The 134252-nt window shown below is 44.6% G+C and overlaps 1 protein-coding gene across 1 annotated transcript; it reads right to left on the bottom strand.

The window, feature by feature from the left end:
• Positions 1-40714: 40714 nt before the first annotated feature.
• Positions 40715-93914, bottom strand: RBM28 (RNA binding motif protein 28). The gene is made up of 19 exons (XM_082255540.1): positions 93732-93914; positions 84223-84381; positions 84017-84108; positions 83550-83625; positions 81274-81366; positions 80416-80487; positions 78265-78457; positions 71465-71676; positions 71318-71378; positions 69933-70042; positions 62867-62940; positions 62477-62612; positions 60242-60306; positions 55537-55695; positions 54441-54590; positions 51414-51488; positions 45491-45915; positions 45033-45129; positions 40715-41169 (listed from the first exon to the last, which is right to left on the bottom strand). The coding sequence occupies exons 1-19, from the start codon at positions 93847-93849 to the stop codon at positions 41029-41031; spliced, it is 2508 nt and encodes an 835-aa protein (XP_082111666.1). The 5' UTR covers positions 93850-93914; the 3' UTR covers positions 40715-41028.
• Positions 93915-134252: the final 40338 nt, after the last annotated feature.

Raw genomic sequence — 134252 nt, forward strand, 5'->3', positions numbered from 1 at the left:
GCCTGCTGGACCAAGAGTCAGCAGTAATGTGCACCTTCCTGCTGACCGCTTTGTCCGAGACCAATACACTACCTTTCACATGACGGTAGAGAGCCAGAATAGCCTTACGTGAAAAGAAATGCCTTTTTGGGACCTGCCACTGTGGTTCAGCACATTCCACATATTTGCGAAAGGGAGCCGAGTCTACCGGCTGAAAAGGCAGCAACTGTAATGCTAGCAATATGGCCAAGCTAGCATTAAGATGCTGAGCATGTGGATGGCTGGGACAGAATTTCTTTCTACGGTTCAAATACTGGAGTAGTGAAATTTGCCTGCTGCTCAAATCAAGCGGTGTACTGCTAGCAGATTGGGTGCAAGTCTCTGTGCCACTCATTGCAATACCATCATCCCTCTCAATGCTGGTATATGAGAAGGTATGAGGTATAGTAGGGTTAGAGATTGTAGATGAGGAGCAAGGTGATGCATGCTTGTTTTGATCTGGTGCCCCTTTCAGGTGCTGTTGCCAATGGACTGCATGGCAGGTCGTCATATGCCTGATCAAGCATGTGGTGCCCAAGCGGCTGGTGTTCTGGCCACGCTTTATCCTCTTTAGACAGATGCTGCAAACAGCAACGCTGGAGTCTACTGCAGATGCTGAAAAAAACCCACACTAATGAACTTTTTGGAGTCCGTGGGGATTTTGCAGCACCCTGCACCCGTGGAGCTCTGTGCTGTGACGCCATAGGTTGGCTACTGCTATGGTGGCCCCTGGAGCACATCCGGGCTCTTTGGAGTTGTGCATCCTCATCCTCCCCCTCTATCCTGTCAGGCACCCAAGTACAGTCAGTGACCTCATCATCCTCTCCCTCCTCGTCACTGGATCAAACTTGGCAATATGCTTCAGCTGTGGCAACATGACTGCTGATTTCTTGTCCGTCATTGTCGTCACCCCCTCTCTCTAGGCTCACGTTATTCCCTTCATCAACCTGGGAACCAACATCACAGCTTTCAAATTGCTGCGCATCCTCCAGGAGCATGTCACTGACACTATGATCGAATAGTTCAGGTGACTCCTCTGTGCATGATGGTTGGGCAATTGAAGGAGTAGCTGTGGAGGAGAAGCCTGTGGAACGGGCCACTTTGGCAGCTGCGGTGGAAGGCAAACTACTGGGAGCGTGGGTGTCAGAGGAAGAGGAGGATGAGGACGGCTTATTGATCCACTACACCAACTCTTCCACATGTTGTGGATGAATAGCACGGGCAGCACCAGAAATAAAGAACGGCGTGCCCCGCCTGCAGAGGATGCACTATGTCAACTGTGACCACCACTTGTCACAATGGACACAGAGGCTGCTTGACCTCTTTTCGTGGCCTGTGAGCGTCGGCATCTTGGACATGATGTTGATACAGATCAATATAGGGTATACGCAATTGACCCATAGATACTCAATGACCTGATATGATGTAATGGATAGCCCTATAGATGAGCTGTGGTGGTTATAGATGTACGCAAGTGAACGATTATCAATACTCACTGATATCTGATGTAATCTATAATCCTATACATGGATAATCTGTGATGCCTATAGAATGTTCCACAACTGAGCAATGGTTACTCAGGCTGATATCTGAAGTGATCTCTATTCCTAGAGGTCGGTGAATATTATAGAATGTTGCAGAAACTGACCGATGAACAATACTGTGACTGGTATCCGATGCAAAGGAAAGAACCTTGGCCCTCCCTAAACTGCTAGGAATGTCTCCAAGCAAAACTACTCTCTGTCTGCCTGAATCACGTGCCTGTCCCTGTCTCATCACCCGCACAATGACACTACAGGCTGCGGCTGCGCGAGCAGCCTTTATGTAGCGTGGGGCGTGTTCTTTGCCCCTGAGCCATGATTGGCTAAAGGCAGCCTGCCTTTAGTCCAATCATGGCAGAGATCATTTGATTGGCCAAAGAATGAGGTCAGGGTGCATGCTTTGGCCAATTACATAACGCGTGGCGTCCGTGCAGTGCATTATGGGAAACTCGAATTTCCCGTGAAGAAGCACATTTGCTCGTCATTCGACAAACAATCGAATGACCGATGTTCGAGTCGAATGTAGCCTTGACTCGAACTCAAAACATATGAGATCATCTCTCATCGCCGGCGCTCCTTCCTCACACGGAGACTGCAGTGTGAGGAAGGAGGGGGAGCCGACAGCCGCTGGGGATACAGAGACATGTAATCAGGGCACTGATCACCAGTGCCCTGATTACTGAAGGTAAAAAAAACACACACATTGCCCCCCCATCAGTGCCCACAGTGCCCGCCATCAGTGCCCCCATCAATGCCCACAATCAGTGCCCATAGTGCTGCCAGTCAGTGCCCATCAGTGCCTGCTCATCTAGGCACTGATGAGCACTGACTGGCAGCACTATGGGCACTGAGTGTGGGCACTGATGGTGCTGCCCATCAGTGCCGCCCATCAGTGCTCATCAGTGCCACCCGTCAGTGTCCATCAGTGCCACCCGTTAGTGTCCATCAGTGCCGCCTATCAGTGCCCATCAGTGCCACCTCTCAGTACCCAGCAGTGCCACCTCTCAGTACCCAGCAGTGCCACCTCTCAGTGCCCAGCAGTGCCGCCTCTCAGTGCTCATCAGTGCGGCATATTAGTACCTCCTCATCAGTGCCCATAAGTGCCACTTCATCAGTGCCCATAAGTGCAGCCTATCAGTGCCCATAAGTGCAGCCTATCAGTGCCCATCAGTGCCGCCTCATCAGCGCACATCAGTGAGGGAGAAAAATTTATTTTCAAAATTTACTCGCAGAAAATAAGAAAAACTTTTTTTTTTTTTCAAAATTTTCTGTCTTTTTTCTTTTTTTTTGTAAAAAATAAAAAACCCAGAGATGATTAAATACCACCAAAAGAAATCTCTATTTGTGTGAAAAAAATGATAAAAATTTCATATGGGTACAGTGTAGCATGACCGCGCAATTGTCATTCAAAGTGTGAGAGCGCTGAAAGCTGAAAATTGGCCTGGATGGGAAGGGTGTTTAAGTGCACAGAAGGCAAGTGGTTAACTGGCAGGCCAGCCCCCATCCAGTGGCGCTATGTCACGGCTGACCTTGCGCGGAGCTGAGGCCTGCGCTGGCCAGACCCTCTGGATCGAGATTATCCAGTCTATCGCCCAGTCCAGCAGTTGAGTCGATTCTGACAAGAACAAAAACAAAGAGAGGAAAAAATCAATTTAAAAAAAAAAAAAAGGAAAAAAAAAATTGCCAGGACCAGAGATCCCAACAAGGAACTAGGTCCCTGCTCCTGTCTAGACAGAAAAAAAAAACTGAGTGCCTATAGCTGAGTGTGGGTGTATACCCCCTGGGACTGCCTATAGGCGTAGTCAAGCTTATTCCTGCCTTGTATCCTACTCCTGTAGGGGGCAGTTTAACCCAATTATTAAGAAGAATCAGGAGCTGTGTCCGTCACTCAACAAAACAGAAAGGATTTTTTGTTACTCACCATAAATCCCTTTCTGGGTTCATTGATGGACACAGCCTCTCTTAATCCATGACCAAGCAGGGTTTAATGCCCCACTGTCCACTAGGCAAAAAAAAATAAAACATTTCAGCCCCTTCTATAGGCAGTCCTCTGGGCATAAAAGCACCCTCTTTGCTATAGACCGCTAGTCAGTCACAAGCAGTGTCAAATGAGAAGTTCCATAAAAGGGTGGGTGCTGTACATGAATGAACTCAGAAAATGTTTTTACTGTAACAACAAAAACCCATTTTCGCTTACGTTTATTGACAGACACAGCCTCTCCTCTCAATCCATGACCAAGCAGGGATGTTCCCCAAGCAGTGCCACACTGAGGGGTGAGCAAACCAACTAATGGAGAAAAAAGCTCAGGTCAAAAAGCCGAACCACCCCAGAGGGTGCCAAAGAGGCCTAAACAGCCACTTTCAAAACATTGCAGGCAAAATCAGCATTGGAGGATGCCAACACATCAACCTCATAGAAAGTAGTAAACAAGTGTAAAGATGACCAGGTCACCACTTGCAAAAGTGAGAAGCCAGCACCTGATTTTAGGAAGGCCCAGGTGGCGCCAACGTCCCTGGTAAAGTGCGCCATAACAGGAAAGGGAGGTCCCTGCATCTTAATGGCATACACCTGTACAATTGTCTGCCAAATCCAAATGGGAAATAGTAGCAGAAGAGGCTGCCATACTTATCTTCAGACTGGCCCTGAGCATAAAAAAAAAAAAAAAAACACACAACAACACAGCACACGGAGCTCCTAAAAGCAGCCATCACAGAAAGGTACACGCAAAACGCACCCATCCCAGCCAAGGAGTGCAGGGCGACCAACCACCTTAAGGCGTGACAGCCGAGGACACAGAGAAGGAAGGACCAGGTCCTTATTTAAGTGAAAATCTGACACCACCTTCAGAAAAAAAAAAAAAAAAAAAAAAAGGGAGGGGAAGTCGAAGCACCACCTTGTCCTTATTTAAAAATGGATTTTTGTAAAATCTTACCGTAAAATCCTTTTCTCTTAGCTCATTGACAGACGTAGTCCTCGGTGATACAGCACCTTCGGGTTATGTTGCCTCCACAGGAGCAGGACTAGACAGGAAATAAAAATGCTCTGGCCACACCCCAGGGGCAGTCCCCGAGGGTATATCCTCTCTCTCTCTCCGCCACAGCAAATCAGTTATGTCACAAAAGCAGTGCTTAGAGAATTTAACCCAACCCAACTCAAAAACAGAGGGGCGGGGACTACGTCTGTCAATGAGCTAAGAGAAAAGGATTTTATGGTAAGATTTTACAAAAATCCATTTTTCTCTATCGCTCATTGACAGACGTAGTCCTCGGTGATACAGCACCTTCGGGAAGTCCCAGAGCAGTATCATAAATGAGGGGTGGGAAAATGGAAATCAAATCCCAATCTAGAAGGCCCAACCGGTGCCAACTAGAAGTTTACAATGCTCATCCTTAATGATGAGACTCAACAAAAATAAATTTTTCAAACAGAAAAAAACCCTCGAGGTAGACCACCGGTCTCCTCAAATTGCGGCCTGCAAAACCTTGCGGCCAAATGAGGCATCCGCCGATGCCGTCACATCAATTTTATAGAATTTTGTAAAGGTATGTACCGACGACCAGGTGGCCGCCTTACATACCTGGACCACTGACGCCTGATGGCGAAAGGCCCAGGAAGTACTGAGCGCTCGAGTGGAGTGCGCCCTAACAGGGAACGGAGGACTCTGACCCTTAATAGAATAAGCCTGTACCACCGTTTGTCTAATCCATTTGGCAATGGTCGCGGCAGATGCAGGCAAACCCTTTCTGGGGCCATCCGTGATCACAAAAAGTGAATCCGTCTTACGGAATGATTCCGTAGCTTTCAGGTATACCCTGATTGCCCGAACCACATCCAAGGCATGCAACGCATGTTCCCGATGATGATTGGGCTGAGGACACAAGGAAGGTAGTACAATATCTTCATTCAGATGAAAATCTGAAACCACCTTAGGAAGAAAGGATGGCTTAGGATGAAGTACTACCTTATCCCTATGAATCACTAGGTATGGGGACTGGCATGATAATGCAGCCAGTTCTGACACCCTGCGAGCAGAAGTGATAGCCACCAAGAAGGCCACCTTCTGGGATAAAGTAAGCAAGGGAATCTCCCTGATGTTTTCAAAGGGAGGTTTCTGTAGAACCGACAAAACTAAATTAAGATCCCAGGGCGGTAAGGGCGCGCGGACTGGTGGAGCCAGGTGCCGCACCCCCTGGATGAAATTCCGCACCAAGGACTTGGTAGCTAAAGGTTTCTGAAAGAAGATTGCTAATGCTGAAACTTGACCCTCGATGGTGCTCAAGGCTAGTTTCTGCTCAACCCCTTTTTGCAAAAAAGCCAATATTCGAGTCACCGAATAGGTACGTGGAGGAAATCCTAAATATTCGCACCACGCAATATAAGTCTTCCATGTGTGATAATAGACCTTGCTGGAAGTCGCTTTCCTTGCTTTAATAAGGGTAGGAATGACTGAAGCTGACAACCCTCTGTCCTTCAGTACTTGGGTCTCAATGGCCAGGCCATTAAAACCAGCGACTGTAAAGCACAATGGTAAATTGGTCCTTGAGACCACAGACATTCCCTGAGACGAAGTTCCCACGGAACGTCTGCGACTAGCATGTCCAAGTCGGCCAGGCCGGCTTGACGAGGCCAGCCTAGAATTTCTAGGACCACTGGCGCTGACTGGATCTGAACCAGGCGTCCCTAGAGCTATCTGGCCCCAACCATCCGAGAAAGTCTGGTCGTTTTCTGTTCCCACACATTTATCAGATACCTGATTCCTATCAGGAAGGGTGATCTTTTCTGGTTGAACCTCAGGGACCGAAGTCACCCGGCTAGAGGCTTCTTGGTCTGTCTGGTCAACCAGATCCGATTCCTGTGGGGAATAGAGACTAATCTTAGGAAAAGGTAAAGGAAAAGATCTATTCAGGGAACGGTGACTACCGCTCCCTGTAGTACTTAAATGTTGGAAGGGAAGAATCGCACCGGTAGTAGTAGTCGATGCTCGATCTAATGTCCTGAATACCGGTGAAAACGTCCCCCCACCCTCAACCCGGGTGGGGGCGCACCTTCAGGCTGTGTAATCCTTTGCTTCGGGTTTGGCTGAGTCGGTCCTCTGTTTGTCCGACCAGCCTTTCTTGAACCCTCCTGGAGGAGTCTTGCCTTTCCCGCTTGTTCCAGCCGGGCGTACGAACCCTTTCGGGACTCTGCTTCCATCTTCCGATCCACCGGATCCTTAAAGGACGAAGTGTCCTCCACTGGGATAACCGTGGCTTTATTCAGCCTGGAAATAGGTGGATCCACCACTGGTGGTACCGTCCATTTCTTAATGAAGGATTCCTCAAATGGATAGCTTCTAGCAATACGCTTGGAAATCGTAAAGGTACGCTTAGAATGCTCCCATTCTCCTTTAATTTTATTACCAAAACACTTGGGTACAGGAAAAACCTTCACCGTTTTGATGGGTTTGTTAGTACCAAAGGGAATCTCTGTTTCAGTTGCCTCTGCCGGTAAAACCTCAAGTCTTAAGGTTTCCCGCACTGCCACAACTAGTGCGTCCACCAATGCTTCTTCCTGAATTATAGCGGGAGAAGGAACGTCCTCCTCACTGTCTGAGGGAGCTTTACCTGAGGTAACAGCCCCTGCAGAGGGACCTGCAGCTGCAGTGACCATCTCTGAATCTGAGTCAGAGGTGTCAGATAATATAGGGGTAGGTGGGGGTCGCTTCCTTGACCCCCGTCCCTGACAGGCTGCCTCCACCCGAGCCACCAAAGACTCCAAAACTGCTGTAAATGCATCCATACTCTGTGCACCGGCGGGTCCCGTGGCCCCCTCGAGGGAAACAGGTGGGGGAATTTGTGTGGCAGGGTCCATGATTATTCCAGTAACTTCCCGGATAATACAATTCAATTAAAATAAAAAAACTTTTTTTTTTTTCAGACCCCCAGCGCCACAAAAGCCCCTTAGTGTTACCTGCTAGGGATCCCTATCGATCGAGAGAGAGAGAGAGATAGACCCCCAGGCTCACCACTTGATGCTCAGAGTTTAACTGCAACAGGTTACAGCGCTGTCTTCACAAACAGGAAGTCTTTTGGCTGGCTGCCCAGGAAGAAAGGAGGCGGCTCCGCCCCTCTGCACGCCTTCCGGCGCCTCCCCTAGCTCCACGAGGTGTTTCAAATCAGATGTTTCCTGGGGAATATCTTTTCCCCTAAGGTCTTGGCGTACCAATCTCGCCCATTCCGTAAGTGTCTGGGAAACTAGACCAATAACAATTACTGGTCTAAATGCTGACCCTATCAGAGAGAAGATAGTGCCCCAAATAGACGATTCCCCTGAAAGGGGAGATTCGTCAAGGTCTTTTTGGAACCTAGGTCAGCTGACCAGCATTTTAACCACAGCACACGTCTGAGGATTACCGCTGACATAGATGCATGCCCTAATAGGGGAGTAGTGTCCAAGGCTGCGTCACAGATAAACTGTAGCCCTTGTATAATCTGTTCCACTGATTTGCTGTGGGGGAGAGAGAGAGAGGATATACCCTCGGGGACTGCCCCTGGGGTGTGGCCAGAGCATTTTTATTTCCTGTCTAGTCCTGCTCCTGTGGAGGCAACATAACCCGAAGGTGCTGTATCACCGAGGACTACGTCTGTCAATGAGCGATAGAGAAAATCAGATAAGATGTCTAAACAGGAAAAAGTCACCAATTCTGACACCCCCTGCCAAAGTGATAGCGACTGGGAAGGCAATCTTCTGCGAGAGCGTAAGCAAAAGAATATACCAAATTCCCTCAAAGTGAGGCTTCTGAAGAGCCAACACCAAATTCAAGTCCCCTGGTGGCAACAGGGAATGCACAGTATGTGCCACATCACATGACAAACACCTTGAAGGAAAGCGTGGACCAAAGAATGTGTGGCCAAGGGATGCTGAAAGAAACAGCCAGAGCAGAGACTTGACCCTTGACCGTGCTCAAGGCAAGCTTCTGATCCATGCAATGTCACAGGAAGGCCAACACCCAAGCCACAGAGAAAGAATGAGGACAGAACCAAGGTTTCGCACCAAACTACATAAGCGCTCCAGGTATGATGGAAAATCTCCCAGGTAGAAGCGTGATGAGCCAGACAATCCCCTGTCCTTCAGAACCTGGCTGTCAATAGCAACACAGTCAAAGCCAGCAATGTAAGCTGGCACCATGGAGCATCTGCCACAAACCACAACACGGCGGTGTGCCACGGCCAGTGAGGCCAGCCTGGAGCCACCAGGATCCTTATGGAAACCATCTTGCATGACAAACAAGGTAGTAGAAAGGCGTAGATGAGAGAGAGTGTACCGATTCTACTGCACCACTAGCACATGTCACATCTGCCAGAGGATCCAACAATCTTGCCTTGAACTTTGGAACCTTCTGGCTGAGATGGGACACTAGAGGATAAAAACCCGCTGTCACCCACAAAGAGCTGAGGGAACACCTCCAGGTATAGGGACCACCTCGCCCTGATCCAGCATCTGACGACTGAGATAGCTGGAGAGAATGATTTTGCGGACCCATTTGTCAGGAATGAGGGAAGTCCACAGGCCTGGAAACCAGCAAAGGCAACCCCCCACCCTGCATATGGGTGGGGCCAAACAGTCATGCTGAGAACTTATCTACGGGCCAAGGAGGTTTCTAGGGCCATGAGGAAGGTGCTCTAGCCACCTGTAAGATAGTTAACAAAATCATACAGCGCAGCCACAAACATCCAGTCTCCTGGCACCCAACAGGGGGCACAAACCCACAGCCCTGAGATTAAGAGTCTCATGCTCTACTGACTTTGCTAGCAGGGCCTAGAAGGGCAGGTCTGCTGAGGCATGTCTGGAAATCTGTTCAGCCAATCAACATTTGAGCCAAAGGACTTGTCTCAGAAATAACGCTGAAACAAAGTTTGGAAAGAAGTGGGGATGCGGCGAGAGATGTCACAAAATGTACTTCAGCCCTAGACCAATGGTCCACGAGATCCACATATGCTTGAGACTGAGCTGGCTGAAGGTCAAAGCCTGTTGCAAAACCTTGACCCCTTCAGACAGGCTTTGTGGCACCAGGGCCGTGGCTAACACTGGCCAGAGCGCAGAGCCAGCGATAGCGAGCATCGACGAGGCTCCCGCCAATCTACAGGGTCCTTAACCACTTAAGCCCCGGAGGATTTGGCTGCTAAACGACCAGGGGGTATTTTGCGATTCGGCACTGCGTGACTTTAACGGACAATTGCGCGGTCGTGCGACGCTGTACCTAAACGAATTTGGCGTCCTTTTTTTCCCACAAACAGAGCTTTCTTTTGGCGGTATTTGATCACCTGTGCGATTTTTTGATCACGCGCTATAAACAAAAAAAGAGCGTCAATTTTGCAAAAATAGCAATATTTTTCCCTTTTTTTTATATGAAATTCCCCCCAAAAAAAATGTAAAAATCAAAATTTTTTAACATTTTCGGCCAATTTGTTTTATGCTACCTATGTTTGGTAAAAAAAAAAAAAAAATCGCAAAAAGCGTATTTTGATTGGTTTGCGCAAAAGTTATTGCGTTTACTGACTAAGGGAAAGATTTTTGTCATTTTTGTTGTTTTTTTTTTAACGCGTAATGGCGGCGATCTGCGATTTTTTTTGCGGTACTGCGACATTGGGGCGGACAGATCGGACCCTTGACTGACATTTTTGACACTTTTGGGGTTACCAGTGACATTTCTACAGTAATCAGTGCTATATATATGCACTGTTACTGTAAAAATACACTGGTAGTGAAGGGGTTAAATTTATTTGAGAGGGAGGGGCTGTGTGTGTCCCTAGGGGCGTGATTCTTACTGTGATTGGCTGTGGCTTCAGCTGTATGCAGAGTGATCAACGGATCTACATAGTAGATCCATATGATCAGCTCTCATACAGAGGGGAGAATGACAGGCAGCTTGTTTACACAAGCTGCCTGACTTTCTCCCTCTCCCCCGCCGATCGCAGAGTGGCCGGCGGACATCGGGTCCGCCGGTCACACGTGCGGGGGGGTCCGTGACCACGCGGGAGCGCGCCTCCGGCGGCGCGCGCTCGCTCCCTAGACCCTCACAAGCTAGTGACGTAGCCCTACGTCACTTTGCCTGTGAGGGGCTGACCGCCGACGTAGATCGGCGTGCGGCGGTCAGCAAGTGGTTAAAGGAGGGACATTCCTCCACCTGGATCACCATGGCCTAATTGAGCTGGGAAATCAGGTGGATCCACCACAGGTGGAGTCGTCCACTCCTTCATAAACAACCTCCTCAAAAGGGTAGCATGCTGAAAAGCACTTAAGAAATGGGCGCTTTAGGCAAACCCATGACCAATGTCCTCTCCTATGCAATGACCGATTGGAAGGACATCCAGGGACATTTTTTTTTTCTTTCTGCACCTTGCTGCTGGGTAGGTGCTGTAACCACCCCAGAGGGGCAGTGCTCACGCCATCCTCCTGTGGGACCACCGCCCATTAGCAGCAGAGGAGGTGGTTATGCAGCAGTGCTGTCCTGCCAAGCATTTGCCTGCATAGTCCTGGCACAGTAACTGACCTTCCACCGCTTAAGCTGCCAGAGACCCTTAGGCACAACATGAAGGGAGTGGACAACCCCAATGCACCGCCTGTCACAGATGGAGGAAGAAGGGACCGATCACTCTTCAACATATAGCCCCCTGGCAGGACACCAACAGCATGGTCACCACTGAGGCTACGCCAAGATGGCCACCAGCAGCAGCCGAAGTACAAAGGAGCGACTGCTAGAGGCCAGCAACAAGCAGGGGGCAGGACTACATGCAACACGGCTGTGCGACAGCTTGCTTAGTGTCCGCACCTTCAACCCACCCGCAGGAAGTTCAGCGTACGTGACAGCCAAGGAGGGCGAGTGCCTATACCCAAGTGACAGCCCGTTGCCAAGCCTGACTGTCGATAGAAGATCACTGCACCAAAAAAAAAAAAAAACTCTACAAAAAATGAAAAGAGCTGTGGGACTACAAGTCCCAGCAGAAAAATAAATCCATACTCCTGAAGACACTAGCCAGAAATGACTGGAGGCCTATAGCAGAGAGGGGTTTTATGCCCAGGTAAGACTGCCCATAGGAGGGGCAGAGTTTTTTTTTTCTGCCTAGTGTCCTACTCTGGTTGATTCCACTGCATTACCAGACTACACAGAGAATGCCCGAGGATTCCAGGTCCTGGATACAAATCGGTCTAGCTTCACATTAAACCTAGATGCAAGAAACTCCACATCCAGTTCTCCATCTTCTGGAGAGTTCCTAAAACACATGTGGATGAAGAGCCTACTCCTCCAGAGACCGCAGTTGGCAGCAAAGAAAATCCCCTGCCAATTGTTGCCTCCCTGATTACTTATGTAAACCACTCTCATGGCATTGTCTGACTCATACTTACAGGGAGGTCCTTCAGTTGTATCAACCAATGTACAGAGATGTATAGTAATGAAGTAGAACTACTTAAAGAGGTTGTAAACTCGTTCAAAAAAAATTTTCTTTTTTTACAACCTGCAATAGAAAGACATAATGAGCTAGTATGCATTGCATACTAGCTCATTATGAAATACTTACCTTAGAATGAGCCCCCGCCGTGCCGCTCTCTTACCTGTATGACGAGCGACATGTTCAGTCGCCCGTCTTCCGGGATCGCGGCATCCGGCCATCTGATTGGCCGGAGCCGCGGTGATGTCACTCCCGCGCACGCGCACGGGAGCCAACGGTCACGGCACGGGGCTCTGAAGGAACGGCACGATCAGCCGTTCCTTCAGAGCGTATGCGCCAGTGACGTCACTGGCTGCATTAAAGGTAAATATCTCCTAAACCGTACATGTTTAGGAGATATTTACAGTACCTATAGGTAAGCCTTATCATAGGCTTACCTATAGGTACAACTTCCTGAGGAGGGTTTACTTCCTCTTTAAGTACTGTACTTAACCACTTTAATACAGGGCACTTCCCTCCCTTCCTGCCCAGGCCAATTTTCCCCTTTTAGCGCTGTTGCAATTTGAATGACAATTGCACGGTCATGCAACACTGTACCTACACCAAATTTATGTCATTTTCCCCCCACAAATAGAGCTTTCTTTTGGTGGTATTTGATCACCTGTGCGATTTTTACTTTTTGCTAAACAAATAAAAAAAGACCGAAAAGTTTGAAAAAAAAAAAAAGTTTTTTTGTTTATGTTATACAATTTTGTAAATAAATACGTTTTTTACTGCACTGATGAGCACTGATGAGACTGCACTGACAGGCACTGATGAGGAGGCACTGATGGGGTGGCACTGATATGCGGCACTGATAGGTAGCACAGATATGCAGCATTGGTGGGCACTGATAGGCGGCACTGCTGGGCACTGATAGGCGGCATTGGACACTGATAGGTGGCACTGACGGGCACTAATGGGCACTGATAGGCGGCACTGGTGGGCACTGACGGGCAGCACTGATGGGCACTGATAGGCGGCACTGGTGGGCAATAATGGGCACTGGTGGGCGACACTAAAGGATAGCAATGATGGGCACTTGTGGGATAGGGAGGACACTGGTGGGCATCACTGATGGGGAGGGCAATGGGGGGCTCCCTGAGCCCTGATTGCCATCCCTGGTGGCCATTGTGGGCATCCCTGGGGTCATAGTGGGCATCCCTGGGGTCATAGTGGGCATCCCTGGTGGATCTAGTGGCATCCCCCCCCCCCGAGGGTCTGCACTGGTAATCAATAATCTGATTACCAGTGCCGACCCCCCCCCTTTCAGGGGAGCCGCCGATCGGCGCTCCTTTGCTCGTGCCTGTCAGGCACGAACTAAGGAAAGCCGATCAACGGCTGTTCCTATTTACTATGTGACCAGCCGTGATTGGACACGGCTGATCACATGGTAAAGAGCCTCCGTCAGAGGCTCTTTACCGAGATCGGAGATGCAGGGTGTCAGACTGACACCTCGCATCACCGATCGCCGCTCTGCGCGCCCCCGGGGGGTGCCCAGAGCTGTGTTATCCTGCCGCCGTCATATGACGTCCGGTCAGGATAACACAACCACATTCCCTCCGTCAATTTGTAATAGGGTGGGCGGGAAGTGGTTAAGTACCGAAATGCGGTATCTGTACTTTCCTAGAGTACAATTTTTTTCTCCTACTTCTACTTTTACTTCACTACATTTTTTCGATGATTTCGATACTTCTACTCAAGTATTTTTTTTTTTGTGCTGCATAGTTACTCGTTACTTTTAAAAAAATTACCACTGCCAGAACAGTAGATGGCAGGTTACATAAAGCTCCAAAAAATGTGTATAATGTCATTTGTAAATCAGCGCATACGAAAATAAAGGCTGTGTATAATAAAAGCTGCTATACCAAATCTTTCCAATAAAAAGAAAATATGAAACAAACAAATAAATTGTGCTACAGCGCTTAAAGTGCATCAAGAAACTATTAACAAACACAACTTGGCTGTGCAAATAAAGTGCCTGTGCAATCGATATAATATCATTTTTGCCCCCAGTGCCCTGCCCACACTCCACACAGTATCAAAAATAAAGTGACATGAATGTGCTAAAGCCTAAATGCAGTGAAAATAATTCCCACAATGTAACAGTAAATTCAATTCATATAAAATATGACAATAAAGCACAATAAAATAGGTTCTGAAATAAGTTAGGTCAGGTGCGTGCAACAAGTTGAAGTGTGTAAACCTATCTATAGCGAAAAGTCCATAAATGAATTCCAGTGTGCAAATCTAAAGTGTCACTTCACTTGTCAGATGCTTCCACCTCCTTCAGTGCTCGAGTGACCGACCAACACACTTAATGGTGGTGGCACTGGTGGATAGCGTCTGGGTGGCACTGTGGCACTTGCACTGACTGCACTGGTTCAAAAAGCCATATATATTTAATTATTTCAATTCTCAATCTCATAGGTCCTCTCCTCATAAGATATTAATAACTTAAGATTAGGTGATGAACTTCTTGGCGGCCCTGGCAGGATGACGGGGACACCCGCCACTTCTGGAGCCGAGCCGCTGTGATTCCCCAACATGTGACAAAGTGACAGCCAGGAGATCTAGTGGCTAGTAGTGCTCAACAATACCGCTTTTATATATAAAAATGAAATAAAATATACTGACTCACAATTTAGTAGTAGGTAGCGTGTAGCAGTAGGCAGCACAACTCAATTCAATCAATCCCACAGCCTCGCTCGCGCCGCGGCCCGCGGAATCACTGTCATGATCAAGTTAAGACCGCACTGGAGGAGCCATGCTGCCGTCTTCCCGCTCGAGGTCTCTGCCTCTAGACGGGTTGTGTGTCACTCAGACTCCACCCCTTAGAGCCCTTACTGAGAGGAGTTGTGACACGGGCGGCGGGACTTGGAGCATTTTCTTCGTTATCTCATCTTCTTCTCTATGAGGTGAGTGAGGTGGACCGTAGAGGGCCTAATCCTTGCCATGGAAAATGTGCCATTTGAGAAGAATCAAATAATCAATATAAAATATTAATATATTATATACACAGGGGTCATGGGTGGCTTTTTTGAACCAAGAAGAGTGAGACTGATGGCTATGATGATTATCCGACCATCCATGGTCCATGGACCATAAGTGTTGTGTTGTGGTGGTGCCTGTGCTTCCTGCGGCCTGCCTCTGCCTGTGCGGCTGTGCCTGCACTGCAGTGGCCACTGGCAGTGGCACTTGACTTGAGCAAAGCAAATGAGCACTACTAGTGTGAAGGACAGGTGGTGGAAGCATGTTCTGACAAGTTCTTATAATGAAAATAATATAGACAGCTTTTTGAACCAGTGCAGTGCCAGTGCTACTAAGGTGAGAGGCAGAGAGAGAGGCTATCCAGTCCACCACTTTACTGAGCAGATCACAGAAGAAAGGTGGAAGCATCTGACAGCAAGTGACAAGCACTTCTTAGATTGCACACTGGAATTCAGTTATGGACTTTTCGTTATAAAGTTTAGTTTACACACTTAAACTTGCACCTAACTTATTCACAATCACAACTTATTTTATTGTGGTATTGTCATATATATTTTATATGAATTAAATTTACATTGTGGGAATAATTTGCACTGCATTTAGCACAGACATGTCACTTTATTTTTGATACTGTGGGCGATGATTTTGAATACAAGAAGAATATATATAATTGCAGGCAATTTATTAGCATTTTTAGCACAGCCACTTTGTTAGCAGTTTTTGATGCATTTTTCACTTTAAGCATTGTAGGTATGATGAAGCTGGCCTGGCACATTATCATCAATTGAGCAAATCAAATCAAACCGCGATTAAGAAGACTGCGCATGCTCCTGTTCTGCCTTTTGATCAGCTGAAAAGATGGACGAACCAAAAACACCACCTTCCACCCCTGGCCCTTCAACTTCAAGTGATCTGCCTGGCTGTGAGAGTGAGGAAGCTCAGGAAGGAGACCACCCCTGGCTTTAAAAGGTGGATGCTTTAAAAGGGGAAGGGAGGGACATACTTTATCTGTTTTTTGTTTACAAAAAGTTACAGCCTAAGGAATTGTGATTGTCCTTTTAGGTTAATCATTTGAATAAATCATTTGAAATAATAAAAAATATGATGTTCAAACTTTTGACTTCTTTCTTTAATAACTACATAACACAGTACTTCTACTTCTACTTTCAGTACTTGAGTAGAATTTTTTTTTCAAAACTACTGGTACTTTTTACTTTTAGTACTTAAGTAGAAGTACTTAAGTATTCAACATTTTTTTTACTTAAGTATTGCAAGTAGTTTTTTCAAAAAATTAGCTACTTAAGTAACTTTTTCTGCGAGCACTTCCACTTCTACTCAAGTCACTTTTTGATCGAGCACTTGTACTTTTACTCAAGTAGAAATTTTGAATACTTTATACAAGTCTGCCAATGTACTAGGGCAAATTGAAACGCCCACAATTCCAGGATGGTGATAAACAACCTCTCCTGCGGTGACCAATTTCCCAAGGTTCCCAGGCTGGTGCTCGTCATCGTCAGGACCCTCCAAGGCAGGGAGAGAAATGATTTTCCCATCTCCAGGAAAAAAAATAAAAAATTGTATTGGGGGGGGGGGGGAGTCAAGTGACTGTTCGCTTGTCCCATGCTGACAAGGCATTCAGTTGGATCAAAAACAGTCCATATAGTGTTCACTTCAAACTGAAGAAAAAAGTGAAAGCCCTCAGAACCAGAGAACCTCCGTGGACACATTTATGTTTTTTGGCGGCTAAGAGGACCATCTTAAAATCATGGATCCAGCCTAGTCCCCCTACTTTATCTGCTCTTAAAAGGGAGCTTTGGTCACTATTGTATAAGGAACATATGGATACACAGTCTTACAACACTATATCTCTACAAAAATGTTCTTTGACAAATGCAATCCTTTATAGAGCAAGAACTTGCGGATGTGGACATTCAACACTTTATGAATACACTTTCAGATACACGGATTGGTACTTAAAGGCAGAAATAGAACGGACCTTGGAAATTAAAGATAAGTGATCCGTAGGCCTGAATAATATAATCACCTTTTTTTCTTAAATTGATTTGCTGACTTATTCTCCGTTTATATTAAGGACTTATATGGATGTATGTAGTGTTGATGGATCAACACTTTAGGATATACATGGGAACACCCATCTCTAATAGCAATATTAAAAAACAAAAATGAATCAAGCGGACCAGCCTATGTTAAGATGGAGAGATTATATTCTTCCTTTTTTTTTTTTTTCCTCTTTCCCCCCACCCCCCCCCCTTTTTTTCCCCTTCTTCTTACCATAGAGCATAGATTTTGATACTGTGATTATTCTTTTTTTCTTATGTTTGTATGACTTGTTGGTTATAAGAAAAAAAATGTAATAAAAAAAAAAAAGATAAAAAAAAACGGTGAACCGCCACCAAGCACTCTGTAAACACCACTGCTTACCAGATAGCAATGATCCCTATTACAGAGATCAAAGGAAGCCAAAAGTACAGATTGAGAAGCGATCCCCCACTCACAGGTCCAGGACTGGCAAATTCAAGCAATTGTGTGATATGAAACAGAAGAGCAGGGACACCTTCATAGCGCAGACTGCTTAAACTTTTTATTACCACACAAAACTTAAAAACAATTACAATGTTGCAATAGAAACAGGCATATCACACAATTGCTTGAATTTGCCAGTTCTGGACCTGTGAGTGGGGAATCGCTTCTCAATCTGTACTTCCTTTGCTCTCTGTAATCATCGCTATCTGGTAAGCAGTAGTGTTTACAGAGTGCTTGGTGGCAGTTCTCCGGTTCTGAGGTCTTTCACTTTTCTTCAGTTTGGAGTGAACACTATATGGACCGTTTTTGTTCAATTGATTTGGGACATTTGCTTGGATTTAGCGCCACAGATATTGCTACATTTGTCTTAATCTGTACTATTCCGGATTTGTGTGGCTGCTTCCATATTTATCTGTTATAACAAATTGAGCTTTTAGCGCAGCAATACCGTGATTTTATTCAGTTGGATCAGCCTGAAATGAAACTGGGCAAAGGGAACCACCTCAAAAGAAGGCCACCATCTTTCTCAGAACTTTCATACAAAGATGGGTTATTGCAGAGTCTGAAGGATAATATATCACTGTAGTTGAATGAAATCACACAGTCTCTTCAGTGACCACACCCTAAAGTGCTCAAAACGATGACATAGGTACTCGGGATTCCACAACCAAAGTTAGATGGCCTCTCACCTCAGGCTATGACCCGTGTGTCACCACTGGGTCATAAGCCTTGATATCCTAGGGATATATGCAGGGTCACGCCACCAAATCTTAGAGTCCTGAGGTGCTGTAAGGGTTAATGTATGGCTATGTCTTCCCGATCTGTTTTCCCAGTTCACAGTGTATGGTCAAAAAGAAAAGGAAGAGGGAGATCTAATGCTCTCTTTGTAAATCATGTTATTAAAAGTAATAAGAATACACTCACATAGTTGTGCACATCAGCTGTGCTACTAAGGAGACACTGCAACAAGGAGAGAGAGAGAGAGAGAGAGAGACACAGACACAGGAAGCTTCCTGCGCTGCTGCTGGATCACGTCCATCTGGAATCCCCGCCCCCTATATACGTGTCATCATGAGCTGTGGGCATTTGACTTCTTCAGTTGGGGTAGGGTCAAGAAGCCGGACGGATCAAATTTAACATTCTGCCTGCGGGGGAACACGCCCACAAGGCTGTGTCCCCAGTGTAAGAAATACCTAACAAGCCATCATCGGGAGGACAGAAGAGAACTACATTTCGCAGAATCCAGCGACACATGAACCAGCAGTCTCTTCCTATACATCTAATACAGTAATTGTATCCATATCTAAACAACCAATTTATTCACCCTGGTAGTCTACCACAGGAATGCCCTAAGCACATCGGAGCCCCAAGACCGTGCTTAGATTGCGATGCCTGTGAGATGTTTTTTGGAAGTAGAAGGGGTGGCAGGTTATTGAGGCTGCTGCCACTAGAGCAAAAGGAGGCTTTAAAGAGGAAGTAACCCCTCCTCTGTAACTTGTACCTATAGGTAAACCTATGATAAGGCTTACCTAGGAGGTACTGTAAATATCTCCTAAACATGTACCGTTTAGGAGATATTTACTTTACATGCAGCCAGTGACGTCACTGGCACATGCGCTCTGAAGGAACAGCCGCTGGTGCCGTTCCTTCAGAGCCCCGTGCCGTGACCATCGGCTCCCACACGCGCGCGCGGGAGTGATGTCACCGCGGCTCCGGCCAATCAGATGGCCAGATGCCGCGATCCCAGAAGACGGGCAACTGGACATGTCGCCAGTCATACAGGTAAGCGGACAGCACGGCGGTGGGCTCGTTCTAAGGTAAGTATTTCATAATGAGCTAGTATGCGGTGCATACTAGCTCATTATGTGTTTCTCTTTCAGGTTGCAAAAAGAAAAAAAAAAATTTTTGGGGGGGGTTTACAACCTCTTTAAATAAAGCTTTTAACTGTTTTACAATGTATTTTTTAAATACTACCACTTCATCCACTGGAACCATGGGAATATTCTTTTTATAGGAAACTGCTGGGACCACCTCAGGCATGCTCCATTTCTTACGGTGCAAATAAAACGGAAACTGGCCTTAACAAGGAGAACATAGAAGGGCGACGCATGTGAAACAACCAAAAAATTCCCAGTTTAACTTACCAGCCAGCCTGCAACAAATCTAATTGTCCTGTCTAACCCTTTACGTTAAAAATAGGGGTTTCATTTGCACACATTTGCATACATATGCATAAGCTGCAGAGGCCACTTCAAGGCAATCCAGCATTATCTGTAGTCCAAACTATAAAATTTTGAGAGCCTCCATAGTAGTAGCACATATATAATATTGGATAGACTGAGGACAGGTATGCCTGGAGGGAGCCCACCCCTAAAAAAGGCACAGGGTGCACTGGATAACCAGCAAATAGCACAATAGCAGCAAAAGTGTTCAGTGCACCCCCTCACTACACAACCAACAGTACAGACAGAAGGAAACTGCTCAAACCTTTCGATATCTGCCTGAAACAGTATCCCCGCAGTCAGGATACCTAGCCTCAGCAGCTAACGAGCCCAAACCATAAGGCTTGGACATCTCTACAGCTGCAATCGTCCATTGTAAGGCCACTGCCACTAGAGCAGGCACTGCAGCCCACAGGCCTCGGAACTCCAGACAGTCTCCTGCCCAGGCAATTGCTTTCCCCTCCCCCCCCCCCAAGAAAATTGTAGAGACTCTCCCTCCTGCTCTGGGATGGCGGATTGGTAAACCCAGATTGTGGGTTCCTGACCCGTCATCCCCGAGCATCACTGTAAATAACAGAGCTGGCACTATAGGAAGCAGAGCCAATGCTTCCTGTATAGCGCCGGCTCCTGTGACAGGTGGAGTGATACCAAATGCACTGGAACAAAGACTGAATTTTTGTAAAATCTTACCGTAAAATTCCTTTCTCCGAGTCCTCCGACAGTCGCCGCCCACTCATACAGTCTTCACCAATGGGGTATTGACTTCCACTCCTTAGGAGTAGCTAGGCAAAAGACTTGTTAAAACAAAAGCATTTACATAGACACACCCATGGGGGCTGTCCCACTGGTCCAAAACCCCCCTGCAATAGCCATCCCAACTCAGTTTGGTAGCAAGCAGTAAAATGTATAAAAACCCCAAAAGAGGGGCGGGGCGGCGACTGTCGGAGGACTCAGAGAAAGGAATTTTTTTTTTTAATTCTTTTTTTTCAATATGTGCATAAAAAAACGAACATTCCAAACGTCCTTTCAACAAAGGGACAAAACAATATAAAATAAAAAAATTATACAATGTCCAAATAATTATCTGTTTACTTAGTATTCATAATCTCTTTATGCCAAGGTATATCCATTTAGCTTAATTGATCGCCGTTGTCCCGGTGTGCCCCAACCCCTTGCTCCATTGCATTCATAGATTTATTTCCTCATCATACTATGTGCATCCCTCTATATCCTCTTAGTTATCTCCTTATATTCAACCATTGGTTAATGTTGATTGACTCCAATTATCCCAAATTTTATTATATTTCGCTGAGCATCCTCTATGCATATACAATACTTTTTCAAATGGTAAAATCTGATTTACCGCTCTTATCCAGTTCTTAACAACAGGGAGCTTCACTTGAATCCACTTAACTGTGATTGTTTTCCTTGCCATAAACAGCGTTTCTCTAAGCATTATCTTGTGATATCTAGACCATGTTATTTCATCTAATATACCCAGCAAACAGGTTTCTGGGGTCAAAGGTACAGGCATATTCAGGACAGAGTATAATATTTGAATTATTTCCTGCCAGAATCTTGATATCACTGGACAAAACCACATAATATATGTATAAAGTCTGCCCGCTAAGCACTGCATCGCAAACATTTAGGAGATGCAATGCTTTGCATAGCATAAAGTCTACTTGGAGAGAGATATGATTGATGTAGCATATATAATTGTATTAACCTATTGTTTGCTGCTGGTGATACATATAAATGGGATGAACAGGCTTCTTTCCAATCTTCATCAGTTAAATTGGGAATTATTTCCTGCCATTTTGTTCTTATTGCCAAGGTATTCATTCCTGAATTAACCCTGGTTAAATGTGCATATATTTTAGAGATTAATCCTTTAGGGCCCTGGGACCTAAGGATACCAATCATTGGATATCTAGAGATCCCAGGTCCCAAAACTCCAAATTGCGCTTGTAATGCATGTCGCAACTGTAGGTATCTATATAATGAGGTATTTGGTATATCATATTTAATTTGTATATCTGAAAAAAAAGAGTATATATGTGTTATGTCATATACGTCTGCAAGGACTGCTATCCCCTTTTGTTCCCAGAACTGATACTCTACCAATTGTTTTAGTTGATTGAACATTGGGTTTCGCCATAGTGGGAGATCCATGTTTATTTGTGTGTTTCCCTCTATATGTTTTGCCTCTCTCCATATTGTACGAGCTAATGTTAACATTGGTATTTGCTTATATTTTAATTTATTCAAAGGTGCTTCTAGGGCTATAAGTAAATTATCGATTTGTAAAACATGAGCCAGGTGTGATTCTACCATCTGTAGTGTTACAGGTACTATCCATCCTGTGATGTGTTTAAGTTGTCCAGCGAGATAGTATCTGTATATATTAGGAAGTGCCATACCTGCTTCTGTTTTAGCTCTCTGAAGTGTGGTTAACTTTATTCTATTTCTACCCTTTCCCCAAATAAATGTGGTAAATAGGGCATCTATTTTTTTAAAATAGTTTTAGGGACTATAACCGACATATGTGAAAAAATGTATAAACATTTCGGTAATAGGACCATCTTGATTAAATTTATTCTCCCTGCAACTGAAAGTGGTAATTTAGCCCAAGTAGCTATTTTAGTTTTAATTGTTGTCATGAGTGGATTAAGGTTAGCCTGTAAAACTGCTTGTGGTAATCTTGTAATATTTATTCCCAGGTATTTGAAAGAGGACACTACCTTTAATAAACTTGAATCCTTGCTTAGTGTGAGTAGTTGTGTTTGCAATGGCATAAGGGAGGATTTTTGCCAATTAATTTTAAGGCCTGAATAAGAACCAAATAGTTCTATTATATGCATAGCTGCTTCCAATGATCCATGTGCATCATTTAAATATAAAACAAGATCATCAGCATATAATCCCACTATATCCTTTCTGCCAATGTAATGCCCCGTACAGAAGGGGTTTGCCGAAGTCGAAGTGCCAAAGATTCAATAGCTACTGAAAATAAGAGTGGTGATAGAGGGCATCCCTGCCGGGTGCCTCTATATAAAATTGTATGGCCTTGGTTAAAAAGCCATTTACCAACAGCTGAGAAGTTGGATTTAGATACATTATTTCCACCCAAGTACATCATTTCTCCCCAAATCCAAATGCCCCAAGCACTGCCTGCAAAAAGGGCCATTCAATAGAATCAAAAGCCTTTGCTGTATCAAGAGAGGCCAAGACACTTGAGTCTGGTAGTTGATCTCTAAGCTGAGCTATAAATTGTGTTCTTTGAAGATTTATAGATGTGGATTTTCCTGGCATAAATCCAGTTTGATCTGGATGTATAATATTAAGTATTACATTGTTTAATCTATGGGCCAAAATTTTTGCAAGAATTTTGTAGTCTGTATTTAATGATATGGGTCGGTATGAAGCACAGTCTGTTAAATTTTTATCTGGTTTTGGAATTAGTACTACTGTAGCTAAATACATGGATTCAGGAAGTCTTTTTACCCTGAAAGCTGCATCAAATACTTGAACTAGCACTGGGGCAAGAATATCCACGTATTTACTATATACTTCTAACGGAAGTCCGTCTGGTCCTGAAGCCTTTCCTATTGCTAGACTTGTTATTGCTCTTCTTACTTCTTCCTCGCTTGGATTTTCCTCTAATGATTTAACCTGCTCGGTCGTGAAGGCTGGAAAGTGTATTTCACTCAGATAAGTTGAAATTTCATCTGCATTATACGTAAGAGAGGTGGCATACATATCAGTATAAAACGAGTGAAAGCATGACATAATACCAGCCACATCCCTTACGCATTCCCCGTCAGGGCGTTGTATATTAGTTATAACTAAACTTGTACTTTGTTGCTTAGCCATATGTGCTAAAAGACGACTTGAAGTATTCCCTTGTTCAAAGTACTTCTGTTGATATTCAAATTGTTTGTATTTAGCTATTGCTGCTATATGTGTAGTATATTTTCTTACTGTCATTTCCCATTTTTCCCCTATTTATTTCAGTTGGGGTTTTCAAAAAACGCAGCTTCTGTATCTCTACATTGCTTTTCTAGATCTTCCATTTCCTGCCTGGTGGCTCTTTTAATATATGATATTGTTGATCTAAGTGCCCCCTGTATTTATGCTTTCAAGGTATCCCAAAAGATCAAATCTCTTTGGGATCCATGCGTTTCTAAAAATATCTGCAATTGTTCAGGTATACGATCGTGCGTTCCAATCTGTGATAACCAATATGGCTGAAATTTCCAGTTTTGCTTCATTCCCTCAATTCCTATATTTACCAGGAGTGGTGAGTGATCAGACACTCCTCTAATCAAATATTCAACAGAGACAACCCTAGAAATAATTTTATCATTTCCCAGCGCCAGATCTATTCTTGACAGACATCCCCTTCCTGGGATGGCCCAGGAATAAGCCCTGGTCTGGGGATAAAGCATTCGCCACAAATCTCTCCATCCAAATTCTTCCCCTAACTCACGAAAGTGGTCTTCGAGTTCTTTTTAGGGGGGGTCCATGCCTGTCCACCAGCGGGTCCCACAGAAGATTAAAGTCTCCCAGGCATAGCACTAATGCCTCTGGGTATAAACTTGCAAATAGCATGGCTTCTTTAATTACACTTAATGTAGCAGGTGGTGGATTATATATATACCTAAAATAACAAATGGTATATCATACACTTGAGCTCGTACAAATACATATTGCCCTTCAGGGTCTACCTTTTTTTGAAAGCACTTTCATGGTACCGACCTATGAACAAGCAATGAAACCCCCTTGCATATGTTGAATAGCTCGAGTGTATTGACCATTGGATCCAGGATTTACACAATTGGTTTGTTGTATCTGGGATCAGATGTGTCTCTTGCAGGCATATAATTTGTGCTTTAGTTTGTAATATATTTGTAATTACCTGGGATCTCTTCTGGGGGGTCCCTAGACCCCTAACATTCCATGATAGGAACCCACATTTTGTAGTCATCTTAGAGGTTTTTTTCTATATATAGCTGTAGGTTCACTTCCCAAAAGGGATCCCATATATCTAGCCATCTATCTATGACATTTATCATGATAATACCCCATAGCAATGTACTCCTATTTTATACCAATATAATTATTGAGGTCAGTTGGGCACACCAGGACACAGCGATCTTCAAAAGTAACAAGAAAAAATATGAAAAAGAAAAAAAAAAAAAAATCACAAACAAAATTACCAAAAAAAAATATATTTTTTTTTTAAAAAGAAAAATCATCATGCACATATAGCAAAATTTTGACCAATAGGTCTTACTCAAAAAAAAAAAAAAAAAAAACAATGGGACATTGCCCGAGCATACAAACATTTGCATGCAAGGACAATATAGCTGCGGCCTCCACTCAAGCTCCCACCTTACTCTCAGAAAAATTTCATGTTTTTCTCTAAGAAATAAAAAAGGGACTTTGCCAAGCCATCAAAAAAAAAAAAAAAAAAAAAAAAAAACAGCTCAAAGAATTACCAGTGGTGGGAGGAGGGGGAGGGAGGGGAAGAGGAACCCCGAAAAGAAGAAAAATAAAATTATATATATATATATATATATATATATATATATATATATATATATATATATATATATAAAAACAAAAAAAAACCCATAGTTCCTTCCTTAACTCCCAGTCCTTCCACTCCCCCCGCCTCGTCATTCCATCATCCACATGCTTTTTTTTTTTTTTTTTTCTCTTTTTCCTTGTATCCTTCACCAGGAAAAAATAAAAAGTTTTCATTACAAGGAAAAACAAAAAGGAAAATAGCAAGATTCTTCTTTCCATTCACTTTATATTTCCTTTCAAACCAAGCCATTCTTGTACACTCTCCGGAGTATTGAAGAAATTTTCCCATCTTCCTCCACCCTCATCCTCGCAGGGTATGCCATGGAGTAGCTAATGTGTCGTTCTCTTAATTTTTTTTTAACTTCAAAAAAGTTAGCTCTCAATTTTTGTAGATCTATTGAAAAATCAGGAAAAAAAAAAACACTTGTGCGCTTTCATATTGAATGGTGCCCTTTTGTCTTGCTTTCTGTAGTATAAGATCCCGATCTTTACAATTCAAAAATCGTGCAAGTAAAGGTCTTGCAGGGGCTCCAGGGGCTGGTGGTTTTGCAGGAATTCTATGGGCTCTTTCTACTGCAAATACTGTGGAGAAAGTAGTATCATGAAATAGGGTTTTAATCCATGTCTCCACAAAATCTCCAGGGTTCTTCCCCTCAGCCCTCTCCGGTAAGCCCACAAATCTGATATTATTACGTCTTAATCGGTTTTCTAAGTCATCAACTTTTTGATTAAGGTATGTTACTTGCTTTTCAGCTGCTAATATATGATTTGGCACTGGAGTGTAATTATCCTCTAATGAGGATATCCTTTTTTCAGCCTCTGCCATCCACTCTCTCACAGCCTGCAGATCATGGTGTATTAAACCAATATCCATTCTAATTTCCTCCATTTTACCAGTCAACATAGTATTACTTGCAGTTATAGCAGCCATAAGTTGAGAATGTACCTGTTCAAGTGAGAGTTTTGCTGGTTTCTCCGCCGGCATGTTGCTCGGTGTATTGCTGCTGCTTCCTCCACTACGTGTGTTTGGTGGGCTCCGAGCTGCTTCCTGCTTCTCGGTCTGCACAAACTACTTCAAACGTTCTGTTGCCGTAGCAGGACTTGTCTCCTTACTCATATTGCCCGGTATGTATCGCAAGCTGCCGCAATACTCGCATGGATGTCTGGATCAAGGTGGGTATCAAGGTGCACCGCATGGAGCTCGAGTGGAGGCCTGCAGAGCTTCGATCACATGCAGCCAGCCATCTTGCTGGCTAGCCACGCCCCAGAGAAAGGAATTTTATGGTAAGATTTTACAAAAATTCAGTTTTCTCTTACGTCCTTCGACAGTCGCCACCCACTCATACAGTCTTCACCAATGGGGATGTCCCAAAGCAGTGTAGACATGAGGGGTGGCAAACGCAACCATCGGAAAAAGGCAATGAAGTACCCATATCAGAGAAAGGAACCTTACATGAACAGCAAGGGAACCTTCTGGGCAACAAAAAAGCTCAACAGGAGAAACAACCCAGGAAAGCAAAAAACCAAGGGGATAAACAACCCCAACAGCCAGGGACCCACACAAAACCTGGGTCCCCTACGGTACTGCCGCACAGAGGACTTTGCGGCCAAAGGAGGCATCAGCTGATGCCAGAACATCAATTTTGTAGAATTTTGAAAAAGTGTGCACCGACGACCAAGTCGCAGCCTTGCACACCTGGGCCACTGAAGCCTGATGCCGAAGGGCCCAGGATGTACTCCATCTGGTAGAGTGCGCCATTGGCAGGGAAGGGTGGTACCCGTTCCCTCAACGAATAGGCCTGAACAATTGTCTGTCTGATCCATTTTGAAATGGTCACCGCAGACGCAGCCTTCCCCTTCCGAGGTCCCTCAGGAAGGACAGAGAGCATCCGATTTTCAAAAGGATTCAGTTGACGACAGGTAAACCCTGATCGCCCTGACAACATCCAAAGAATGCAAGGGAATCTCTTTAGGATGCTTAGAATTCGCACAGAGCGAAGGTAAGACAATGTCCTCATTGAGGTGGAAATCCGAAACAACCTTTGGAAGAAAGGACGGGTTAGGTCGCAAGACCACCTTATCCCTATGAACCACCAGGTAAGGGGAGCGGCAAGACAATGCCGCCAACTCCGACACTCTGCGAGCAGAAGTGATCGCTACCAGAAAGGCAACAAAATTTCCCTGATGTTTTCAAACGGGGAATGTTGTAACACGTACAGAACCAAGTTCAAGTCCCATGGAGGCAGAGGCTCCCTTCTAGGAGGGGCCAAGTGACGCACACCTTGAATGAAGGTGCGAATCAAAGAATTAGACGCCAAAGAACACGAAAAAGACGAAAAAGAACAGCCAGTGCAGACACCTGGCCCATAAATCGTGGCCAATGCAAGGCGCTGGTCCACACCAGACTGAAGGAAAGCCAACACTCTCGCCACCGAGTATGAACGAGGAGAGAAACCCCTGGACTCACACCAGGCAAAATAAGCTTTCCACGTACGGTAATAAATCTTACCAGACGAGGCTTTTCTAGCCTTGATTAAAGTAGGAATGACCTCTGAGGAGAGACCCCTGTCCCTCAGGACCTGGCTTTCAACAGCCAAGCCGTTAAAGCCAGCGACTGTAAAGCAGGATGGAAGATCGATCACTGAGACAGCAGATCTTCCCGCATTGGCAACCGCCATGGAGGCTCGACAGCCATGTGAACGATGTCCGTGTACCAGGACCGGCGTGGCCAGTCCGGCGCCACCAGAATCACCAGTGTTTGTTCCGAGGACAACCTGCGAAGGAACCTGGACAACAACTGAATCGGAGGAAAAGCATAGATCAGACGATACTGATGCCAAGGCACTACCAACGCATCCGAGGCATCTGCCAGAGGATCGCGAGTTCTTGTCACGAGCCTTTCCACCTTGTGGTTTAGCCGAGACGCAAACAGATCCACATCCGGGGATTCCCACTTCGCACACAGCATCTGAAACCCCTCCGGGTGCAGGGACCATTCCCCCTGGTCCAGGGTCTGGCGGCTCAGATAATCTGCCTGCCAATTCTCCACACCCGGAATGTGAACTGCCGATATCGCCGGGACAGGAGTCTCGGCCAAAGACAGAATACTGGTCACTTCCTGGGCCGCCTGGGCACTTCTGGTGCCCCCTTGGTGGTTGATGTATGTCACCGCAGTGGCATTGTCAGTCTGCACCCATACAGGACGGCCCTGAAGATGATTCGACCAATGGAACAGGCACAGCCTGATCGCTCTCAATGCCAATATGTTTATCGGAAGGGAGGATTCCTCCTCCGACCAAGTGCCCTGGGCAGATTGCCCAGGACGCCACCCCAGCCCGACAGGCTGGCATCCGTGGTAATCACCGTCCACAGTAACGGCCGGAAGGACTTCCCTTCCAAAACAGTCAGGGACTGAAGCCACCACAAGAGACCCATTCTGGTTTGGTGACTCAGACACTCTCACGTCAAAGGACTGAGGTAGTCTGTCCCATCTGGCCAGGATCTCCGCTTGAAGAGACCGCGTGTGAAACTGTGCAAATGGTATCGCCTCGAAGGCCGATACCCATCAACCCCAGGGACCGCATACAGGTCCTGAGTGACGAGGATTAGTTGTCCCTGGAGGAACCTGACCTCGGACTGCAGGGTCCAGAGCTTGTCCTCCGGCATAGAAACACCTTTGCTTGAGCAGAGTCCAGAACCATTCCCAAATACGGGAGACGAACCGAAGGAGATAAGGTCGACTTCGGAACGTTGATGGTCCAACCGAACTCCTGGAGCGTCTGGACCATAGTGGACAGATCGCGCAACAGGCTCTGACTGGCACTCGATCTTAACAGGAGATCATTCAGATAACCCAAGACCGCAATGCCCTGTGCCCGTAACAGGCCCAGAACAGGCGCCAACACCTTGGTAAAGACCCTTGGAGCCGAAGTGAGACCAAAGGGTAACGCCGCAAACTGATAATGATCCTCCGCGATAGCAAACCGGAGGTACCTCTGATGACCCTCGAAAATGGGGATGTGTAGATACGCATCCTTCAGGTCGATAGAGGCCAGGAATTCTCCCGGACTCAGAGGCCACCACCGTGCGGAGCGATTCCATGTGGAACTTTCGAAGGCGCACAAAGCGATTCAGAGCTTTCAAGTCCAGAATGGGAGGCACTTTGCCCTCCTTTCTGGGCACAGTGAACAGATTCGAGTAAAACCCCCAAAACCTGTCCTGATGAGGCACCGGGACGATTACCCCCTGAGCGAGGAAATCCTGTACGGCTTGATGCAGATCTTGTAACCGCCCTGGGGTCAAATGAAGATTTGAGGGAAAGAATCTGTCTGCCGGCCGTGAAAGAAATTCAATCTTGTACCCTGATCGAATAATTTCCTGAACCCACCTGTCCTGAACTCGGAGCAGCCAAGGTTGGAGGAAACTGCGCAAATGTCCCCCCACCCCTTCAGGCAGAGGCGGACGGAGCCACTGCACCAGCATGGCCGGATTTTTGTTTGCCGGCCCAGGGCTCTCTCTGGCCACCCTGGCCCTTGAAGGGTTTCCCCTTGTACTGTGTCTTGAAGGCATGAAAGGACCCCTGATTAGGTTTAGGTTTAGAGGCGGGACCCCGCTTGCCGCAGAAAAATTTTCCCTTAGGATTCTGGGGCAGCAGAGTGCTCTTGCCCCCAGTGACTCCCTTAACCAATTCATCCAGGGATTCACCAAAAAGGCGAGACCCCGCATAGGGAATGTCAGCCACCGCCTTTCTAGATTTCTGGTCAGCCGACCAGCTCTTCAACCATATCAGTCGACGGTTAAGCACCGCGACACTGGACAGGCGCGCAGCCAAAGGGGCCTCATTTAAGGCCGCATTGCACAAATACATGACCCCTTGATAAATCTGATCCACCATCTCCACGGTAGTGGGAGGAGCAGAATCAGACACGAGGGTGCGTCTGAGCACCTTGGTCCAATCCGCCACAGCCTGAGCCATCATGACAGAGGAGAAAATAGGTTTGAGCATGAAACCCACCACCACATAGGAGTGGCGGGCAAGTGATTCCAGCCTCCTATCCGTAGGATCCCTAAATACCGGAGAATCTTCGGTAGGAACCAAAGTAGCCTTGTTCAATCTGGCTACAGTGTGATCCACTTAAGGAGCCACACACCAGCGTGCAACCGTAGAAGATGCAAAAGGATAGAGAAGTTGAAACCTTTTAGGCACCAGAAAAGGTGCGTTTCAAATCGCGCCATTGCTCATTCACAGTGTGATGAAACTCAGCGCGTCCATAGCTGCGCGTTCCTCTGGCAACCCGGGGGGGGGGGGGGAATCATCCACCCCTGTAACCTCCGCCTCCCCCTCAGACTCTTGCAGGTCCTGAGAAGAGCGAGACCCTGAAAGGTGTACGCTACCTAAGGCAACCATGTCACATTCAGAATCAGAAGAAAAATAAATCCTAGGCCTTTTTCTAGCAGCACGTTCAGACATCAGCACATCCATTTTGGACACCAAAGCCGCCACAACAGCAGCCAAATTAGTCAGAGTAGAGGATTCAGAAGAACTTTAACCCCCCCACCAAGGCTGGAGGGAATTTGCTGTCCTGGGATTCCATTGCAAAAAAAAAAATCGGATTTTTGTAAGATCTTACCGTAAAATCCTTTTCTCTTAGCTCATTGACAGACGTAGTCTTCTTGATTCACAAGAACTGGGTTATGCTGCCCTCTACAGGAGTAGGACTAGGCAGAAAGAAAAAACGTTCTGGCTCCACCCTAGGGGGCAGTCCCAGAGGGTATATCCTCTTCCTGTCTGCTACAGAGAATCAGTTCTGTCACAAAGCAGCAACAGAGAATTTAACCCAACCCAACTCAATGATAGAGGGGCGGGTACTACGTCTGTCAATGAGCTAAGAGAAAAGGATTTTACGGTAAGATCTTACAAAAATCCGATTTTCTCTGTCGCTCATTGACAGACGTAGTCTTCTTGATTCACAAGAAGTGGGACATCCAGAAGCAGTGCCACAAATGAGGGGTGGGATTGACCGAAATCAAAATCCAATCTAGAAGGCCCAACCGGTGCCAAACTAGAAGTTTTAAAGGCTCATTATAAACAAAGAATGAGACTCAAATGAAAATTTCCAACGGAAAAAAACCCTCGAGGCAGACCACTGGTCTCCTCAAATGGCGGCCTGCAAAACCTTGCGGCCAAACGAGGCATCAGACGATGCCATTACATCAACTTTATAATGTTTTGTAAAGGTATGCACCGACGACCAGGTAGCCGCCTTGCACACCTGGACCACTGACGCCTGATGGCGAAAGGCCCATGACGCACTAAGTGCCCGAGTGGAGTGCGCCTTAACAGGGAACGGGGGCTCCCGACCCTTAATAGAATAAGCCTGTACCACCGTCTGTCTGATCCATTTGGAAATAGTCGCGGCAGATGCAGGCAACCCCTTTTTGGGTCCATCCGGGATCACAAAAAGTGAATCCGTCTTGCGAAACGAGTCTGTCGTTTTCAAGTATACCCTGATCGCCCGGACCACATCCAAGGAGTGTAAAGCAAACTCCCGAGGATGACTGGGCTTAGGACACAGGGAAGGTATTACAATTTCTTCATTCAGATGAAATTCTGAAACCACTTTTGGTAGGAAGGATGGGTTCGGACGAAGAACCACCTTATCTCTATGAACCACCAGATATGGGGAACGACAAGATAAAGCGGCCAGTTCTGACACCCTGCGTGCAGAAGTAATAGCCACCAAGAAGGCCACCTTCTGGGACAACGTAGGTAGAGGAATCTCCCTAATATCTTCAAAGGGAGGTTTCTGAAGAACCGACAATACTAAATTAAGATCCCAGGGTGGTAATGGCGCGCGCACTGGCGGAGCCAGATGTCGCACCCCCTGGATGAAATTCCGCACCAAGGAATGAGTAGCCAAAGGCTTCTGAAAGAAGATAGCTAATGCTGAGACCTGACCCTTGATAGTGCTCAAGGCCAGTTTCTGCTCAACCCCTTGTTGCAGAAAAGCTAATATTCGACTAACCGAATAAGACCGTGGACGGAACCCCAGGAGGTTCACACCATGCAATGTAGGACTTCCACCTACGATGATAAATCTTTCTGGAAGTCGCTTTCCTTGCTTTAACTAGAGTAGGAATAACTGAAGCTGACAATGCCTTGTCCTTCAGCACCTGGGTCTCAATAGCCAGGCCGTTAAAGCCAGCGATCGTAAAGCAGGATGGAAGATCGGTCCCTGAGACAGTAGGTCCTCCCTGAGAGGAAGTCTCCACGGGACGTCCGCCACCAGTTTGACCACGTCGGCGTACCAAGCTCGGCGAGGCCACTCCTCTATCCTGCGAAGAAGTCTTGGCAGTAACCCGAGAGGAGGGAAGGCATACATTAGCTGGTATTGCCCCCACGGGGCGATCAGTGCGTCTGCGGTCTCTGCTAGAGGATCGCGGGAGCGAGCCACGAATCTCTGTACTTTCCTGTTGAATCGTGATGCCAACAGATCCACATCCGGGGTGCCCCACCGTAGGCACAACTGGTGGAAAACTTCTGGATGGAGGGACCATTCCCCCTGATCCAGAGTCTGACGGCTGAGATAATCTGCCTGCCAATTCTCCACCCCCGGAATGAATACCGCAGAGATAGCTGGAACAAATCGTTCCGCCCAGCGAAGAATGCAAGCCACTTCTTTGGCCGCTCGGACACTCTTGGTGCCCCCCTGGTGATTGACATAAGCCACGGCCGTGGCGTTGTCCGACTGGATCCGAACCGGGCTGCCCTGGAGCTGCTCGGTCCAGTGAATCAGACAAAGTTTGATCGCTCTCAGTTCCAATACATTTATCGGCAACCTGGATTCTTCCGGGGACCAAAGTCCCTGGACAGATAACTGACCGAGAATTCCTCCCCATCCGGATAGACTGGCATCCGTGGTCACTATCGTCCAATATATTGGCAGAAATGACTTTCCCTGGCTGAGCATCGGAGACCGAAGCCACCAGACCAGAGACTCTCTGGTCTGTTTGCTCAATCGGATCCGATTGTCCAGGGATTCCGGATTCCGATTCCATCTGAGAAGAATCTCTTGTTGAAGAATTCGGGTATGGGACTGGGCAAATGGGACTGCTTCGAAGGAAGCCACCATCAATCCCAGAACCCTCATGCAAGTTCGAAGAGAAGACCAGCTGTTGGATAGTAACAACTGGACTGCTGATTGAATCTTCCGGAGTTTCCCTACCGGAAGGAAAACTCTTGACCTGACTGTGTCTAGAATTAGACCCAGATATTCGAGCCTCTGGGTGGGAACCAGAAATGACTTTTGCTGGTTCACCAGCCACCCGAATTCCTGTAAAGAAATTATAGTAATTTCTATGTTTTGTAGCAGGGTCTGAGGAGACTCTGCATGAAGCAGGAGATCGTCTAGGTAACCTAGAATCGATATGCCTCTTTGGCGCAGTAGTGCCAACACCTTCGTGAAGACCCGAGGAGCCGTGGCGAGACCGAAAGGTAACGCCACAAGCTGATAGTGGTTCTCTTCTACGGAAAAGCGTAGAAACCGCTGATGTCCTGCGAAAATGGGAATGTGAAGATAGGCGTCCTTGATGTCTATGAACGCTAGGACATCCCCTGGATGCAGGAAGGCTGCTACTGTGCGAATGGATTCCATCTTGAATTTCCTTATGTTGAGAAAGGAATTGAGTGCCCTCAAGTCCAGAATTGGACGCACTTTGCCCTCTTTCCTGGGTATTGTAAATAGGTTTGAATAAAACCCTTGAAAACGTTCTGTCCAAGGAACGTGGACTACCACTTCTTGTTGTAGTAAATCCGTGACTGCTCTCCGCAGATCTTCTAAACGATCCGGGGATAGTCGGATATTGGAAGGGAAGAATCGCGCCGGTGGGAGAGATCGAAACTCGATCTTGTACCCTGACCTTATGACTTCGCAAACCCACTTGTCCGGGATTCTGGAAAGCCATGGATCCGGGAACCGGCGAAGACGTCCCCCCCACCCCAACTATGGGTGGGGGCGCACCTTCAGGCTTTGGACGATTTATCTTCAGGTCTGGAGGGGGCGGGCTTTTGCTTGCCCGACCAACGTCCCCTGAAGCCTCCTGAAGGAGCTTTGGAGGACTTAATTTTTTCACCCGCGGGACGAAAAAACATTTTGTGAGCAGAGAAAGAAGGCCCTCGTCTTTGACGAGTTCCTTTACCCTTAACATTTTGCGGTAAAAAGGTGCTCTTTCCACCCGTGAGATCCTTAATGATCTCATCTAAGTTGGCTCCAAATAGACGCTCTCCTAAAAAGGGGATATAGCTAATGCTTTTTTGGAACCTTGGTCGGCTAACCAACCTTTTAGCCACAGTGTACGCCTGAGAACCACTGCTGAAACTGATGCTCGCGCCAATAATGGAGTGGCGTCTAACGCCGCATCACACACAAACTGTAACCCCTGTATCATTTGTTCCAACAAATCTGATACCGCCTGAGGGACCTCTTCTAAGTCCCGGCGTAACCACTTGGTCCATTCAGTTACAGTCTGCGAAACCAGACCAATAGCAATTATTGGTCTGAAAGCTGATCCAATCAAGGAAAACATGGTGCGAGACATAGCTTCTATCTTGCGATCCACTGGATCTTTAAAAAAGACGGAGCGTCTTCTAAAGGAATAACCGTGGCTTTATTCAATCTAGCAATTGGTGAATCCACCACAGGTGGTTCTGTCCATTTCTTAATGAGGGTTTCCTCAAACGGATAACGCCTGTTAATGCGTTTAGAAATAGCAGAGGTGCGTTTTGGCAGACTCCATTCTTCTTTGATTGGATTGCCAAAACATTTGGGCAATGGAAAAACCTTCGCCACTTTCATGCGTTTTTTAGTCCCAAAAGGGATTTCAGTTTCAGCTATTTCCGACGGAATACCCTGTAATCTTAAGGTTTCTTGAACAGATACAATGAGTGCGTTTACCAACGCTTCCTCTCGGGCTATGGCTGATGCCGAAACATGCTCCTCACTGTCTGAAGAGACAGTACCCGAGACACCAATCCCAGATGAAGTACCTGCAACTGCAGAAATAGGCTCAGAGTCTGAATCCGAAGTTTCAGATAATAAGGGGTTAGGCGGGGGTCGCTTTCTTGCGCCCTGTCCCTGACAAGCCACTTCCACCCGGGACACAAAAGTTTCCATAATAGCTGACAATGATTCAACCGTCAGTGGGGTGCTGGAGGATCCTGCAGACACCTCGAGGGGATCCGGTGGAGATACATGAGTGGCAGGGTCCATGTTAATTCAGGACACCTCTGCCAGAAAAAACAAAAAATTCTTTTTTTTTTTTAAATAAAAAAATACCTTTTTTTTTTTTTTTTATGTGTCTCCCCCTAGCGCAATAGCGCCCCTCAGAGTACCTGCTTCTCGATCCCCACAGAGAGAGAGAGGGACCCCCAAGGCTCACCACCCGATGCAGAGAAGTTTCCAACCAACTGCAGTCAGCGTCTGTCTTTTACAGACTGGAAAGAGCTGTGTTCGTTTTCCCGGGTAGAAGGACGTGGCTCCGCCCCCTGTGTACGCCTTCCGGCGTTCCCAGCTCTCCACGAGGTAGCTGGTCTCATCAAACATGGCCGCCCCCATACAGGAGACAATAGACTCCAAAAACATGGCGGCCGGCGTGACCTGAGGACATACATGCACCTGGTCTACGGCAAAATGGCGGCGGACCGCCGAAATCGTTTTTCCCAGCACATCCACCTGCATTTCTGCGAAGTGGCGGTTTATCGATCTACAGGAGGTACACTACAATTAAGGTAGGATTATACCTCCTATGTCTGCTGTAATACTACAGTCTGCTGGGTAGAGTGTTAGCTCTCAAACCAAGTCCACTTCCCACCAAACACATACTGTATTTACAAGGGGGACTTTTAGTGTCAGATATATACTGACCATGTATGGAGGGGCCCATAATTCATACTGCCTCATAACGAGGAAAAAAGGGGACGTTTACTCACCCTACCGAACCGGCAGGCACCCTCTCTTCAAAATACCCTCTCCACCGGGGTGGGGGGTTGTGGACCACTCCGGACGCCTCGACTCTCTGGTTCCTGGCGTCCAAGCGAGACTTTTAACTCGCAAGGTCAGTCCCTCCAATGGGACTCCGTCGCGGCCGACCCAGCGCGGAGCTCTGGTCTGCACGCGCTCGTAGGCAGAAACCGGGGTGACCACTGGATCTCAACATCCAGCCCGTCGCCCGGCCCCGCATACTTACTTGAATGTGTCGCGGCCGACCAAGCGCAATGCAATGGTCTGCGCGCGCTCGTAGGCCGGCTGGGGTGACCACTAGTGTCGCCCAGTCCGGCGTTTTTTGCTTGAAGATCTCACAGGAAAAAAACACTGGAGAAAACTACATAAAAAATATTTTTTCTAAAGAAAAAATCTTGCCAGGAACAAAAAGATCCCAGCAAGGAACTTGGGTCCTTACTCCTGACTAGACAGAAAAAAACATTCTCTGTAGCAGACAGGAAGAGGATATACCCTCTGGGACTGCCCCTAGGGTGGAGCCAGAATGTTTTTTCTTTCTGCCTAGTCCTACTCCTGTAGAGGGCAGCATAACCCAGTTCTTGTGAATCAAGAAGACTAAGTCTGTCAATGAGCGACAGAGAAAGTTTTTTTTTTTAGTAAGGTACTGGCCCTTTAAGTGCGCCGCGGACCCCGCAGCACACCGCTACAATGACTGTGGAACACAGACCCCCCGCAGGGACAAACTGAAGCCAGGAAGATTGCACAATGGAGGAAGAGAAAAAGACAGCAGGACAGAGCTCCACAAGTGTTACCAGCTCCTTCGGTCGCTCCTGAGTAAAGGAAGGAAGTGATGTCACCGCAGAGACTGGACTGAGGCTGCAGGCTAAGGAAACATGGATGCCTATGCAAAGCAATGGGAGGCTTCGGCAAAATGGCCGCCATGTGCTCGGAACGATCGTTGCCACACACAAGATGGCGCCGCAAGGCGCCAAAATACACTACATACAATGCTGTATAAGTGCCCACAGTGAAGCCAGACATGCTGCCCACACCTAAAATGGCGGACCGGCAGTTTTTAACCCCGCAGCGGTCGCCGCACGTGTCTGTACCTCCAAGCACCCTCAAGTGACACAGGAGAGGGAACCCCCAAAACCCCACACAGCGCTGTCTGTGAGAGAAAAAGACCCCCCGCAGGGACCGGGATCAGGGAGCCCAAAACGCACAGACATAGGGGACACCACAGACACACAGGACTGCCGACCCCAGACAGAGGCCCCACACAGAGTGTACTTACCTGAACCCGATGGCGTGGGGTGCCTCAGATCAATGGGAAACCGCCCACCCTCAGATGGCAGGGGAGTACCGTGAGTCAAAAACGCAGGACACCAGTAGTGCACGGACGAACCGTGCATGTGTCCGGTGAGGTAGCCACCTCACATGGCTGCATCCCTGAGGACAGGGATGGGTCGTTTGTGAGGCCAGGGTGAACACATAGCCTATTAAACGCTCAATGGCAGACTGGGATTCCATCTGACCCTCTGTCCTGGAGAACAAGGACGGTCAGTCCGATTCCCAGCTCCGCAAACGCCGTCTTTATCCGAAGATCCGACTAACGCTGACAAAATAAACAGCTAGTAATGCAAAGAAAAAAATGACATTTCAGAAAATAAAATCATAAAATAGAAGAAGAAGGCTGAGACTGTAGCCCCAGCACAGGGAAGCCTGACTACTCCTGAACTAGGCAGAAGACAAACTGAGTTGGGATGGCTATTGCAGGGGGGTTATTAGACCAGTGGGACAGCCTCCATGGGTGTGTCTATGTACAGTGGGTACGGAAAGTATTCAGACCCCCTTAAATTTTTCACTCTTTGTTATATTGCAGCCATTTGCTAAAATCATTTAAGTTCATTCTTCTTCCTCATGAATGTACACATAGCTCCCCATACTGACAGAAAAACACAGAATTGTTGACATTGTTGCAGATTTATTAAAAAAGAAAAACTGAAATATCACGTGGTCCTAAGTATTCAGACCCTTTGCTCAGTATTTAGTAGAAGCCCCCTTTTGATCTAATACAGCCAGGAGTCTTTTTGGGAAAGATGCAACAAGTCTTTCACACCTGGATTTGGGGATCCTCTGCCATTTCTCCTTGCAGATCCTCTCCAGTTCTGTCAGGTTGGATGGTAAACGTTGGTGGACAGCCATTTTTAGGTATCTCCAGAGATGCTCAATTGGGTTTAAGTCGGGGCTCTGGCTGGGCCATTCAAGAACAGTCACGGAGTTGTTGTGAAGCCACTCCTTTGTTATTTTAGCTGTGTGCTTAGGGTCATTGTCTTGTTGGAAGGTAAACCTTCGGCCCAGTCTGAGGTCCAGAGCACTCTGGAGAAGGTTTTTGTCCAGGATATCCCTGTACTTGGCCGCATTCATCTTTCCCTCGATTGCAACCAGTCGTCCTGTCCCTGCAGCTGAAAAACACCCCCACAGCATGATGCTGCCACCACCATGCTTCACTGTTGGGACTGTATTGGACAGGTGATGAGCAGTGCCTGGTTTTCTCCACACATACCGCTTAGAATTAAGGCCAAAAAGTTCTATTTTGATCTCATCAGACCAGAGAATCTTATTTCTCACCATCTTGGAGTCCTTCAGGTGTTTTTTAGCAAACTCCATGCGGGCTTTCGTGTGTCTTACACTGAGGAGAGGCTTCCGTCGGGCCACTCTGCCATAAAGCCCCGACTGGTGGAGGGCTGCAGTGATGGTTGACTTTCTACAACTTTCTCCCATCTCCTGACTGCATCTCTGGAGCTCAGCCACAGTGATCTTTGGGTTCTTCTTTACCTCTCTCACCAAGGCTCTTCTCCCCCGATAGCTCAGTTTGGCCGGACGGCCAGCTCTAGGAAGGGTTCTGGTCGTCCCAAACGTCTTCCATTTGAGGATTATGGAGGCCACTGTGCTCTTAGGAACCTTAAGTGCAGCAGAAATCTTTTTGTAACCTTGGCCAGATCTGTACCTTGCCACAATTCTGTCTCTGAGCTCTTCAGGCAGTTCCTTTGACCTCATGATTCTCATTTGCTCTGACATGCATTGTGATCTGGAAGGTCTTATATAGACAGGTGTGTGGCTTTCCTAATCAAGTCCAATCAGTATAATCAAACACAGCTGGACTCAAATGAAGGTGTAGAACCATCTCAAGGATGATCAGAAGAAATAGAAAGCACCTGAGCTAAATATATGAGTGTCACAGCAAAGGGTCTGAATACTTAGGACTATGTGATATTTCAGTTTTTCTTTTTTAATAAATCTGCAACAATGTCAACAATTCTGTGTTTTTCTGTCAGTATGGGGTGCTATGTGTACATTCATGAGGAAGAAGAATGAACTTAAATGATTTTAGCAAATGGCTGCAATATAACAAAGAGTGAAAAATTTAAGGGGGTCTGAATACTTTCCGTACCCACTGTAAATGCTTTTGTTTTAACAAGTCTTTTGCCTAGCTACTCCTAAGGAGAGGAAGTCAATACCCCATTGGTGAAGACTGTATGAGCGGGCAGCGACTGTCGGAGGACGCAAGAGAAAACGAGTCTTTAAATAAAGCTTCCAACAGTTTTACAAAGTATTCTTAAATACCACTACTTAGTTCACTGGAACTGTGAGGGTCTTCTTGATATAGGAAACTGCCAGGTCCACCTCAGGCATACTTCATTTCCTAGTTAACACACTTTCCAAAGGAGATTGCTGAGCAAATAATTGATGGTGAAACAAGAACCAAAGTCTACATTACAGGCCATCCTTGCGCATTCAAAGCAGGGTCCGGGCACCATTTCTCCTGGGAAGAAGTTGTAGGTAACAAATCCAGATAAGCAATTCTGCAGCTCCGAGATGGGAGGACTTCAGAAAATATATCTAGTGCAAAGACTGTAAACTCCTCATCTAAGACACCAAAAAAAAAAAAAAAGCTGAAGCTATGTTTGACTGGAAGGGGTTATGCCTGTAAGGGGTCTTTTTTGCCAGTGTCCAATCACCTGAAGGTGGCAACATAACCCTATCATAACAAAGATGAAGATATCCTGTGCCCTAGGATGTACAATAAAAAATAAAAATAAATAAAAAAAAAAAAAAAAAAAATCACGCGCACACACACACCTCAAGAACATAGATTCACAAATTGCAGGTTTCCTTCGCTCTTTCATTACTTTATTTCTCTATTGATAGTTGTCTAGAAGCATGGTCTGTATTTGAGAAAATATTCCACAATGGGATGTGTGGAAAAAGAGAAGGATAACCGACAACCATAAATATTATTACAGCCTAGAACTGGGGAAAAAAAACCCATTAAAATTCCTTAAATCGACAACGGTTTGTTTTAATATCCATAGAACCTCTGCAGAAGTTTAGGTGACAATCTGATTATCCATGGGGATAACACATACATCTCACCACATTTAGGAATTTCCAGGGTTTGAATGATAATACTACCCTCATTAGTACTGTCTTCACGAAGATATTTTAGAACAAACCCTTTTTATGGAACACATTAACAGGTGCCCCATATCTTCTTTCTGTACAAGCAGATCTAAAAGAATAAGTAAAAACCAACAGGGTGAAGAAATATACAATGGGCAAAAGTCTATTAGGAGACATCATCCAAGCTCAGTCCTCAAACCACTTGCTTCTTTTAACTGGAGCGGCTGTATTAGGTTTCCCCAGGATCTTGCGCTTATATTGTTCCACCAGCTGATTAAATCGAGTCTCTGCTTGGCTTCGTTTTGGCTGCTGCTTCTTAGAAGGTGCCTGCAAAATAACCCAGACATTAGCACCATTGGGAATAAGAGCACTATTTAACCAGTTCAATGCAGGGCACTTTCACCACCTTCCTGCCAAGGCCAATTTTTAGCTTTTATCGCTGTTGCATTTTGAATGACAACTGCGCGATCATGCGACACTGTACCTAAACCAAATTTATGTCATTTTTTCCCACAAATAGAGCTTTCCTTTGGTGGTATTTGATCACCGTAAGGTTTTTTTTATTTTTTGCTAAACAAAAAAAAACGAAAAGTTTGGAAGAAAAAAAAAAAAAAAAAAAAAGTTTTCTTTACGTTATAAAATTTTGTAAATAAATACGTTTTTTCCTGCGCTGATGAGCACTGATGAGGCCGCACCGATGGGCACTGATTAGCAGCACTGATATGCAGCATTGGTGGGCCCTGATGAGCACTGATAGGTGGCACTGATGGCCGGCTCTGGTAGATGGCAATGATGGGCAGCACTGATAGATGGCAATGATGGGCAGCACTGATAGATGGCAATAATGTCCAGCACTGATGAGGAGGGCACTGACAGGCTCCTTGAGAACTGATTGGCATCCCTGGTGGCATGGGTGGGCCATCCCTCGTGGTCAATCCCTGGTGGCTCTAGTCGCATCCCCCCCCCCCCCCCCAAGGGTCTGCACTGGTAATTATGCTCTGAATACCAACACAGACCTCCCCATCAGGAGAGATGCCGATCGGCTCTCCTCTACTTGTGCCTGTCAGGCGCGAACTGAGGAAAGCCGATCAAAAGGCACTTCCTATTTACTATGTGACCAGCTGTGATTGGACACAGCTGGTCACATGGTAAAGAGTGTCATAGGCTCTTTACCGGGATCGTAGATGCGGTGTGTCAGAGTGACACACCGCACCACCGCTCTGCACGGCCCCCCCCCATATGACGCCCAGTGAGGATAGTGCAACCACTTTGCTGCAGTCATTTTGCTATACGACGGGCGGGAAGCAAACAGAGTTTGTGTTCTCTTCCAAATCTTAACCCCGCTATAGCCAAAAGACTACAGCGCAGGCTTAAATTGATCCCGGCCCTTTACCACGTGATGAGCTGTCAGCCAATGACAGCTGATCACATGATATAAACAGAAGTCGGTAATCTGCTTTTTTTCCCCTTCTTAACACAAACAGTGCAGCCTATCAGTGCGCCCCAAATCAGTGCCCATCAATGCCCTTTAATGAAGAGAACAATTTCCTGCTCGCAAAACTATGAAAATGTATTTAATTTTTTTCCTAAGATTTTCGATCTTGGTTTGTTTAGCAAAGAAAAAAAAAAAAAGAAAAAAAAAAAACAGTGGTGATTAAATACCTCCAAAAGAAAGCGCTATGCGTGTGAAAAAAATGCTAAACATTTCATATGGGTACAGTATAGCATGACCGTGCAATTGTCATTCAAATAGTGACAGAGCTAAAAGCTGAAAATTAACCTGGGCAGGAAAGGGGTATATGTGCTCAGTAAGCAAGTGATTAAACTGTTCATTACTGTACATAAACACATAATATCTCTCAAGAAATTTAATTTAAAGTACTGCATATCTTTAATACTGTGAACAGAATTTACATTCCTTTAAACATAAATAGGAGAATGTGATAATACTGTATAAGGCTCCGTTTCCACTATCGGGGCTACGAAGTCGTGCTACTTCTAGCGCGACTTCGCAGTGTAAGTTGTTTGCGGCTTTCAGTGCGACTTGTCCCCCATTATAGAAGGAAGTCGCACTGAAGTCGGCCCAAAAGTAGTGCACAAACTACTTTTCAAGTCGCGGCGACTGAAGTCGCAGCAGTTAGAACGGGCCAAATTGAAATGAATGGCTTTTGACTTGCTGTGCGATTTGACATGTGTCAAGTCGCACAACAAGTCGCAATAGTGGAAACGGAGCCTTAGACTTCAAAACGCTTATTCATTATCAAAAACATGAACAAGTTTGCGAAGTGATCCAAGCCCCAGCAGCAACCACATTTCATTAGATTGAAGTCAGACCACTGTAACTGCTGCAGAACCGGCTTTTTTAATATCATGTGAATGAAAAAAAGTGCGCTGATAATTGTGATGTGCTGCTACCAAAGATCCAATGTGTGGAAATAAGGCCTCTTTCACACGGGCGCTCCGGTTTTTTGCTCCGCTGCTGTCTTTTTTTTTTTTTTTTTTCACGGAGTGGATGACACTTGTGCCATCCGCTTCGTATGTCCGCATATCATCCCATCCGTTTGCGGATGATATACGGACATAATGTAAGTCTATGGGCATTGCAGGAGTCAGCGGATGACACCGCTGACATCCGATTTTGCTTCCTTTCCGTTTTTTGAACAGAGGAAAAATAGGGTTCTGTTCCAAAAAAAGGAACAGAACTGAAAGGAAGAAAATCGGATGTCAGCGGATGGTATTCCGCTGACATCCGCAATGAGATAGACTTACATTATGTCCGTAAATCATCCGCAAAAAAATAGGATGATTTGCGGACATACGGAGCGCCCGTGTGAAAGGGCCCTAAAGTGTTGTGAAATTTATTTGGTGCTCTACAATGTGTTCTGATGTTTACATAAAACAATAAACATTAACATGTAAAAGCAATAAATATGTTATCCACCAAGTGAATACAAATGCTGAACAAAAAAGTGGTCAGTGTCCATACAAGTGCTGAACAAATATAAAAATATTAATGTCCAAAAACAAGTGCTGAACAGATTCCAATCTCTTTCCAAAGGGAATTAAAGTGTAGAAATAATGACGAATTAAACTGGTGATGAAGTGATTCCAGCAAGATATGACAGTTTCCCACCACCTCTTGAATGTACTTCTTACCAGAGTGAAAGATAAAAAGGGCATATATGTGATAATCGTTTCCAAGAAACCTCTGATGACACCTCCAAAACTCAGGGTGAATCAGTAGCCTCTTACCGGATATAAAGAAATGAAGAGCGTTTTAAATCATTCCTTTCTCCCTGTACTTGAAGCGATGGAAAGTTTTCTCCTGACACTTGCACTCGGTTTAGCATCCATAGCAATTCCACATATGAGAAAAAGGCAAGGAAAGCCACAAATAGTGCATTATCCCCAAGTAAATTTATTGTATAAGGTAAATACACTTACATCAATCTTGAAAAAAAAGTGCCTGTAACGATCGGTATCCGCAGATTGTCTGCAGTACAATACCAGCAGTGTAATGAGTGGTGGCGCGGCTCCTCCTTCTGAAGCGGCGTTTCTCCCCAATAGGCTTCCACGGAGACAGGAGGGCTCAGGAGAAACAATTCGCGGATACCGATCGTTAAAGGCACTTTTTTCAAGATTGATTTGAAGTGTATTTACCTTATACAATAAATTTACTTGGGGATAATGCACTATTTGTGGCCTTCCTTGCCTTTTCTCATATGTGGAATTGCTATGGATGCTAAACCGAGTGCAAGTGTCAGGAGAAACCTTTCCATCGCTTCAAGTACAGGGAGAAAGGAATGATTTAAAAACGCTCTTCATTTCTTTATATCCAGGTAAGAGGCTACCTGTTAACTTGGTGGAGGTATTACTGATTCACCCTGAGTTTTGGAGGTGTCAGAGGTTTCTTGGAAACGATTATCACATATATGCCCTTTTTATCTTTAACTCTGGTAAGAAGTACATTCAAGAGGTGGTGGGAAACTGTCATATCTTGCTGGAATCACTTCATCACCAGTTTAATTCGTAACTATTTCTACACTTTAATTCCCTTTGGAAAGAGATTGGAATCTGTTCAGCACTTGTTTTTGGACACATTTGTTCAGCACTTGTATGGACACTGACCACTTTTTTGTTCAGCATTTGTATTCACTTGGTGGATAACATATTTATTTTTAATATCATACCTGAGTATCAGCTACTTTTACCCTTTGCTGTTTCCGGCTCTGCTGGTGAGGTTTTGGCTTCTTTGACATCTGCTGAAGCTTTCCCTTGTCACGTGCTCTGAAATAGGAGATCAAATATCCTCTTAATGTATTTTAGAGGCATATAAGTGTCTAAGTCCAATCAGAAATGCAGGAAAGGTATTAAAAATACATCTGGTATAACTGCAAGTAATCCAGCTTTCCAAACAGGTTATTGACCCCCCCTTCTTGACCAAAATTAGCAAATCTAAGATTTAACTGACTATACAGCAGCTGTAGGGCTTTTAGAGCTCACAGTGGTGTATTCATTCTTTGTTGACTGACAATACAATAACAGAAATGGACACCCAGGATAGGTGGTCTTTAGAGCAATAAATGCTTTCTCCGGCAACAGAAACCTAAAAGACCACAGGACACAGAGCAAAAAGGACCTTTCTTACCTTATTTTAGGTCCTGTGTGGGATGGCATATGTAAAACTTTTCTCCTTTTCTTTCCATCTTCAAGCTCTTGTTGTTCAAGTTCCTCTTTTGTTTTGAATCCAGACCAAGAAATGGGGCGTGATGGCTTTTCTTCCTGTGTTTCTGCTGCCAAGTCTTCACTGTTACCAGCTGTTTGTTGTTTCCGTTTGATGGCTTTTGTTGCAGAGGAGTCAGTTGGCTGTGCTTTATTGACAGGTGCCTCCCGAGATGAGGCTTTTGCATTTTTTCCAACTCTTACCTCCTGTGTCAGATTTGCCTTCCCTCCAGCAGCAGCTTCAGCGCTTTCACCACTCTTTCGCTGTTTCTTTTTTGAGTTACCCTTAACTGGCTGTGCCTGAGGGATGCCTAAAGCTTGTGCCTTTGCCTGCTTCTGTCTCAATACCTCCTGCATGCACAAAAAGCACAACGATTAATATTTTCAATACATCACACTTACAAGCAACAGATGCAATACAGAAAGTAGGCTCATTTGTATATATTATACACACACGAATATTATATTATATACATCTCTCTATCAGAGCACCAAAATGGCTATAGACCTATAAGAACAGTTAAAAGCTACAGACAGGATTGGACCACCTTAAAGCATGACTCTCAGTTGCTTTATACATAAATATGCATGCTTATCCAAGTGATTTTGTTTAATCCCATTGAGGATTGGACAGACAACCACTAGTGCTGCTTCGTTCCAGCCTCAAAATTAACTTTGCCCCATCCGCTTGTTGTACATTACCTGAAAAAGAATTGGATAATGACAATTTTCTTTATTCACTTATCTTGTTTTTGAAGAAAATATACTTACCTTCCTTAAACTTCCTCCTTCTGTGGCCGCAGCCCGCGCCGTTGCTTCCTTCTTGCATCGACTCCTGGGAGATGAGCATCATCGCTCCCAGGAGTCAATGCGCCTGCACCGGCCCTGCTCGTCACTTCAGGTGCAGGCGCGTTATTCCCTGCATGCCCAGAAGCTGTGCAGGGATGACGCGCCTGCACTGGAAGTGACGAGCAGGGCCAGTGCAGTGCATTCTGGGACTCCTACATCACCGAAGAGGACACTGAAGAGGACGCTCCGACTTCAGCTGCCCACACCTGAGACGGCAGCGCTGAACAAGACATTTTCAAGGTAAGTATTTCTTCTAAAAGGCAAGTCAAACAGGGGACAGTTCAGAGGCTATCGTTGCTTAAATGCACTAGTCCTGACTGTGCCGGGGGTATTTTTATCTATAAAAAAAAATTTTAGGCCGGAACTCCGCTTTAACTTGGGAGAAAAAAAAAAAAAATAGTAATAAAAACAAGATTTTCAAGTGTGTTTGATCAATCTTGAAACAAAAAACACAAGATCCAATATCTATAGAAACCTTTAAAGACATTACAGCCAGACCATTATTGGTTTTATTCAGCTATTAAAAGCAGTATGCATCTTAGGTTATTAACTCCTAACAAAACATTGCTTAGGAGCTTTTGGTTACTTCTTATAGTATTTCAATAATGATCATGCCAAATTAAACTCATAAATTTAAAAAAAAACTCTGACAGGCAGGGTTTTTATAACAAGAAGAGATCCTAGAGGTCTCCACCATAGAATTTTTCTCCCTGCCTGTCTACAGAGTATTTTTTTAGCACCACTCTGTTCCAAGATGAAGAGACTCCATTACTGTGCATTCACACTGGCCTAGCCATTCAAAAGTCCAAGCAATGTCAACCTGGAAGATAGACCAGGGACCAGTTGGAGAGTTGACATCACAGTGCTGGAGGGTGAACAGGCAAGTCTCCTACAATATGTAAATATGCTGTTCATACAAGCACTGGGTAGATTCCTCCTTGGGAGCCCATTAGGAAAATAAATTTGCGAAGTTAAACCAGTTGCCGATCACCCGCTGCAGTTTTACTGCGACAAGGTGGCTCGGCTGTGCAAACCAACATAACTATGTCAGTCGCGCACGGAGCCACATGTGCGCCCACTGTCCCGTGATGTTCTGATTCGCCACATGTGCGCCCACTGTCCCGTGATGTTCTGATTCGGTTCTGGCGATTGGTTCTGACCAATTGCATAACGTTCTGTTCCTGTGTAATGTAAACACAGGAACAGGAAATGATGAAATCTATCATGGAGCCCTTTTCGGTTCCAGCGTGAGAGAAGAGAACATAAACTGAGTACACAAGCACAACACTGACACCAATACACATAGGCACACATTTAACCATTTGGAATTTGGTGTCACCCTTATTCGGAAAGGGGTACCATTTATACGTGGACAATTATTACATAAGCGTGCCACTTTTTAGTCACCTTTTTTTATTTTGGAACTAGCGCATGTGGCACCGTGGGACCCAATTGCCGGGGCTTCCCCCAGCAGCTTGTAGATTCCCGACTTAGACGGGTGGTAAGGAAGAGAGCTCGCTTAAAGTGGAATAAATTGCTTGCAGTGAAGTGGGACACATGGAATGTTTTTGTTCTGTCTTTCATTCACGCAAATACAACAGTCGAAATTGCCCCTCTGTGTCCACGAATACAATCTTAACATGGGAGGGGTAGACTTCAATGTCCAGATGATGGCGCCGTACTTAAATTTCCCATAAGGCCAGACGCTGGTACAAAAAAAGTGTCAGTATACTTATTCCAATTGGCTCTGCTGAATGCTTATGTGCTATACAAAGCGTCAGGAAGAAGTGGATCCTAAAATTCCAGGAACAGATCACAGCCCTTCTGTATCCAGAAGGTGCTGTGGCCCAAATTCACAATCCAGATACAGTGAGCCGGCTGCATGAGAGGCATTTTCCAGATGTCCCCTTTAGTACCCCTACCCAAAGAGGATAACGTGTCTGTAGAAAACGCGTATATAGGTGTGACACCCGCATTTTTTGTCCCTCCTGTCCTGGCCAACCTGGTCTCTGCATCAGGGTCTGTTTCCGTAGCTAGCACACAGAGTAGTGTAGTAGAGTATTAGTACAGGGTACAGTCTAGGGCACACTTCACACAGGGTATCGGAAGGGGTTAGGTAGGTATCGCATTTTGGGAGACCCTAGCCTGGAACGTTTAAAGTTTTTTTTACAGTTATAAAAAAATAATTAAAAAAGCCAAAACAAATTGTCGTTTTATTGAGTTAATTTTCTGTTCTTACTCTACTTTTACTGTACTTTATAATATATTGTTATACTGTAATGTTTTATTGTTACTGTTTTTCATTATTAACCATAGTCTGCTTTGCAGATACCACCGTCCTACTGTACGCTATTAGAATGTAATGTTTATTTGTTGCTGTGGTTTTTCATTGTTAACCATAGTTTTCTTTGCAAATACCACCATTCTACTGCACTGTATACTATTATATTGCTACTGTGCTTGATTAGTAACCATTGTTTGCTTTGCAGGTACGCCCATTTGCTGCAGCACTGATTTGTTTATTCTGACAGCAACCGCGTTTGCTCTCAGCCTATAAGTAAATCAATGATTGCAGCGCTGTAGGAGGCGATTTCACCACTGCAATCTTGGTGTGGTCAGATGGAAGGAGAGAGAAGGAAGGAAGGAAGGAAGGAAGGAAGGAAGGAAGGAAGGAAGGAAGGAAGGAAGGAAGGAAGGAAGGAAGGAAGGAAGGAAGGAAGGAAGGAAGGAAGGAAGGAAGGAAGGAAGGAAGGAAGGAAGGAAGAAAGAAAGAAAGAAAGAAAGAAAGAAAGAAAGAAAGAAAGAAAGAAAGAAAGAAAGAAAGAAAGAAAGGAGAGAGACAGAGAGAGAGACTTTTTGGAAAGTAGACACCCCAAGCTATTTGCTGATAGGCATTTTGAGTCCATGGAATATTTTATATTTTGCCACAAGTTTCAGGAAAATGACAATTTTTTATACAAAGTTGTCACCAAATGATACATTGCTCACATGCCATGGGTATATTTGAAATTACACCCTAAAATACATTCTGCTGCTTCTCCTAAGTACAGGGATACCATATGTGTGAGGCTTTAAAGGAGCCTAGCTGTGTACGGGACCCCGAAAACCAATCACCGCCTTCAGGTTTTCTAAGGGCATAAATTGTTTATTTTACTTCCTAACTACCATCACCGTTTCGGAGGCCCTGATATGTCAAGATAGCACAAAACCAACCCAAAATTACCCCGTTTTGGAGAGTACCCACTCCAAGGTATTTGCTAAGAGGCATGGTGAGTATTTTACAGCTCTCATTTGTTTTGGAAAATAAGGAATGAAATAGGAAAATTTTTTTTTTTTTTTTCCCTCTTTTCAATTTTGAAAACTGACAAAAAGCGAGATCTGCAAAATACTCACCATGCCTCTCAGCAAATAGCTTAGGGTGTCTATTTTCCGAAAAGGGGTCATTTGGGAGGGGGGGGTGCTATTTTGGCATTTCATGGCTTCTGAAACGGTGATAGGTAGTGAGGAATGAAATCAACAATTTTGGGGTGTAGTTCCACATAAATCCATGGCATGCGTGAGTAAAAAAAAAAAAAAAAAAAAAAAATAATATATATTTATACAGGATTTATATAGCGCCAACAGTTTGCGCAGCGCTTTACAGTGTGGGGAAAGACAATACAGCTATAGTACAATTCAAAACAGGAGAATATATATCTTCTGTTTTGAATTGTACTATAACTGTATTGTCTTCCCCCACACTGTAAAGCGCTGCGCAAACTGTTGGCGCTATATAAATCCTGTATAATATATATTTAAAAAAATTGTAATTTTTCAAACACCTGTGACAAAAAAAATGTATATTCATTCAATGGGCTCAACATGCCTTTCAGGAAATTCCTTGGGGTGTCTACTTTCCAAAAAGGGGTGGTTGGGGGGGGGTTGTACTGCCCTGCCATTTTAGCACTTTAAGAAATGAGATAGGCATTCAGAGTAAAAGCTGCATAAATTCCAGTAAATTCACCATTAGTTTGTAGACGCTACAACTTTTGCGCAAACCAATAAATATACGCCTATTGGAATTTTTTTTTTAACAAAGACATGTAGCTGAAATAAATTTTGGTCTAAATGCATGACAAACATTTTAGTTTATTGGATATTTTTATAAAGGAAAAAAAGTAGAAATTGTAAATTACTCAAAATTTTTAGTCTTTTTTTAGTTTAATATTGCAAAAAAAAAAAAAAAACTGCAAAGGTGATCAAATGATCAAATACCACCAAAAGAAAGGGTGAGGGGGGGGGGGGGGACACAAATTTCATTTGGGTACCGCACTGCATGACTGCACAATTACCAGTTAAATGCCAAATTGCAAAAAATGGCCTGGTCATTAAGGGAGTAAAATCTTCCGATCCAGAAGTAGGTAACCACTTTTAGACCACCCCACGCACATAAACTGCAGCAGGGCAGCCCTTAAGGCGCAAAATCATGTACCTGTACATCTTTTTTCTTGGCTCTGGCGACCCGCCCCTGCTGTGTTTGACCCCATCATTGGTTCTGGCGGACCCGATGTTCGCCAGCACCCGGCGATCATTTCTGAAAGAGGCAAAACGGCGGTCTGCCAATGTAAACAAGTCAGATTGCCGTCCAACTTCTCATCTGACAGAACATGTTGAGTTTCTGCTAAGCAAGAACCTGGATCTCTGTCTTCGCCCCAGTCAAAGCACTCTCCAGACAGTTAGAAAGCACTCCCAGGGAACACATTTAACCCTTTAATAGCCCTTGTTAACCCCCTTCCTGCCAGTGTCATTAGCACAGTGACAGTGCATTTTTTTTAGCACTGATCACTGTATTGGGGTCTCTGGTTTCCAAAAAGTATCACTTTGTGTTAGATTTGTCTGCCGCAATGTCGCAGTCCCGCTAAAAAGCCCCGTACGGTCACGCTGTTTTTAAACTTTGACAGCGAGTGCAGGGAGAAGATCCAAAACGTGAACTTATCCTTTAAATACTTTACAATTCTTACCAGACTGCGCTGTGCCCTCTTTTCCTTTAGTTTAATTTTATTCAGGTCCTCGAGGGAGAATTCCACGATTGGTCTCTGGAAATAAAAAATATGCACATGATCACAGACTGCTCAAAACAAACATCTAGAATCTACACTGGTTGGTAGCTAAACAATTTGTTTATCAAATGCATGTAAAAAAATACATATGGTTCTTAAACGGCATGTCTAAAAAAAAAAAAAAAAAAAATCTAGTTTTGGACAAAGTGGGAAGGATTAGAACAGTTGGGATTTTAGGGCTATCCATAAAGGATAAAGGAGGAAGATTTGCCCTCAATTGCTGGCTTTTTTTTTTTAATCATTATTTAGAGTAAACACACCCCATACATAAAATGTTTTTAAAATAAATTTATAAAATCAGCATAAAAACACGAATAATGAATTTATTATCAGCACTGATGGATTGATTGGTTTTAGTATGGATAGTAGAGGATTGAATTTATTATTTTTTGGGGCTGGAATTTATTTACATATACACACTAAATACACAATAGGTAAAAAATATCCAAGTGTCAAATACCTTTGCTGTAGAATGCCTGATATGATTTGACAAACTTTGACATTTGTACCCATTGTAGAATTGTGCTTTTATGCGAAATACCACTTCATTGTAAAAGCATTCTCGGTAAGTGGAATATCTGTATCCATTATATAATTGTGCTTTTACGCCAAATACAATTTATTGTAAAAAGCATTCTTGACAAGTGCGGTGCTTACTCTAGAGATTTAAAATTATTGAACTAGCAGGTTGATACACGGTGGAGGGGTTGAGGCACCTTAAAAATCTTTGTCAACTACAAGCTAGTGCAGATATTGTGTAGTGCTTTGGTGCCAATTACTGGTAACAATGGTTTACCCAACAGAAAAGTAAGGGGAAAATCTGCAACAGGGAGACAGACAAAAAGAATTTGACAGGGATTCTAGCCTTCCCATACTCCACTGAAGTACATTGTTTTTACTTCACTGAAGTACACTGTTGCTCAAGAAGGTGTACCAGACAGCAGTACAAACCTGCTAGAAGCACTAAAACTTTTCCAAATCCAAAAACTATGGAAAGAAAAACCTTTTGCATTTAATTGGTATAAAAACCGTGTACAACTTCCCTTTAGTAGCAATCCCTATTATCATTATTATACAAGATTTATATAATCGCCAAGTTTGCGCAGTGTTTTACATTCTAAAAGATGACAGTACAGTTACAAAACAAGAGGGTTTGGAGGGCCCTGCTCAAAGAGCTTATAATCTAATATCTGTCTAGGGGGTCATATGAAAATTCTTATCATGCTTCCTAGTAATATTACCTACATCCAGAAAACTAAGCAGGAACGCATGTATGACATTTAGAAAGAAAACTCCTATTTGGCATAACTGCTGCAAAAGTCTGCTATATTTAACCATACTATAAAGATTTATAGAGTAGCCCATCAAGTATATACACAGGAGATCAAAATGAGAGAATTTTTGAACACCGGATTTTTTTTTTAGAAATAACGTAATCTTCAATGCTCAACATTTGATGGCATTTTTGTTGTGGCTCTACCATGGTAATAGAACAGTGTTTATCAAAATAACCAAGGCACTTCAACAAAAGCCGTTATTTTGTAGAAAACACAATGATGAAAATTAGAGAACAGCAATGACTGTAGCACGGAGATAGATTACAATTAAAATTTCTAAAGGTTACAACAATCAACAATTAGTAGGAAGTGTAAAGGGCCTTGCTTTGTATGACTTCATCACAGCTGCGGCCACAGGACATCACTAGTCTGGTGTTATTTCTGTTCCACTCTTCTTTCAGTCTCTTCCAGTTTGGTGAGTGTAGTGGGTTTTTTTCCGCCATAACTTTGTCGCCAAGGATTTTCCAGAGGTTTTCTACTGGGTTTAGATCAGGACTCGGTGTTGGCCATTTTATTATTTCAATGTTTCAAGGAACTGCTTTACTCGTTTTGCTGTGTGACAGGGGACATTGTCGTGCAAATTGCTGGTCCATTGGGAAGGAACCGCATGTTGTCGAAGAAGATTCTAATATTTGCATTCACTCTGTCTTGTAGCTGTACAAGATACCCAACTCCTGCTGCAGATAACATCCCCCAAACCTTGCTGCTTCCCCCTCCACCCTTCACTGACTTCTTTACACACTTTGGGTTCAGTCTGTCCCCAGGTTGACGACGAACATAAGGTTTCCCATCAGACCCAAATAAATTAAACTTGCTTTCATCAGTAAAGTCAACTTTGGGCCAGTTCTCTATCCACACACAACATGCTCCTTAGAAAAGGTCATTCTAGCCTTTTGATTCTTTCTGCTTAACAGAGTTTTTGTCACTGCAGAGTGGGCTTTCAGTCCAAATTCTCTTAAAGACACCGTACAAAACAGATCCTTACTCTGTTCAGCACTGAACTGGTAAGAAAATCGCAGCTGCAGTGTTGAACCCATTGAAATTCTCTGTATTATCCTGTCCTCTCTTGCATTTGTCTTTCATGGACGACCAGCCTTCTTGGGGGACTTGCATGAGTTTATGTTGTAAAGATGCAATATTTTAAAAATCAGATTTGGAGTTCATCTGGACAACCTTCTGCCGGAGGGTTTGTCACTTTAGAACGGCTCACCATCTAGCAAAGTCAATGAAAACTGGAAAATTAGGCTGCCAGTTAAATAGGGTTTGTCAGGAAATTTAAGAAAATTAGCACAAGGTGCCAGATTAACACCAATAACTGGAAGGGAACTGAAAGTTTTCCAATTTCGATCAATGTTATTTTTTCAAATCTCATTGAAGGTTTTTTATTGTGCTTCAAAATTATATTATATTATATATCACACACACAATATATATATATATAGAAGTCATCAAATATGCTTAACAAAACTGCTCTTTTACGCCTGTTTCAAAAAGGACTAAGCAATGACTGAAATTTAGGAAATTGTAAGTTGTTCTCTAATTTTGATCTCCAGTGTAGAATAAAACAAAAAAGGTTGGACTAGATCGTCACCTTTTTTGGTCCAAAGATATCCGGATTATTGTTGATCTGTCTCAGAGCTGCTAGGGCATGTTCGTGTTCACTGAACTCCACAAAGGCGAAGCCTAGAGACTGCCCCTTATGATTTCCAGGCAAGCCTTTCAAATCTCGCATTACACGACTCTGAATGGGAAAGAAAGATAAAGAATATAAAATGTAATATATAATTCTTTATAATTGAAAACTAAAAAAAATGTAAGGCAAGGTTCACATTCAATAAAGTCTAGCTTGCTACATTTTTAGTGCAGGTTTCAGCAAGTACATTTTCTATATGAATGATTGTGCCACAAGTGTATTAAAAAAATAAACATAATGCAAAAAGGCGTTAATGATTCCTAAAGAGACTCATGAACTTTATTTTCCCCAATACCAATACTAAAGAATATTAAATATTGGGCCAGGCTGGAAATATTTGCAGAGTTTCTACACAGTTTTCCACTGTCTGAGATGTCCAGTGAAAAACAAAGTGCACCTGTAGTCACTGCTTATGATCTCAGGGTGTGCAGTATAAATTGGGTTTTCAACACTAATAGTGGATGACAAAAAATAGCTTACGGAATAAGTTCATTAGCAGATCGCAGGTACAATCTCAGGCTTCATCAGACTGTCCATGTAGCTGTCTGCGTGTACCCTGTACAGGCAGGTAGTTACTGAAGGACAGGAAGAATCAATGAACTACCTAGAGAGCTCACCAGCGCCTTGGTAGTTCATTGAGAACTACAAGCCATCAGCTGCAATGATGGTAGTTATTAGTACTCCCATTCACATAACTCTGAATGAATGACGCAGGTGACTGTTTGTTTCTTAAAATTGTGACAGCGGGTACAGGGAAAAAATCCCCCGCCCGCTGTCACAACAGGGGCTGATCAGTTAGTAACATGTATCACCCTAAATGTGTAAGGGGTTAATAAAAGGTGAACTTATGCTTTAAGAGACACAGCCAAAACTCCACCACTGCATACCAAAAAGGTAAATAAAATGTCAATTACATGAAGTTTAAATTGATGGATTCCAGGATTCAAATTATATTTGGTGTAACAATAGGTTTACCATGATTCAGTTTACTTACCTCTTTAATTTTAACAGATTTATCTCCACCTGCGGCAGAGAGAAACAACTGACGTAACTTTTTGTCATCCACAGATTTAGGAATGTTGTGAACACACAGACGGGTCCTTGAGACAAAAATATTCTGGCTCTTTAACTTCAGGCGTTTTATCTCTTCAAACTGAAAAAATAAATAAAAATAACATGAAAAAAAAATGATTATTTTTTTCTACATGCTTACCTGTAAAACCAATTTCTTGGAGTACATCAGGGGACCCCGAGCAGGTTTTAATCATTACTATGTGGGTTATGTGCCACCTATAGGTGAATGGACACTGGGCAATCAAACAGGAAGGCCTCCCCTATATAGGAAGTACCTTACTGTTGTAGCAAGCATAGAAAATCCCAGAAAAGATGGGGAAGGAGCTCTGTGTCCTGTGATGTACTCCAAGAAACTGATTTTACAGGCAAGTAGAAAAAAATCCAATTTTCTTTATCGTACATCACGGGACACAGAGCAGGTTCTATTCATTACTATCTGGCACATCTCAAAGCAATACACTTGAGGGGAGAGACACACACAATCACAGAAGCGGCCATCCGAGAAGGACCTATTCTGCGGACAAAGGCAGTATCCTCTGTGGCTCCGACAACCATCTGGTAAAACTCTGTGAATGTATGAACCAGGGACCATGTAGTGAAAACCTGAGACACTGACATCCGATAGCCCAAAATGCCCCCACCCACCTAGAAGAGAGAGTGCTCACCAGAAAGGGTGGGACCTTGCCCTTTCAAACCATAGGCTTGAATAATTAACTGGCAGATCCAATGAGATATAGTTATCTGGATGCTGCCTGCCCTTCCTGGGCTCTTCTGGCAGCACAAACCAGGATTCCTGAACTTCGCCGACAACTCAAATACTGACCGCACAAACTACATCCAGAGTGTGCAGCGATCTTTCCTCTGCCAACTGTACACTAGGAAAAAAAAGGGCAAGATACTGTCAGGAGGGGACTGTCTGCATTACACCCTGCATGAAATACAAATCAAGGAGTGAGAAACAACAGTCTCTGAGGGGAAAAAAAAAAAAAAAATGGATAGAGACGAGATCTGATCCTTAATACTTAGGGCCAATCTAATTTCCCCTCCTAATTTCACCTCCTGACTGGACAAGGAAAAATCTCCCACTCACATTTTTCCACGTGCCACTTCCTGGCTTCACACCAGGGACATAAGATTTCCAAGTCCTGTAATTGAAGCGCTCTGAAGCCGGATTACTGGTACGTAACAGTGCAGAGATAACAGGACTCAAGACTATTAGGTCTGGGTGGATTGGAAGTGTCCAAGGAGCATCCTCTGCAAGATTCACTATGTGTGTGTACTAGGGCTGCAACTAACGATTAATTTGTCTGTCGACTAATCTATCAATTATTTTTACGATTAGTCGACTAATCCAACGATTATTTTTATTTAATTTTTTTTGCTTAATTGAGTGTTTTTTTGATTAGCTAATTAATCCTGTAATTAATACAGACCCCTCAGTAAGCCCCCTCCCAGTACAGACCCCACAGTAAGCCCTCCCACCTAGTACAGACCACTTAGTAAGCCCGCCTCCCAGTACAGACCCCTCAGTAAGCCCTCCCACCTAGTACAGACCACTTAGTAAGCCCCCCCCCTCCCAGTACAGACCCCTCAGTAAGCCCTCCCACCTAGTACAGACCACTTACTAATCCCCCCCTCCCAGTACAGACCCCTCAGTAAGCCCTCCCACCTAGTACAGACCACTTACTAAGCCCCCCCTCCCAGTACAGACCCCTCAGTAAGCCCTCCCACCTAGTACAGACCACTTAGTAAGCCCCCCTCCCAGTACACTAGTACAGACCACTCAGTAAGCCCTCCAACCTAGTACAAACCCCTTAGTAAGCCCCCCTCCCAGTGCAGACCCCTCAGTAAGCCCTCCCACGTAGTACAGACCCCTTAGTAAGCCCCCCCTCCCAGTGAAGACCCCTCAGTAAGCCCTCCCACCTAGTACAGACCACTTAGTAAGCCCCCAATCCCAGTGCAGACCCCTCAGTAAGCCCTCCCACCTAGTACAAACCCCTTAGTAAGCCCCCCTCCCAGTGCAGACCACTCAGTAAGCCCTCCAACCTAGTACAAACCCCTTAGTAAGCCCCCCTCCCAGTGCCGCACATGTAACATCTCTAAGTAGCTGGGTGATCGGGGAGGATGGCGTTGCGGCAAAAGCTGGCGGAGTACAGGGGTGCTGGAGACGGTCAGCGCTCACCTCTTGTCTCCGAAATCGGTGTGGACGGAGCCCGGCGGGGGAATTTCAAGCGGCGCGGCGGCCGGCCAGGGGGCGTGTGACGTCACGCGTTGACGCGTCTATGCTTTTCACGCACGTCAACGATTTTTTGTAGTCGACTACGTCGACGCGTCGTGGCAGCCCTAGTGTGTACCAAGCCCTCCTCCTTCCAAGCCCAATATTATCTGTGTTAGCACCTCTCGGAATCTTCCCAAAAGATGCGGCAGTAGTTAAAACTGAGGAAAACATAGATTAGGGAGAACTGGTCCCGAAGGTGTTACCAGTGCACCTTCCCCCTATTGCCAGTGAGACTCTTGTCCCAGACACAACCTGTCCAACTTGTTGTAGAACCTAGAAGCCAGTATATCCACCTGCAGAGTTCCCAAACGTTGGCAGATTCCTGAAAATGTCTCGGGATGCAGGGACCCCTGTCCTGGTATACAGTGCATCCAAAAATATTTAACAGCACTTCACTTTTTCCACATTTTATGTCACAGCCTTTTGCCAAAACTGATTAAAATTCATTATTTTCCTCAAAATTCTACAAATACCCCATAATGACAACGTGAAAGAAGTTGGTTTGAAAGTTTTGCAAATTAAAAAGAAAAAAAAAAAATTATTCACAAGTACATAAGTATTTACATGAAATTGCAAAAAGTGGTCACCTCCTCCACCTATAACTGGTCTTAACAGTAAGGAGCAATGGAAGGGCAAACACAGATCAAAAAAGCACCTTTGCTGCCATTGTGCAATGTGCTGGGTGTTCAGTGTGACCATGCGCCTTTAAGGAAGGGTGGGCTCCCTCCAGTCACCTGTCCTCCATCTATCTCATCAGAATGCATGTGCTCCCATTGTGGAGACTCTTTAAAAGGCAGAGTTAGGGACTGCAGCTATCAGGGTGCCTTGCCGTGGCCTGCAGCTTACGCATGTATTTACAAATGGGTGCAACTAAACCCCTGCTTTTAACGCATACCTTTAGACAGGTTAATTCGGTTGGTCGCTGGCTGGTTGGTAAGTAGTGACTGGAAATCCCCTTGCTTATTTGACATAAGCATTTACAGCCTTCGCATGAAACTCCAAATTGAGCTCAGGTGCATCCTGTTTCCACTGATTATCCTTGACATGTTTCTACAACTTGGAGTCTACCTGTCACCTACTGTGCATGTCCGAGCACAAACCAAGCAATGAAGTCCAAGGAATTGTATCAAGGCACAGATCTGTGGAAGGGTACAGAAAAATTTCTGCAGCATTGAAGGTCCCAATGAGCACAGTGGCTTCCATCATCCGTAAATTGAAGAAGTTTGGAACCACCAAGATTCTTCCTAGAGCAGGCCGCCAGCGATTGTGGGAGAAGGGTCTTAGTCAGGGAGGTAACCAAGAACCCAATAGTCACTCTGACAGAGCTCCAGCATTTCTGTGGTGAGAGGAGAACCTTCCAGAACAACAACTCTCTGCGGCACTCCACGAATCAGGCCTGTTTGGTAGAATGGCCAGATGGAAGCCACTCCTTGGTAAAAGGTACATGACAGTCCGCCTGGAGATCACCTCATTATCCAGCCATAGAGTGCTCCGTGTCTCACTGATTCATCAGCCCACATGTGATTTCAAACATAAAAAAAGGCCTCCTTCTTGCCTCCACTGCACAAGAGTAGGCTTTACCAAGCGATCACGCGCCCTCTAACGGCTGGAGGTGGAAACTCCAGCTCACTACTCCTGAGACACACAGAGCATGACCTGGCCAGACCAAACAGCACACTGCCCCCAGGAGAATGTCCAGAAAGTCAGTTTTTTGTTTTTTTTTTAACTACTGCAAACTTACCGTTCCTGCTGCAGGACTCATAACAGGAGTCCAACCTTTTCCCATCACAGCGAGTTCCCTATTTAAACTGGGGTCCACTCCCCTAGACCTGTATAGCACAATGGTCAGAACAAACACTCCACAGGGTTTCATTATGCAGAGTCCAGTGCCGCAAGGCTGCATTACAGGCAAACATTAAAGATTCTTCTCTCCTATCAAATAAGGCATGGGTACCATCTATTTTGACTGACAGCTTTTCAAATGGATCCGACTGAAGTCCATGATTCTCAGCAGAACCGTTCCGGACCTCTAAGTAAGCTCCAAGAGCACATGCAGCAAAACAGTGACCATCACCTTACACACACTGGCGGAAAAAAAAAAAAACACACAGGAGGTACTTCCTGTATAGGAGGGGTTATATAGGGGAGAACTTCCTGTTTAATTGATCTGCCAGAGTCCATTCACCTGTAGGTGGCACATAACCCAGATAGTGATGATTATATTCTGCTCGGTGTCCCGTGATGTATGCTAAAGAAATATGGTTTTCCTGTCGCGTACAACACAAATGTTGTTTAACTGAACCTGCATGGCAATGGTCTACGCTGTTACTGTATTATTCATGCTTACCCGAGCCCTTTTGGCCAGATCTTCTGCACTCAATCCCTCAGCAGCTTTTGTTCCTGCTCGAATCACTGTAAAGGGTTTAATTCAATGTTACATAAGTACAAAGTCATTCATGTCTATTAAAAGGAGTTGTAAAGGCAGAAGGTTTTTTTATCTTAGTGCATTCTATGATTCAAAATGTGAATAAGCTTACACAAAGTAAGGCACCTAACCTGCTAAAGAAGAGTTCACACAAGAACAAAAAAAAAAAAAAAAAACTTTAATAGGGTTCCTTAAAAATATGAGAGCCAGCCAAATGTTTGTCCAGCATTGCAAGGCCCTGTTTACACTAGTAGGAAATTGAGGCCTATTTTTACCTCTCCTCAAATTCCTAGTAAAGCAGTCTGCAATTAAGAAAATGGACAGCACACAGTGCTGGTCACATTATCAAAATATGAAGCGAAGCGTTTGTGACATGACGCTGTGCTTCAAAAATTAAGCTTCACGCGGTCTATGGTAACATACCACAAACACATCAGTATGCTTTTGCAGAACATCTGCGATGCATTTGTGGGGAGTTGGGCTTTGTTCAGAACAGCCAAAAAAAAAAAAAAAAAAAAAATGGGCATTTAGGTACAGATTCCTAACTCACCTTTAACCACTTCAATACAGGGCAATTTCACCCCCTTCCTGCCCAGGCCAATTTTCACCTTTTAGCACTGTTGCATTTTGAATGACAATTGCACAGTCATGCAACACTGTACCTAAACCAAATTTATGTCATTTTCCCCCCACAAATAGAGCTTTCTTTTGGTGGTATTTGATCACCGCAAGGTTTTTTCTTTTTTGCTAAACAAATAAAAAAAAAGACCGAAAAGTTTGAAAAAAAAAAAAAAGTTTTTTGTTTATGTTATACAATTTTGTAAATAAATATGTTTTTTCCTGCACTGATGAGACTGCACTGACAGGCACTGATGAGGAGGCACTAATGGGGTGGCACTGATAGGCAGCACTGATATGCAGCATTGGTGGGCACTGATAGGCGGCACTGCTGGGCACTGATGGGCAATGGTGGGCGGCACTGATAGATGGCAATGATGTGATGGGCTCCCTGAGCCCTGATTGCCATCCCTGGTGGCCATCCCTGGTGGTTCTAGTGGCACCCCCCCCCCCCCCCCGAGGGTCTGCACTGGTAATCAATGATCTGATTACCAGTGCCGACCCCCCAGTCAGGAGAGCCGCAGATTGGCACTCCTTTACTCGTGCCTGTCAGGCATGCAACTGAGGAAAGCCGATCAACAGCTCTTCCTGTTTACTATGTGACCAGCCGTGATTAGACACGGCTGGTCACATGGAAAAGAGCCTACGTCAGTAGGCATTATCCTGCTGTCATCATACGACGTCCAGTCAGGATAATGCAACCACTTTCCCGACGTCAAATGCCTATAGGGCGGGTGGGAAGTGGTTAATGAGCATCAAAATGTGCAGAGGGCCTTTGGGGAGCATTTTTAACAAGCGTTGAATGCATGGCAAACACAAACACCTTCCATTAATGCTATAGGTGTGTTTGTTAAGCACGTGTGAACAATGACTAAACATGGCATTTTTTTTGTCATGTTCTTTTAGGTTCTAAATTTGAGCTGAAGTTTAAACTGATAATTTGCCTTCTCTGGTTCCTCATTTTTAAAAATGTTACACTTTCAAAAAAAACCTTTTCATTTTTATTACATATTTTAGATACAGTAACATCAACAGAAAATTCAAACAGATCATGGCTGATGAGACAGGCGGTACATAGCTTCCTGGACAATAGCCCGTTTAGGACTAGGGAGAGTTATGCAAATAACAAAAATTCCTGTGTGTGTGGGTGCTAGTCTGAAAGGAAAAGTATTCCTAGGTAGATTGTTTTTCATGTAAACCACCACCCTAGCCCACGTTATACTAAGTCTCCATGATTGAAAGCTGTCCCTTGCCTGCCCTTTTTATTTATAGAATTGCAGAGACACTGGGAAGAAAAGCACTAGAGGTTGCTGGACGTCCTCCAGCCAGGAAATTGGGCAAGCACCATATGACTTGCTGCAGCTTCTAATGCACATTCTGAAAAGTTTACAATGTGCAGGGAAATCAGGGTAACCAATTTTAGTACAGGAAAGGAGCTTGTGCAGCGTACAAGATAGAAGGTGAGGCAAAATTTTTTGTCATATAGTGATAAAAGGCTGCACAACCTACAGTATCTACACACATAAGTGGGATACTCACATCCTTCTCTTGCCAAATAGAGATTCCTTGTCCCTGTGGGTTTCTTGACTTTCTTCTGACGTAGTTTCCCAGCTTCCTCCCTACTCACAGCAAGATCCACCATCAGCTTCCTCCCAGCAAGCTTTAATCCTCCATCCTGAGTAATAACACAAAGTCAGTAGGAATCACTGTAAACAATAAAACAGTGCAAATGGCAAAGAGCCATTTAATATCAGTATCACACGTAATCAGTTTAAGGGAGTATTAAAAAAAAAAAAAAAAAAAAAAAAAAAAAATTTAGCGCAGAAGGCTAAGGAGTTTGTTTCTTATTTTACACATTCATCTTTTAAATTTCCATAATTTGTGTAAGATATGATAAACAGGCGAGTTGTACGAGTCCAGCTGCCATACCTCAGATTCATCCTTGGCAGCCACTAGGCATTTCTTTGCAGATTCTTTATCCACAAACTGGATGAAGGCACAACCTTTAAAATAAAAGGGAAATTAAAAGCTTCAAAAACTAAAATAAAGTTTGTCATAAATTACAAAGCTTTAGTGCTGTACTTCTCAGTAGAATAGGATTTACTAGTAAAGGCTGACACCTATGTATAGAGAAAGTAAAATGAAAGAACTGATGTGACTGATCTACTAGCCTGAATCCAATGAGGTGTCCCAATGTAAGCATTCCGCAGTCCCCCAAACCGATGGGTTTACATCTCCTGCTCTGTGAAACCTGCTCATGTTAAAGATGATTTCCAGCTTTCCTGTCACTTTAACCAGTTTGTTTGGACCTCAGTTACATACAATATACAGCCTTGTATTTTAGCTATGAGACTCAAACATCCCATTACACACCTGGACCAAAAAAAGTCAGGGTGAGCGGCGCTCCGCCATTCATAGCCGGCTTTGTATTCACTGATTGAATACAAAGCTTTTTGATTGATAGGTGGAGAGGCGAGTAGATGATATTACAATCTCTGTCTCAGCCATATAGGCAGCTTTGTATCCTCTGAATGAAATTGAAATTGTTCTGGGTGTGGAACGGAAAGTTCACATAGCACGGCTGTATACTGTGTGAAGTTGAGGCACACGTTCGTGTATGAAATAGTTTGTTTGAGCTAGCTTGGCCCAAATAAACTAGTTAACGTGGTAGTAAACTTAAATGCAAAATCCGCTAACAGGCAGGCCTTTTATAAAACAGAAAATAACCCAGAGAGCTCTTCCATCATAAACCTCCCCCGTCAGTAATTGGAGAATGTGATCAGAGCCGCACATGCATAGCTCAATCCACATTTACGGCACGCTCTGTATGTCGTGGCGATGGGACTCCCATGCTCGCGTGTAAACATCACCGCTGCCCCGCCAATAAACTAGTGAAGATTCGAAACCCAGAAGGAAGACCAGGTGAAGATGGAAGCTCCGGGGAGCAGTGAAAGCACAGCACTAAAGGGTTCCACTTTTAGGCAAGTCTGTCATAATGTATTAGTATGCAGTGCATACTAGTATATTAGGACTTAAACCTGCACAGGGGATAATTTCTGGTAGTAAACTAAAAAGTAACTACCGCTTTAAAGTGAGATTAAACCCAAAAAAAAAAAAAAAAAAAAAAAAAAAAAAAAAAAGGAAAATATATTGCAGCTTACCAATCTTTAGATGTGGGGGGTCTGCATTAGTTTTTTTTTAAGCTTTTTTTTCCCCCTCTGCTTTCATCTAGTGATCTAGCCAGTAACACACCCCCTGTCCCCACTCTGGATGAATGAGCACAGGGAGGCACAGCAGACAGCAGTATTGTCAGTCTGGGGGAGAGGGGAGTATTAAATATACTAGTAAATTTAGATACACTAAAAAGGTTAAGCCAAACTCCAGCTCACAAATTATGATGTCCGCCTTTAGGCGATCCTTAACCACTTGCCGACCGCGGCAAGATATACTGCGGCGGTCAGCCCCTCACAGGCAAAGTGACGTATATAAACGTCACTAGCCTTTGAGGCTCTGGGGAGCGGGCCCACAGGCTAGTGACGCCACAAACTGATAATACTCCTCGCCCACGGCAAAGCAGAGGAAGCACTAGTGACCGGCACCATTTGGAAGGTCGACAGAAGCAAGAAAATCCCACAGATTTAGGGACGCCACTACCGTGCAAATGGACTCCATTCGCAACTTCTGTACCCGCACCAAGCAGTTTGGCGCCTTTGACGTCCAGAATTGGACGTACCTTGCCTTCGTTCCAGGGAACTATAAACCGGTTTGATTAAAACCCCTGAAAACATTCCGAAGCAGGAACCGGGACAATCACACCATGAAGTAACAAGGCTTGCTCTGCCCCAAAGTAACCCTGTAAGCGATCTGGGGACAAGTACAGGTTGGAAGGAAAGAACCTTTTTTCAGAGGAAAAGACCGAAACTCGATCTTGTAGCAGGACCGAATGACTTTGTGGACCCACTTGACCTGTACCAGAGAGGTCCACGGACCCGGAAATCAGTGATGACGTCCCCCCACCCCAGATACAGGTGAGGGCGCCCCTTCATGCAGAGGAAGCCTTGTCCGCAGGTCTGGAAGAGCTTGCCAGACCAGGTCCTCTTGGAACCTCCTGGGTGAGGCCCTGAGGGACGTTTATCCCTTGAGGGATGAAAAAGGCCTCTTATGAGCCGAGAAGAATGGACCGCATCTACGACGGGCTCCTTGCCCTCGGTAGCCTGCAGAAGGAGGAATACTTTTCCCCCCTGTGAGACCCTTAATGATGCATCATCCAAGGAAGCTCCAAATAGGTGACCCCCCCACAAAAGGGAGATCAGATAAAGCCTTTTTAGAAGTCTGGTTCGCAGACCAGCATTATCAGCCAGATAAGATGCCGAAGGACCACTGCTGATACAGGACAGCCTAAAATCAAAGAAGCCACATCCAAAGAGGCATCACAGATATACTGTAGCCCATGGATCAACTGATCTACAAGCTCCGCAAATGCAAATGGAAGCAGTTTCTCCTCCAGTTCCTGGCGTAAAAGTTTAGCCCACTCGTTAACCACTTAAGCCCCGGAAGATTTTACCCCCTTCCTGACCAGGCCCTATTTTGCGATTCGGCACTGCATGATTTTAACAGACAATTGCGCAGTTGTGCGACGCTGTACCCAAATGAAATTGACATCCTTTTTTTCCCCCCACAAACAGAGCTTTCTTTTGGTGGTATTTGATCAAATGTGCAATTTTTACTTTTTGCGCTATAAACAAAAGAACGTAAATTTTGAAAAGAACAACAATTTTTTATATGAAATTCCCAAAAACAAAAAATATAAAAATCTAAATTTTTTAAACATTTTTGGCCAATTTGTTTTCTGCTACATATGTTTGGTAAAAAAAAAAAAAAAAAAAAAAAAAAAAAAAGCAATAAGCGTATTTTGATTGGTTTGCGCAAAAGTTATTGCGTTTACTAAGGGAAAATTTTTTGTCATTTTTGGTGTTTTTTTTTTTTTTAACGAGTAATGGGGGCGATCTGCGATTTTTTTTTTGCGGGACTGCGACATTGCGGCGGACAGATCGGACCCTTGACTGACATTTTTGACACTTTTGGGATTACCAGTGACATTACTACAGTAATCCGTGCTATACATATGCACTGTTACTGTAAAAATGACACTGGCAGGGAAGGGGTTAACTTTATTGGTGATCAAGGGGTTAAGTGTGTCCCTAGGGGCGTGCTTCTAACTGTAAAGGTGTGTGGCTAGTGGTGTAACAGACATACGATCCTACATAGCAGGACAGTATGATTTCTGTTCTTACACAGGGGAGAATGACAGGCGGCTATGTTTACATTAGCCACCTGCCTTTCTCCCTCTCCACAGGGAGATCGCGAGTGACCGGCAGACATGCTTAGGGCATCGATCGGTAGTCTGGACTCTTCCAGTGTCCAGATCCCCTGAGCGGAATGTTTGCCGAGGACGCCTCCCCAGCCGGACAAGCTGGCTTCCGTGGTGATCACTGTCCAATACAAAAGGGAAGGAAAGATTTTCCCAGCTGAAGCACAAAGCCACCATATCAGGGACTCCTTCCTTCCCCGGCTCAGCCGGATCAGATGTCCAAAGACTGCGGAGTCTTGTCCCATTTGGCTAGAATATCCCTTTGCAGGGACCTTGTATGAAACTGCAAACGGAATCGCCTCGAAGGTGGACACCATCAGGCCCAGTGCCCGCATGCAAGACCAGAGGGATGACCATCTGCTAGACAGCAAGAGACGAATTGCAGCCTGCAATATCTGGAATTTGTCCAGAGGAAGGAGCACTCTGGCCAAGGCAGAGTCCAGAGTCAGACCCAGATATTCCAGCTTTGTGGATGGAACCAAAGCAGGACTTCCAAAAATTAAGAATCCAGCCAAACTTCGTATGGTGATTTCGGGGTTGTCCACCCGAGCAGTAGGAGACTCCGCTCGCAGAAGGAGGTCCAAGTAGCCCAGTACCACGATCCCCTTTTGGTGTAACAAAGCTAGCACCGGGGCTAACACTTTTGTGAAGACCCAAGGAGCAGAGGCGAGACCAAAGGGTCGCTTTTTGCCAGCCCCTCGCCCAAAAGCCACCTCCACCTGGGACACAAGGGACTCCAGAACTGCCATTAGTGCATTGATGGATGGTTGGGACCCAGAGGGCCCCTCAGCCTCAGAGAGGGGATCAGGTGGGGAGAGGTGCTCCAAAAGACTCCATGAGTCACCAGGGGGACCCCACAAAAAGTGTGAAACACTGCAAAGTGAAAACTCCCCACCGCGCTGGCAGCACCACCCCATCGCCAGGCACAAGCACCAAGCTATCCTCAGCAGAGAAGGAGAGGACCCCACCAGACTCACCACCCAGCAGAAACAGGCACCTGCAGCCACCAGGATAATCTGCACTCCAAGCATGGCGATCAGGAAGTGAAAAGATCCAGGAGTCAGCAGCAGGGGATAAGGAGGGGCTCCCACCGCCAAAATCGCTGCCCACAGGGCTCCACTGTCATGCCATGCATAGAAACACAGGCTACCGCAAAATGGCAGCCCCACAAGGCCTCCAGGGACCCAGGAGAGATCTCTAGGCCTCAAGGAGAGACCCAGGCAGGATGAGGGGCCCTGGCAGTAGCCCCCCTCCAGGTACAACCCCCTGCCCCGCACACCTAATCGACCAGTCACCAGTATAGCGCACTGCCCCCACCCCAGGAGGTGGACCAGACCACCCACACAGCCACAGCATATATGATTGTACATCTCACAGGAAGAACAAAAAAATTGCCTGGACCAGGGATCCCAGCAAGGAACTAGGTCTTACTTCGGACTAGGCAGGAAAAAAAAAAAACCTACCTATAGCAAAGAGAGGGAGTATAGACCCTGGGACTGCCCATAGGCGTGTCCAGGTTCTTTTTCTGCCTAGTGCACTACTCCTAGTGTACTACTCCTGTAGGGGACAGTATAACCCAATGGTTATTAAGATAAGGAGCTGTGTCCATCGATTAACGAAAGAGAAAAAATGGTTCTTTGAGTCATTCACACCAAAATGTTGTGTACATGTGCAGTGCAATAGAATGCAACATGTTCATTTTAATGAAACGCACATTAGTTGCTTTTCTGCATGCGTTACACCTCACACCTTGAAAAAGTATTTTATTCGTTTTGTTCATTTAAACTTCATAAATCTTACCAAAACAATGTGGATCCGATCAGCACTGTACTCTGGCCACATATGACAGCCCTAAAACTGTCAAGGTAAGTAAAATGTCCGGAGATGTAGCTACCCATATGTGGTAACCAGTCATCCATGGTCTGAATGGTCACATGGATGTTGGTTTAATTTACTGTATATCCGTACCCCACATTCCCAGACCTTCTCTTTACTTCCAGATGATAGCTGGAGCACAATCATGTGTGGCCAGAGTACACTGAGGATCAGCAGATGCTATATATGTTTGGCTGACGTTTTGGTAAGTTTTGTAAAGTTTAAAAAGTCATTCTATATGCATTGCAAAAGTGAAGATTCAGGGAAACTCTATACCCCTTACTCATTCACATTGGAGAAGAGGGAGATATCAGAGAGCGCCCTAAAAAGGGACCTTCCAGAATGGATTCGATTTTTAGAGGGGAACCCCACACAGATTGTTTAAGCCTCCATTCACACTATAAACTGCACAGCATTCCTGTGCAATTCACATGTGGTTCAGTGCCGTGCGATTTGAGCCCATTCATTTTGAATGGGCTCAAATGTTCCTGCATTACACCAAAAACGTACGTGCACCTTTTTCTGGAGCACCACCACAACCCGACTGCATGGTGGTTTTGTACCATGCAATTAAGTGCAAGGAAACCCACCTAATTTGTGATTTGCGTTTGGGGTGCTGTTAACTTTGTATTGACAAGCGCGATGGATAACACAGGCAGTGCAGCTGGAATGCGTTGCAGGAAATGCGCACAGAGTGCAGAATTTCCTGCACTGCATTAGTGTAAACCTATGCTAAAAGAGAAGGTTCTTATGGCCATACTTTTTGGCTCACAGGAGTGCCCTTACTTTTGCTCTCCTGTGACCTAGAATCAGCAGATAGGAGGGCTGAACTATAATGTACAAAGTAATAAAACAATTTTCACAAACTGATGAAGCCTAAACTAACACTTAAAGCACTACTTCTGTATTATTAATTCGAAAAAGTACCTTCTATTCTAGAGGGTGGCCACATTCCCTCTTTATGGTCCCACCATATGTAACCACCCTCTCTTGCTCGCTACCAAGATGGACTATTGGATTTTTAGTGTGAATAGAGCAGTGCAAATGACCGCAACTAACTTGTGATGCTCGTTCCAAACAGAAGTTAGGGGGTAAAAGAGAAGTTCAGAAGCTTACATGGGATGTTACAAGGAGTCAGAAAAACACAGTAGGAAACGATTTCAGGAAAAAAAGATTGCAAGGTTATTAAGTAGTGAATGTGTATGGATTATTTTTGGAACATAAGGATATCACTTTAACGTTGCCCCTGAACCACTGTCCAGAAAATAGCCTATGGTACATGACTCAAGGCCGTTTTCATCACAGCTTAAGCCCCGTACACACGTACCGATCGTCGGCGAACGATCTGCCGTCTTTTGTCCCCGGGCTGTCGGTGTCTGTTGAAAAGTGCAAAGACAGCACAAGAATTTTGTCCGCCGACTACAGCCGACTGCAGAAGTGATGTCATGTAATGGTTAACTTTCCCTGTGGTTTTTTTTTCTGAGCATGCCCAGTCTTGCAAATCTGCGGTCTGTCGGCCGAATTCTGTACTGACTGGCGAACAATCGGCCGCTATGGTGTCGGCATACAAAAATTTTAATGCTTGCATGACAGATTCTTGTCGGCAGAATGTGCGCTGACGGCTGTCGGAGGCATCATACTAACAAGCCTACAATCGGCAGATCGGTCGTCGGCCGCCGCTTTTCGGCCAACTATCGGTACGTGTGTACGGGCCTTTATTGTAAATACATTTAAAGTTAGTGTGCAAACCTTTAGAGTGCTCAGTGTCAGGATGAACCACGATGCGGACATATTTTATATTTCCAAATCTGAGCAGCAATTCCTCCAGGTCTTCCTCCTCAGAGTTAAAAGACAGGTTCCTAAAAGGTCAAAAAGTATTGTGCATTGAGAGTTCACAACACAAGTGCTCTAAAAACAGTTCTTTACAATTTCAATGAAATTTGTCACAATAAATAAATTCACTTTTCTGCTACCCCTTCCCAAAAGGGCCAATATTTCCAGATTTTGGTCTCTATGGTCAGTTGCATTATGAATTTGGTCATAGCTACAGTGAGTGTATAAAAAAAAAAAAAAAAAAAAAAATGAACTCTTTCATTGCTTATTTCTCCTCCATTAAAAATATTCACCTTTAAATATATTTCTGTGAAGGTCTTTAGGGTCAAATTATATGTGCCAGTAAAACTAAACCGGGATTCCCCACAGTTGCAACAAAACATCTCTAGGAGAACAATTACATACAAGGTCCTCTTTGTGGGTCTACCTGTACTGCTGCATCCCCGTCCCACTTGCAAGCAATTCCCAGCTTTCAGGCCTCATGCGCAATAATGTAACTATCCATACACCTGTGTGAAGGGCAGTTTTTGTCTCCACAAGATGCAAGAGGTAGGTACACAGCTGCTAGTCCCAATTTAATAGCCATGTGAGTGAGAGTCCATAATGCTGCTGTGTCCCAATAGACATGAATGGGACCTGCCTGCACATGGATGCATGGAATGCCTGCACATCCTGTGCTGGCAAAGGCCCTTTGCACAGGTGGATGGATAGGTACACCCGTGTCAATGAATGAGGTCTTAAAATTCTTAAATTTAAGTCAGGATGTTGGCGTGCAGCAAAAAGAAAAAAAAAAAAAACCCACACAAGCACCTCCTCTATTAAACCCCTTAGTAGCTTTAACTGCTATGCAGAGCAGACACAGACCTGTCATCCACCTGTTTATCAAGGATCAGTGGAGAGATCCCCCGCTGAGGAAGCGGATCCACTTGGACAGATTACGCCCAATCTGAAAGGGGCCTAAGGCTTTGCTGAATAAACCAGTTCATCGCAAAAATGTTAAAATCGCTATAGTCCATATGGGGCGTAAAGGTGAGAGATTTAAAAAAACTCCCATGCAGAATGCAAGGCCGTGTCTACCAGAAATTATGCAGTTCTGGGGTAAAGATAGCACCGCAATACTGCAGAGATGCTCTGCCCCTAATCAAGCACCATTTTTAGGTGCTGTTAAATGTCTCTCTTCCGTACTGAATAGGAGACTCAGCTGACTTGGCCTAACAAATCCCCCTTTAAAATAATTTATTAAATCAATAAGATAACCAAATTTCCAAACAGATTCAGGATTAGCTGTAGGAGAAGCTCACCTGATAAACAATGTTCTGCCTTCACCAACATCAGATGGCAATTGCTTTTTCTTTTCTTTTTCTGTAAAGAAACAGGATGTTATGTTTGGTGCCATTCAGTGAGTTAGACTTACACATCCAACATAACAGCACAACTTTAAACTGTACCTTTTTTCTTACTCTCAGAATCAGAGTCCCCTGACAAATCATCTTCAGTGTCAGTGCCACTCTCCTGCCCAGAGTCAGATTCGTTATCCTCTGCTTCATCTTCACCATCACCATCACCATCATCATCATCATCATCATCATCATCACTCTCCTCCTCCTCCTCACTGTCCTCCTCCTCACTGTCATCATTCCTCATGTTTTTTTTAACAGAGCTAATAGTTAAAATACGAATTACAAACAATCCATGAATCAAACTTAAAAATTAATAATAATAAATCATCCAAACAGGAATGGAAAGCCTATGACATTTGAGATGTCCACTAAAATTGACTTAAGCCACACAAATTAAAGTACACATGAAAGAGACTTCAAAACATGCACACATTTTTATATCCCATGTTGCTACACAGATGTCTCCTATCCTGCCTCTTCATCTTCACTATGAGCATCTTCTCTGCACCAAATCTAAAATTACTCAGTTTTGTTACATAAATGCAAATGAAAAATCTGATATACTTTATACTTGTTTAGTATTTAGTTTTCTTGGAAAGCTGGGCTGTGTGTGTGTGTGTGTGTGTGTGTGTGTGTGTGTGTGTGTGTGTGTGAATAGCCTCAAATTGTAGCCTGGGAACACACACACCCTATGGTGGACACTCAAGAAGGGGGGGGGGCACTGCACAGGCAAGGCAAGTATGACACATTTATTGGTTTAATGAAATAACATTTTAGGCTTTACAATCACTTTAACTAATGAGACAAAATATTTGTTTCGTGACTAGATGCTAGGTCAACTTTATGAAATCACTGCCTTGCTGTGGCGAAGGGGCTTGCGTAATTCAGTGAAGCTATGAGCTACGCCGTGTAGGCCAAGTCAAGACCGACAGGTCACGGCAGAGAATTCTCACAAAACGTGATCCACTGGAGAAAAAAAAAAAAAATGGCAACCCACTCCAGTATCCTTGCCAAGAAAAGCTCATGAACAGAAACAAAAAGCTAACTTATGACACCGGAAGATGAGCCCTCCAGATGGGAAGGTGTCCAATGCGCTACTGGGGGAAGAGCGGATGGCAATTTCAAGTAGCTCCAGAACTAATGAAATGGCTGGGCCAAAGCTGCAAGGACTCTCAGCCGTGGATGGTAGGATAGAAAAGAAAGTCAGATGCTGTAAAGAAGCATACTGCATAGCAACCTGGAACGTATTATCAATGAATCAGGGTACGCTGGATGTGGTCAAACAGGAGAAGGCAAGATTGAACATCGATATCTCTGGGAATTTGTGAACTGAAATAGACTGGAATGGATGAATTCAACTTAAGATGACTACAATATCTACTACCGTACACATTAATCTCTCAGAAGAAATGGTGCAGTGCGCTTAGTTAACGAGTGAGAAAAGAAAAGTAAAAAAAAAAAAAAAAAAAAAAAAAAAAGAGTGAGAAAAGCAGTACTGGGGTACAATTCCAAAAAATGACAGGATGATCTCAGTCCGTATCCAAGGCAAACCACTCAACATCACAATAATCCAAGTTTATGCACTAACTTCAGATGCTGAAGTATAGGACGCTGACCACTTTTATGACGATCTACAACTCCTTTTAGAACTAACTCCAAAAAATGATATCCTTCTCATAATGGGAGATTGGAATACTAAAGTAGGAAGTCAAAGCATATCCGAAATAACAGGTAAATATGGCCTTGGTGTACAAAATGAAGCAGGACAAAGGCAAATATAAATTGTCAATAGAACACACTGTTAATAACATACACTCTCTCAATAACCAAAAGGGGAACTCTACACATGGACATCACCGGACAGTCAATACAGAAATCAGATTGATTATATTCTCTGCAGCCAAAGATGGAGAAGCTCTATTCAGCCAGTCAAAACAAGGCCTGGAGCTGACTGTGGCTCAGACCATGAGCTTCTTATGGCAAAATTCAGGCTTAAAATTGAAGAAAGTGGGAAACGCCACTAGACATTTCAGATTTGATCTACATCGAATCCCTTGTGAATACTCAGTTGAGGCGACAAATCGATTTAAGGGATTAGATCTTATAGAGACAGAGTGCCTGAGGAACTATGGAACAAAGTGTGTAACATCGTACAAGACGCAGCAATTAGATCCATACCAAAGAAGAAATGCAAGAAAGCAAAGTGACTATCTGAACAAAGGCAGCAGCCAAAAGGGAAAATAGATCCTACTGAATGCAGACTTCCAGAGGATAGCAAGAAGAGACAAAAATAACTTCTTAAACAAAAACTATGTAAAGAATTAGAGGAAAAAACTGAATTGGAAAGACTAGAGAGCTTTTCAAGAAAATTGGAGATATCAGGGGAAAGTTTAATGCAAAAATGGGCACGATAGACAAAAATGGCAAGGACCTGACAGAAGCAGAAGAGATAAAGAAGAGTTTGCAAGAATACACAGAACTATACAAGAAAGATCTGAATGTCCCATATAACCACTATGATGCAATCACTGACCTTGAACCAGATATCCTGGAGAGTGAAGTCAAGTGGGCCTTAGAAAGCATTGCGAATAACAAAGCTAGCAGGAATAATGGTACCCCAGCAGCGTTATTTAAAATCCTAAAAAGGGTGCTGTTAAGTGCTGCACTCAATATGCCAACAAATTTGGAAAACTCAACAATGGCAACAGGACTAGAAGAGGTATGTTTACATTCAGATACCAAAGAAGGGCAGCACCAAAGAATGTTCAAACTACCGTACGATCACAGTCATCTCACACACTAGCAAGGTTATGCTGAAAAATACTACAAGCTAGGCTTCAGCAACATGTAACCGAGGGCTACCACAGGTACAATCTGGATTTCAAAGAGACAGGAACTAGAGATCAAATTGCCAACATTCGCTGGATCATGGAGAAAGTGGGGGAGTTCCAGAAGAAGGTCTACTTCTGCTTTATTGGCTATTATTGACCTTCGCTTGTGTGGATCACAACAAGATGTGGCAAATATTGAAAAAAAAAAAATGGGACTACCAGGCAACCACACCTGTCTTCTAAAAAAACCCTTTAAGTCAAGAAGCAACAGAACGCAACAGAACATGGAACAACTGACTGGTTCAAAATTGAGAGTGGAGTGCGGCAAGGATGTATATTGTCAGTCACCCTATCTATTTAACTTATATGCAGAGTACATATCGTGCAAAATGCCAGGACGATGAATCACAAGCCGGAATTAAGATGGCAGGAAGAAAAATCAAAAACTTGAGATATGCAGACGATACCACACTAATGGCAGAAAGTGAAGAACTAAAGAGTCTCTTAATGAAGGTGAAAGAGGAAAGCGCCAAAAGCTGGTCTAAAATTTAACATTAAGAAAACTAAGATCATGGCAAACGGTCCCCATCACCCAAATAGAAGAAAAAAAAATGGAAACAGTGACAGATTTGATCTTCCTAGGCTCCAAGATCCCGGCAGACTGACTGTAGCCATGAAATTAAGAGATGCTTGCTTCTTGGGAGGAAAGCAATGGCAAACCTAGACAACTATTATAAAAAAAGCAGAGACATCACCCTAATGACAAAGTGTCGCAAAGTCAAAGCTATAGTAGTAACCTATGGCTACGAAAGTTGGACCATAAGGAAGGCTGAATGCCAAAGAATTGATGCTTTTGAACTATAGTGTTGGAGAAGACTCTTGAAAGTCCCTTGGACAGCAAGATCAAACCAGTCAAAACTGAAGGAAATCAACCCTGAATATTCACTGGAAGGACAGATACTGAAGCTGAAACAAATACTTTGGTCACCTAATGCGAAGAGAGGACTCACTGTAAAAGACCCTGATTCTGGGAAACTTGGAAGGAAAAAAGTAGACGACGACAGAAAACAAGATAGATAAATAGCATTATCGAAACAATGAACATGAAGTTAAGCAAACTCCGGGAGTCAGCGGAGGACAGAAAAGCCTGGCACACTACGGTCCATGAGGTCACCAAGAGTCGGACACGACTAAACAACAACAACCAGGGTTACAATAGTTTTTTTCACCTTCATCTGGACCAATGGACTGTTCATTGAGTATTGTGTTAACTATTGAATAATGTATGGAGAATTTGGAATTTGATACACTTTATGGCTTAAATAAAGATGCAAGCTTTTGGAACGCCTTTGATCCCATCTACGTGCGTTATACATTTCATGAGAAATGTATAAAGTCTTAAGAGAAGGGAAGCTTGCATCTTTAATAATGTGCCAATATTGCCAATAAAGGGCATCACCCAACTCTAAATTTTCTCTGTCATCTAATGAAAAAAAAAATTAAGCCACCCCTGCAAAGTAAGCAATAAATCAATACTTACCTGTTCTGCCAAACTCTGCTTCATTGCAGATGTAAGCTTGCTGAAAGATCTTCAGCCTATTATTGGGTGCGTCAGATGTCTGGTCACCTGTTGCACACTGAAGTTTCTTCTTCTGGCCCTTGCGTCATGCAGTGATAAAGGGCCAGGGGAGGAAACCGCAACAGAGGTTGTCAGAAAATACCACTTTACATTAAGTGGGTAATGCTGAATATTCTTCTGCAAAGCTTGGATCTTTAAAAGGGAGTGACGTAAGGCTATGCAGACAGAGAAAGATTTTATTGCTGCCTCTGTAGGGATCGAGAAGTTTCATTTTCTTTTTTTAATTATTTTAACAGCAACGAAATTGCAATAAATGGTCTCGCTACAGACATTCATTGGGATGATGCAAATTGATGTTTGAGATATGCATTTAGCAAGCATTCAAATGGCCTGTATGGAGGAATCAAAGCACAAACTGATTTCAAAGCCTATGTACACTAGTTTGTTCTCCAGCACTATAGGTCTCTCTTTTTTTTTTTAATTATATATATATATTTCAAGTCAAGTGCCAGGCATATACTCAAGCGCAGCTGCAAAGCTGTGCCTCTGCTGAGCTTTTATTTACATACTTCTATTTACATACTTCTAGTATAACATTTTTTATTTAGTGGTTTTGAAATTTTAAACTTTCAGAGCCACTTTAATGGTTTGTATTTAATAAAATTTAAATGGTACAAGACCAAAAATTCCAAAAGCACGCTGGGTAAACTAAAAGGAACATCCCCCCAATACTGCTTTGAGGCAAACAGAGAACAATCCCAACTCATCAAATAGAAAAAAAAGGGAGTCAAGGGGGGGGGGGGGGGGGTTATTTACCAAAGGCAAATCCACTGTGCACTATATGATACATAATGGCTTTATATTAAATCAACAGCTGTAAATAATATTGTAATATATATTTATGTATAAAATATATTTCAGTTAAAGGAAATGTGTTAAGTATTAAGTGTTGTGTTGGGGTTACTGTAATTTGTTCCACTTCAAAAAAGGTCAGCCTTTTATTTTCCCTGACCATATTTCACATGTAGTGAACAGCAACCTTCTTTGACTCATCCAATCAGGCTGTGCCCAATATACATTTGCTAGGTACAGTGACCAATTAGAGAGAATTATATTAGCCACAGTAAAGAAAGAGGGGGATATAATTGCTTTGTCACCAAGCCATGTTCCTCATTTTGTGTGGGGACACACGGCAGTCACCATTCCCCGACCTGAAGAGGAAAGGTAAACTCCATACCTGCACTTCCAAGTGCAACTGCAGTGCACAGTGGATTTGCCTTTAGTAAATAAACCCCAATGATCTGATTCAATGAGTTCTGTACACTTTCAAAGAAAGAAAAGCGTCTGTAAAATGTGACAAGTAGTCTAAAGCTCCACCCAACTACGCAAAACGAGAATGGAAAATATTATGTACATATACATACCAATATATTACAATGTATATGGAAATGGACATATGATAGATATCTTAGGTGTTAAATATACAGAAGGCATTTAGGACCAGTGGCGGCCGGTGTACTGAGGGCGCAGGGGCGCCGCCCCCCCCCCCCCCCATCCATGCGTCCGGCCCCCTAATCTGCCTGTAGGGGCGCCGGGCGCATGGAGTTCAAAGGGATTTTTTTTTTTGGCATCACCTGATTAGAGCCAGAGGTTCTAATAGGGCGATGCAAAGGATGGACCCGGGGTGCAGAGCAGTGCGTCCCGAGTCCAACCAATGTGTGACAATAGGGAATGAAAATTCGCTATTGTCACACCGATCCTCCTCCTGGCCAATCAGGAAGCGCGTCCGATATGCTCTACCTGGTTGGCCGCAAGGCAAACCCCATGCCATTGGCCGAGGAGGAGGCGGGAGCGGAAGGACTCGTGGAGACTCGCCGCCGGTCACCGGGACTGAGAAGAAGCTGCTGCTCCAGGTAAGTAAGGGGGCAAGCACGCTGATCTCTGCATTGGAGGCACGTACGCTGGTCACTGAATTGAAAGGGGGCACATACGCTGGTCACTGTGCATTGAAAGGGGGCACGTACGCTGGTCACTGTGCATTGAAAGGGGGCACGTACGCTGGTCACTGTGCATTGAAAGGGGGCACACTATACTATATAATTACTGAAGGCCCCTTTCACAGTTTTGCGACCTCAAAGTCACGCAATTTTTTACAGCGTTTTTTTGCCGCAAAGCAATGCCCATTACATATTTCTGTTTGCGCACCCCCAAAAATTTTGAGCACCAGCCGCCACTGTTTAGGACATTACCACCCAGATCTTATTTTCCACTGAGTAGTGCGGGTCAGCAGTTTAAAAAGGGTAGGGATGCCTGTAGTCACTGTAGTATTTTTTGGATAGAGCAATAAGTGAACCTCACTGCGCTATAACCCCCTAAAAAAAAAAAAAAAAAAAAACTTTTTTTTTTATCACACTATACATTAACTGTTTTGCACTCACGGCCTGTTTTCTTTCCTTTTTGCTTTAGGAGACTTCTCTTCTGGTTCTTCATCATTTGTAGTCTCCCCCTCCTCTGCAGAACTGCCTTCATTCTTCAGTGGTATTTCTTCTTCTTCTTCATCTGAGGCAGCAGTTTCTCCTTTATCCTCATCACTCTCCTCTGGTTTACACAGCTTAGTATTTTTCTTGGTTTCTAAAAGAAACATTGTAGGTTTCTTAAAAATTCAATAGAGAACCAATCATGATAGCGGTTTGCATTTTTCTCAATTACAGGGCTTGGTTCTGCTGGTAACTTTGATTTTCAAAGAAAGAAGATTCAAGGAATGGCCAGTGGAATAGTAAAACTTTCAGCAGCTTGCTTTTTTTTTTTTTTTTAACTGTACATTTTAAATTTTGGCCTGAATGCAGATGGGTTAAAACTTCTCACAGGCTCATTGTGGCCATTGCTCTTTACTTTCTGTTCATTGATCACTTTGAAGTTCTGAGACCCTTTAAGCATCTGCTTCTTGCCTGTACAAGATTTGTTTGATGTGTTAGATTTGAAGTGGTTGTAAAGTCCAACTGTTTTAAAATAAAATAAAGGAGGTTTATACTTACCTGCTCTGTGCAATGGTATAGCCCAGAACGGTCCTTTCCTCCTCTTTAGGGGTTCCCCACCAGCACTGTCTGCTCCTCCACTTCTGTATGTTCCCCCATATAGCACAAGTTTTTCTAGGGGCACACAATCAGGCTTACCCCCAAGCCAGGCAGCTAGTGAGAGTTTTTTTTTTTTTTTTTACGTTAAAAGTAACATTAATGGTTTGTTTTCTTCCCCAAAAATACTTACCTGCTCTGTGCAATGGCCCTGAGCCTCTTCTTCTGGGGTCCCCTGCCAGCGATCCAGGCTCCTCTCTGGAGGGTGCCCCCATAGGAAACTGCTTCCTATAGGGGCCCCTGTGTGACAGACTGGGCAGCTAGGCTGTGCCCCCCACTCCTTCGGCACAGAATTTGATTGACAGCAGCGGGAGCCAATGGGGCGGGGTAGAGCCGCAGCTCTCATGCACATCTCTGGATCCGGAAAGTATAAGGGGAGTGAGGGGAGTAAACATGCAACACAGAAGGTTTTTTACCTTAAAGTGTTACTAAACCCAGGACCCTGCATTCACTATATCTGGTCTCCCAGTGTACACAGAACATGGAAATACAATTAATTAAGTAAATATAAACTGCAAAATAACTTTTCTCATCAGTAGTTATAGCAGTCTTGTGACTTCTATCAATCAATGTCCAGCCAAGCACTGGTTTAAGCTTGTAGGAGGAGTTTTCTGACTGTGCTACGAGACTGCAAGAACCCCGACCCTCTGTCTGGACAGTGTTGATTGGCCCTGTGCTGATCATATGCAGAAGAAAAAAAAAAAAAAAAACTAGCAATACACACCAAACTAAGCATGTGCAGCCTGACTTCATAGGCTCTGATCAGGAAAATCATTGGCGGGGGGGGGGGGAATGGGAGTTGGTTAGAGAAGCCAGGATCAAGCAGCTTTTTTACACCACGCAGAGGATTAACCCCTTAGGTTCCACAGTGAGTATAGCAAGCATGCTTTACTGCATATACAGACTGATTTTACTGTTGTGGGTTTAGTAACACTTTAATGCACGAAGGCATGAAGGGAGGGAAAAACACACACGGCTTTAGAACCACTTTAACACATAAGCTGCTAAAGTAGAGCTATAGGCAAAACTTTTTTTCATTTTGGATAGAGTAAGGCATAGTTATAACCCCAGTTAGGTTCATCTTTGCGATATTTGTCCCATTGAGGAAAATTTACCATCACTTCCTGTCCTACAGCCAAAGGAGGATCAGAAAGAGAATATTGTGCAAATTAAGGGAATGTCTTCGGGACCCCTTAATTTAACCGTAATGGTCACCAGAATTATTGTCCCTATTGGAAGATGGACCCCTTTCTGGGGACAACCCAAAATTTGGGATTTATTCACTCTATACAAAAAAAATAAAAAATAAAAAAGGTTTTGCCTTTAGCTATACTTTAAGGGGAAGAAGAAAAAAAAAAAAAAACACAACACTTTAAACCTTAGAAACACTTTAGATTTTTAAAGACAACAGACCACAAGACCTTCATTTTAGGTAAACCATTTAAACAATCAACTTACCACTGGCAGTTGCTCCCTGGGTAGCTGTATATTTATCCTTTGCTACAGCCCAATCAACAGCAACCGTACGGTCTGCAAAACACAAGTGTTCAGAAAAAGCAGGCCAAAAGTCTAAAATATAATCAATAAGTTAAAAATTTTCAAATCATAAATAAAACACCTTTTCAGAAATGTATTTATTTTTTTTAAAAGGGCAGTAAAAATGGGAATACAGTACATTTAGTTTGACTTCAATTCCTTAAAAGCCCACTTGTTAAACAATCAGGATACCATCTTGTCTACTAATCAAAAATAAATAAATATCGTTGTAGAGGGAAGACATTACAGTAAACTCAAGTGCTTATATTTTTTATCATTCAAGTAGAAAAAAATTGTACACAAATAATTATATTGTATATAATTATTAAAAGTGTAAAAGAATGTGTTTTGCACACATTTAGCCATCTTGGTAGTAGGATAATGAGAAGCCTTTTTCTCCATAAGTTACTCTTCTTTTCTGCTGTTAAACTATGTTAAATATCAAGGTGTACAGGGGGGTGGGAAGCAAACCCAGTAACTGTAGAAGCTTGTACACTTTGTGAGGGAACAAAAAAAAAAGGAAAAAAGAAAAAAAAACATAGCTGGGGGAGGGGGCGAACTCTATGGAGACCTGAAATGTCCGATTTACAAAAAAAATAAATAAAAAAAAATATGGCAATTTTGAAGTTTTACCATAGCCATGGTTAGAGCTTGAAAGTTTTTAAAGAAATTCTACAAATTACTGTATTGAGAACAGTCACAGCTCTTGGGAGATTTTCCTATTATTCTTAGAATTAACATTTATATCACCACATATTCTAATGTTATTTATACTCCTACCTTTTATATTCTTCATGTTCGTGTCTTTTAGTGCTTTGCTGGCTTCCAGCATGTTTTTAAACTGCACAAACGCAAAGCCTCGCATTTTCCCATCTGAAAAAGAATGTTCCAATAAACAAGATATCAAAAACGGCTATTTAGATCATGGGTGTCCAACCTTTTGGCTTCTCTGGGCCACATTGAGTGTAGAGAAATTTTCTCGGGCCGCATATAAAAAATATAGTATAGTTAAGGTATACAAGTAATAAAACGCCACCGCGCCCTTCCCATGCTGCCCCCCCAGCACTAATTTATCACAACTAGAGGATGATCCCTTCTGAGGCAGCCTCTGCCTACAGTTAGTTGGAAGCCACTGTGGCCGTGCCCCCAACCTGAATTCCTTCAAAAAAAAAAAAAACACAAGGTCAGGGGGCAGTGGGCCGCATTGCCTGGGTCTCTGGGCCGCAGGTTGGACATGCCTGATTTAGATGCATAATACAGACAATATATTCACATCAGTAGTTTACATAAAGATTTTAAATGGCTTCTTTTCTACCCCATGTTCCATTCATTGATCTAAATGATTCCCAAGTGCTGTAAAATCTGTTAAGGCAGATCTTCACAGCTTGGTAGAATTCATAAAGGAGGTACCATAAATGCTGTCTGAATGGCACTACATAGCAATGCAGCTCTTTTTTTCTTTAAATTTTGGCATCGCTCTCTACCTTTAGCCTCCTAAAGCCACCAGACATTTGCACTGAAATCCCATGGGGGGAACACTGCAGAGCCAGGCACTGACAGAGCAGGTGTGCAAAAAAGAACTATATTCTGATCTCAAATTGGCACTTTGGCATGTCCCTGTCATCTCAATGTTCAAAAGCTCAACTTGAGGGATCACGGGAAAAGCAAAAAAAAAAAAAAAGAACACAACTTGGAAAACTTGTGCCCGAACGTTAAAGCATTTTTAGTCTTTAAGGCCTCATTCACATGGGTGCTTATAACCGTAATACGTGAAAGGGCTGTGGCTCAAGCACCTGGAGCTGCCAGGCGCTGCGTACAGGCAATCCATACATTTCTATAGGAACATAGCAGTTGCATGGACACTGCTGCTTGTTCCAATTAGACAGCCATGTGGGTAAATGCAGAAAGTGTGCATTTGGGCCGCTCAACCTCAAAGCTGTCAAATTGGGATGAGCAGCATTGTCTGTGCAGCCACTGCATTCCTATAGACTTGAATGTGCTGTCTGAATGCAGCAACTGGTGACCCCAGTCACACATTATGGGGTGTAAGCACCCATGTGAATGAGGCCTTAGACAGCCATGCAGATAGGGATGAGTGGCAAAGAATGCTCACGCTCTGTTCAGGGCTGCTGAACCACATGGATGTCAAACTGGGACAAAAAGCTGTGTCCATGCAGCTGCTGCATTCCCATAGACATGAATGGGCTGCCTGCATGCAGCACTTTGTGGCTCCAATCGCTTAAAAACGGGGGCACAGTGTAAGCGCCCCTGTGAACGAGGCCCTAAAATATGTACTTCTGTATTGTATCTACAGGCCAAAAAAACGTCAAGTTTTTTTTCTATGGAGAGCAGTTCTTGGCAGTCTGCTAGAAGGCGTTTCTATAAACCCTTAAGCCTGGTACACACGCAACGATTATCGGCCGACCGATCATCCATTCTTTGTCCAGAGTTGTGTTTTGTTGGTTGGAATGTGCCTAGACTGCACAAAAATTTTCTCGCCCGACAAAATTCTACTTCAGAAGTGATGTCGTGTGTTGGTTTGCTTTCTTTGCGTTTCTTCACTGAGCATGCCCAGACTTGCTCATTAGATTTTTCTCTGTCGAAATCTGTACTGACTGCACGAAAATTGGCCGTGTTTTGACGGCGGACAAAAATTTTATAGCCTGCACACCAGAATTTTTTCGGCCAAAAAGTCAGAGTCGGTTGACGGAAGCATCATACTAACAAGCCGAAAATCGGCAGATCGGTCATCGGACGAAAATTCCCTGCCGATTTTCGACGCGTGTGTACGAGGCTTTAGAAAGTGAGACTAGAGTCTTCCTTGGTATATTTGAAAATTAAAGTACTTCTCAGAACAAGCAGCTAAAGATGTGTGTGATGGCTTGTAAAAGCCCTTTTACTGCTTGTTAAGAATATGTATATAGTTTAAGGCCCATAGAGTGGGTACAGGGTCATTTCAAACACAGGTCTGGATAGACATAGGTATCCAACTGAAAATAACCGCTTTGACCATCAGAAATCAGGTTTCTAATTGCATAAGTTGAGACGGGACAAACCTGGCTTTTTTGGTATGTTCACCTCCAACACCGTTCCAAATGCAGAAAAATGTTTCTTGAGATCATCTTCAGAACACTGTTGAGGAAAAAGCTAGGTTAGCAAGAATGGCCAAGAGCCTATAGTCCTCAACCGCAAACACTTTCATTAGACAAAAAAAGAATAGTCCGGATTAATACATTGTTAGGCTGGATTTGCACTAAACATTTGTAACAACTGTGTGTTTTTAAAGTGCTATAAAAGCAGCAAAATCTGAACTTACGAGGCACCAAAGCCTTGACTACTCTTGGCTGTACTGCTGCATAGAAATGACTCACAGCTTGTTTGTACATTCTGCTCTATGACAATCATTTATTTACTCTTATTGAATATACTGGCAGTACACAATTACTACAAGCACTGCTCAAGTCTCATCACATTGGACAGTATTCTAGGATCTCCATTAGAAGTAGCATGCTTTAATACTGACCTTAAAACTCAAGTTTCGGATAATAAGTCTTGCTTTTTTATGTTGTCCTTTGCCATCATTAGGCTTCTTTTCCACGGGGGTGATGGCAGTCTCTAAAATAAAAAAGTAACCAATACATGGACATCGTTTTATCATCCATACAGTACGTGGCTAAAAACAGACACTACAGAGATTTTTATTTTCCAATTACAAGTAGCCAGGCATACCTTTGCTTTTTGATTTCTTATCCTTTTCAGTAAGCTTTTTCTTTGCCACCAAGACCTCAATTCTTTTCCCATCATATTGCTTGATTTCTTTCATTGCTCGCTGGGCATCCTCCAGCAGGGAAAATGTGACATAACCAAAGCCACGACATTTTTCAGTACCTGAAAGCAGAATTGATTGCATGGTTACAAACCATGGTTTTATTGAGGATATAAAAAAGTGTGTTTCAAAAAGGAAACAAAATTATTATACAGGCAAAATAAACAGATAAACTGCAAAACAGATCTTTCAGCTCTTCGTCCCGCTTTAACATTTGTGCGAGTGCGGCGATCGCATGTAATTCGGAGCGCACTGCTCCTTCATATATGCGATCGGATGTGCGGATGTGAAGTCAGCCATACACTTTGTATGGCTGAATTCGCACTGTATCCGCACAGGACCCTTTTTTCCAGCCGCTTTAGAATCGGATCGCACAGTGGTTCACACTTGTGCTATCAGATCCTGTGCAAACTGTCAGATCGCACTGCGATATGCGATCAAACTGGGGGTGTCGTTAATGTTTAATTGACACCCCCTGCGTATCGCATATGGCAGTGTGAACTGCCAGGGGTGCGTTTGCGATTCGCAGCCTTCCTGCATCGCACAAGTGTGACCCGGGACTGAAGGATTCCAGACACCCCGATGAATCGCCCACAAAGAACCTGCACCTCTTCTTTAGGCTGTCACAGTCATTGTTATCAACAGTCCTATTAGATATCCATATGTCTTTAAAAGAGGTCAATAGCTTAGTTTTACTTTACATATGGATGACGAGGAAAAGACGGGTGAAAGAAAATCATTTAATACTTTATATAAATTGGCAAAATTACCCCCTCCTCCTCAAAAAACTACATTTGCTTGGTCTCCGGGACTGTGCTCTCCGTTGGTTTGAATCTTACCTATCACACCGCACCTTCAGTGTCACTTACAACTCCACTTACTCCTCTTACCATTGGTGTCACCAAAAGGTTCTGTCCTTGGACCTCTACTATTCTCAATCCACAATCCCTTATTCTTGATCTTTAAAGATAGTTTACAGACGGGTATGGTGCCAGCTGATTGGAAAAAAGCCAAAGTGGTACCAATATTTAAAAAGGGGCCGAGGTGTATCCCGGGGAACTATAGGCCGGTCAGCCTAACATCTGTAGTCTGCAAGATTTTGGAGGGGATATTAAGGGACCATATACAAAAGACTTTAGTAATGAAAACTGTATTATTAGTAGCAATCAGCATGGATTTATGAAAAATCGTTCTTGCCAAACCAATCTATTAAACCTTCTACGATGAAGTGAGCTGCCACCTAGATAAAGGTAAGCCGGTGGATGTGGTGTATCTGGACTTTGCAAAGGCCTTTGACACCGTTCCCCACAAACGCTTACTGTACAAACTAAGGAAGGTAGGTATGGACCATAAGGTGAGTACCTGGATAGAGAACTGGCTCCAGGGGAGAGTTCAGAGGGTGGTGATTAATGGGGAGTACTCAGATTGGGCGGGTGTGGAAAGTGGGGTCCCCCAGGGTTCGGTCCTGGGACCAATCCTGTTTAATTTATTCATAAATGATCTAGAGGAGGGGATATCTAGTACAATCTCGGTATTTGCAGATGATACTAAACTAGGCATGCCAATATCTTCTATGCAGGATGTGGAAACCTTGCAAGCAGACCTGAACAAAATAACGGGGTGGGCAACTACATGGCAGATGAGGTTTAATGTTGAAAAATGTAAAGTAATGCACTTGGGGGCCAAAAACCAGAAAGCAAGCTACTCACTAGGGGGGGAACCTCTGGGTGAGTCTAAGATGGAAAAGGACCTGGGGGTACTGGTAGACAACAGGCTTGGCAGGGGCATGCAATGCCAAGCCGCTGCAAGTAAAGCCAACAGAATACTGGGATGTATAAAAAAGGGGATTCACTCCAGAAATAAAGAGATTATGCTCCCACTATACAAGACTCTGGTCCGGCCACATCTGGAGTATTCCGTCCAGTTCTGGGCACCGGTCCTCAGGAAGGATGTGCTGGAACTGGAGAAAGTCCAGAGAAGGGCAACAAAAATAATTAGGGGAATGGAGGACATGAGCTATGAGGAAAGGCTACAAGCACTGAACCTATTCTCTCTGGAGAAGAGACGATTGAGGGGGGATATGATATCAATGTACAAATACTGTACTGGCGACCCGGGCATAAGGAACAAACTATTCAGAGTAAGGGAATATAATAAGACACGTGGCCACTCACTAAAACTAGAGGAAAGGCGGTTTAACCTTAAAATGCGTAAGGGGTTCTTCACTGTAAGAGCGGTAAGGATGTGGAATTCTCTTCCACAAGCAGTCGTATCAGCAGGGAGCATTGATAGTTTCAAAAAACTGTTAGATGGTCACCTTAGAGACCACAACATACAGGGGTATACAATGTACGGTTAAAAGCAAACACACACACACACATCATAGGTTGAACTGGATGGACTGTTGTCTTTTTTCAACCTCACTAACTATGTAACTATGTCACACCTCCTCCCTGGGTCAGCTGATAGCCTCCCATGGCTTCCGCTACTATTTCTATGATGACACCCAAATCTACCTCTCGAACCCTCAGCTCACCCCATCAGTCTGGCTCCCGCATCACCGAATTACTAACAGACATATCAGCCTGCATGTCTCACCACTTCCTCAAACTGAATAGATATAAAACCAAGCTGATAATATTTCCTTCCCCACATGCCCCTTCCCCCGAATTCTCTGTCAAGATCAATGGCACAACTAGACATATGCCGGTTTTCGGTAATTCGATATATCGCGGTATTGCATAGCCACGGTATTGTTATTGTGGCATTTTTAAAATACCGAGTTTCTCTGTCAAGTCTGCCTGACTTGTGAATTGATACATTTCAGTGAGCTGGATGACTCATTCACTCACACAGCTAAGCCTTTCAGCATTAAGTCTCCTAACTATAAACAAAAATGATTACATTTGTATCTTTTCCTTCCCTCTGCCAGGGAGAAAGGAAGTTTAACCTCTTAAAGACTGGATCTTTTTCTGACACTTGTTGCTTGCAAGTTAAAATCTTTTTTTTTTGCTAGAAAAGTACTTAGAACCCCCAAACATTTTATATATTTTTTTAGCAGAGACCCTACAGAATAAAATGGCGATTGTTGTAATATTTTATGTCACACTGTATTTGCGCAGCAGTCTTTCAAACGCAATGATTAGACTTTAATGAATAAAAAAAAAAAAAAAAAAAAAAAACGTAACAGTAAAGTTATCCCAATTTTTTTTTTTTTTGTTACACAGAGAATCGTGAGAGAATCGTGATCTTTATTCCAAGCTAAAAAATCGCGATTCTCATTTTGGCCAGAATCGTGCAGCTCTAATAAATATATATATATATATATATACACACACACACGCATAGCAGCCCACATTACATTATTATATAGCCATCAAGCAGTGTCTACAAAAAATGCAGAAGAAAGCTTGCCAGAGCAGGAACTGCAGGTTAGTCGCATGGTGAAAAAGCAGGATGGATTTCAAGGCCACTGAATTTTAAAAAAATGCTGCATGCACCTTTTTTCTGCGGAAAATGAGGGCATAGCAGCCCGTTCAAATCAATGGGCTGCTATGCCTGTGCAAATGTGGGCCGCCAACCCGCATACATGTGAACCACCAACCCGCATACATGTGAACCAGGCCTAAAGCAATAGTAAAGTCATTTATAAACAACACCTCCTTCAGGTTTAACCACTTCTTGACCACAAGGATTTGCCCTCTTAATGACCAGGCCATCGGATCGGAGCCGAGCGCCAGGACCAGTTATCACCAGTTAGGCCAGACACTGCTTGATGACCTATTTTAGGCCTGGTTCACAGAGTCTGTACTGACTGACTATATAATAATGTGCATAAGTGAACCAAAGCCCCTAAATTCAGCAATGAAATTGAAGTGAGGTGGAAATTTAATAATTTAAATTTAATAATAGAATACCGTGATAATACCGTATACCGTGGCAAAACCTTAATCAATTAATCGCAGCATGAAAATCTGATACCGTCACAAGCCTAGGCACAACTATCAATCCTTCCACACATGCCAGGGTAACCCTGGACTCTGCACTGTCCTTTCAGGCCCACATCCAATCCCTATTCAAATCATGTCATCTTAACCACCAAAACATCTCTAGAACACGCCCCTTTTTAACCGACACCACCAAGTTTCTAATTTACTCTCTGGTTATCTCTCACCTTGACTACTGCAACTCCCTTCTCATTGGATTACCTTTACCTAGACCAGTGATGGCGAACCTTGGCACTCCAGATGTTTTGGAACTACATTTCCCATGATGCTCAAGCACTCTGCAGTGTAGTTGAGCATCATGGGATGCCAAGGTTCGCCATCACTGACCTAGACTATCCCCCCTTCAGTCCTTAATGAATGCTGCTGCAAGACTCATCCTCCCTACCAACCGTTCGGTGTCTGCTACACCTCTCTGCCAATCCCTCCACTGGCTTCCACTCACCCAACAAATAAAATTCAAAGTACTAACAATAGTTTACACCACCCCCCACAACTCTGCCCCAACTACATCACTAACCTGATCTCAAAATATCAACCAAGCTGCTCTCTTCAGTCCTCCGGCTCTCAAGCTCACCTCCAGGATTTCTCCAGAGCTTCTCCCTCCTTTGGAACTCCATACCCCAATCTGTCCAACTGTCTCCTAATCTATCCATCTTTAGATGATCCCTGAAAACCCTTCTCTTTTAATGAATCTATCAGGTTTCTAACTAATGCACGGTTTCACTCTCTCCATCAGCTCATCACCCCCCTCTTAGATTGTAAGCTCTAATGAGCAGGGCCCTCTGATTCCTTTTGTACAAAATTGTATTTTAACTGTAATGTCTGCCTTCACACAGTGAAGATCACAGTAAAGCACCGATGATGTAAGCTCTTTACCATGTGATCAGCTGTGTTCAAACACAGCTGATCACATGTAAACAAATGTTGGTTATCAGCATTTCCTTTTCTCAGCACTGTCAGTGTCTGAGGAAAGGGAAGCCGATAACCGGCTTTCCTGTGGTGAGAGGGGCAATTACAATAATGATCAGTGCAGCTTATTCATGCCCACCAGTACACAGTGAAGAAAAATTACAATAGAAGCTACAAAAAAATTAAACACCACCAAAAGAAAGCTCCATTTGTGTGAATTTTTTTTTTTAAAATGTCATTTGTGTGCAGTGTTGCAGGCCTGCGCAATTGTCATTCAAAATGCGACAGCTCTAAAAGCTGAAAATTGGCCTGGGCAGGAAGAGTGTGAAAGTGCCCAGCATGGAGGTGGTTAAAGTGGTTGTGAACCTCAAAAATGAAAATGTGCACAAAAAGCATATACAGAGTGCTTGGCCTAACACTATAAGATGACATTTAAGGACACTTCATTGACGGACTTTATTTTGGAAGACATTTAATTTGTGGTTTACACCAGTATAGATAATTGGCATAGAGTGTTTAAGCAAAACAGTGGCACGAACCACTAATTATATATATATATATATATATATATATATATATACATACATACATACATATATATACACACACACACAGTACAGACCAAAAGTTTGGACACACCTTCTCATGCAAAGAGTTTTCTCTTTCTTTTCAGGACTATGAAAATTGTAGAGTCACACTTCAAGAGGTAGTCACCTGAAATGGTTTTCACTTCACAGGTGTGCCCTGTCAGGTTTAATAAGTGTGATTTCTTGCCTTATAAATGGGGTTGGGACCATCAGTTGGGTTGTGCAGAAGTCAGGTGGATACACAGCTGATAGTCCTACTGAATAGACTGTTAGAATTTGTATTATGGCAAGAAAAAAGCAGCTAAGTACAGTAAAACGAGTGGCCATCATTACTTTAAGAAATGAAGGTCAGTCAGTCCGAAAAATTGTGAAAACTTTGAAAGTGTCCCCAAGTGCAGTCACAAAAACCATCAAGCGCTACAAAGAAACTGGCTCAAATGCGGACCGCCCCAGGAAAGGAAGACCACCTCTGCTGCGGAGGATAAGTTCATCCGAGTCACCAGCCTCAGAAATCGCAGGTTAACAGCAGCTCAGATTAGAGACCAGGTCAATGGCACACGGAGTTCTAGCAGCAGACACATCTCTAGAACAACTGTTAAGAGGAGACTGTGTGAATCAGGCCTTCATGGTAGAATATCTGCTAGGAAACCACTGCTAAAGAAAGGCAACAAGCAGAAGAGACTTGTTTGGGCTAAAGAACACAAGGAATGGACATTAGACCAGTGGAAATCTGTGCTTTGGACTGATGAGTCCAAATTTGAGATCTTTGGCTCCAACCAACGTGTCTTTGTGCGACGCAGAACAGGTGAACGGATGGACTCTACATGCCTGGTTCCCACCGTGAAGCATGGAGGAGGAGGAGGTGTGATGGTGTGGGGGTGCTTTGTTGGTGACACGGTTGGGGATTTATTCAAAATTGAAGGCATACTGAACCAGCATGGTTACCACAGCATCTTGCAGCGGCATGCTATTTTATCCGGTTTGCGTTTAGTTGCACCATCATTTATTTTTCAACAGGACAATGACCCCAAACACACCTCCAGTCTGTGTAAGGGCAATTTGACCAAGAAGGAGAGTGATGGGGTGCTGCGTCAGATGACCTGGCCTCCACAGTCACCGGACCTGAGCCCAATCGAGATGGTTTGGGGTGAGCTGGACCGCAGAGTGAAGGCAAAAGGGCCAACAAGTGCATTTCAGGTGACTACCTCTTGAAGTGTGACTCTTTATTTTCATGACTATGAAAATTGTAAACTCTTTGAATGAGAAGGTGTGTCCAAACTTTTGGTCTGTACTAATTATATATATTATATATATATATATATATATATATATATATATATATATATATATACATATATATATATATATATATATATACATATGTATATATATATATATATATATATATATATATACATATATACATATATATATATATATATATATACATACATACATACATACATACATACACACATACACATACACACACACTTTTTTCTCTCTTTTTTTTTTTTAAAGGTGAAGTGCGGCAGCTGTTTATGTTATGTTGGATCACACAATTCAGAGATAGAATTTTTGAGTAATATTACTGCTTATAACCCCTAGTAGCACGCAGTATCACAACACTTTTATGAACACAGCACATCTCTCTATAGTGTGAGAGCGCCAAGTGTCATTCCCATCTGCTGCTTCCTTCCTCTTATCAGCTTAAATTACATCGGACAAGTTTTTCCTGACACCAAGAGAAAACATGGTGACAGGGGTGGGTTCTCCAGCAGACTGACAGCCTCAGCTCTGGTCCTCTATAGGACCAGCTCTCTTCACTGAGCTCTGCAGAATGTAACTTCAGCTCTCGGCCAGCTCAAACAAGCCTTATAAGTTCTGGACTTTGAAAGGCTGTAAAGAAGAGACGAGTGCAGATAAATCCTCCTACATAAGTTGTACCTGTTTATTTAATCTCTGTTTGTAGCACTGCCCCTGTAGGGACTGCTGGATATCAACTCTATGGGCTCCCCTGGTTACCAGCACACGGTTTGAGTAAATAGAGTTCCTACATTCCTCTTTGCGCTTCACTCAAACAATTCAGGGGGGTTGTGTTTTTTGTTGTTTATTTTGTAATTTGGGATAGGAGAGGGGAATAGTGGGATACTCCAATTTTAACTATTCACAATTCTGAGGACTTCTATCTTGTAGACATGGAACAGCCAGGCTGTTAATTCACCCTGCCACTTTAGATGAATGGGGTTCAGTCTCTTGCTTTCTTTGTTCACCAAGTCGTCGTGTGAGAGAGAAAAATCTCTTATCTTCAGGATACTCTCCCTAGCACCCTCGCTCTCTGCTGACACCCGTCCACTGACTATCTTATGAGCAGGGGTGGCTCCCCTCAGGTCAGGCCATTTGACACGAGTTCCTGTACTGCAGAAACAGGATCTCCAGTGTCTCCCCTCTCAGTCAGCCTCCCTGGACCTCTGGGTTCAGCTCCGGTCGACCACTCCTCCAGTCCTCAGAACTACCTCCTGAGACCGCATGGCACCTCTGCTAAGGAGGAGAAGGCAGCTCCACCCTCCCTCCCGGACTCCACTCTCCAACAAACAACCCCGAGCACATGTGCTCCTGGCTTTTATACAGTACCCCAGTATGTACCAAGGAGACCTGCCCTCTACCAATCATCAGGACTGTATCAAAAGCCTATGCACCCATTCGTCAGGTTTCCTCCTCCCACTGTCCAACATGCCTGCTTATTGGACCAGCATGAAACACTTAGAATGAATGAATCGCATACTGAGCACAATGAGCAGACCTCACTAACAGATCCTGCTCTCTGGTAGGCAGAGAATACAGATTTAACTGCAGCCCTTCTGATAGGCAGATAGAGCTCAAAACTATACTTTCTCTCTTGCACCTACCTAGGAGGGTGCTACATGTTTATTACCTGAGGATAGTCACTTCATTGGGTATATGTAAGGGTTTACAACCACATAATGTGATGCTTAAAGCGGAGTTCCACCTAAAAAACGAAAAAATACATAAAAATACCCCCGGGACAGTCAGGACTAGTACATTCCACAATGGATAGCCTCTGATCTGTCCCAGGTTGCACTTACCTGCAAGAATAAATACTTACCTTGAAAATGTCTTCTCCGGCGCGGCCATCTCAGGTGTGGGCAGCTTGAAGCCAGCGTGATCCTCTTCTGCGTCCTCTTCTGTCCCACGATGCACTGCACCGGCCCCGCCGTCACTTCCGGGTCTGCAGCATGCCCAGAAGCTTTTTAGCAAGGTATGACGGCATTGATTCCTGGGAGCAATGACGTTCAGCTCCCAGGAATCATTGCAAAGCAGAAGTGATGAATCGCCGTGGCCGCCGAGGGGAGGAAGAGGAAGTAAGGTAAGTATATTATCTTCTAAACAAGGCAAGTAAAAAAAAAAAAAAAAATTGCAATTATCCATTTGTTTTTCAGGTGACCCGGAGCAAAAAGATGGAACAAACTTTCATTTTCGGGTGGAACTCCGCTTTAAGGCTAAAGTTTTTTTTTTTTTACAGCACCGACATCGCTGTAAGGGCTAAAGAAAGCGCTGGAAGTCTATGGAGGCGGTGTATTATCTGCAGGGCGCAAGTTTCACCTGTGGGCCGGTCTCCAGAGCTGACAATCTATGAATAATGGCTGCCGGGGGGGGGGGGGGGGGTCCCTGAAGTCCAGATCAGAGGATTTACAATTATTAACAGTGTACTGATGGGAACCCCAACTTTTGTATCTCTATCTTGATTGCTGACAGACATGCTGGAGATTGTAATGGTCATAGTAATAACAAATCCAGTTCATGAGCTTCCCCCCTGTGAGAGGGAGAGCGTTCCCAGCACAGCTCCCCCATACACTGCTATCACAGGCGGCCCAGCGCTCACATTACCTCTCTGTCTGACCACGAAGCTCTGTCTGGTGGGCCCGATATCACTGAAGAGCTCTTCCAGCTTCTCGGAGCTGGCATCTTCCGGGAGACCCCGAATAAATAAGGTGAGACCCGCCATATCACACCTCCCGACAACACTTCACTACAACACGCTGCCACAGGGCGCCGCCATCTTGCTCCACCCGGAAGTCCTCTCTCTAAACATTTCCGGGTTGTACTTGTGAGTTCTGACTCCAAAGACCGAGCAAACAGTAATATAAAATAATATAGGCTGATAGTTTATATCTAATAAGTGTATATAATAGCGTGTTTAGTAGGCAGCCATTCAGGCCAGCTCCTATTTCGGAAACATTCAATGATTTGTGAAGCTTTGTTGTTTGACACCACACATAATTTATTCATCCAAATTTTCCTAATTTTTAGGTTTTTTTTTTTTTCATTTTGTGACCACTTGTCTACTGGGGCAATTTCTGTATTTTTGGCTGGGAATTACTGTAAAAAGAAAAGTATTTTTTTTTTTCAAAAGCAGAGGCCCTGGAGAATAGAATAGTGGTAGCTGCAATTTCTTATGCCACATGATATTTGCACAGTTTTTTTGTATCAAACTCACATTTTCTGAAGAAAATACACTGAAATGAAATTTTGTGCAAAAAACATAAATAATATGCTCTTTTTTTTTTTTTTTTTTGGAAAAATATAAAAGATGGTTGCATCGAGTAAATATATATCAAGTATGTCAAGTCTTAAAATTGCGTATTGCCAAAATTTACGGTGCTCAAATATCTGCATAGGTGACACTTTCAAAGCCTTTACAGGGCATTACTTTAGGCAACATTCACATCTTGGCGTTGCTATTACAGGCGTTTTTATGGGCGTTTTTTCAGGGGTTGTGCAGGCGTTTTTAGATTGAATAGAGACCAATGGAAAACGCCTGTAATCTGCCCAAAAAGAAGCTCATGTACTTTTTTGAGTGTTGGGCGTTTTGCTTACGGCGTCAAAACGCTCAGATGTGAACACAGGCCATTAAAATGAATAGGATTTGTCTTGTTGGGGCGTTTTGAGAGCTTATCCTGGAGCAGAAAAACGCCCACAAAATGCCCCAAAGCGCCTACATGTGAACGGAGCCTTAGGCTACATTCACACCTGAGCGTAGCGTTTTCGCGCGTTTGTACCGCGATTTTTACCGTGATTTACAGGCGTTTTTACAGGCGTTTTTAGATTGACTAGAGACCAATGGAAAACGCCTGTAATCTGCCCAAAAAGAAGCTCATGTACTTTTTTGAGCATTGGGCATTTTGCTCACAGAGTCAAAACGCTCAGATGTGAACAGGGGCCATTGAAATGAATAGGATTTGTCTTGTTTGGCGTTTTGAGAGCTGATCCTAGAGCAGAAAAACTCCCCAAAATGCCTACATGTGAACGGAGCCTTAGTGTTAACCGTAAACTTCGGTCCCAGAAATATTGCTCTCACTGAGTTTTATGTGATGATACCTCACATGTGTTGGGCAATTAACGTTTATTTTACATACACATGCTCACCCAATGCTACACTTTTTATATGATATGGGGTGTGTGTAGGGGTGACAAGGGTGCTTTCATTTTTTTTTTTTTTATTCTTATTTATTTTATACAATTTTTTTTATACTTTACTGCTATCACAAGGGTGCTATATGCTATATAAGCCCAATGTGTGATAGCATGGGCAGATGATAGGTACTCTCAATGGAGACAGTGGGGATCTATCAGACCCCCAGTGTCCACCCTGCTCTCCAATGCAACTGTTCCAGCACAAATCAGGCTAAAAAAAAATGCATCCTCGGCTAGTGAAGCTGATGACAGCTGGGGCCCCAGAAGTGATGTAATACATGTTACTTACAGGGTCACTAGTCACAGTAGGGACATCCATTCCCTGAGTTCCTCCAATAAGCAGTTTTCCACCGTCTCAGACTCCTCAGTGGAACAGGAGAGTCTGGGGACTACCAAGGGTGCTGCCAGTGCTGGGGGGGGGGGGGGGGGGGGTGTGCATGCCTTTAAGAGCCCTATAAAAGCGATAAGGTGGCTCTAGAGCTGCTTGATTACTCTTATCAGAAAGCCCTTTGACAGCCGCTGATACAGCTGTGAGCTTGCTTTAACCACAATGGTGTTTGTAAACAAAATAAATACAACCATATGGCAAAATTGCACATTTATTTATATAAATATATTTTTTTGCATTTGACCCTGCAAAGCTTTGTAACATTGATCAGTGGATCCCGAGTGCAATGTTCAGGCTCCTGCAGGAAGTATCAGTAGAATGAAAGTGTGGTGACCTTACTGCCCTTGTGCTCCATCAAGAACTACAAGTTTCTCTGTTTTGGCAGTGGATGGGACTTGTAGTTGTTGTCATTCACAGCTCTCAATGAATGAATGCCACAGACCCATGCACAGCTGCACCAAATTCAAATTTGACAGGAGCGAGCAGGGAGAAGCACCCCAAGATTTTATAAGTAGGAATGGTGTGTGCATGAAGACCATTTTTCATGTTACACCAAAAATATGCAGGAACAGCTTGATTTGATGGGCCCTTTGTTTTGCCCTGACTCCTTAAACTGCTTAGTCCCCACTGACACACCTGGTTATAGACCGAAGGCCGCTCACACCTGTGTAACGTAAGCATTAATAGATTACCACTCTACAACAGTACACAGAAAACAAGCCACGGGCAATTTGGGAATTAATAAGATGAGTGTATTAATGAAAGGTAAGCAAATGCAATGCATAAAAAAATAAATAAAAAAGAACAAGAAAATACTTTGGATTACCTGATGGGAATATTAGCCTCACCTTGATTTACATCACAATAAAGCTAAACCCTAATAAATCAGCATACACAGCGTTAGTAAGAACAACATCAACCGTGAAAGCATGAATGGTACAAAGAAAATGTCTCACTGTAACTTTTGGCAATGACTATTCAAAAACTGTCCCAGAGTGCACTCTGTGCATACAGCCCCTTAGTGGGTGGGTGTACACGTTGCTAACAAGGAGGTACCCCTGAAGGTGACTGCAGAGTGCCTGGTGCCCAACTGTTGGTGTTGGCCGGCTTTTGTTGGGGCCCTTCTGTAGGTGGTGCACATGTAGCTATGCCTTTAAGGCTGTACAGAAGCGATGGCTGATGGGCTGTTAAGTAAGGGACAGTCTTAGTTAGCTTAAAGTGTTTTTTTTTTAAATCTTAAAGTGTTTTTAAACTCACAAAAGTAAAAGCAGTCTGTATATGAAGCAAAGCATGCTTGTCATACTCAGGGGTTAACCCTGCGCATTGTGTAAAAAGGCTGTTTGATCCTGTTTTCTTTGATCCTCCCCTTCTTCCACACTCCCCAAACCATCTGCTGATAGAACAGAGCCTTGGAGGCAATCCGTACATGTTCAGTTAGGTGTGTATCGCTAGAGAGTTTTTTTTTATTGGAAGAGTGCATGTAATCAGCACAGGGCCAATCAGCACTGTCCAGACAGAAGGTCAGGGGTCTTGTAGCCTTGTAGAACAATCAGAGGAGAATGGAAACTCCTCCTACAACCTTTAACCAGTGCTCTGCTGGAAAATTATAGAAGTCATTAGACTCTCTAACTGTTGATGAGAAAAGGTATTTAGCAGTTTATATTTACTAAATCTATTACATTTCCATGTACCGTGGGAGACCAGATATAGTGAATGCAGGGTCCTGGGTTTAGCAAGGGTTATATAAGCTTGGTAGTTCCACTCACTTTCCCGGTATGCAACAGATGAGGTCCAGTACGCTTGGTAATCAGCTGTCCCATATGTCTCAGCCCTCACTATCAGGTCCTCACAAGGCTGTCTCTCAGCTCAGGTCCCAACTTAGCAAACATTTTCTCTGCAGTACAGTCCTCAGGCTCCTATGGACACAACAAAAGGATCCAATCTCTAGACTCTGTTCTCTCTGACAGTGTGCATATACACCAGCAACAGGTCTGCACTGTACCATTAGAAAAGATTAAATAAAGTTGGTAGCAGTGCTCCTTATATGCCTAGTACAAAGAAAAATAAATATGGTATAAAATCAATATGTGTAATACATATAAATTAAAGTGCATAAAGATATAAAGCTGTGTAATATCAATACATGCAAATGTGCAAAGCTCTACAAATAAAAAATTTTAAAACCCAGAAAAAATATACCCACTCTAAAAAAACTGTGTAATACTAATATACACATTGTGCAAACTGCAAAAGATGAAAAAAATAATTAAAAAACAATCCTGTATCACTGTGTAATACATAAATCAATTTGAATAAAAAAAATACCAAAAATAATTTTATATCACTAAATTATTCAGTTTCTCAAGTATTTAGTCCATCAATTCCCAGTGACTAAGGTGCAAAGCTAGTGCCCAACATTCCAATATTCCATGCTGATCACGTGAGGAACTGATGACTTTATTGATATAAAAGTATTTTATTTTTTTTTATTCAAATTGAGTTATGTTTTGATTACACAGTGATACTAGATTGTTTTTAAATTATTTATTTCATCTTTTGCATTTTGCAGGTTGTGTCTATTGGTATTGAACAGTTTTTTTAGAGTGGGTATATTTTTTCTGTGTATTGACTTCACACAGAAACAGGAGTGTTTTAAATGATTCTGTTTGTAGAGATTTGCATATATTGATATTACACAGATTTATATCTTTATGCACTTTATTGCACATATTGATTTTACACCATATTTCTTTTTCTTTGCACTAGGAGTGCTGTCACTAACTTTATTTAATCTCTTCTAAAATACCACTAGATGGCACTATTGTAACAGCAGCCTCCTAAGTGGGGACACAGAGAGTTTTTTTAATATATATAGTAGTTGTACCATCCCTCTCCTAGCGCAGGTGATATCTCCTTAATTTGATGCACTGTACCATTCCATGTGCTGGTCTGTCCAGATCCCCGCTCATTTGCCAAGGAAAAGTTCTCTCTTTCTCCTCCTTTTTTAAGCAGGGAATCCTGGGTACTAAAGGCCACAGCCCATAGCCTCTATTGCACAGCTTCCCTTTTTGGCCTACACATCCTATGATTCTTAGTGGCTATGTAGCAAGTCCTTTCCCCACCTCTGATTGGTTCACATCCACTGCAGCCAGGTGGGAGCTTGGGCAAGGGATGTTACGCATAGCCATTCTGATTACAGTGCAGGGAAGCGGCAGCAATGAAGTGACAGGTGGGAGCTGGCTGCAGTACACACACAGCCTCCTCTGTAAACACAGATCCCAGTGGGTAGGGGGCAAGCAGAGGAGCGAGCAAACACACACAGTCTGCATTCTGCAGCACCCAAGCCGCTCTGTACTCAGGGCAGTGGCTGGAGACGGGGGGGGGGGGGGGGGGGTGAGACCCACAACACAGTAGCAATGACAGGAGGGAAGTGAAGGGAGAGAGGCACATGCAAGCGGCACTCACCTGGCTACTCAAGTATAACATGTGACATGGTGAGTAGTAGGTGTTCAAATTCCTTTTTTTGGGGAGTGCGGCCCATGCTTCTGACTTTCTCGCCTAAGCGAGAATGACATCATCAGTTGCCTGAAGCCTCCTGGGGTACAAACATTAAGAATCACAGGAAGTTTTGGGGACAGTGTAGCACATGCACTTCTGCTCATCATAAGGAAGCCTGCCACTGGGACCCACAAGAGACAGTCAGGCTTCCAATGACATAAGCAAAGAAGATGGCGGTATGGGACCTAGACTGTTGCAGCCTTCGGCAGATTACAGCAGGATAGCGCTGGATGTATGAGTATGTATTTTGAAGATAAACCAGGTAACCAGCAAGAGGGGAAAGAGAACTGATTACAGAAAGGAGTGAAGTTACTCTTTATGCTCCAACTTCCAGTGCAGGGATGTGTAACACAGAGTGCAAGAGTCAGGAGTGTGTAATGCACACAGTGCATGGGTAGAGATGTAAACTTTCCATATAACACGGTACAAAAGTTCAGAATGTATGTCAGTGTATAGTGGTACTGCGGACATAATTTGATTATCTGTGACTCGTCCCCAATGGTATAGTATTTGTGGAGGAGAAAGAAATCAGACTTTAATAGCACAACACACTAAGGTATATCTTAAAATATAGAATATAGTTATAATATAGTATATGTTATAATATATAATATGAAAAAAAAATTTAAGATACACCTTAGTGTTTTGTGACACAGTGGAGGAGAAAGAAATTGGACTTTACACTATATGACAGTTCACTGTACCGGGCTGTTGCCGATACTGTGTGATCACTGTGACCAATCACAGCAGATCACATGCCAATTTTAAGCAAAAGATGGCTTATTTTCATGCCATTCATTGTGTACAATTGTGTTGCTAGCTGTGATTGGTCAAAGTGATCACATGGTACAGACAGGGCCAATCACAACCCATCTGTACTATGTAATTAGCTGTGGCCAATCACAGCTAATCACAACAATGCACAATTTCATTCAGTAAAATTGGTTGCTTATAACAGTAAAATTCACTGGTGTAAGCAATCATTATGTGCAAAAATCCTTTTCTCTGAGCTTCACTGACAGACACAGCTTCAAGTTTTCAGATCATTGGGCTTATGCTCTCGCTCTCTAGGAGTAGGACTAGGCGGAAACCTTTTTGGTTTCGCCCCTGGGGCAGTCCCAGAGGGTATAACATCACTTCCTGCTGTAGGACCCCAGTTTGTAACAAGCAGTGTCAGAAGAACAGATAACTCAACCCCAAAAGAGGGGCGGGTGCTGTGTTTGTCCGTGAACCCCAGAGAAAAGGATTTTACGGTAAGACAAAAATCCAGTTTTCTCTTTCGTTCACCGACAGACACAGCTTCAAGTCTTCAGACCATTGGGATGTCCCAAAGCAGTGCAACATGGGGGTGGGAAAAACACAGCTAAATCAGAATTCCCAACAAGGCTAAATATAGCCAACCAGGTAACAACAGGAGCTCAATTAGGAACAACTGGAGCTCACCACCAGAAAAAATTTTCACCCTCAAGAAACGGAAGCCTCCACAACCACAGCCTGCAAAACTTTGCATCCAAACACTGCATCCGGAGATGCCAGTACATCCACCTTATAAAATTTTTGGAATGTGTGTACAGACGACCAAGTAGCCGCCTTGCACACCTGAACCACTGACGCCTGATGACGGAAGGCCCAGGAGGCACTAAACGCCCCCGTAGAATGTGCTTTACCAAGGCAAGGAGGAACCTGACCCCTAATGGAGTAGGCCTGCACCACCGAGGCGGTGACCACTTTTTGCATTATCGTTGATATCTATTTTGAGCCACGCAACGCACTGACACTTTTGCCTCCATTGTGCGATGTGTTGGGTGTTCAGTGTGACCCTGTGCCTTTAAGGAGGGGTGGGCTCCCTCTATTCACCTGTCCTCCATCTATCGCATTAGATGCATGTGCTCTCATTGTAGAGACTCTTTAAATTGTAGAGTTAGGGACTGCAGATCACAGGGTGCCTTGCCGGGGCCTGCAGCTTACGCATGTATTTGCAAATGTGTGCAACCAAACCCCTGTTTTTAACGCATACTGTTAGACAGTTCAATTCGGTTGGTCATTGGCTGGTTGGTAAGTTGTGACTGGAAATCTCTTTGTTTTTTTGATCTGCACCACCGTCTGCCTGCTCCACTTAGAAATGGTCGCAGCAGATGCGGCCTGCCTCTTATGAGGTCCATCCGTAAGAACAAACAAAGATTCGGATTTCCTAATCGTTGCAGTCATCTCCAGGTAAACCTGAATCGCTCCTACTACATCTAAGGAATGTAAGGCAATTGCCTTTGGATTTTTAGGCTTAGGACAGAAGGACGGTAGCACAATGTCTTCATTCAAATGAAACATCGAGACAACCTTAGGAAGGAACACCTTACAGGGTCGTAACACCACTTTGTCCCTATGAATCACAAAGAAAGGTGACCGACAGGACAACACAACCAACTCCGACGTGCGGAATTAATAGCTACTAAAAAAGCCACCTTCTGCGACAGAGCGAGCAGAGGAATTTCTCTAATATTTTCAAAGGGAGGCCTTTGAAGCACCGACAGAACCAAATTGAGATCCCACGGAGGTACCAAGGATCGCATTGGCGGAGCCAAATGGTAAACTCCCTGCACAAAAGTGTGAACCAAGGACTTCACCACCAACGGCCTTTGGAAAAAAAATAGCCAAGGCGGAAATCAGGCCCTTAATGGTGCCAAGAGCCAAACGTTGATCTACACTCAATTGTTGAAACTCCAACAGGCGAGACACAGAAAAGGAGTGGGGAGACTCACACCAAGTAATTTACGCCTTCCAAACTTGATGATAAACCTTCCTGGAAGTGGCTTTCCTAGCCTTCAACAGTGTAGGAATCTTCGACTCCGACAGCCGTCTGTCTTTCAGCACCTCTCGACAGAAGTTGAATTGGAAGAAAGGTGTAAATCAGACGATACTGACCCCAAGGGGCCACCAGAGCATCTGCAGCATTGGCCAGAGGATCCCGAGACCTTGACACTAACCTCTGCACCATCCTGTTGAGACAGGAAGCCAGCAGGTCCACATCGGGGGTCCCCCACCGAAGACACAGTTGATGAAAAACCTCCGGGTGTAGAGACCATTCTCCCGGATCCAACGTCTGCCGACTGAGATAGTCCCCTTGACAATTCTCTACCCCCGGAATGTGCACAGCAGAGAGGGCCGGAACATATTGTTCTGCCCACCTCGAGATGCCGGCCAATTCCCGGGCCGCCAGGGCACTCTTTGTGGCCCCTTGATGATTGATATACGCCACAGCCGCAGCATTGTCCGATTGTATCAGCACAGGGCATCCCTGCAGAGGATCCGTCCATTGAGGCAGACAAAGTCTGATCGCCCGAATTTCCAGGATGTTGATGTTGGGCCGAACACACTCCCAGGACACCTCCCCATCCGGACAGACTGGCATCAATGGTAATTACAGTCCAATACAGGGGAAGAAAAGATTTTCTCAGACGTAGGGCCGGGGAGCGGAGCCACCATAGGAGAGACTCCCTCAAACCCGACTCAACAGGATCAGATTGTCCAATGACAGTGGATCCTTGTTCCATTTGATCAGAATCTCCCTTTGCAAAGGTATTCTGTGAAACTGCGCAAATGGAACTGCCTCGAAGGTGGAGACCATCAGACCCAGCACTTGCATGCAAGTCCTGAGAGACGATCGATGGTTGGACAACAGGAACTGAACAGCCTCCTGTAGTTTCAGTAGTTTTGTCTGAGGAAGAAACACCGGGCAGACGCTGAGTCCAGCGTCAGACCCAATTAGTCCAGCTTTGCGGGACAGAGACAGTGCTGATTTCTGAAAATTCAGTGTCCACCCAGACTCCTGCAGAGTTTGCATCGTAACCTCCAAGTCGGCTTCTAGAGCCGAGGAAGTCTCTGCACACAGAAGCAGATCGTCCAGATAACCTAGTACCACGATCCCCTTCTGGCGTAACAAGGCCAACACTGAGGCCAAAACCTTAGTGACACTTAAGGCGCAAGACCAAAGGGTAACGCGACAAATTGAAAGTGCTCCTCGCCCACGGCAAAACATAGAATATGCTGATGCCCGACATATATTGGAATATGAAGGTAAGCGTCCTTGAGATCGATAGAAGCCATCAGATTTCCTTGATAAAGGAAAGCTACTACTGTGCAGATGGACTCCATCCGAAATTTCTGAACCCACACAAAGTGGTTCATAGAAAAAAAGGGGGGGAAGGTACTTGGCGCTGCCAATGTAAATGTTTGGATGTGTATAAAACTCCAGTGAGGGTAGTGTATACAAGTAATAAAGTGCTGATGGCAATAATCAAAATATAAAAATAAATGCAAGAAAACTTACAGTCAATGAATAATAAAACCATATACAAAAGTGCATTTAAAATAATATAAATGCAACAGATGTTTCGTGATGAAAATTGCAACAGTGGAAAGGTGCAATGGTAAGTAAAAGTGACTAAGTGCACTAAATAAATTGGTAGTGCTCCTTTATAGTAAGGGAAAAGGCAATAATCAATAATATCCAAAAAAATAAGGAAAAGGTGCAATCAATACATAATAAAACCATCCACAAATGTATTAAATACGTTTAAAATAGCATAAAATGGAACGAATATCCCGTGATTATAAAGAAAGTGCAACAGTGAGAAGTGCAATGGCAAATAAAAGTGGCTAAGTGCACTAAATAAGTTAATAGTGTTCCTTTATAATAAAAAGGAAGAGGGGTTGGAAGTGTCCCCAGAAGTAACAAAAGTGCCAGTGCTGAGAAAATCACATAAAGGGATTAGTGAATAAAAATGCACAACTAAATATGTGCGTGGAAAATAACAATGGAATAAAGGAATGTTGAATGGTGACGTGAAATAATCAAAAAATACCAATATGGTATAAGGTAAGAGCCAGTGACACTTTTAAATTGATAGGTGTCCTGTTAGGGAGAAAGTGACCAAGCGGGTGAGTCCATATGAAATCAAAAGTTCATAATCCAAAGAACAGAGCCAATCATTCAATAGCAATCTGTGGTGATCTATCGTGGGATTTCTGTGTACGGTAACCCGTGCAGGTGAATCCTTAAGTTCCCCCAATGAATTGCGCACTCACCAGATAAAGGTACCCCTACAGGGGTGACAAGCGTTGGATATCAAGGGAAGGACTTCACAGTGCCTCAATAGGGAATATGTACCGTCTCCAGAGTTCCATTAATCCTCATGGTATAGGGCAGTCATAAATACATTAGGAGGTCCGGATCATAGATGGAGGAGGAAAAAGGCTCACAATAGTGAAGTACTGTATGTTGAATCTTATTTATTAAAGGTAGAAAAGGTACTCACAATCTAGCGGTGTAGTAAAGGCAGTACAAATATAGCTGCTAGCAGTACCGTTCCCGGGTGCTTCCGGAACGCGATGTGCTCCAAATGCTAGGAAATGCGGTTCACAGGTACAAGCGTAAGTGACGCTCTACTACATGTTTCGTCGTATGACGTCATCAAGAGCTTCCACAGAGGCACCGAACAAATGGTCACCTACAAAAGGAAAGATCAGTAAGTACCTTTTTAGAAGCCTGGTCAGCTGACCAGTACTTCCAACCAGATCATGCGGCGAAGGATCACCGCCGTCACAGAAACCCTGCCGGCCAGGGGGGCCGCATCCAGGGATGCATCACAAATATACTGTAACCCTTGGATTAACTGATCAGCCAGGTCCGCCAGCTCAGAAGAATGTTGTCTCCCTTCCAGATCCTGGCGCAAACCTTAGCCCATTCCATTAACCGGTTGCCGACCGCCGCACGACTATATACTGTGGCGGTCACCCCCGGCCAGGCAGAGTGACGTATCGATACGTCACTCGCCGTCACCCGCCGCGGCTCGTTCACAGACAAGTCAGTGCGTGTGACCGGCGGACTCGATGTCCGCCAGTCACACTACGATCGCTCCTGTGAAGGGAGAAAGACAGAGCGGCTTGTGTAAACAAGCTGCCTGTCAGTTCTCCCTGTGTAAAAGTGAAGATCTGACCGTTCTATGTAGAACTGTTGATCTTTGCTTTTACACCAATAGCAATGTCCCTGCACAGTTAGAATCACGCCCCTAGGACACACTTAACCCCTCCCTGTCCAATAAAGTTAACCCCTTCCCTGCCAGTGTCATTTTTGCAGTAACAGTGCATATATATAACACTGATTACTGCAGTAATGTCACTGGTACCCCCAAAAGTGTAAAAAATGTCAGTCAAGGGTCCGATCTGTCCGCCGCAATGTCGCAGTACCGAAAAAAAATCGCAGATCGCCGCCATTACGCGTTAAAAAAAAAACACCAAAAATGACAAAAATCTTTCCCTTTGTTAGTAAACGCGATAACTTTTGCGCAAACCAATCAAAATACGCTTTTTGCGATTTTTTTTACCAAACATAGGTAGCATAAAACAAATTGGCCGAAAAATGTTAAAAAATTTTGATTTATAGCGCGTGATCAAAAAATCGCACAGGTGATCAAATACCACCAAAAGAAAGCTCTGTTTGTGGGAAAAAAAGGACGTCAAATTCGTTTAGGTACAGCATCGCACGACCGCGCAATTGTCCGTTAAAGTCACGCAGTAAAAAAAAATCGCAAAAAAACCCCTGGTCCTTTAGCAGCCAAATCCTCCGGGGCTTAAGTGGTTAAGGTCTGGGATACCAAGGTGATAACAAATACCGGTCTTAAAATTTAACCAGCCGCAGTGAAAAGGTACTGGACCAGAGCCTCCGCTCTTTTGTCCACGGGGTCCTTAAAAGACGGGGAATCTTCCACCGGCAAAAGTGCAGTCTTATTCAGCCTCGAAACCTGAGAGTCCACCGACAGTGGAACCATCAGTTTCTTCAGAAGAGACTCCTCAAAGGGATATCTTCTAGCAAAACGCTTTGGTATTCCAACCATGCATTTCAGGAGAACCCCACTGACTAGTAACAATCTCGTCAAAATAGGCAGGAAAGGGAAAAACCTTATTCATCTTGGAAGATTTGCGGGTGCCAAATTGCACCGGCGTCGCCGACTCAGCAGCAGTCCTTCAACTTTAAAGTTTCCTGCACTGATACAATCAGGGCCTCCACCAGTGCTTTTTCATACGCGGCTGCAGAAGAGGACGATTTATCCTCACTATTAGAGCACTCAGCATGCGCGGCCAAATTCCACCTCAGAATCTGAGAAAGCAGAGGATACAGGTGAAGGTGGGGGGGCACTTCTTTCCAGGTCTCCTTTGCAGGGCCATATCTACTTTGCCAAACTTGGCATTTTGAATGCTTTTAAGTGCAGAGGAGGGGTTCGGGGTCATTTAGACCCCCAGATCCCTCCACAAGAGTACTTGTCAAGTAAAAAAATAAATAAATACATTTTTAAATGTATGAAAATATCAGCCAATATTGTCCGATCGGCAATGAAAAACCGATATCGGTCGATCACTAATTTCTTCTTACAATATTTGCAAGTTGCAGCTTTACGCTCAGCAGAAATTGCACTGTGGAAATGTTTCCAAACTCTAAATGTTGGTCCTTCCATTTCACTGAGAGGGGGAAAAGAAAAAACAATTTACTGACCAGACTAGAAGTAAACATTATGCTGCGATGGTGGAGAACATTAATAAGATTCATTTAAAGATTATACAGATAAACTAATTTGTCAGACAAATGTACCCTTTTTCTTGTCAATGAAGGTCTGAGAAGACAGAAACTATCATCTACTGTATCTCAGCAATCATCCAGCTATAGAAGGTACAAGATGGAGCCCAAAAGCAAACTAAACTGGAGTATTACCCCTGCAGTGCCCCCTAGTTGCAGAAATGTATATTTTTCCTGTTTGAGCACTGCATTGAGAAGTGCAGTGTTACTTATATTCCAGGATTTGTTTGTCTTCGGCTGAGCCTGTGAGAACTTGCAATAATTTAGGACTTTAATGTCTACAGAAATATTTAATTAAGGTCTTCATATTATATAGTTTGAATACCATGTCATAAATAAATTATTTATTATTGTAAAAGAATATATTCTACAACCTTCTTTTTTTCGTTTTCAGTTTTTCCAGAAAAAAAAAAAAAATTTCACAATTTTTCATTTTTTTCCAGGCCTTCCTATCGCTATGTGTGTAATGTGCAGGGGTCAGAAGTATGTAACGCACAGACTTCAGGGGTCTGGAGTAAATAAAGCACAGAGTACAAAGGTAAGGCGGTGTAACACACAAAATGCAGGAGTCTGTATCTCGCAAAGTGCAAGGGTCAGAAGTGTGTAATGCACAGAATGCATGGGTCAGGAGTATGTAGCACAAAATGCCTTGTCTCCAATGTGCCCAGATCACACCATTCCAATGCGGTGGTGTGCCGGCACCTAGCATTGGGAAAAAGTAATGCATGCAGGAGTAGTGTGAGGCAATCCACTTGCTTGCACTGCTGTGGCTGGCAATTGAACTTGTCTGTGTTACATCTCAATAAAAAAAAAGGAAACCGTGTGATCCGCAGAGCTCAATGCATTATCACTACGCTGATCTCAGCTGGATTGCACTGTACGTCACCAGCCAATGTGCTGCAATGCAGCAGCTAGTGTGAACAAGCACTAGGACCGTGCTGTTGCTATTATTCTGTGAAGAATCAAACTAATGGCGCTTTTCCACTGCATGGAACCGTAACGGTTCGGCACGCTTTTGTACTTTTCCACTGCTGGTACCGCATGGTATAGTGTCGGAACGGTTCAGTACGGTACGGTATAGGTTTGCTTTTCCACTGCATGGAACCGAACGGTACGGTACGGCTCTGAAAAAACAGTACCTACTCGATTGTGGTTCCAACAGGTACCAAACTGGTACCATATCCCACAATCCTTTGCATGCAGTCACTACTAGCCACTGATTGGTCAGAGAATCCCACCCACCCCGTTGTTATCCCACCCACTTTAGTGGGTGGGATTTAGTGGAAAAGCAAACCTATACCGTACCGTACCGAACCGTTCCAACACTATACCATGCGGTACCAGCAGTGGAAAAGCAAACCGGGACAAGCAGGGCCGAGTAGAGCCAAGCCGGTACGAGCCGGTACTTGCAGTGGAAAAGTGCCATTAGTAAAATGACACTGGTGAATCAGGTCTATTGTGACTACAGCAGTTAGGGGTCACAGCACAGAAAAACTATTTTTAGAAGGTTTCAAATATTTACTAAACCTAGCTCTTGCTAGGTAAATATAAATATTGCAATTTGGAACAGGACTTCAACTCTTCTCTCCTCTATCGATGCCAAAAAAAAAGTTGCTCAACGCCATAGTCCTGGCTATTTATAGAGATAAGTGAAGTAATTGCTTTCTCTTCTACAGCTATCTTGCTTCTAAATGCATTGAATGTTTACCTCTAATTGTAACATATGATTGTGAATTGTTACAAAGAAGAGTCAATAGATTGGCAAAACAGCTATTTGAAAAAAACTGGATTACACAAAGTATAGCATGCCATAAATTCTCAGCCAAATCTTCAGATTAAAGTGGTTCTAACGGCTGCATGCCAGTGCCGGGACAAGGTCATCCAGTGCCCAGGGCAAAGATGGCAAACTGCGCCCTCCCCCCCGTCCCGAAGTGTACTTACAGTTCCTATCTCAGTCTCAGTGTGGCACCAGCTGGGCATAGGAACAGCTTCTCCGTCTTCCCCTCTTTGGTTATGTGATATGTCCGCATACAAGGGGAGACAAGAAGAGGGGTGGTCTGTGGCCCAATGAGGTGCACAGCTCATAGTTCACATTGTATAGGCAGGTAAGGAAGGGACATAGTATGCCTCTTCTATATTAAAAATCCTGCCTGTTTGCCAATACTACCCCTGAATTTCACAAAAAAAGGCAAATTACAAGAAAAAAAAAAAAAACTTTAAAATTCTGTGCTCCTTTCTTTTAAAATGATTCCTAGCTGCTATATAAAAAGGACAAATGATAAAGACTACATAATAAAAAAAAAGTGCTTAAAGTGGAGTTCCGGCCTATTTTTCAACTTTAGTGATTCCTGGAGTGCTCGCTATGCTGATCAACAATTGGGCATTTTACATTTTTTTCGTTGGTCCCTTATCTTATTTTCAGGGCATTTTTGATTGTACTTCTTCTCCCCCCTCTGTGGCCACGGCCACTGACATCACTTCTGCCTTTGCATTGCATCCTGGGAGCTGTTTGTCATCACTCCCAGGAGGCTGGAATCAGGAAGAACTCCCAGAACACTCCCTGGAATCAGGAAGAAGGACACAGCAGATTACACTGCGTCTTCAGATGCCCACATCCAAGATGGCCACGCTCAGACAGTGTTTTTAAAAGTAAGATTTTGAATAAAATCCAATACTATACACCTTGTAAGTATGAGAATAGCGGTTCTATAAAGGGCGATGGATTAGTATTATAGGGGTACTTTTAGTTAAAAGAGGTATTTGAGACCAGAACTCTGCTTTAAACACTAAAATAAGGCCACTGCTCCCAATTGGATATGCATACATGGCCTCAAATGCAGACAGCAGTATGCCCTGTATGAATGAGGCCTAATAGTGAGAACAATGTGCTTTAGCATACATATAAAATCACCGTGCAATATAATGATATAGTTGCTTGCTCAGCACTAAGGATGATGCGCCTCTTGGATGCAACACCCCACAGTGCAGCTTCCATTACACATATCTGTAATTGATATATATTTATTGCATAGTGATTTTCCTGTGTATATATACTGTATGTTAACCACTTAAGGACTGCTCCACGTTCATTTACTAAGGCAGGGCGGCCCTTAAGCGCAAAATCACGTACCTGATTTTGTAAAAGGGTTCTAGGGGGCGCGTGAGTGCCACCGAAACCACACTCCTGCTGTGGTTGGATACAGCGGGAGCCAATCAGCGGGTCCGGTGGCTGCAATGGCCGCCCGCCACCCATGATCATTCAGGAGAATGACAGAAAGGCGGTCTGCCTATATAAACAAGGCAGACCACTGTTCTGTCAGACAAAATGAGAGAGAAGTTGTGTTCCTACTAATAAGGAACACGGATCTCTCCCTTCTGCAGTCAGTCCACCCCCCACAGTTAGAAAGCACTCCCTAGGGAAAGGCACACTTAACCCTTTGATCGTCCCTGATGATAACCCTTTCCCTGCCAGTGTAATTTAAACAGTAATAGTGCATATTTTTGGCACTGATCACTGTATTGGTGTCACTGGTCCCCAAAAAGTGTCACTTAGTGTCACTTAGTGTTTGTTCGCCTCAATGTCGCAGCCCCACTAAAAATTGCCGATCGCCGCCATTACTAATAAAAACAATAAAAAAAATAAAAAGTCCATAAATCTATCACATAGTTTGTGGACGCAATAACTTTTTGCACAAACCAATCAATATACGCTTTTTGGATTTTTTTTTACCAAAAAGATGTAGCAGAATACATATTGGCCTTAAATGATAACGATTTTTTTTTATTAAAAATTGTTGGATTTTTTTGTTTATAGCGCAAAAAATAAAAACTGCAGAGGTGATCAAACATCACCAGAAGAAAGCTCTATTTGTGGGGAAAAAAAGGAGATCAATTTTATTTGGGTACAGCGTCGCACGACGCTGCACGACGGCGGCGCAATTGTCAGTTCAAGCAATGCAGTGCCGTATCGCAAAAAATGGCCTGTTCACTAACCACTTCTGGACCGGAAGATTTTCCCCCTTAATGACCAGGCCATATTTTGTGATTCAGCACTGCGTTACTTTAACGGATAGTTGCGTGGCCGTGCGACGATTTACTTTGAAAAATTTAGGTCCTTTTTTTCCCACAAATAGAGCTTTCACATTCTGCTATATAATATTCTCAAAAAAAAAAAAAAATTTAAAATCTAAATTTTTTTATATTTTAGGCCAATTTGTTTTTTGTTGTAATTTTTGTGTTTTTTTTTTTTTTTTACTAGTAATGGCGGCGATCTGCGATTTTTTTGCGGGACTGCGACATTGTGGCAGACCGATCGGACCCATAACTGACATTTTTGACACTTTTGGGGGGACCAGTGACATTACTAGCATGTAAAAATTGATGTCCTTTTTTTCCTACAAATAGAGTTTTCTTTTGGTGATATTTGATCACCTGTGCGATTTTTATTTTTTGCGCTATAAACAAAATAAGCGACAATTCTGAAAAAAAAAACAATATTTTTCACATATAACATTCCCCAAAAAAAATTTTAAAATCAAAAATTTTTAAGATTTTAGGCCAATTTGTATTCTGCTACATATTTTTGGTAAAAAAAATCACAATAAGCGTATTTTGATTGGTTTGCGCAAAAGTTATTGCGTCTACTAAGTACGGGAACGATTTATGTAATTTTTATTGACACTTTTGGGGGGACCAGTGACATTACTACAGTAATCAGTGCTAAACATATGCACTGCCACTGTAATATAAACACTGGCAGGGAAGGGGTTAACACTGGATGATCAAGGGGTTAAATGTGTACCTAAGGGCGTGTTTCTAACTGTGGGGGGGGCGTGGCTTGTGAAATGATCACAGAGACCTGTGTTCCTATATAGCAGGATCACAGGCGCTCTGTGATCATTGCAGGGAGAAGGATGGTCAGCTATGTTTACAACAGCTGCCCATCCTTCTCTCTCAGCGGGGAACGATCGCGGGTGTCGGGCGTCAATCGGAGCCGCCTGCCAGCTGCATTGGCTTTCCCGCTGACGAACGGGGTGGTAGCGCGCTGCCGGCAGCACGCGCTCGCCCCCTAGCTGCCTGCATGTGATCACCGTATACCTACGTCGGTTTGCCCAGGAGCGGCTGCCTACCGCAGTATATCTGCGGCGGGCAGTCGTAAAGTGGTTAAAAGGGGTTGCAAATTCAGAAGTTTTTTTTTATCTTATTGTATTCTTTGGATTAAGATAAAAAGCCTTCTGTGTGCAGCAGTCACCCCTAATATTTACCTAAGCCCCATCTTGATCCAGCGATGTAGCATGAGTGCCACGGCTGCCCGAGACTCTCCCTCCTCATTGCCTGAGACGGCAGCGCTGTGCCATTGGCTCCCACTGCTGTCAATCAAATTCAGTGAGCCAATGAGGAAAGAGGGGACAGGGCCTTGGCTGCAGCCCCATATCTGAATGGACACAGAGCTGCAGCTCAGCTGAAGTGCCCCCATAGCACGCTGCTTGCTGTGACCTGAGAAAAGGAGGATCGGGGCTGCTCTGTGAAAAACCACTGCACAGAGCAGGTAAGTATAATATATATTTTTTTTTAAATAACAAACAAGAGACTCCCTATACACACATGACCCAGATCGTCATCCTGCGATGTGCACAAGAGCAGAAGCTCTTCCAGGTCTCCCCCTTCTCGCTGGTTGAGACACACAAAGGGGGCTCTGGAGCAAGCACATACGAGTGCACCCAGAGCTCAGCAGGGGAAGGGGCCAGGAGCACCAACAGGGGACCCCAGAAGAGGAGGATCGGGGCTGCTCCGTGCAAAACCATTGTATAAACCAAGTATAACATGTTCATTTTCTTTTTTTAAATTAACCTTTACAAACGCTTTAAGGGCTCACGCACACTGGGCATAACTTTTACAGGTGTTTGATGGGTTTTTTTTCTGCCTGTAAACACACATGGGCCTTTACAGGCATATTAGAAAATTAGCATTTACAGGCTGAAAAAAAATATATATATATCACCAGCGCATTCAGGAAAGGAGATCTCCTAGTGCCTATTCATGGCAGCATACCTGTGATAGAGCCCCGCCTCTACTCCGCCTTCAGGACTGGTGAATAGCATAAATTCCGATGGTGCCATGGTCACATTGGCATCTGAGGTACTTTCAGACCGGCTTCCTAAAACAGTGGAAGAAACAACGTCTCTCACAGCCCATCCTCTTAACACCATGCGTGTGCAGAAGTCTTCATTGGTGGACAAAGCTTCAGAACCTCTCCAAACCTCGACAGTTGGGTTCCCTCTCCTGGACCACAATTACTTCAGATGCCAGCGGAGAAGGGTGGGGAGCCCATTGCGAGGAAATCGAAGTCCAGGGAAGATGGTCCTTCCAAGCCAAGGGCCTAGTCTCGAATGTCCTGGAGTTGAGAGGAGCGTTCCTAGCACTAACCTCTCTAGCTCCCCACATCAGAGGCAAGAGAGTCCTTCTATGACTGGACAACAAGGCGGCAGTCTCCTATTTCAAAAACAGAGCAGGACTCACAGCAGATCGCTTCGGTCAGAAGTGGAGCCAATTATGCTCTGGGCCAAGAGGAATCTCCTAGACCTCAGAGCAGTGTATCTCCCAGGCAGGCTAAACAATCAAGCGGATATTCTCTCCAGATCTTGCCCGGACAACAACGAATGGACACGTCTTTCACCAGATCGCCAATCACTGGAAATACCCTCAGGTGGATCTGTTCGCTACACCACAGAACATCAAGCTTCCCAGATTTATCTCCCGCTTTCCACACCCCCAGACGGAAGCAGTGGACGCTCTGACATGCACCTGGGACTTCGACACAGCGTATACCTTTCCACCTTGCCCTCTTATTATTAAGTTCCTCCTGAGGCTCCTGAAGGAACCAGTACACATCCTGGCGATTCTTCCTTATTGGCCCAAGAGACCTTGGTTCCCGCTTGCCATGCGGCTGTCTGTGAGCACACCTCTGAGACTTCCCCTGTTCCCTCAACTTCTACAGCAGGGCAGAGTCTCTCATCCAAACCCACACAGACTGGATCTACGAGGGTGGAAATTGAGAGGCGGAGGTTTGAAGCCTTAGGCTGTTCGACACTCCATCCACAAACTCCATCTACTCAAGAGTCTGAGAAAAGTTCCAAACCTTCGCGGCTGGAAAAAATTTTGATCCATCCTCACCTTCAGTCTCCAATATTTTGGGGTTCCTACAGACCGGACTTGACCTAGGCCTAAGTCTCAGTTCATTAAAGGTCCAGGTGGCCGCATTATCAGCGGCAACAAATTCAAGATGGGCGGTCAACACTCTCGTAATTACGTTCCTTAGAGGGGAGTTAAAGTCACTCCCTCCGGTCAGACGCACCTTTCCAAAATGGGACCTAACTCTAATCCTGGAAGTCTTGTCAGGACATCCTTTTGCTCCTATGAAACAAATATCGATTTGGAACTTATCCTTAAAAATGGCCTTTCTTCTAGCCATTACATCTGGCAGGAGGATATCGGAGTTGCAAGCCCTGGGAATCCGCAAGTCACCTCAGGGAACCATGGGCCTTGCCAGCTTTTTCCCAGTCAGAAATAGACCCAAGCTTGGACATATCGAAAGTCCTCAAGAAGTATCTCGAGGCTACAGAAAAATTTAGAACATCTAACAGGCTGTTCGTTATCCCATAGGGAAAAAACAGAGGGAAGGAAGCCTCTAGCTGGATTTTACTAAACTAATACATAAAGTGTACAGGACTAAAGGCATAGTTCCTCTGGAGCAGGTGAAGGTTCATTCTACGAGATCAATTTCTGCCTCGTGGGCAGCCAAAGCGAACGTCTCCCTGGATACCATCTGCAGGGCTGCCACATGGTCGTCTCAGCACACATTTCCAAAACATTAAAGAGTTGACCCTGGAAACGTTCACCACTGTAGAATTTGGAAGAAGGGCAATGCAGGAAGCCCTTTCTTCATCTAAAAAAAAAAAAAAAAATTCTTTGTGTTTTAGCATCTACCCACCCTTTGTCAGCTAGTTATTTATCACAGGTATGCTGCCATGGAGGTGCCAGGAAAGAGGAAAATTGTATCATACTTACCGTAATTTTCCTTTCCTGGTGCCTATCCATGGCAGCATACGCTCCCTCCCTCGGTATTCTATAATCACAGGAGAATGCTGGGAGTAGGGGGCGTATTTCTTTTATGCTATTCACTAGTCCTGACGGCGGAGTAGAGGCGGAGCTCTATCACAGGTATGCTGTCATGGATAGGCACCAGCAAAGGAAAATTATGGGAAGTATGATACAATTTTCTGTTTTTTGGCAGAAAAAACCCTTGATGCACCTAAACATGTCTAAATGCATCTAAACGCGCCTAAACTATAGATGTGTTTAGCTTTTGAGCATTCATTCATTCCAATGGCCAGAATAAATGAATATCCTGTCTAATGGAATGCATAAATTCTCAAATGCTTGACGTGCCTAAAGGCATGTGCAAAACAGGGCTCTAGGCGCGTTTTTTAAGCACCCGCTGGTTGTCAAGGAGAGAGGCTGGATGGAGCTCTGCATCTAAAAACAATACTGAGCTGCGTCCTGACAGGGGGGAAGTGATGTATTCAAGGAAAGAAAATCAATCACATCCCTAAGTAAAAACAGCACACATAGTACACACAAAAACTGGTTAGGCACACGTTTTATCCTTTCACTGCCTTAGATGTTTAACCCCTTTCCAGCCAGTGTCATTAGTACAGTGACAGTGCATATTTTTAGCACTGATCACTGTATTAGTGTCCCTGGTTCCCACAAAGTGTCAAAAGTGTCAAGTTAGTGTCTGATTGTCCACTGCAATATTGCAGTCCCACTACAGTATAAGTCATTGATCACCGCCATTACTAGTATAAAAAAAAAAAAAAAAACTCCAGTATATATCCCATAGTTTGTAGACGCTATAACATTTTCGCAAACCAATAATTATACACTTATTGGGAATTTTTTAACCAAAAATATGTAGCAAAATACATATTGGCCTAAATGTATCAAGAAATGTATTTATGAAAGAAAAATAAAAATTAGATTTTTTACATTTTTTTCTATTGGATATGTGGTATAGCAGAAAGTAAAAAATAGTCAGTTTTTTTCTTTTTAGCGCAAAAAATAAAAACCGCAGTGGTGATCAAATATCACCAAATGAAAGCTCTGTTTGTAAGAAAAAAATGTTTTATTTGGGTTCAGCGTTGCATGACCGCACAACAGTTAAACACAGTGCCGTATCGCAAAAACAATGGCCTGGTCATTGGACCCCTTGGGTAAATGTCCTGGAGGCCAAGTGGTTAATTGATCCTTTTTTATTCCCCCACTGACAGAGCTGTAAAGTGGCCCAAACAATTCTATGGGTTAAGGAGGAACTGCAAAAGTGTTAGTATCACTGTCATGCATGCACAAATTTAGGTATCATAGTTTGTTGTTTTTTGTGGACGCATGCAGTTTTAAGGCCTTAAATATTTGGTAATCTGTTTACTTAATTGAAAACAATTACATATTTTATATATATTTTTAAGTGGATTATATTGTATTTATGTGCACTAAAATTCATGTTAATAAATATATGTATATATATTTTTTTTTTTTTACTGAAAACATAGGCTTGATAAGCATATGTCCAAATATCATGCATAAACATTGCATTTACCATGTTTTTATTCTACAAGCCCTCTGCTTTTGAAAAATATAACATGTTTTGGACGTTATACTGTAGGTATTCCATAGGCCAAAAACATGCTTTTTCACATGGGTGTAAATAATATGAAATTTAAAAAAAAAAATGATCTGGCAGCGTAAGGGTTAAAAGAGTAAGGCAAATTGACAGCGCAGCTTTTGAACAAGCAAAACGGGCAGACTCAATATTTCAGGTTAAAAAAGAAAAAAGTAAATAACACCCGCTAATTAAATAGGCCATGTTAGAGTTAGCCAATGTACTGTTTGCAGTCCATCAATAGATTGTTGAGCAATTCACGGTGAAATTACAATAAAGTCAAACATTGACAGAAGACTTTTGGTCCCACTGCCCTAGTACTCCTTACTCCTGAGTAAAGTGTAAATGGAATTCCTATTGCACAACTGTTTACATCAGTCATAAAAGAAATTGCTAATGCAGCATTTATCCGCTCTCCCAGCAAAGAGGCCTTGTTTACTTGTTTTTTACAGGTACAAATATCTTTTGAAATGGAAAATTTTATTTTTTACTCATCTTTATTTTACTTTTTTTTTTTAAAATTTTAAGTTTACCCTTCCCATCTGCCAAATACTTGCTCTATTTACCTCTGGGGTAGCCAAGCAGTCAGCACCCCCGCAGCTGCTCCAGCAATCTGGAGATTCAAAATCCCTGCAGTTCTCTCTCTTCTCCATCAGTCTTCTAGGAAAGAGAAGATGGATTTTTTTAAGATGTTACTTTATATCCATTTCTGACAACCTGTTTGTAAAGTAATACTGTTTGTGATTTTTACCAGATGTATTTATTCTCATTTGTCTTTGTATAAAATATTTATTAGCTTATATAAGTTAAAAACATTTTTTTGTATTTGGATAGAGTTTTTATTGCCCTTTTTGTTCCTGCTGGGGAAAAATGGATTTTTGTAAGATCTTACCGTAAAATCCTTTTCTCTTAAGCTCATTGACAGACGTAGTCTTCTTGATTCTCAAGAGCTGGGTTATGTTGTCTCCGCAGGAGTAGGACTAGGCAGAAAGACAAAACGTTCTGGCTCCACCTTAGGGGCAGTCCCTGAGGGTATATCCTCCCTCTCTCTGCTACAGGGAATCAGTTCTGTTTAAAGCAGTACAGAGAATTTAACCCAACCCAACTCAATGATAGAGGGGCGGGTACTACGTCTGTCAATGAGCTTAAGAGAAAAGGATTTTACGGTAAGATCTTACAAAAATCCATTTTTCTCTATCGCTCATTGACAGACGTAGTCTTCTTGATTCTCAAGAGCTGGGACATCCAGAAGCAGTGCCATAAATGAGGGGTGGGATTGACAAAATCAAATCCAATCTAGAAGGCCCAACCGGTGCCAAACTAGAAGTTTTAAAGGCTCATTATAAACAAAGAATGAGACTAAAGAAAAAATTTTCCAACGGAAAAAAACCCTCGAGGTAGACCACTGGTCTCCTCAAATTGCGGCCTGCAAAACCTTGCGGCCAAACGAGGCATCAGACGATGCCATTACATCAACTTTATAATGTTTAGAAAAGGTATGCACCGACGACCAGGTAGCCGCCTTGCACACCTGGACCACTGACGCCTGATGGCGAAAGGCCCATGACGCACTAAGTGCCCGAGTGGAGTGCGCCTTAACAGGGAACGGGGGCTCCCGACCCTTAATAGAATAAGCCTGTACTACCGTCTGTCTGATCCATCTGGAAATGGTCGCGGCAGATGCAGGCAACCCCTTTTTGGGTCCATCTGGGATCACAAAAAGTGAATCCGTCTTGCGAAACGAGTCTGTCGTTTTCAAGTATACCCTGATCGCCCGGACCACATCCAAGGAGTGTAAAGCAAACTCCCGAGGATGACTGGGCTTAGGACACAGGGAAGGTAATACAATTTCTTCATTCAGATGAAATTCTGAAACCACTTTTGGTAGGAAGGATGGATTCGGACGAAGAACCACCTTATCTCTATGAACCACCAGATATGGTGAACGACAAGATAATGCGGCCAGTTCTGACACCCTGCGTGCAGAAGTAATAGCCACCAAGAAGGCCACCTTCTGGGACAACGTGGGTAGAGGAATCTCCCTAATATCTTCAAAGGGAGGTTTCTGAAGAACCGACAACACTAAATTAAGATCCCAGGGGGGTAACGGCGCGTGCACTGGCGGAGCCAGATGTCGCACCCCCTGGATGAAGTTCCGCACCAAGGAATGAGTAGCCAAAGGCTTCTGAAAGAAGATGGCTAATGCTGAGACCTGACCCTTGATAGTACTCAAGGCCAGTTTCTGCTCAACCCCTTGTTGCAGAAAAGCCAATATTCGACTAATCGAATAAGACCGAGGACGGAACCCCAAAGGTTCACACCATGCAATGTAGGACTTCCATGTGCGATGATAAATCTTTCTGGAAGTCGCTTTCCTTGCTTCAACTAGAGTAGGAATAACTGAAGCTGACAAACCTTTGTCCTTCAGCACCTGGGTCTCAATAGCCAGGCCGTTAAAGCCAGCGATCGTAAAGCAGGATGGAAGATCGGTCCCTGAGACAGTAGATCCTCCCTGAGAGGAAGTCTCCACGGGACGTCCGCCACCAGTCTGACCATGTCGGCGTACCAAGCTCGACGAGGCCAGTCCGGAGCTACCAGGATTACTGGGATTCCTTCCTCCTTTATCCTGCGAAGAAGTCTTGGCAGTAACGCGAGAGGAGGGAAGGCATATATTAGCTGGTATTGCCCCCACGGGGCGATCGGTGCGTCTGCGGTTTCTGCTAGAGGATCGCGGGAGCGAGCCACGAATCTCTGAAATTTCCTGTTGAATCGTGATGCCAACAGATCCACATCCGGGGTGCCCCACCGTAGGCACAACTGGTGGAAAACGTCTGGATGGAGGGACCATTCCCCCTGATCCAGGGTCTGACGGCTGAGATAATCTGCCTGCCAATTCTCCACCCCCGGAATGAACACCGCAGAGATTGCTGGAACAAATCGTTCCGCCCAGCGAAGAATGCAAGCCACTTCTTTGGCCGCTCGGACACTCTTGGTGCCCCCCTGGTGATTGACATAAGCCACGGCCGTGGCATTGTCCGACTGGATCCGAACCGGGCTGCCCTGGAGCTGCTCGGTCCAGTGAATCAGACAAAGTCTGATCGCTCTCAGTTCCAATACATTTATCGGTAACCTGGATTCTTCCAGGGACCAAAGTCCCTGGACAGATAACTGACCGAGAATTCCTCCCCATCCGGATAGACTGGCATCCGTGGTCACTATCGTCCAATATATTGGCAGAAATGACTTTCCCTGGCTGAGCATCGGAGACCGAAGCCACCAAACCAGAGACTCTCTGGTCTGTTTGCTCAATCGTATCTGATTGTCCAGGGATTCCGGATTCCGATTCCATCTGAGAAGAATCTCTTGCTGAAGAATTCGGGTATGGGACTGGGCAAATGGGACTGCTTCGAATGAAGCCACCATCAACCCCAGAACCCTCATGTAAGTCCGAAGGGAAGACCAGTTGTTGGACAGTAACAACTGGACTGCTGATTGAATCTTTCGGAGTTTCCCTACCGGAAGAAAAACTCTTGTCCTGACTGTGTCTAGGATTAGACCCAGATATTCGAGCCTCTGGGTGGGAACCAGAAATTACTTTTGCTGGTTCACCAGCCACCCGAATTCCTGTAAAGAAATCATAGTAATTTCTATGTTTTGTAGCAAGGTCTGAGGAGACTCTGCATGAAGCAGAAGATCGTCTAGGTAACCAAGGATCGATATACCTCTTTGGCGCAGAAGTGCCAACATTGGGGCCAACACCTTTGTGAAGACCCGCGGAGCCGTGGCGAGACCGAAAGGTAACGCCACAAACTGATAGTGGTTCTCCTCTACGGAAAAGCGTAGAAACCGCTGATGTCCTGCGAAAATGGGAATGTGAAGATAGGCGTCCTTGATGTCTATGGACGCTAGGACATCCCCTGGATGCAGGAAGGCTGCTACCGTGCGAATGGACTCCATTCTGAATCTTCTTATGTTGACGAAAGAATTGAGTGCTCTTAAGTCCAGAATTGGACGCACTTTGCCCTCTTTCCTGGGTATTGTAAACAGGTTTGAATAAAACCCTTGAAACCGTTCTGTCCAAGGAACGTGGACTACCACTCCTTGTTGTAGTAAATCTGTGACTGCTCTCCGCAGATCTTCTAAACGATCTGAGGATAGTCGGATATTGGAAGGGAAGAATCGCGCCGGTGGGAGAGATCGAAACTCGATCTTGTACCCTGACCTTATGACTTCGCAAACCCATTTGTCCGGGATTCTGGAAAGCCATGGATCCGGGAACCGGCGAAGACGTCCCCCCACCCCAGTTATGGGTGGGGGCGCACCTTCAGGCTTTGGATGGTTTATGTTCAGGTCTGGAGGGGGCGGGCTTTTGCTTGCCCGACCAACGACCCCCGACGCCTCCTGCAGGAGCTTTGGAGGACTTAGTTTTTTCACCCGCTGGACGAAAAAACCTCTTGTGAGCAGAAAAAGAAGGCCCTCGTCTTTGACGAGTTCCTCTACCTTTAAAATTTTGCGGTAAAAAGGTGCTCTTTCCACCAGTGAGATCCTTAATGATCTCATCTAAGTTGGCTCCAAATAGGCGCTCTCCTGAAAAGGGGATATTAGCCAATGCTTTTTTGGAACCTTGGTCGGCTAACCAACCTTTTAGCCACAGTGTACGCCTGAGAACCACTGCTGAGACTGATGCTCGCGCCATTAATGGAGTGGCGTCTAACGCCGCATCACACACAAACTGTAACCCCTGTATCATTTGTTCCAACAAATCTGATACCGCCTGAGGGACCTCTTCTAAGTCCCGGCGTAACCACTTGGTCCATTCAGTTACAGCCTGCGAAACCAGACCAATAGCTATTATAGGTCTGAAAGCTGATCCAATCAAGGAAAACATGGTGCGAGACATAGCTTCTATCTTGCGATCCACTGGATCTTTAAAAGACGGAGCGTCTTCTAAAGGAATAACCGTGGCTTTATTCAATCTAGCAATTGGTGAATCCACCACAGGTGGTTCTGTCCATTTCTTAATAAGGGTTTCCTCAAACGGATAACGCCTGTCAATACGTTTAGAAATAGTAAAAGTGCGTTTTGGCAGACGCCATTCTTCTTCGATTGGATTGCCAAAACATTTGGGCAATGGAAAAACCTTGGCCACTTTGATGCGTTTTTTAGTCCCAAAAGGGATTTCAGTTTCAGCTATTTCCGATGGAATACCCTGTAACCTTAAGGTCTCTTGAACAGATACAATGAGTGCGTTTACCAACGCTTCCTCTCGGGCTATGGCGGATGCCGAAACATCCTCCTCACTGTCTGAAGAGACAGGACCCGAGACACCAATCCCAGATGAAGTACCTGCAACTGCAGAAATAGGCTCAGAGTCTGAATCCGAGGTTTCAGATAATAAGGGGTTAGGCTGGGGTCGCTTTCTTGCGCCCTGTCCCTGACAAGCCACTTCCACCCGGGACACAAAAGTTTCCATAATAGCTGACAATGATTCAATTGTCAATGGGGTGCTGGAGGATCCCGCAGACCCCTCGAGGGGATCCGGAGGAGATACATGAGTGGCAGGGTCCATGTTAATACAGGACACCTTTGCCAGCAAAACAAAAAAACTTTTTCTTTTTTTTTTTTTTTTTTTTTTGTGTGTCTCCCCCTAGCGCAATAGTGCCCCTCAGAGTACCTGCTTCTCGATCCCAGAGAGAGAGAGAGGGACCCCCAAGGCTCACCAACCGATGCAGTGCAGTTTCCAACCAACTGCAGTCAGCGTCTGTCTTACACAGACTGGAAGGAGCTGTTTGCTTTTTCCCGGGTAGAAGGCGTGGCTCCGCCCCCTGTGTACGCCTTCCGGCGTTCCCAGCCCTCCACGAGGTAGCTGGGCTCACAAAACATGGCCGCCCCCATAGAAGAGACATAAGACTCCAAAAACATGGCGGCCGGCGTGACCTGAGGACATACATGCATTCGGTCTACGGCAAAATGGCGGCGGACCGCCGAAATCGTCTTCCCAGCACATCCACCTGCACTCTGCTAAGAGGTGATATATGGATCTACAGAGATACACTACACATAAGGTAAGATTATACCTCCTATGTCTGCTGTAATGTTACAGTCTGCTGGGTAGAGTGTTAGCTCTTAAACCAAGTCCACTTCCCACAAACACATGCTGTATTACAAGGGGGACTTGTAAGTATCAGATATATACTGACCATATATGGAGGGGCCCATAATACATACTGCCTCATAACGAGGAAAAAAGGGAACGTTTACTCACCATACCGAACCGACAGGCACCCTCTCTTCACAATACCCTCTCCACCGGGGTGGGGGTTTGTGGACGCCTCGACTCTCTGGTACCTGGCGTCCAAGCGAGACTTTTAACTCGCAAAGTCAGTCCCTTCACTGGGACTCCGTCGCGGCCGACCCAGCGCGGAGCTCTGGTCTGCACGCGCTCGTAGGCAGAAACCGGGGTGACCACTGGATCTCAACATCCAGCCCGTCGCCCGGCCCCGCATACTTACTTGAATATGTCGCGGCCGACCAAGCGCAATGCCATGGTCTGCGCGCGCTCGTAGGCCGGCTGGGGTGACCACAGGTGTCGCCCAGTCCGGCATTTTTGCTTGAAGATCTCACAGGAAAAAAACACTGGAGAAAACTACCTAAAAAATGTCTTTTTCTTAAAGAAAAAAAGTCTTGCCAGGACCAAAAGATCCCAGCAAGGAACTTAGGTCCTTACTCCTGACTAGACAGAAAAAAACTGATTCCCTGTAGCAGAGAGAGGGAGGATATACCCTCAGGGACTGCCCCTAAGGTGGAGCCAGAACGTTTTGTCTTTCTGCCTAGTCCTACTCCTGCGGAGACAACATAACCCAGCTCTTGAGAATCAAGAAGACTACGTCTGTCAATGAGCGATAGAGAAATGTATTCTCTTCATTATGACTTCCTTCTGATTATCCTAATTTGAATCCTTGTTCTGTGTAGATTTCAGGGCCTATTTATATTTGTGCGATTGTACAGTAAAATGCGCGCCACCTCAATGCACTGCACAGCAGATTTAAAACGCATGATGCACTGCAGCCCAATGTGCATATGATGCATTGTGGTACCCTGCGTTGCTTTAAGAAAAAATCATGTGTAGTTTTTGTTTCATTTTGGTTATTTGGCAGCTTATTCATAACAAATGGCCTGCCTTAGGGCCCTTTCACACGGGCACTCCGTATGTCCGCAAATCATCCTATTTTTTTGCGGATGATTTGCGGACATAATGTAAGTCTATGGCATTGCGGATGTCAGCGGAATACCATCCGCTGACATCCGATTTTCTTCCTTTCAGTTCTGTTCCATTTTTGGAACGGAACAGAACCCTATTTTTGTTCTGTTCAAAAAATGGAAAGGAAGGAAAATCGGATGACACAAATGTCATCCGCTCCGTGAAAAGAAAAAAAAAAAGCCCCGCAGCGGACAAGAACAGTGGAGTGGTCGTGTGAAAGAGCCCTTAATGCAACACACATTATCACTCAAAGTATTGAAGTCAGTGCCATCTTAAGGGCATTAAAAGGCCCCGGGCAATGCAGTCCACTGGGGCCCTGCCTACACAATCACCCACGAGAATAAAAATGGCAAGTATCGATAAGGCTATATTTATTGGTGCAGCAGTGCCTGGCTAATGACAGCTTCCAAGTTGGGCGGCTGGGTCCGGTGAACACACACACACATGGACGGGAGTCAGGCTCGACTGTCCTGGATGTGCCTGTTCTGGTGGAGGCGGATAGGCATTCCTGCAGTTGTCGGGTCCCCCTCCGGGCCTAAGTGGCCTGACAGCAGCGCTGGGCCGACAGGCGCTTGCCACCTGCTAATTTCGGCGGCGGGATGCACACGGGAATCGGGACTAATGCTTGGCTGGGTTGCTGGGCAAGTGGGGCCCCTGGGCAACTGCTCAGCATGCCCATTCGGTAAGATGGCCCTGCACCCGGGTATTTTGTGGTTTAGAAGGAAATCAGCAATGGCAGCATCTGCATTTCTTCTGATAGATAGGTTGCTAGTTAGGTTAGGTCGTGCTTCCCAACCTTTTTTCAGTCAAGGCACCCTGTAAAAATGATGGGCCATCTTGAGGCACCCTTTAGAGATTATGGACAGTCTCAAGGTACCCCATTCTAAAATGTAAAATCTATTCTAATAGTTTTACATAATGGAGCAACATCCACAAGTCCAAGTAGGACACCCAACATTAGAGCTGATTTATTCTTCCAAAGCAAACACACTTTTGCAAAATGTTACTGACTAGTATTCCAGTGTTTCTTTTCTCCCACAGCTTTTCTTCATCACTCAGTTAATGTGACCCCAATGCTGATGGAGAGGGGCAAGGGGGGGGGGGGGGGTCAAACATGGATGCTATGCTGGCAACTGACTTCCTCCTTATGAACTGGGGATGCCATTGGTTGTTAGGATGCCAACAGTTAGAAGGTTGTAATGGTGCATAATGAAAACTTGTGGCTTAGTGTAGCTAAAAGGCAAGCTTCATCCACACCCTGGCTTGTATACAATTTTTGGGAGTTTTTTTAGGCATTTTGCCAAGGCACCCCTGAAGACACCTCAAGGCACCCTGGTTGAAAAAGGCTGAGTAAATGTAGTTAATTTGTCTCTCCTGTCATCGGTTGAGCAGCTTGTGATTGCTTTGGGCTGTTCTGGGAGAGTCAAATAAACACCCTGAATATTTATGTGGTTCCAAAGCAGTGTATACATGAGGGGTGGGAGACGCAACCGTAGAAAAGGCAACGCAGTACCAACATCAGAGAAAGGAACCTTACACGCACAGTAAGAGAACCTTCTGGGCAACAGAAAACAGTGCTCAACAGGAGCAACAGCCAAGGAAAGCAAACACCAACAGCCAAGGACCCATAACAAAAAACAAGGGTCCTTCATGGCACTGAGAACCTTGCGGCCAAAGGAGGCATCAGCTGATGCCAGAACATCTACCTTGTAGAATTTTGAAAAAGTGTGCACAGACGACCAAGTCGCAGCCTTACACACCTGGGCCACCGAGGCCCTATGCCAATAGGCCCAGGACGCACTCAAAGATCTGGTAGAGTGCGCCTTAACAGGGAAGGGTGGAACCCGTTCCTTCAAAGCATAAGCCTGTTCAATGGTCTGTCTGATCCATTTGGCAATAGTCGCTGCAGACGCAGCCATGCCCTTCCGAGATCCCTCAGTAGGACAAAGAGGGAATCAGTCTTCCGAAAGGATGCCGTAGACGACAGGTAAACCCTGATCACTCTGACAACATCCAAGGAATGCAAAGCAATACAAAGCGAAGGCAGGACAATGTCCTCATTAAGGTGGAACTCAGAGATCACCTTAGGAAGAAAAGACGGGGGTGGTCGCAAGACCACCTTATCCTTGTGAATTATCAAGTAAGGAGAGCGGCAAGACAACGCCGCCAGCTCCGGCACTCTGCGAGCCGAAGTGATCGCCACCAAAAATGCAACCTTCTTAGACGGCAGAGGCAACGATATCTCCCTGATGTTTTCAAAGGGAGCACGCTGTAACACGGACAGAACCAAGTTCAAGTCCCATGGAGGTAAAGGCTCCTTCCTGGGAGGAGCCAAATGTCACACACCTTGAATGAAGGTGCGAATCAAGGAATGAGACGCCACAGGGCGTTGGAAAAGGATAGCCAGTGCAGATACCTGGCCCTTTATCGTGGCCAGCGCCAGGCGCTGGTCCACCCCAGACTGGAGGAAAGCCAACACTCTTGACACCGAGTACAAGCGAGGGGAGAACCCCCTGGACTCACACCAGGCAAAATAAGCTTTGCAGGTACGGTAATAGATCTTACCAGAGGAGGTTTTCCTAGCCTTGATTAGAGTAGGGATAACCTCAGGGGAGAGACCCCTGTCCCTCAGGACCTGGGTCTCAACAGCCAGGCCGTCAAAGCCAGCGACTGTAAAGCAGGATGGAAGATCGGTCCCTGAGACAGTAGATCTTCCCACATTGACATTCGCCACGGAGGCGCCAATGCCAGGTGAACAACGTCGTCGTACCAGGACCGGCGAGGCCAGTCCGGCGCCACCAGAATCACCAGGTGCGGTTCCGAGGCTAACCTGCGGAGGAACCTGGATAACAACTGAATCGGAGGAAAGGCATACATCAGACGATACTGATGCCAAGGGGCCACTAACGCATCCGAGGCGAACCTTTCCACCTTTCGGTTTAGCCAAGATGCGAACAGATCTACGTCTGGGAATCCCCACTTCGCACACAGCATTTGGAAGACCTCTGGGTGTAGGGACCATTCCCCCTGGTCCAGGGTCTGGCGGCTCAGATAGTCGGCCTGCCAATTCTCCACACCCGCAATGTGAACTGCCGAAATTGCCGGGACATGAGTCTCGGCCCAAGACAGAATGTCGGTCACCTCCCGGGCCGCCCGAGCACTCCTGGTGCCCCCTTGGTGGTTGATGCAAGCCACCGCGGTAGCATTGTCCATCTGTACCCGAACAGGACGGCCCCGAAGTCGGTCCGACCACTGGAAGAGGCAGAGTTTTATCGCTCGCAATTCCAGCACATTTATCGGGAGGGAGGACTCCTCCTCCGACCAAGTGCCCTGGGCAGACAGGTTGCCCAGGACTCCACCCCAGCCCGACAGGCTGGCATCCGTGGTAATCACCGTCCACAAACAATCTGGTCTGACGACTCAATGAGACACTCAGATCCAGGGACTGAGGAAGTCTGTCCCACCTGGCCAGGATCTCCGCTTGGAGAGCCCGCGTGTGAAACTGAGCAAAGGGTATCACCTCGAAGGCCGAAACCATCAAGCCCAGGCCCCGCATACAGGCCCTGAGTGACGAGGACGGGTTGTCCTTGAGGGACCTGATCTCGTCCTGCAAGGTCCGGAGCTTGTCCTCCGGCAAGAACACCTTTGCCTGAGCAGAGTCCAGAATCATTCCCAGATAGGGAAGACGAACCGATGGAGACAACGCCGATTTCTGAACATTGATGGTCCATCCGAACTCCTGTAGCGTCTGCACCGTGGTGGACAGATCGCGCAGCAGGTCCTGACTCTCGATCTCAGAAGAAGATCGTCCAGGTACCCCAAGACCGCAATGCCCTGTGCCCTCAACAGGCCCAGAACCGGCGCCAGAACTTTGGTAAATACCCTTGGAGCCGAAGCGAGACCGAAAGGTAATGCCACAAACTGATAGTAGTCCTCTGCGATAGAAAACCGAAGGTACCGCTGATGACCCCCAAAAATGGGGATGTGCAGGTACGCATCTTTTATATCTATCGAGACCAGTAATTCCCCTGGACTCAGGGAGGCTCCTTCCTGGGCACAGTGAACAGATTTGAATAAAATCCCTGAAACCAGTCCCGTTGAGGCACCGGGACAATCACCCCCTGGACAAGGAGGTCCTGCACCGCTTGATGCAGGTCCTGCAGACGCCCAGGAGGCAAATGAAGATTTGAGGGAAAAAATCTGTCCACCGGCCGGGAAAGGAATTTGATCTTGTACGCTGACCGAATGATTTCCTGAACCCACCTGTCCGAAATCCGGAGCAGCCAAGGTTGGAGGAAACTGCGCAAACGTCCCCCCACCCCTGAAACGGGTGAGGGCGCCCCTTCAGGCAGAGGCGGAGTGACCCGCCGAGCCGGCATTGCCTGACTTCTGCTTGCCCGCCCAGGGCTTCTTCTGACTTCCCTGGTTCTTGAAGGGTTTACCCTTGGATTGGTTCCGAAAGGCACGAAAGGACCCCTGAGTGGATCGGGGCGCAGAACCCCGCTTGCCACGAAAGTGCTTGTTTTTCGGGTTCTGGGGCAGCATGGTGCTCTTGCCCCCTGTGACGCCTTTCACCAGGGTATCCAACGCCTCGCCAAAAAGGCGAGAACTAGCATAGGGAAAATCAGCAACCGTTTTCCGAGAGGACTGCTCAGGACCAGCTCTTCAGCCAGATCAGTCACCGGTTAAGCACCGAGACACTAGACAGGCGTGCAGCTAAAGGGGCCTCATTTAAGGCCGCATCACACAAATACATGATTCCTTGGTGAATTTGATCCACCATATCCAGGCGGGCAGGCGGAACAGCGTCAGACACGAGGTTGCTCCTAAGCACCTTAGTCCAATCAGCCACCGCCTGAGTCACCAAAACAGACGCGAAAATGGGTCTGAGTAACGAGCCCGCCACCGTATAGGAATGGCGGGCCAGAGACTCCAACCGCCGGTCCGTGGGATCCCGGAAAACCGGGGTATCCTCAGAAGGAACCAAGGTAGCCTTGTTTAGCACGGCCACAGTGTGATCCACCTGTGGAGGCACACACCATCGTGATTCCGTAGCCGGTGCAAAGGGATAGAGCAACTTGAACCGACTAGGGACCAGGAATGGACGTTTTAAAGTGCGCCACATTTCATTAACAGTGTAATGAAACTCAGCTGGGCAGGGAAACACCTGCGCCGACTTGCGGGTCCTGTGCGTCCCAAATGAGGACACAATGCCTGGAGGACTGGGCTCATCCTCCAAATGTAGTGTTTCCTTAACAGAAACAATCAATTCATCCATGGTCGCGCGCTCTTCGGGCGACCCCGGGGAGGAAGTATCAACCCCCTCCACCTCCGCCTACCCCTCAGACCCCGGCGGGTCCAAGGATGAGCGAGACCCTAAAAAAAGGGCACGCTCGCCGCAGCAGCCATATCACCATCTGAATCAGAAGAGAGAGACAATCTGGGCCTCTTCCTCGCAGCACGTTCAGCCATCAGCATCTCCATATTGGACACCAAGGTCGCCACTACAGCGGCCAGATCAGGTCTCAGAGGGGCCACAGGAGAACTGGGGTCCCACCAGAGCTGGGGGGAATTTGCTGTCCTGAGAATCCATTGCCCAAGAGGAAATAACAGTGCAATAAATTTGGTACTGTCCCTTTAAGACCGCTGCGGAGTGCGCAGCCCACCGCTACAGATACAGTGACAAAAGACCCCCAAACAGGAGAAGAAAACTGAGCCAGAAATGACAATACACAAGGTAATGAGAGAGAGAGCCTGCAGAGCTCTGCAGAGTGTTACCACCGATGTCCCTGCTTCAGAGGAAAAGGAAGTGCTGTCAGAGGAAGGCTGAACTTATAGGCTGCATGACTCAGGCAAAATGGCTGCCCCATAAGACTGAATGGAAGGCTCCGGCAAAATGGCCGCCGAACATGCGGTCGGAACGATTGTTCTGGGACCGCAAAATGGCGTCGGATGGCGCCAAAACAGCATGTAGTATTGCCCATAGTGAAGCCAACATGCTTGCCCATATCTAAAATGGCGGACCGCACGGTTTTACCCCGCTGCGGTCGCCACATACACAGTCTGCACCCCCACAAACACCGAAGTGACACAGGGAATGGGACCCCCAAAAACACACAGCACCGCAGCGCATGTACAAGCGATCCCCCCAGGGACCGCCTCAGGGAGTCACACAGGCACAGACATGGGGAACACACAGCGACACAGACTGCCACCCCAGACAGAGGCCCCACACAGAAGTACTTACCTGTACCAGATGGCGTGGGGAGCCTCTCAGAATGGAAAGCCGCTGTCCTCATCTGACAGGGAATGCCGTTAGCCAGGGACATTGCACTGCAGTATCGCAAATGCATCCAGTGAGGTAGCCACCTCACGGCTGCATCCCTGCTGCGAACAGGGATGGGTCGTTCATAATGCCAGGGCGAACCATGGCTGAACGCTCGATGGCGGGCTGGGGGTCCATCTGACCCTCTGCCCTGGAGAACCAGGGCGGTCAGTCCGAATCCCAGCACCGCATGAATCCATCTTCATCCGAAGAAGCGACTAAAACTAAAGCTGATAAAATAAACAGCTAGTAAAGCAAGAAAAAAAATTACATTTTTAAAAGAAAATCAAATAAAAAAAGATCAGATAGGCTGAGACTGTAGCCCCAGCACAGGGAAGCCTAACTACTCCTGACGCTAGGCAGATTGAAACTGAGTTGGGAGTGGTCACTGCAGGGGGGTTTTGACCTAGTGGGACAGCCCCCAGGGGTGTGTATATGCAAATGCCTTTGTTATTTTTGACTAAGTCTTATGCCTAGCTACTCCTGCGGAGCGGAAGTCAATACCCAATAGTGATGACTTAGAGGCGGCGGCGACTGTCGGTGGACGTAAGAGAAAAAAGGATTTACAACTGCTTTAAGGACAGATCAGCAATAATAATCTCCATTTTTCTCTTATGACTGTTTTTTTAAGGTTTTCAAACTCATGTAAAACTTAAAGTGGATGCAAAGGCACATGTATTAATTACTTTGATTCTCTGTTTTAGGTCCCTGTTCAGTACAGAGTGTGTTTTCCTAAAAATTATAATGCTAAATACCTTCCTTGCAGAGCCCTGCTGTCCTATCATGTGACCTCCCTCTGCTTCCCTTCCCGAGTAAATAAGTACAGTGGGAGGACAGGAGATTCTCCTTTGAATGCAAGCTGGCAGAGGGAGGTCACGTGTCTGCACAGCAGGGCTCTGCGAAGAAGGTATTTAGCATTATAATTTTAGGAAAAACACACGCACTGTACTGAACAGGGACCTAAAACAGAGAGGACCAAATTAATTATTACAGGTTTCTTTACTTTTTAAGCACTGGAGCAGCTGCAGGGAAAAGAATTACACAGGCAGGAGAGGGGAGGGGCAAGAATACAGGGAGAGAGGGAGGGGGACAGGCCCGGACTGGGACAAAAAACAGGCCCGGGCATTTTAGACTGAGCAGCCAATTTTTTCAGGGACCGGGGTGGGGTGATTTGCGGGGACAGCTGGTGACAGGATATTCAGAGTAGGTCCTCTAATGTACAGGGGACGCTGTGATAAAAGGGGTCTGTACTGTAATGATTACAGCGCCCCTAGGAATCATGTCCCCCCTTTTAATCTCTGCTTACTGTGCTCCTCCCACCCCTGCTCTCGTACATCTGAGTCCGAACATGCCCCCCTTACATCAGAGTCCGCACAGAGCCGCCCCTTACATCAGAGACCCCCCTCACAGAGATCGCCTCTCACAGAGACCCCCCCACAGCCCCCCCCCTTTACATCAGAGACCCCCCAGAGCCCCCCCTTAACAACAGATCCCCCCAGAGCCCCCCCTTACATCAGAGACCCCCCCACAAAGCCCCCCCACAGAGCCCTCTTACATCAGAGACCCCCCCCACAGAGCCCCCCCTTACGTCAGAGACCCCCCTTACATTAGTTTTATATACTGAGGCATGAGAGAGGGTGAGCTTACTCACCCCAGGATGGAGGCTCAGGCAGAGGCTGCCTCAGCTTTTCTCCTCTGGGTTTAAACTTCCCCGGGAAGTGTGGGTGGGGCAGACCCAGGGAGAGGGGGGGAAGGACAAGAAGGGGCCGACAATCTCTCTCTCTTTATCCCCTCTCATCCCTGCAGAGAGGAGGAGGGGGAATCTGTTCGCAGCAGGTCTGAGGCTGAGCTGTGAGAGATACAGAGCTCAGCCCTGCAGCCGGAGGAGACACAGGCACAGCGGCAGGTAAGCGGCGGCCACATCCTGTGTTAACCCTGTCCAGGCCGTGGTCATCGCTCACCTTCCGCTGTGTGGCGTGATCGGTGGCCAGTCCGGGCCTGGAGGGGGAGATGCAGAGACCCTGAGGAGATAGCTGGATGACGGAGATACGTAAACTGGCCATGCTATCAGAGATCAGTAGCCATGATAAACGTGGTCAGTTTACAGAGGGGAAGACTGGAACAGGCAGGATCAGCCAGGTATTGTACAACATAGAAAGGGACAATTGACATGGCAAAAGCACTGTTCTATATTTTGTGCCTTAAACAGGAGACAGGAGTGTGTTCTTGATTTTTTTTGTGTTTTTTTAAGGTTACAACCACTTTATGTATACTTTTTTCTTAATTTAATTGTGTTATTAATGCCTTTGTAGTACAATGGTGACATGGACACAAAGCATTTTAACAATAAATAAATGTTTTTTATTTGATTGTATACATTTACGCTTAGAAATAAATATAAAATATGCATTTCATTTGGTCATAATCTACCCTGGATCCTATTTTTCACCAATAGTAGTATCGACTTCTTGCAGGCAAAGTCTAATCCGCACCTGGGCTTCATAAAGAACCTCTCTACGAGGTAGAAGTTTTTATTTTTGGCCTTCAGGTCTTCGCCACTAGCAGCAATTGATGTAAAAGCTGAAGACAACAGCAAGATGTCATATCAATGACAAAATGTGTAGTCTATAAATATACAGAGGTCAGGGCAGCTAGAAATTATTAGTTAAAGAATCCAGAAGGTTAAGGTCATAACCAGAAATGCAGTAGAAGTATCAAATCAAAAACCAAAAGCACTTTGGTGAGGCACTATGCAAAATGTGTGAATGGCTGTAGGCAACTTTTAAGTTAAAAAATTGCCTTAGCGGGCAAGTTGTTAAAGTAGTAAAAAATACCGTAAATCTGTTGATGGAGCTACATTCAAATGTTCATGCACATGTGCACCACAATCTTCTCAAACCCTTACAAAATGTACCTCTTTTAATCCTGAACAATCTTCAAAAAAAAAAAAAAAAAGTCTACCCAGCTATGAAAATGGCAAGTGTTTGTGATGTAAAAAAATCACTAATAAGAGCGATTTGAGCCACTCCAACTTAGAAAAAGGTTCCTGCACTACTTTCTGCCTAACTTCAATACGACTTGCATTGACTTCTGTTAAAGAAGTCGTATGCAAGCTGCGATGTAGTCTCAGCAGTGTGAACCAGGGCTAAATGTGACCTATAATATGTGAAAAATTCAGTTAAAAACAAAAACTGAAACTGAAACCTTTAAAGGGGGAAAAATAAATAAACTTACAATAATGTGGGTGCATAAATATGCACACCCTTAAACTAATACTTTGTTGAAGTACCTTTCAGCATGCAGTCTTTTGTGGGAGGAGTCTATCAGCATAGCATTTTGCCTTGGAAATCTTTGCCCACTCTTTCTTGCAAAAGCACTCCAAATCGCTCAGATTTTAGGGGCATCACCTGTGCACAGCCTTTTTCAAGTTAAGGGCCTTTTACACTGGGCAGATCCGTTTGGCGGAATCCGCTGATTCCCGCTGAGCAGGTGAACGACAGGTCCGTCTCTGCTGGGCAGGTGGATGACAGGTCCGTCTCTGCTCACTGTGCAGAGACGGACCTGTCAGAGTGCCACCCTCTATGGGGAGATCCAATAAAAACAGACCACCTGTCTGTTTTCACCTGATCCCATCCTCCAGACGGATGGAAAAAAGGGTCACCATTCGTCAGGATTTGGCAGACAGGATCGGATAATGGCAGGTGTCAGCGGACATGTCACCGCTGACATCCACTGCTCTATAGGGGTGAATGGAGGGTCTGATCAGGTCTGCCTGAAAAACTGACAGGCAGACCTGATCGGAAAGCCCGTGTGAAAGGGCCCTAACCCAACAGATTTTTAATTGGATTCATGTCCAGGCTCTGGCTGGGCCATTAAAAAAACTTTGAGCTCTTTCTTATGAAGCCATTCTTTTGTTAATTTGGAGGTATACTTTAGGTTGTGGTCATGCTGAAAGGTGAAATTGCACTTCCAGCTTCAACTTTTTAGCAGAGGCTAAAAAGGTGAAGGTCCTGTGCCAAAATTGACCGATATTTGGAACTGTTCAAAAGTTCCTCCA

The sequence above is a fragment of the Pelophylax lessonae genome (genome assembly GCF_965119305.1).
Source record: "Pelophylax lessonae genome assembly, chromosome: 4".
Taxonomy (NCBI): Eukaryota; Metazoa; Chordata; class Amphibia; order Anura; family Ranidae; genus Pelophylax; species Pelophylax lessonae.

What these genes read in the sequence shown, in the direction of transcription:
- RBM28 (XM_082255540.1), bottom strand. Translation starts at nt 93,849, where the DNA reads ATGGCGGGTCTCACCTTATTTATTCGGGGTCTCCCGGAAGATGCCAGC. An exon ending in TAAGAAATCAAAAAGCAAAG is followed by an intron (nt 84,109 to 84,222) that starts GTATGCCTGGCT and finishes TTTTTATTTTAG; the next exon opens with AGACTGCCATCACCCCCGTG. An exon ending in CACACAGGACCTAAAATAAG is followed by an intron (nt 45,130 to 45,490) that starts GTAAGAAAGGTC and finishes CTCCTATTTCAG; the next exon opens with AGCACGTGACAAGGGAAAGC.